This window comes from Peromyscus maniculatus, chromosome 23, assembly GCF_049852395.1.
Source record: "Peromyscus maniculatus bairdii isolate BWxNUB_F1_BW_parent chromosome 23, HU_Pman_BW_mat_3.1, whole genome shotgun sequence".
Lineage (NCBI taxonomy): Eukaryota > Metazoa > Chordata > Mammalia > Rodentia > Cricetidae > Peromyscus > Peromyscus maniculatus.
Window position 1 is genome coordinate 43,853,186 of NC_134874.1, and position 139,601 is coordinate 43,992,786.

Below are 139,601 nucleotides of genomic sequence, written 5' to 3' on the forward strand. Positions count from 1 at the left end.
ACACAGGATTGAGCTGTAAGTTTGAATCCTAGTAGTTAGTTGGGATCATGCACCACTAGGTTCTGCCCTCTGCCATCCTGTGTCAGATTGCTATAGAAAGAGGCCTCTATCCTGGGGTCCGGGAGAGTCTTTTGGCATGGAAAGCGTGCCCTGCTTTGAGAAGGCTTCCCAGTGCTAGGATTCCAGGTGTGCATCACCATGCTTGCTTCGCTTTGTGGAGGTGGGGAGTGCAGGTGCAGGTGTGCACGTCCCACGGGGTGTGTGAAGGGCACAGGACAACCTCAGGCACCTTCCAACTTTTGTTTGAGACAGAGCGTCTCATTGGTCTGAAACCTTCCCCATACAGAGTGGGTCAAGCAGCCAGCAAACTCCAGGGACCGCTCTGTGTCTGCCCATCGCATTACAGGCAGGCACCGCGGAGCCTGGCTCATGAGCGTGGGTTGAAGGGATCCGACCGAACACAGGTTCTCACCTCTCTCCATACCTTGCTTGGTTTTTGAGAAAGAATCCCATTAAGCAAGGCTAGCCTGGAGCTTCCTACCACCTCACCCCCCGCAAGTAGCTGGGGAGACAGGCCTGAACCACCATGCCTGGCTCTCACTAAGAGCTTTACCCTCACGCTCTCTCTTAAGCCCCATGAACTCTCTGACAGGATTGTCCGCCAGTTTTGGCCACGCTGCAAGTTCGAACTGCGAGACAGGCCCCGCCCCATGAGACCAGCCACGCCCCCGCTCCGGATTGGTTGCTGTGGAGGGGGCGGGACTCCCAATGGGTGGTGGGTGGGACCAATCTCCCTGGCCGTAAATAAGGCGCCACATGGCACTGGCTGGAGGGGGCGGCGGCGGGGAGGAGTGCGCAGGCGCATCAAGGACGGGCGTAGTCACGCTAGTCAGTTCTCGCGAGAAGATGGAGGAGGGGGCGGGCTGGGGGCGGGGCCGCGCCGCGGGAGGGGCGGCTCGCGGGAGGGGCGGCTAGCGGGGAGGAGGCGACTTCGCCTGCAGAAGCGGCGGCGGCGGCGGCGGCGGCAATAGCGGGCGCTAGGTGAGGAGCCCAGGCTCGAGTGGAGTGAGGTGTGCGAGGGACTCCTGGGTCCGGGGTGGGGCGAGGGTCCACGGGTGGGCGACGCAGATCCGTACCCCATTCTGCCCGGCTTTGGCAGCTCCCACGTGGTCCCGGGTTCGAATCCCGGCTCTGGCCAGCTGGCTTTGTGACCTTGGCCCAGCGCGCACCTTCTCTGAGCCATCTTCTTGTGAAGCCCTGCAGAATGCGTGGAAGAGGGTGTGGTCGCTTGGCCGAGCTCCTTTGCAGTAGAAGCGCCGGGCTCTCCGAGCCGGTGGGGGACACCTTACCAGTTTTGTCTCTGGCTATTTGGGTGGCCAGGCGAGAAAGCAATTGTTTAGAGACTGGCGTGCTGCAGTGTCCCGGCAAGACCTTGTAGGAGGAGGCTGTCTGTGAAGCCAGTTTTTGCAGAGCAAGCACTGGCCTCACATCTTATCCCAGTCAGTTGAGCATCCTCCTGCCCCTGAACTTGGCTGGCCACAGACAGCAGTGCAGACCCCAGCTCACGGATGGGGCTGAGCATCGCTGCGGTTATCCCCAGCAGCAGCCTCGTGCCTGGTGGGCCACAGGAAGCTGAACATTAGTGGCTAACAGTAGGACCTATCTTCTCTTTGGGCTTCTGGCCACGAAGCCATCTGAAGACATCGCTAGCAGTCCCTGGGCTCCGCACATCCGGCTGTTGCACAGAGAGCTGTAATGTTTGCACCCTTCTTAAATTGTTTATTTTATAATCCCACACTGCGATGGGAGCCCCGGGTAGAATGAGAATGTGAACCTTGGGGTGGAGGGGTGCTGGGGATCTACAGTGCGGCTCAGGCTCGGTACCATGAGTTAGGGCCCCGCGTCTGCTTGTGCAGGAGAGGAAAAAGATTATTGGGAAACTACTGCGTGCAGGGTATGGTAGTGCAGCTCTAGAGTTGCCTGAGGCAGAGTGTGGTGCCAGCACTTTTGAGCTGAGGCAAGGGGATCGCTGTGAGTTTTGAGGGCAACCTGGCCTGCATAGTGAGGTCCAGACCAGCCTGGGCTACAGAATGAGACTGTCTCAAAAAACACAGAAGCGCCTGCCTGGAATCTTCATGTTTTAATTTCCTCACAGATGAGTTGCTAGGATTTGAGGCTAGTTTGCAGGCGGGCAGTAACTATTTACTGTCATTTTGTGTATGTGGGCCTGCATCCTCAGTTTCCTGTTACATGGGCAAACCACCAATTGGCTGGCTGGAAACCGTGGGCCCTGGGTAGCTCAGGCGCGCCTGGCTCAGGTCCACCCGATTCGGGGATCCGGTTCAAGTGCCACTGTACGAAAGACATTTGTAATATGCACCGGGAACGGCAGGAAAGGTGGCTCATACCAGTAACCCTGGGGCTCAAGAAGTGGAGGCAGGGGGGTCTGCAGCTGAAGGCCAGCCTGGGCTAGGTGAAACCCTGTCTCTAAGAAAGTAATCAAAGAAACCCTAAATGTGAAGAGAAGCAGCAGCTAATACAGGAGACAGAGCTACTGTGCTCATGGGGGTGGGACTTGGGCGAGGAAGACTAGTTTCCTGGGAAGGGGTGTTTTGTGCATGTTTGTGTGTGTGTGTGTGTGTGTGCAGGTACATTGAAAGCCAGAGGACAACTTACGATGTCATGCTCAGGAGTGCCATCCATCTCCTCTGACAACAGACTGGTCTGGAATTCACCAATTTGGCAAGGCCGACTGGCCAGTGAGCCCCAGGGCTCCCCTCCTGTCTCTGCCTCCGCAGTGCTGGAGTTGTAGGCACACAGCACCATGCCAGGCATTTTTACTCCGTGGGTTCTGGGGATCTGAACGGAGGTCTCTGTGTTTGCATGGCAAGCCCTGTACTAACTCAGCCATCCTCCTGGCCCTGAGAGGACCTGCTTCTGTCTGAGAAGGGCCTGGGTGTCGTGCTGGAGCCCAGGTTCTGTTGTTCGGCATGAGCTAGGACCAGGTCTGTTAGAGGCAGACCCATGATCCTAGAGGGAAGGGCAGGTGAATTTGGGGTCTAGGGAGATGTAGTGGGTGTCACCATGGGTCGTGGGTATAGTGGTTACAGTGACTAGGGAGAGGGTGAGGAGCCTGAAGTCTCCAAGGGCTTCTCTGGGCAATGAGGCTCTCCGTAGGATGTGTAGGAACTGGGCAGAAGGCAGAAGTGTTGCAAGTTCTGGAGTGGGCAGCCACGCCCCCATGCTGGGTGCTGCACGGAGGAGGCATGAGACAGTGTGTGATCTTTAGATCCTGAGAAGGTGCGGCATTTCGGACCTCCGCACGAGGTGCGTGTGCTCAGGCTTGGAATCTCAGGGAGACCCTGAGGAAGGAGCGGCAGGCAGAAGAGAAGTACATGCTTAGAGTGGCTGGGCACTTAGTGGTGTGTGGTCATTACCAGGGCTGCGTGCGGCGATGATTCTGTTCTAGGAAGGCCAGGTCAGAAGGTGCCATGGGTGAAAACAGCCTGGCTACTCAGAATACTGTGTCTCTGTCTGTGTACGTGTACCATTTTTTTTGTTTGTTGTTTTTCAGGACAGGGTTTCTTTCTGCAGCTCAGGCTATCCTAGAACTTGCTTTGTAGACCAGGCTGTCCTCAAGCACACAGAGATCCGCCTGGCTCTGCCTCCCGAGTGCTGGGATTAAAGGGGTGCACCACCACCACCACCGCCGCCGCCCGGCTCCAGAACTCCTAATCTTACTCCTTGGCCTCCCAAGTGCTGGGGTTACTGGCATGAGCCACTACGCCTGGTTTCTGCAGAGCTAGAGGTAGAACCCAGGGCTCTGTGCATGCTAGGTGAGCACTCTACCAACCGAGCCACACCCCAGCCCTGGACTATCATTCTAAAACAGCTTACATCTTCACTGTCCAGTTTCGAAAAGTTTGTATCTCAGCCAGGCGGTGGTGGCGAACACCATTAATCCCAGTACTAGGGAGGCAGAGGCAGGTAGATCTCTGAGTTCGAGTCTAGCCTGATCCACAGAGCTAGTTCCAGGACATCCAAGGATATACAAAGAAACCCTGCCTTGAAACACTCCCCCTTCCCCCTCCCAAAAAAAAAAAAAAAAAAAAGAGTTTGTCTTTCAAGTAGCAGGAAAGCCTGTAATCCCTGCATTGGAGAGGTGGAGGCAGGAGGAGCTGGAGATGGAGGAGATGGAGGAGATGGAGGAGATGGAGGAGAACGGGGTAGAGGAGAGGAGGGGGAGGAGGAGCTGAGGAGGGGCCAGAGCTGGAGGAGCTAGCTGTGAGTTTCACACCCCTTTAGTGTGTGCAACCCCTGCGGATGGTTGTCGCTGGCCCACAGATGGGACTGGAAATAGCCTGCCCTCTCACATAATACTTCCTGCTGTTAGCCAGTGAGGTTTCTAAAACTATTTAGAAACTCTGAAACTTTCCAAATGGGAAACAGCAGACCCAGTGGCCAGTGGGGGAAGGGCTGCCCTCAGCACCAGCGGGAGCAGCGGATGAGAGCAGTTAGCTCCCAGGCTGGACCAGCCCACCTGTACCGCCGGCCTTTTCCTTTAGCCGGAGGATGGATGGACGGAGTAGCCAAGCAAAGTGGCCAGTCCCCAGTTCAAACTCTCAGTTGGTTTCTAAAGAAACTCATAAATGGGCTGGGAGGTGGTGGCGCACACCTTTGATCCCAGCACTCGGGAGGCAGAGGCAGGTGGATCTCTGTGAGTTCGAGGCCACCCTGGTCTACAGAGTGAGTTCCAGGACAGCCAGAGCTACACAGAGAAACCCTGTCTTGAAAATAATAATAATAATAATAATAACAACACTTTACAGGATGAGGTGGAGGCCGGGTGGCACATGCTGTCTTCCTAGGGCTTGGGAGGCTGAGGCAGGAGGCGAGGGACCAGCCTGTGTTACACATGAGACCCTGTCTCAAAAAGCCCGAATTAGAGTGGACCTGGTGGCTCGCACATGCTCACAATCCCAGCACTTGGGAGGCTGATTGAGGGTAAAGGGAGAAGGGGAGAGAATATGAACATAGCAGAATCAGAAGTTCAGGGTCATCCCCTCATATCAAGGAGTTAGCCTGAGCTACATGAGAATCTGTCTCAAAACAAAAACCTAATCAAAGATTTAGTGGCTATCTCAGTGCGTAAGTGCTGATGTGCAAGCATGGGACGTGAGCTTGGATCATGTGTACTCATGTAAAAGCCTGGTGTGGCATGTATAGCCACAGGCTCAGTGCTGGCAGAGAGGGGGGGTGGGGACAGGGGGGTCCCTGGGCCTCACTGGCCAGCCAGTCTGGGAGAGTCCATGGATTCCAGGTTCAGTGAGAAATCCTGTCTCGAAAAAATGAAGTGGAGAGTGATTGAGGAAAACACTCCAGCATCGACCCCAGCCTCCCCATGCGTGTGCACATAGACGTGAATAACAAAACTAAGTCAGGAAGTAGAAAACTCCTGAGGGAAGACCGTGTCCTCCTTCATCTCCATCCTCAGGCAAGACAGCATAGTCTAGACAGGTAACATACTGTCCAAACTTGTCTCTCCTGAACGTGAGGGTGACTGGCCAGCTTGTGTCCTGTATAAGGTACTGAGCCTAGACAGAAAAAGACAGTTGGAGCGACAGTGTGTTCCCTGAAGATGGGGGCTGGTGCGGGCGGGGAGTGGGGGGGGACCGGCAGGGTGCCACGGGCACAGGACCCCAGCGGCTCACGGGGCGATGGGAGAGGACGGGTTTGGAGATGGACTCCTCAGACTCTGCCCCGGAACAGCTGCCGGGTACTGACACAGTTGGCAGCTCTGAGGCTGGATTAGTCCTAAGAACACAGGAAACAAAGCACACGAAAACACAAGGCTGTTATTAGTTCCCGGGAAAATAAACTGTTGTGCGGGAGGGGAAACAAAAATAATTACGGTGTCCCGACAGTCCCAGCTGTGAACAGTCTCCCCATAGCTGTGGCAGTGTATGTAAACACGGGCCGCTGCTCTAATTGGAGTCACGACGTGCCTGGGAGGGGCTGGAGGGGAGGGGACACACTGGGGTGTCACCTGCGGTGATTGGGAGAGTCAGACCTAAAGCCAAGGACCGGCAATCAAAGCCAGGCCAGCACGCGGGAGGCAGAGGTGGGTGGGTGTCTGAGTTCGAGGCCGGCCTAGGCCGTATGGTGAGACCTCATCTCAGCGAGGGAGGAGAGCGAGAGAAGCGGCTGTGAAGAAAGGGAAAGAGGGAAGGGATACTGGTTGCTAAGGAACTTGCTGGGCTCCATCACTACAGGCTGCAGCAGTTTCAGCCAGGCATGGCTGGCGTGGAGCAGGAGACTTCCCCTACTCGCTGGCGGGGCTTTCCTGTGGGCATTCCCCCTCGTTCTCATTGTTCTCTGTGTCCTGCCTCAGCTCTGGTCACTCGGTCGTTGGTCAAAGACTCCACGCGCCCTTAGCCAGCTCTGTCCCTTTTCGCTTCTGTTAAGATGTATTTTTTACTCATGCGTACCCACTTGTGTCCAATCGCTCACGGAAGCCAGAGGAGGGGGTTGGATCTCCTGGGCCTGGAGCTCCAGGCAGTTGTGACCTGTTTGATGTGAGTGCTGAGAATCGAACCCGAGTCCTCTGAAAGAGCAGCCTCTTAGCTACTGAGCCAGCTCTCGCTGACCCCGGAGCTTGCTGTTTTGACTTGGCTAGCCAGCCGGCAAGGCCTCAGGACCCTGCTGTCTGCCACCCACCCACAGTGCGGGGGTTGCAGGTGCATGTGGGGACACGCCCAGCCTTTTCCACGGGTGCGAGGATTCAAGTCCATGTCCTCACTCTTGCGCAGCAAGCACTCTTACCCGCGGAGCCGTCTCGGCTCCTGTAAAGGAATGTTTTTTTAACTTATTTACAAGCCGGGGAGAATGCCGTTGACTCTTCCTCGCTTGCCGCCCACTTTCAGAATTAGGGTGGCAGAGAATGTCAGTCTTCCTGACGCTTACCTCACGGGAGCCCCAGTGCCCTGAGCATGAGGATGTGCTTGACAAAGAAGACTGCTGGGTGGAAGTGGTGACAGATCTGAGATGTGACGGATGCTGTGGGAAAGAGACGGGACATGGCCAGTGGCTCCGTGGTGGGTGGTGGCAGAGTTGGGGGCCCCGCAGCTGCGGTGTCGTGGGGCCTGGGCCCTACTTTCTGAGGCATGGCCAGGAAGGCCTTGGAATAAAGTGAGCTTTGAAGTGCCCCAGAGCATGATGGGCCCAGCAGAGGGACATGGGTGCAGCAGGAGCCTGTGCCACCAGGCCACTGATGAATGACAAGGACCCTCTGTGGCGATACCGGAGTGACCAAGAAGGAAGGTGAACAGGCCTGGTCACCACTGTGGAGAGGGCTAGAAGTGGGAACCCAGGGACACCAGGATCGGAGGACTGGGGACAGAGATGTGTCCTAATGGGCTTTCACCGTGGCAGTGGGGCAGGAAGGTGGGGTGAGGCAGGGAGAGGGGCCGGGGGCACTGGAGCATGCAAGTGAGAGCTGTGAGAGGCTTGGGTGGGTAGAGGGTCTAGACAGGAAGGGGTTATGGATAGACTTCGCAAGTAAAGTCAAGCATGGTCTGATGTTTTCTGTTCTGGGGACGGAACCTTGGCTCTCACACATGCTCTACCATTGAGCCATGATGGCACCCCCTCACTGGGGGAGTCTAGACAGGTGCTCTACCACTGATCCACACCCCAGCCCCTCACTGGGGGATTCTAGGCAAGTGCTCTACCACTGAGTCACACCCCAGCCCCTCACTGAGGATTCTAGGCAGGTGCTCTACCACTGAGCCACACCCCAGCCCCTCACTGGGGGATTCTAGGCAGGTGCTCTACCACTGAGCCACACCCCAGCCCCTTACTGGGGGATTCTAGACAGGTGCTCTACTAAGCTACATCTCTTGTCCTCTTTTTTTGAAGACATGGCCTCACTATGTAACCTTGGCTGTCCTGGAACTTCCTATGTAGACCAGGCTGCCTTTGAACTCAGAAGGATCCTTCTGCCTCTGCTGATTACAGGCATGCACCAGCACACCCTGCCTCCCAGTCCCCTTTTCACTTCATATTTTGAGACAAGGTCTTGCTAAGTTGCCCAGGCTGTTCTTGAACTCACTGTTTCCCAGGCAGACTTTGTACTTGAAATTCTGTTGCCTCAGCCTCCTGCATGGCTGGGATGACAGCTGGTGTCAGGCCTGGTCCTGGTGACATGTCTGATGGTGCTGGAAGTACCGTTGGCGTGGGTTTGAGTTGACTTAGCTCTTGTAAAGGCGTTATCATTCAGATCAGGCAATGCAAACTTGAGTGTTATGTGGAATGGTGAAGATCTGTTAGCTCTGATCCTTATCTTTGGAGAACTCCCAATCTGCTTTGGAGCTGTTGGCCTGCCAGGCTGTACTGATGCCCTGTGTACTTGAAAGCTGCAGTCTGAGGACTCAGAGACCAACGGGGAGAGAGAGAGATAACGTGGTCTGATAGCCTCCGCGCCTGAGGCCCAGCTCTATAGAAGTCATTAGAGGTCAAGGACCAAATTTGCATGCTACCCCATGTGTGTGTGTGCATGCATGCGTGTGCACACGTGCGCAAGTGTGTGTGTGAGTGAGTGAGTGTGTGTGTGTGTGTGTGTGTGTGTGTGTGTGTGTGTGTGTGTGTGTGTAAAACATCCAAATGACAACCTCAGGTGTCAGGCCTCAGGAGCTGTCCACCTTGTTTTTGCTCCAGGTCATTTCTTTCTCACTGGCCTGGGGGGGTGTGGACTCAGGCCTGCTGCCAGAGAGCTCCAGGTCCTCCGGGTCTGCTCTGCAGGGCTGGCACCACAGCGCCACCACACCTAGCTTTCTACAGAGACACTAAGGTTCAAATTGGGGTCCACCTGCTTGCACGGGCACTTCGCGGATGAAGGCCTTGCCTCAGTCCTCCCTCTCTTTTGAGGCAAACAGCCCAGCCTGTCTTTGAACTCCTGATGCTCCTGCCTCAGCCCTCTGAGTGCTGGGAGTGCAGGCATCACCACCAGGCCCAATTAGCTCCGATTTTCATTTGGCAAAGTTGATATCAATATGACTCTTTGTTGTGGAATTTTATTTGCACATGTTGTCCTAGTGTATAGAGTTAACTGAAAATAAATGGTGTGTGTGTGTGTGTGTGTGTGTGTGTGTGTGTGTGTGTGTGTGTGTTCATATGAATTCATGTGAGTATGGGTGTGCATACCATAGCACTCATGAGAAGATTAGAAGACAACTTTGGATGTCTCTCCTTTCCTCTAACCTTAAAGACATTAGGGGGAAAATGTTTTTTTATGTGAATGGATGTCTTGCCTGTGAAAACCTGATGAAAATCCATGAGAGATAATGAGAGGAGAAGAGGAATTGGGGGGAGACTCCGAACCACCATCCAAGGAGCAACATGTAATGGGACGCAGGTAAAGCCACAGAACACGAGGCGATACATAGGTTAATAGAAATGGGTTAATTTAAGATGAAAGAGCTTGCTAGCAAGAAGCCTGCCATAGGCCATCCAGTTGATAATTAATTAATATAAGTCTCTGAGTGATTATTTTATAAGTGGCTATGGGACCTCGGGGCCAGGCAGGGCCAGAGAAACTCCTACTGCAGGACTCCCTGATTAATTACAGATGGTTGTGAGCTGCCTTGTGGATTCCGGGAACTGAACCTGGGTCCTCTAGCAAGAGCATCCACTGAGCTCTCTCTCCAGCCCCAGCCTTCCACCTGTTTTAAACAGGGTCTCCTCATCATTGCATTCCCCGAGGCAGGTGGCCTTTGACCTTCTGGTGACCTCTGTTTCACCTCTTGTTCGCCCCACAGGAGTGCTGGGATGAGACCCGCACTACTGTGTCTGACTCTGTATGGGTTCTGCTCAGGTCCTCTTGTTTGTGTGGCAGGTACCAGACCCGCTGAGCCGTTTCCCCAAATGAAGGATTTGGATGCAACAGTGGCTCCAAGTCCTGCTGCTTCCGGGTGGCTCAACACAGGGCAGGGCTGGCGGGGCTTTCGGTGCAGCCACGGTGTTAACAGCAGAAAGGAACGGCATGCTGCCTACAGAGTCAATGCCAACACCTCTAATAAAAACTTACCAAGGGGATGGAGAGGCGGCTCAGCAGTTAAGAGCACTGGCTGCTCTTGCAGAGGACTCAGGTTCAGTTCCCAGCACCCACATGGTGGCTCCCAACCATCTGTAACTCCAGTTCCGGGGGACCTGATGCCCTCTTCTGACCTCCAGAGGTTCCTGCATACATGTGGTGCACATGCAGGCACCCATGTACACTGAATAAATAAGTCTCTTTCAAAGGCCAAGAGGAAAAGAAAGGAATAGCTTGCGTGCTATTTCACAGGGTGTCTCACCAACTTGTCACCCATTTGGCATGGCTCGCTGGGGCATGGCTCCGTGGTAAAGCTATTCACTGCAGCCCTTATTTGTATTCAATTATTTTCATTTTTTCCTTTATTTTTATTTTATGTGTACAAATGTTTTGTCTGCATGTATGTGTGTACCACCTGTGTGCAGTGCCATCCAAAGTCAGAAGAAGACATTAGATCTCCTAGGACTGGGGTTACCGAGACCGTGTGGGATTTGAACCTAGGTCCTCTGTAAGAGCAACTAGTGCTCTTAATCACTAAGACATCTCTCCAGCCCCTATTTCATTTTTTTATTTAAAATTTCAGTTTATTCTTACCGTGTGTGGATGTGTATGCGATGACATGTGTGGGGGTCAAAGGACAGCTTTGTGGGGTCAGTTCTTTTCTTTCACCTTTATGTGTGCCCTGGGGATCACACTCAGGCCACCAGGCTTGTACAGCAAATGTCTTTACTGTTGAGCAATCTCACTGGGGGATTCCAGACAGGTGCTCTACCACTGAGCCACACCCCAGCCCCTCACTGGGGGATTCTAGGCAGGGGCTCTACCACTGAGCCACACCCCAGCCCCTCACTGGGGGGTTCTAGGCAGATGCTCTACCACTGAGCCACACCCCAGCCCCTCACTGGGGATTCTAGGCAGGTGCTCTACCACTGAGCCACATCCCAGCCCCTCACTGGGGGATTCTAGGCAGGTGCTCTACCACTGAGCCACACCCCAGCCCCTCACTGGGGGATTCTAGGCAGGTGCTCTATCATTGAGCCACACCCCAGCCCCTCACTGGGGGATTCTAGGCAGGTGCTCTACCACTGAGCCATGCCCCAGCCCCTCACTGGGGGATTCTAGGCAGGGGCTCTACCACTGAGCCACACCCCAGCCCCTCACTGGGGGATTCTAGGCAGGGGCTCTACCACTGAGCCACACCCCAGCCCCTCACTGGGAGACTATAGACAGGCACTTTATAATTGGCCTATATCCCCAGTGGGTTTTTTTTTATATAAAAAATTACTACATTTATTTGTGCATGTGCACACGTTTTAGTCAGAGGACAACCTGTGGGAGTCGGTTCCCTCCTTCCACCATGTGGGTATCAGGGGTCAAACTCAGGTTGTCAGGCTTGGCGGCAAGCACCTTTACCTGCTGAGCCCTTTCACTGGCCCAGTGCTGTGGAATACTACCAGCAACAACAAAAGGAACATTCTCCTGGCCTAAGTGATGGCCTGGGTGAACCTCAGAAGCATTATGCTGAGGAAAGCCTCTCTCATGTATGACTCCATTCACCTTCTAGAAAACAGTGGAGATTGTCATGGCTGAGTGTAGAGCGTGAGTGTGGGCAGCGTCTGGTTTATTTTAATTTTACTGATTTATTTATTTGTTTGTTTGTTTGTGTTTTGTTTTTCAAGACAGGGTTTCTCTCTGTAGCCCTGGCTGTCCTAGAACTTGCTCTGTGGGCCACGTGGGTCTGGAACTCAGAGATTCACCTGCCTCTGCCCTCCCGAGTGCTGGGATGAAAGGCGTGCACCACCACTGCCTGGTGCGTCCTATTTACTTTTAAAGACAGGGTCTCCTGTAATGCACGCTGTCCTTGGACTCCTTCCTCCCACCCCCACCTCCGGAGTGCTGGAAGACGGGTGTGTAGCACCACACTGGGCTGGAAATATTAATTGTAGTATACATATGCCAAAATTCAGTCAGTGGCATATTAAACTGCACATTAATTAGACAAGGAAGGGAGTTTCATTCCCTGTCAGTCATTCCTCAATAAGCCTGTTCAAGAAGCTCAGTCCAGAGTGACTCAGCTGGGGAGGAATGCCTTCCCTGCAGAGGATCTGGAGCCCCCGGAGTTCTGGAATAGGGCTGTCCCCTGACGTACCTGAGTCAGAGAGTAGCTGGCCTCTGCTTCCCTCCCTCCCGGCCAGTGGCAGGGGATTCTGACTGTATGATGAGACAAAGAAATAACCCCAGTCTAGGCGACAAAGGAAGCAGTGGTAGTTAGGTTTGTTCTGCAGAGAAAGAACAGTGCCTGGAGTGTGCGCACAAAGAGATTGAGTGTATAAAAATTGGCTAGTATAAGCCCAGCCTGGTGACTCATGCCAGTAATCTCAGGTAATTGGGAGGTTGAAGCAAGAAGACGGCAAATTCCACACTGCCTGGCTACATAGTGAGTCCAAAGCCAGTCCTGGCAATTTATGAGACTTTGTATCAAAATGGAAAGGAAAAAGGTGGGGAAGAGCTCCATGGTTGGTAGAGCCCCAGCCTAGAATCCCCCAGTGAGGGGCTCAGTGGTAGATCACCTGCCTTGAGTCCCCCAGTGAGGGGCTAGGGTGTGGCTCAGTGGTAGAGCACCTGCCTAGAATCCCCCAGTGAGGGGCTGGGGTGTGGCTCAGTGGTAGAGCACCTGCCTAGAATCCCCCAGTGAGGGGCTGGAGTGTGACTCAGTGGTAGAGCACCTGCCTAGAATCCCCCAGTGAGGGGCTGGAGTGTGACTCAGTGGTAGAGCACTTGCCTAGAATCCCCCAGTGAGGGGCTGGGGTGTGGCTCAGTGGTAGAGCACCTGCCTAGAATCCCCCAGTGAGGGGCTGGGGTGTGGTTCAGTGGCAGTGTGCTTTTCTAGCATCCATAAAGCTCTGAGTTCTGTCCCCAGTACTACAAGGAAACTGGGGAAAGAGATAAGGAGACAGAGAAAGCAAGAGGTAGGGTGAGATTGGAGTTGGTGTTAGGATTGGGCATGTGATTATAAAGGCCAAGAAGTGCAGGCCCAAGTGTGTCCCAGCTTGGAGACAGACACTGGAGAGCAGGCTGTCTGGCTTTGACCTTTGTAACATCATTCTTTGCATTTCATAGTGAATTTAAAAAAATATGTCAATTTCTACAAAAATCTGTTGGGCCTTCTTTTATTTTTTATTTTTTTGGTTGAAATTAATGTTGTATTCTGGCCTGGACTAGATGGAGGAGGTCCACTGCATTGGTTCAGGGCAATCTGCATTTTTTTTTTTTTGAGACAGGGTCTCACTATGTAGACCAGGCTGGCTCCAGAACTCACAGAGATGCTTCTGCCACCTGAATGCTGGGATTAAAGGTGTGCATGCCCATGCCCTACCCAATCTAGGACATGTGCGCGCGCGCGCACGCACACACACACACACGCACACACACACACACACACACTGAAATTGAACCTACGGCCTTTGGCATGCTAGAGGAGTACCCCACCATTGAGCTACATTCCCAGCCCCTCTTTTCATCCTTCCTTCCTCCTTCCCTCCCCCTCCCTTCCTTCCTTCCTTTCGTTCTTTTGAGACAGGATCTCTCCATGTAGCCCAGACCACACCTCTGACTTGTGATCCTCCTGCCTCAGCATCCTGACTGCTGGGGTGACAGGTGTGTAGCACCAATCCCAGCTGCAGCCTTAGTTTCTCCATTCAGATGTTCATCTTATTTGCCTTCACACGCACACTCAGAATAACCATGTGTCTTGTGTCTGTGTGTGTGTGTGTGTGTGTGTGTGTGTGTGTGTGTGTGTGAGTGTGTGAGTGTGTGAGTGTGTGTTTGTGATTGTAGGGAGGTTGGGATGTTGTGGCTCCAGAGCCTGATTACAGTTTATCTTGAACCGTCTCCGGCTGTCTGGCCTGACATCCTCCTGACTATTAGGTGAGTCCTCGGGAATGTACAAAGACACCTAGCTCCCCTACCCAGCACCCGAGGCCTAGAGCAGAGATCTCTTGGATTTGCTCTGCCTGCCTGACGTTTCTTCCAGCATATTTGAAAAGTGCCTTGGTGCACACTTTTAATCCCAGCACTCAGGAGGTAGAGGCAGGAGGATGGATCTCTGAGTTCAAGGGCAGCCTGGTGTACAAAGCAAGTTCCAGGACAGCCAGGGCTCCAGAGAAACCCTGTCTCAAAAAAAACAAAACAAAAAAGTATATGAAAAGCACCTTGATTTATAACTTCCTTTGTTCTGTTACTTACTATTAACAACTTTAAACTATTCCCACACAGGAACATGGAATCTGAGGTAACCTAATCTGTGCCAAGGCTGTGATCACTCATTTGGCCTCCAAATAAACTATCTTATCCCCTACGGGAGGAGAGTTGGGGTTTGGGTTGACACACTTTACCCAGCAAGCCATCTCCCCAGCCCCAGAATAACCTTTGGCTACAATCTGGGCTTCCAGTGGTCTAGTCTTGTCTGGCACACAGAGAAACGCTCCCATGTTATTTGACGTTCCTGCCTAATGGTCATGAATTCTGAAAAAAACGTCGCTGCCCTTACAGAGGCGTGGCTCCGCCTTGCTCACTCACTCCCAGCTAATGGTGACTGGACATGACGGGCCTGAGGCCACTGCACGTCTGCCGCTGGCCACCCTTCTGTCCCCAGCTCCCTGCCCATGTTGATGTGATGGGTGGTTTGGGACACTTGGGCCCCAGCATGGCACCTGCCTTCTGGCTGCCTGGCTTGCCTGTGGCTTTGTTACGCATGTGATGGTGAGAGAAGTGTCGGATAGCCCTGTTGCAGGTGACTGCGCCTTGCCTGGCTGTTGACTTTGGTGTTGAACCTGCCCGTTATCTGAACCCTTAGGAGCACACGGGACCCAGGCTTGTGAAAGTCTCCCCCAGCTTCTAACGCGTCCTGCTGAAGGGAGAGCCCAGGTCCCATGGCTGTTGCAAGTCTACCTGATGGCAGGTCCGTTTGCTGGGCTGCTCCAGGCTGCTGCTGCTGCTGCTGCTGCTGCTGCTGCTGCTGCTGCTGCTGCTGCAGAGTACACGGGGCCTTTTGTTGACTGACTGCTGTTTTGAAAGGGTTGGAGATTTTGGATTTGAAAATAACACCCTTATTTTTTAAATGGAAAATTACTCTCTGAGATCCTATGTGGTCCCTGACTGTTTTGGAGGCAGCCAGGCAGGGACCATGGCTGTGGTCCTTTGTCCCATCATTCCCAGCTGACTCCCAACCCTCACAGAAGGCAGCATAGTTGTCCCCCAGATGTCTGGAAACAAGACTAGACATTCCTAGATCCCGAACTTACTTAAAAATAAAATAAAGCTGCCTGCTCGTGGTGCTGACCTGGCAGGTTTTTCCCCCCATTGCTCTCGTTCCTCACAGTCCTGGGAGTTGTGACTTTAAAGTGGCAGAGTGGGCCCCTTCAAAGGGCCGCTGTCACAGAGCCCTCTCCTGTGTGCAGCTGACTCACTTCGGTAACTGCTGTTTATGTGGTTTGTCTGAGGTCAGACATGACAAGAGAGGACTGCCTTGATGTTAAAAATGAACCCTGGCCTCAGAGGCTGCAGAGAGGATGTGTCCTAGTGGACGGAGTCCACAGGCTTGTCGCCTTGTTGTAAAGTCATGAGAGGGGCCGCAGCTGCCCCAAGTCTGGCCGCAGGTGGACTCAGCATTGTTTCTCCAGGACAAGTCCAAAACTGGGTGAGGAAACAATGGGGTTTAACTGTCCAGAGCGGATCTTTAGATGGGGATTATAGCTCAGTGCTAGAGCCCCTGCCTAGAATCCCCCAGTGAGGGGCTGGGAGTGTGGCTCAGTGGTAGAGCACCTGCCTAGAATCCCACAGTGAGGGGCTGGGAGTGTGGCTCAGTGGTAGAGCCCCTGCCTAGAATCCCCCAGTGAGGGGCTGGGGTGTGGCTCAGTGGTAGAGCCCCTGCCTAGAATCCCCCAGTGAGGGGCTGGGGTGTGGCTCAGTGGTAGAGCCCCTGCCTAGAATCCCCCAGTGAGGGGCTGGGGTGTGACTCAGTGGTAGAGCACTTGCCTAGAATGTGTGTGCCTGGTGCCCATGGAAGCTAGAAGGGGATGCCAGATCCTCTAGAACTGGCGTTCCAGGCCCTTGTGAGCTGCCATGCAGATGCTGGGAACCAAACCCTGGTCCTCTGCAAGATCAGCAAATGCTCTTAACCACTGGGCCATCTCTCCAGCCCATCACACATTTTTCATCAACAGGTCTGTCAGCCCTGTGATCTGAGACATCCTAGTGGGAGAGTGAGCCGGGGCTTCAACAGTCCAATTCCTTCTGCTGTGGCGCTATAGCAGACCTTTTTCTAGAATTATTTATGGACAGGGTGTGACTATGGAGTCCAGTCTCACCTGACTTCATAGTCCTTTAACCTCAGTCTCCCCCAGCGGGGAGTACATGGGGCACAACCATCCTTGCCTTAAAAATTAGGTTTTTGCCTTACTAATTTCTTTATTTTACCTGTTTTCCATTTTACCTGTTTCTACCCTAGTCCTTGTTATTTCTTCCTTTGGGGTTTTGGTTTATCTTACTCTTTCCAGTTATGAGAGGTGGGAGGTTTTTTTTATTATTATTTATTTACTTATTTTAGTTTGTTTGAGACGGGTCTCATTATATGCATCAGCCTGGACTTGAACTGACGGAGATCCTCTTGCCTCTGCAGGGATTGCAAGCATCTGCCCCCACACCTGGCCGAGTTTAGATCGTGGACCTGTGGTCTCTCACTTTCCAATACCCCGGGCCCTGCTTACCTGGAGTCGGTGGGGCTCTATGCATTGTGTTCTCGGTTTTCATTCGGTCCTGCGTCTGTTTCAGTCTTTCTTTTAAGGGGCTGAGGTGACTCTGGGGGTAAAGCGCTTGCTGCATAGGTGTGATGACCCGAGTCTGATCACCTAGAATCCACACAAAAAGCCAGATGTGTGTCTAATATCGCACTCCTAAGGTGAGATGGGAGGCAGAGAGGGAAGAAATGGCCGGAAGCTTGTTTAGTAAGCATGCTGGCTAGGATGAGAGGTCCTGTCTCAAAACAAGATGGGAGGGGAGCACCAACTCCGGAGAAGCTGTCTTCTGGCCTCCGCCTGGGACTGTGACATGTGCCTGCCCACTCCCATGCATGTAACCATGTATATATACACTTTAAATTATTTTGAGGCCAAGAGTGCTGGGCCACGCCTGCTCTGGGGAGCTGAGGAAGGAGGATTGCTGACTGAGAGCCTGTATAGTGAAACAGTGTCTCACACAACAAAATTCCCTTTGAAACAGTGTCTCAACTAAAATTCCCTTTGAAACAGTGTCTCAACTAAAATTCCCTTTGAAACAGTGTCTCAACTAAAATTCCCTTTGAAACAGTGTCTCACACAACCAAAATTCCCTTTGAAACAGTGTCTCAAACAACAACCACAACAAAAAGTCCCTTTGTGGTGGCCTATGAATCAATTTAGAAGTGGTCCATTTAGTTCCTAGGTGTTTGGAGATTTTCCTATTAACTTTCTGATATTGATATCTTGGTTTTTATTGTATTATAACCAAATAATTCCCAATGGTTTCAGTTTCATTAACCATGTCTACATCTGGCCTGCTGTGTTGAATGCTTTGTTGCTTGGAGGTGAAAAAGTGAATTCAGTTGTATCAGGAAGCGTTGGTGTGTCAGTTACATCCTGTCCTGTGGTTTCTCGGTTATGGAGACTGGAGTGTCAGGGCTGGAGAGGTAGCTCAGCGGTTAAGAGGCAGAGAACCCAAGTTTGGTTCCCAGCACCCACATCATGTGGATCACAACCCCCTGGAACTCCAGCTCCAGGACCTCTGATACCCTCTCCTGACCTCTGAGGGCACCTGCACTCATATGTAGATACCCACATAGACAGACACACAAATACATGTAACCAAACAAAATCAAATGTAAAGAAAAGAGTAAAATGTTAAAGTCTCCAAATATAATTGCAGATTCCCCCCAAGTATACCTTAGCTATATATACTGTTCAATAAACATATGTGTATATGTAACTGTAAGGTCTTGTCTCAAAAAGTTATTAAATATATATAGCCTAGGCTATCCTCAAACTCACTTTGTAGCCCAGGATGACCTTGCATTCCTGATCCTCTTGTCTCTACCTTCTGATTACTGAGGTGGCAGGCATGTACCACCACCTGTTTTTATGCAGTGCTGGGGGTAGAATCCAGGACTCACTTGCTAACTGAGCTACATCTCCAGTTTGAATTTTGGCTTTCTGTATTTTGAGCTATACTCTGTGGTGAATATGTATTTGTGGTTGTTATGTCTTCCTTGTGGGTTGAATTGTCTGTGATGATGCAACGAGTCCCCTCATCCTGAGTAAGTTCTTCTGAAGTTTTCTTCATCTGATATTAATATAACCACTAAGGCTTGCTTTTGATTAATGTGTGTATGACTAATATTTTCTGTCCCAGTGGAGAGAAACAGGAGAAGTAGAGTGCCAGCCAGCCCTGTCTCCATCTCTGTCCACCCACTCCATGCTGTGGGGATGGGAGTCAGTGGACTCGGCCCTGCGCTCTGGGTCTTGCTGTGAAAGGGGCAGGGGTCAGTTAGGCTATCCCACCTCACACCATCTCATCTAACCATCTCCTCCTAGCTGTTAACACCAGGTCAAGACCCAGGCTCCCACACCGCCATGCTGACAGTCACAGTCTCTTGCACCTATGGTGATGGTTGGAGATCAGCTCCCTGCTCTGGCCCCATGACTAACTACCACATGGCACCTGAGTGGGCGAGGGAATGTTGCACCTCTTTGTTTCGGTGAAGGGTCTCTCGACCGATGCGCTTTGCCGTTGGTGCTTAGCTTAAGTGGAATGGGTGTTACTGGACTGATTTTCTAGTTGCTAGGCTACTGTGAGCATGACTCTGGCCTCAGTGATAGGCCAGGCAGCTGTCCTTCCTTGGGGACCAGCTTTGGAACCTGGGGACCAGATCACTTGCTCCTGACCTGGGCTTTAGGTCCATGAGGTCTGGGCACTCTGATTGTCCACACTGGGTCCAGACTGTGCCAGAGGCCAGTCACTCTGCTGATGTCCCGCTGCATGCTGCAGCAGGGTGTGGCTCAGCTGCCCACGTTAGTCTGAGAAAGCACAGTGGGAGAGGTTTGGGAGGAAGGGTGGCTTGGGCACTGGAGGAACTTCAGTCGCACCCTCCTAGTGACGGATGCTCCTATCAGTTCCCTCGACTTCCTCCTGGGCACCTTCTCGCGTGGTTAGTTTCTAGGAAACCGCTTTCTCTCCTTTTTTTTATTTTAAAATTTATTTTTTGTGTATGTGTGTGTATCAGAGAGAAAGAGAAAATATTCTAGAGGTCATAGGTCAGCCTCAGATGTCATCCCAGGAACCATCCATCTTGGTGTTTATAAATGGGTATGTGTGAGTATGTGTGTGAGTGCACACGTGTGTGGGAGGTGTATGCGGGTCAGAGGTAAACCTCAGGTGTCCCTTGGAACCATGCACCTTCTCGTTTGAAGCAGGGTCTCCCTCTGGGACTTGAGGCTTGCCCATTAGGCTCGGCAGGCTGGCCACTACACCCCAGGAATCCTGTCTCTGCATCCCTCATGATGAGATTACTCGCACACACCTCCACACCTGGGTTTTTTATTTTTGCTCTTTTTTGTATGTTTGTTTTGTTTTTGTTTTTTGAGACAGGGTCTCTCTACATAGTCCTAGCTGTCCTGGAACTACTGTGTAGATCAGGCTGGCCTCCAACTCACACAGATCCACCTGCTTCTGCCTCCCTAGTGCTGGGATTAAAAGCGTGCCCCAGTGTGCCGGCCACACCTGGCTGAAGTGGACTCTGAGGATCTAACTCAGGTCCTCACTGTAGCACAATAAGCTCTCTACCCACTGGGACATGCCCTTTGACCTCTTTCGGTTCAGGGACAAAGAGTCTCTACTTGCTTTGGTGACACTCCAAGCTGGAATAACCGAAGCCCCAACCAGAATCATCACTTGGAGGCTAGAGGCTGGACATGTAGGCAGGGCTGTTTGGTGGGAAGTGGGGAGGGGGGAGGGTCCCGATGTCAGCAGATACCCGCTACCCAAAGCCCTCCAGGGAAGAGAAAAATCCATGCTGTTCTGACCCTCTAACCTGGTGTGTTCTGGCCTCTCCAGGTTCATCTCCCGGCACCATGTCCCAACGGTACACAAGACTGAAGTGAGGGGCCAGGTGTGGGCCCTGCCCAGGGCAGCATGACCAAGCCTCGGCTCTTCCGGCTGTGGCTGGTGCTGGGGTCAGCCCTCATGATTCTTTTGATCATTGTATATTGGGACAACGTGGGCACCGCCCACTTCTATCTGCACACATCCCTATCCAGGCCACACATCCTGGAGCCCCTTCCCACTCCGGGGCTGGGCGGTGAGAACGTGTTTACTTCTGATGTGGATGAGTTTCTGGATACACTGCTTAGTTCCGATGCGAAGCAAACGGACCTTTCCAGAAGAAAAACAGAGCAGCCCCCAGTGCTCAGCCCCAGCAAGCCGGTCCTGAGCCACATGGAGGAGAGCGTGAGAGGCTACGACTGGTCCACCCATGATGCCCAGCAGAACCCAGACCGGGACCGGCAGCAGGCCGAGAGGAGGAGCCTGCTGAGAGACTTCTGTGCCAACGCCAGCCTGGCATTCCCCACCAAGGACCGCTCTTTCGATGACATCCCCAACTACGAACTCAACCACCTGATCGTGGACGATCGCCACGGGGTCATCTACTGCTACGTGCCCAAGGTGGCCTGTACCAACTGGAAGCGAGTGATGATCGTGTTGAGCGAGAGCCTGCTGGACCGGGGCAGCCCCTACCGAGACCCCCTGGACATCCCCCGGGAGCACGTGCACAACTCCAGCACGCACCTGACCTTCAACAAGTTCTGGCGCCGCTACGGGAAGTTCTCGCGGCACCTCATGAAGGTCAAGCTGAAGAAGTACACCAAGTTCCTGTTTGTGCGCGACCCCTTCGTGCGCCTCATCTCGGCTTTCCGCAGCAAGTTCGAGCTGGAGAACGAGGAGTTCTACCGCAAGTTTGCCGTGCCCATGCTCCGGCTGTATGCCAACCACACCAGCCTGCCCGCCTCCGTGAGCGAGGCCTTCAGCGCCGGCCTCAAGGTCTCCTTCGCCAACTTCATCCAGTACCTGCTGGACCCACACACCGAGAAGCTGGCACCCTTCAACGAGCACTGGCGGCAGGTGTACCGCCTCTGCCACCCGTGCCAGATAGACTATGACTTCGTGGGGAAGCTGGAGACCCTGGATGAGGATGCTGCCCAGCTCCTGAGGTCCCTCAAAGTGGACTCCCAGCTCCACTTCCCCCCCAGTTACCGGAACAGGACGGCCAGCAGCTGGGAGGAGGACTGGTTTGCCAACATCCCCTTAGCCTGGAGACAGCAGCTCTACAAACTCTACGAAGCTGACTTTGTTCTCTTCGGCTATCCCAAGCCGGAAAACCTGCTCAGAGACTGAGCTCGCCAGCACCAAACTAACACTCACGCCGTCCCGTTAAACCGAGCGCCTGCCCCGGTCAGGCGGTCCGTTGAGGATGGGGCCCTGTGCCTCCTGGGTTCTCTCCGGGCTTCCTTTCCCTTCTGGTGTGACAGGCACCTTGCCCATCAGGAGACCACGGAACAACCAAGATCCTAGCACCTCGCACTCCAGAGTTTTACACACCCCACCCTTTTGCGATCCGGATTTGTTTACTCCACAGCCTGTATTCATGGAACACTGTTAATACTGTTTTCTAAGATTAATATATTTCAGATATATTTAATACGAAAGTGGGAGAGAGCTGGAGTAAAGCGTGGCGCCCGCACCTTGCACTTTTGTGGTTCTTTGAGTCAGGCAACAAGCGTACACAGGAAGGGGCCCAGGGGTTGATGGGATATCCCGGTCTCACACCTCCCTGGACGGGGAGGATCTCAAAGTGTCTGCACTAGACAGGAGCCTGAATTTGAAACCAGCTGTTTTAGTTTTTTGTTACTGTAACAAAACCACTGAGGTTCAGTAATCTGTCAGGGCCTGTGAGACCCTCAGGGAGGTGGCAGCAGCTGGAGGGATCTCACCAGACAGGAAACAGTGTGGCCATGGTCCTTCTGCCTCTTCGGAGGGCATGGGCTCCCTCAGCTTCAAACTCCCTGGTCCCTGATGACAAGCGTCCAACATGTAGGTCCCTGGAGGGTCATACCCAAACCATTCCCAGCCATCACAGGGATCTTTTTTTTATTATTATTATTTTTTGTGTATGGGTGTCTTGCCTCCAGGCATGTCGGTGCACCACATGCATGCAGTACCCACAGAGGCCAGAAGAGGGCGTCGGATTCCCCTGGAACTGAGTTTCAGACAATTGAGAGCCACCATGAGGGTGCTAGGTCCTCTGGAAGAGCAGCCAGTGCTCTTAACCACTGAGCCATCTCTCCAGCCCCAAAGACTTTTGTGAAGTGATGCATTTGAGAAGGGTAAACTACGGTAAATCTTCAGGGCTCCCTGCTGAAATGGAATCAGAGGTTAACTGTTGTCAGGTCAGAACCTCAGCAAAGCTGACGTTCCATCCTATCTGATCCTTTAACCCAAGTGCTCTTAACCGCTGAGCCAGCCTAGCGATGCAGGCCTGTTATCCCAGCTACTTGGGATACTGAGGCAGGAGGGCCACAAGTTTAAAGCCTGCCTGGGCTACAGAGTAAGTTCTTTCAAGGACAGCCTGAACAACTCAATGAGACCCTATCTCAAAATAAAACATTAAAAGAGGGCTCAGTGGTTAAAGCCTGGCTAGAATCCCCCAGTGAGGGGCTGGGGTGTGGCTCAGTGGTAGAGCCCCTGCCTAGAATCCCCCAGTGAGGGGCTGGGGTGTGGCTCAGTGGTAGACCACGTGCCTAGAATCCCCCAGTGAGGGGCTGGGGTGTGGCTCAGTGGTAGAGCCCCTGCCTAGAATCCCCCAGTGAGGGGCTGGGGTGTGGCTCAGTGGTAGACCACGTGCCTAGAATCCCCCAGTGAAAAGTTGAATGTATGGTGTTTAACACACAGGGTCCTGGCTATGCTATTGAATTACTGTGTTGGTATTTGACAAACTAAGCTTGAAAATGTCCCATTAAGGGACATGTGGAAATGTGCCGGACGGTGGTGGCGCACGCCTTTAATCCCAGCACTTGGGAGGCAGAGCCAGGTGGATCTCTGTGAGTTCGAAGCCAGCCTGGTCTACAGAGCAAGATCCAGGACAAGTACCAAAACTACACAGAGAAACCTGGTCTCAAGAAAACAAAAAAAAAAGAAAGAAAGAAAGAAAGAAAGAAAGAAAGAAAGAAAGAAAGAAAGAAAGAAAGAAGGAAAAGAAAAGAAAAAAGGAAAGGAAATGCCATGGAACTTTCTAAGATGGTGTTTGTGTAGGCAGGCACTGGTTATTTATCAGTATTATAAAATATTAATAGTAACATTAATATTCATGGGGAGTGATGAATATTTATGAGCATCTCCTTTCTCTGCCAAGACCCAGTCAGAGAGACCAAAGCCTTCTATTGGAGAGTTCATTTCAAAGCACCAGAGAGATTGCCAGTTACTTGTACAATGCTGTGGCCAGACATCTGACAGAAACATCTTGAGGAAAGATTTTTATTTTTAAATTACATTTACTTTGTGTGTGTGTCTATATCCATACACACGCGTGCACGCCACAATCCACATGTGGATTCAGAAGCCACCTTGCAGGGGGGATTGGTTCCTTGCTTCCACCACGTGGGTTCTGGGGATTAACTCACATTACACCTGGCAGCAAGCTCCTCTACCTGCTGAGCCATCTTGTCAGCCCAGAGGGAGGGATTTCTTCTGGCCCGTAGCTCAGAGTATTTAGTCCATCATGGCAAGAAAGGCATGGTGGAAATCATAGGGGCTGGGGCTGGGGCTCAGTCAGTAGAGCTCTGGACTAACATCCAGGGAGCCCAGGATCCATCCCCAGCACCGCATAAACCAGCATGGTGATGCATGTCTGTAATCCTAGAGGTGGAGGTGGATGCAGGAGGATCAGGAGTGCAGGGTCACCCTTAGCTACTACTGAGCATGAGAATACCCTGGAATACATGAGGACCTGTTGAAAAAGTGTGTGTGTGTGTGTGTGTGTGTGCATGCTGCATCCTTTTTCTTTTTCCACTTTTATGTGTGTATATGGTATGCATTATGTGTACATCATATTTTTGCACACTTGTGTGTGCCTGTGAATGTGTGTGTGCATTTGGGTGTCACGCTTCTATTTTATTCACGGAGGCAGGATCTCTCAATCAAACCCCGATCTGGCAGCTCTGGCTAGTCTCACTAGGACTTTCTCTGAGGATCCCCAGCCTCCACTGTCCAAGGCTGGAACCACAGGCATTTGCACGGTTTCTGGGCATCCAAATTCCAGTCCTCAGGTTTGTGCTGTACACACCCACTGAACCGTCTCCCCGGCCCCACCTCATTTTATGAGACAGACGTTGCCTCTCACTAGCCTCGGACTCCCTGGTTAGGCTGGCTGGTCAGTTAGCCCCAGGTTACTTACATGTGTCCTGGGAATCCAATACGGGTCCTCATGTGTCGGGGTTTCTAGATTGCGATGGCTCCGAGTGTGTCCTCCGTGGATCAAGAACTCGGTCAAGCCCATTTCAACCCTGGGAACTGGGCTCGGATGTAACCACGCCCTTTCCAGAGCAGTGTAAACATGAGGTGGGGGCGGGGCTTGAGAAGCCATCCAGGTGAGGGAATCGGCTCCATTGCCCCCCTTCCGGAGCATCTAGACTTTGTTTGGTTTCCTGAAAACTCTGGGCTTTGAAAACTTGGGGCACCGATTGGCAAAGCGTGGCTTTTAAAGTGTCAGCTTCCACACTGGGCTGCTTTTGAAAACACGCTAAGTCTCTGAAAGGTTTGTTTGGTGCCAAAGCATGTTTTGGTTCTAACATGTTCCAGAAACTTCTTCCAGAGCCCAGAGCTCCAACATTGATTTAGAGAGGGAGGCTGGTGGGCAGACTTGAGGTGGGAAGGGGCATGGTGGCTCCATAAGGTATGTTCAGTGGCAAGGGGCTTGGTCTGCCCTGATTGGTGTGCAACTCTGGGATGAGTGTATTTATTTGTGTCTTTAGAAACCTGTTCAGTAAATGAAGGCATTTATTTGTAGCCAAGCCAGATCACATGAGTTCAGTGCTTGGGACCCACATAGTACAAGCAGAGAATCAATTCCTGAAAGCTGTTCCCTGAGTTACACACACACACACACACACACACACACACACACACACACACACACACACATACACACAGATAATAAAATTAAAAACAAAACAAAAACATCAACCCAACTGTTCCCAGGGGATATTTGTGTGATCACTGCCCCCCTCCCCATTCCCAAGAAGGATGCTCCTTTATCTGGGGAGCTGCTGTCCCACCCTGGTTCCGCTTCATGTGGCCTCAGCCTGAAGGCTGGGTTTCCTTGGCCCCCATCAATGCACCTTGTTCCCCGAAAAGAATGCTGACCATCTACAGGACCACACAAGCATGGATGACTTGTGTTTGATAGGGACACCAGGGCTTGTTGAAGGTTGTTTGAAAATTCCGGACTGAGCCGGAAGGAATCCTGTGGATTTTTGGCAAGTGTTCCAGCTGGGAAAGTTGAGGCCCTGGCTGGGATGACCGACAGAGTCCACACTGTTGCTCTGACCCGAGACATTCTGAAAACACGGCACCAGGAGCCCCACCAGGCATCCACCCAGACGGTACCACCCGATCAGCACAGGCCAGCTTGCTCCCAGTAAACCCTGGGCTCCGTGTTCCAGCCCCACCTTGGGAAGAGCCACGATAAGACAAGGCGGGTCCAAGAGGCTGCACACAGGCTCAGCCCCGGGCCACATGGGTCGGCAGCCCCTGGACGCTGATGGCAGTCAGGAGCTGGCAGAGAGGCCAAGTAGTTGAAAGTGGCCTCACGTGCTGGGGGAGGGAGTAATGGGCCCCATGATGTTGGCCAGCTGGGTGGAGAGGCTCGGGGCCAGAGGGAGGAGACAGGAAAACATTAGCTGCTTAGGAAAAACATCTCTAGCCCAGGGAGTGGCCCTGGCATTGACCCGAATCCAGCACAGGGGCACCGCTCCACCCTGGGCAGCAAGCAGGGCTCTTGAAATTGTGGAAGGGACACTTCCTGGAGCAGTCCCCACACACACACTGGGGGCGGGGATTGACTGGGGAGGGGGTGCTCAGGCAGAAGCAAAGGAGACTGGGGGATGCCTGTGTCTGGGTCACCAGCCCCTTTTCTGCTGAGATGCCTGTCTGTCCCCTGAGGACTGTCATTCCTTGGAACCGTGGACATAATTTCTAGCATGCTCCTCAGAGACAAGCCTCTAAGGCATAGCCAAAAGAAGGTTCTGGAACAACATCACCCATTAAGGAGGTGAGGGCCATAACAACTTGCCTTCTCACCTTATGTATATGCTGGTGAGAGGTTGGCTGGAGCCCAGGAGTCCACAGAGCAGCTTTGGAGCGGGAGTCTCCATCGCCCCCTGCTGGTGAGACTTAGGTCCTGCATGAGTGAGCCACCCCTCACAGTAAATCAGCGGTTGGCATCAGGAGATGGAGTGTTTAGCGCTGGGAAGAGGTAAGTAAGATAGACAACTACACACTCGGCTGGGGAGACGGCTCCGAGCGGGGAAAGCGCTTGCGGCCTGAGTTCAGATCCCAGCATCCGCGCAAAAGCTGGACATAGAGGGAATGCCTCTGTAACCAGCAGATCCAGGACTTGGGGGTCAGCCGGGGAGCTCCAGGTTCAGTGAGAAAGCCTGGACCCAAAAATCAGGCGAGGATGTGCACGCGTGCATGTATGGGATAAAGAGGGATGGGCTTTCCCATGGAGCTAGATGTGGGTGTCTGAGGGTGGGTGCACACCCACTACGCCATGCTATTGCTGCTCCCCTGGACTGAAACCGCAAGATCCGTCACTCTGGCGGGGCTGTCCCTCACCCACTTACTTGCCTCACCTCTTCAAGGCTGCATTCCAGGGTGCCCCCTTCCCAGATGCCCTGGTGCCCTTCCTGATGCCTGCAGGAGCAGAGCCGGCCCCAGCTGCAGGCAGCAGCGGAATTGCTCTGTGTCTTGTTTTGCTCACTCTCGCATGAATTCATCCAAGTCATGAAACCCCCAGAACTGGCCTCCCATCTCTTAGTGACAGACCCTAGATGCCAGACCAGCAAAGACACATCAGTCAGCACAGATATCCCGCCCCCTCGCCGGACCGTTTTAGCTCCTACTCACGAGTGCATGCCGGACTGCTTCTTTTATTGTGGTGGCACAAAGCAAGGGACCTCATGCTTGGGGACCCTCTCGAAGATTCCAGGAGTTGATGGCCCTGCCTCTCAGCTCTGAGGAATGCGGCCACACGTGGATCCTTCTTTGGTGTTCTCACACAGGGCTGGAGTTGGCGAGTGAGGATCATCTGGACTGCGCGTGGTGCCCCCACCTTGCTGCGGTCTGGGAAGGAGGGCACCTGCCATGTCCTTACTTATCGCTGTTGTATAAAAAGGAAGCTGATGCCCAGGTTAAGAGGTGTCATACATTGCCCAACCAGTGACCGGGGTCTAAGCTTGGGGCAGGGATCTCATGAAAAGCAGCACAGATAGACAGAAGGCAGACTATGAAGTCTTCAGGGAAAGCACAAGAGTCTCAAGACGTTCCTCCACTTAGCACCCTCTTTGTGTTAGGAAGGGACAGGACAGCTGCTCCTGCCCGGGGTTGATGGATGGACAAGTGCTTTTGTCCAATCTTCCCAACAGATTTTTGTGTCACATGTTTTCTGTTTGTTTCATTTCTTGTTTGGTGCTGTAGGGTCAAACCCAGGGCCTCCTGCATGCTAGATAGGCCCTCTACCACTGAGCCAAACAGCCCCTCACTGGGGGATTCTAGGCAGGTGCTCTACCACTGAGCCACACCCCAGCCCCTCACTGGGGGATTCTAGACAGGTGCTCTACCACTGAGCCACACCCCAGCCCCTCACTGGGGGATTCTAGGCAGGGGCTCTACCACTGAGCCACACCCCAGCCCCTCACTGGAGGATTCTAGGCAGGTGCTCTACCACTGAGCCACACCCCAGCCCCTTACTGGAGGATTCTAGGCAGGGGCTCTACCACTGAGCCACACCCCAGCCCCTCACTGGGGGATTCTAGGCAGGTGCTCTACCACTGAGCCACACCCCAGCCCCTCACTGGGGGATTCTAGGCAGGTGCTCTACCACTGAGTCACACCCCAGCCCCTCACTGGGGGATTCTAGGCAGGGGCTCTATGGCTGAGCTCTATCTCCAGCTTTCTTCTTACTTTTTCTCTTGAGAGAGGGCCTCAGGAATTTGTCTAGTCCAAGTCTGTCTTTGAATTTGTGAGTCTCCTGAGTAGGTAGAATGACAGACCTCTGCCATCATCAAGGCTGGCTGAGCTACATGTCAACCTAACATGTTCTGGTGACCACAGCAAAAGTTAAAAAAGAAAATGTTTTAAAAAAAGAAAAATAAACAAAAGTAAAACTGACCTTGGTTATATATGTGATCTAATCTATCCGAAATTTGTGGTCTAAATTTCTAATTCCTAGAAAACTTACTGTTAGGATATTTTACATCTTGTTTTGATGTTAATTGCATTTTTTATAAAAATATGTTTTCTATTCTGGCTTTAAATTTTTTAAATTTCTTTTACAAAACAGTCTCTTTCTATAGCCCACTCTGGCCTGGAACTCATGGCTATCCTCCTGCCTCAACCACTGAATGCTGGGATGAAAGGCATTTCCCACTACACCTGGTGTGCTTGATCTCTCATTGTTTTACATTTGTTAGTGTGTAGGGGTGGGGGACTTGTACACTTACTAGTGTGTAGGGGTGGGGGACTTGTACACTTACTAGTGTGTAGGGGTGGGGGACTTGTACACTTACTAGTGTGTAGGGGTGGGGGACTTGTACACTTACTAGTGTGTAGGGGTGGGGGACTTGTACACTTATTGGTGTGTAGGGGTGGGGGACTTGTACACTTATTGGTGTGTAGGGGTGGGGGACTTGTACACTTATTGGTGTGTAGGGGTGGGGGACTTGTACACTTATTGGTGTGTAGGGGTGGGGGACTTGTACACTTACTAGTGTGTAGGGGTGGGGGACTTGTACACTTACTAGTGTGTAGGGGTGGGGGACTTGTACACTTACTAGTGTGTAGGGGTGGGGGACGTGTACACTTACTAGTGTGTAGGGGTGGGGGACTTGTACACTTACTAGTGTGTAGGGGTGGGGGACTTGTACACTTATTGGTGTGTAGGGGTGGGGGACTTGTACACTTACTAGTGTATAGGGGTGGGGGACTTGTACACTTGCTAGTGTGTAGGGGTGGGGTTGCTATATTGCGCTTGTGAAGATCACATGACGACTTGTTGGCGTCAGTTCTCTCCGTCCATCATGTGGGCTCCAGAGATGAACTCAGACCTTCAGTTTGGCCGAAGCCCAAAGGACCTACACCTGTTGGGCCAGCTCACGCCCCCTTCTCCTTTCCCTTCCTCCTTTCTCACTGACCCGCACAGCCTGTGGCCTCAGCTGCCAGATGTTGGTGAAGAAGGAAACCAGGACCTCTCAGGACAGGCTCCTGCTGGGGCAGGTCCGACCTCTTTAAAGTCTAGCTAGTGGGTCCCTGGGAGAGGCCCAGCTGGCTGGGCTCCCTGCTCCACTGTGCCATCCACCAGGGAGCAGCCTTGGTTCAAGAACCGTATCTCCAATACTGTCCAGTAGGGGGCAGCCTTGACTCAGAAATGAGCCCGGGGGTGGGGAGTTCACCATTAAACTTATCTGCGTGGCAGTCAGGCTGCTTGGCAAAGTCCACCCCTGCCAGCCCCAGTCCTGAAACCACCTCCCATGCTTTAAAAGGCAGTTCCTGGTGAGGTGGGGTCCCCACAAGCTACCAATGGCACAGGAAGTGGCAGCTTACACACCTGGACTCCTAGGCCAAGAGGATCCTCTCAGCAGACCAGGTTCCTGCAGCCAAACTGGGACCCTTCCACCCTGGCTCTTGACGCTGGCCTGAATGTATTCCCCCATCCACACAGGCTCCCTGAGGACACTGTTCCCAGAAGCCTTTGCCAGACTGGACCTAAGCTCACACCACCTCCATCACTTGCTATTGGGGTCACTGTGCAGTGCCCATCTTGAGGACTCCAGGGAGCCTCTGGCTTGACCTCGCTCAGATCTTCAAGCCTGCTTGAAAGCTGCTACACTGTAGCTCACGGATGTCCTTTGAGCCTCTCCCTAAGGGTGACTCTGGGTCACCCCGGGTGTGTGTGAACACACAGGAACACACACAGCCCTCTCTGGTGTGGCTGGCCTGGCCTCCAGCACCAACTTGTCTACATGAGGTTGCAGTGGCCACAAGGATACCGGTGTTTCCTCCCACGCGTCTCTGCCGGGAACTCTGAACTTGAAATCTCACCTTTCCGCTGTGCAACAGCCACCGAGATCCCCTTTGAAAGTGGAGCCCCTTTGTAAAGCAGAGTCCTTCCGTTAGGGGTCAAAGCCTCCCCCAGTGCCCACTTAACATCCTGTGAAATCTCAGAACTACTGTCCCAGTAGACCCCGAGCCTGCTACTCAGAGACTATCCTGTTTCTGGAATGTTCCATCCCTTTCTTTCCTGAGCCCTCAGCTGGCTCCCAGTCTCCACAGAACTCTCTAGATCCTCCCTGGGGCCCTGAACAGCAACTGTTCTAGAAACTTCCCACCTCTCTGAACCTTACTTAGCATATGCCTCTCCATTATGCCCTAGCTTAAACTCTAACTTTTCCATCTGGGTTCTTTAAAATATTCATCCATGCTGGGCATAGTGGTACTCAGGAGGCAGAGGCAGGCAGATCTTTGAGTTCAAGGCTGGCCTAGGCTACAGAGTGAGTTCCGGGACAGCCAGGGATCCACAGAGAAATCCTGTCTTGAAAAAAAAAATCCTGAGCTGGGGGGTGGTAGCACACACCTTTAATCCCAGCACTCTGTGAATTTGAGGCCAGAGCAAGTTCCAGGACAGGCTCCAAAGCTACACAGAGAAGAAACCCTGTCTCTTTTTTCTTTTCTTTTTTTTTTTTTTTTTAATTTTTTTAAGATTTATTTATTTATTATGTATACAGTGTTCTGCCTGCATGTATGTCTGCAGGCCAGAAGAGGGCACCAGATCTCATTACAGATGTGGTTGCTGGGAATTGAACTCAGGACCTCTGAAGGAGCAGTCAGTGCTCTTAACCTCTGAGCCATCTCTCCAGCCCAAGAAACCCTGTCTCAAAAAGACAAAACAAAACTTGGGTACTGCTGATGTAGCTCAGCTGGTGGAGCATTGCCTGGCATGCACCAAATCCTGGGTTCTACCTCCAGCACCCACATAAACGGGTGTGATAGTGCACACCTGTGATTCCAGCACTGGGACATAGACGCAAGCGGACCAGAGATTCACAGAGATCCTTGGCTACATAGCTAACTCAAGACCATCCTGGGATACATGAGACCCTGGCTCAAAAACAACAACAACAACAACAAAAAGATAAAACAAGAGGGTTGACCAGATGGCTCAGTGGCTAAAGCACTTTTTATGCAAGTCTGAAAACCTGACTTCAATCCCAGGAAGCCATGTAAAAATCCGAATGTGGTGTGCATCTGTAATCCTGGCATTTCTCTGAGGCGGGACGTGGACAGAGAAGTGCTCTGAGGCTCGGCCGCCAGCTAGCTTAGCAGGAACAACCAGAGGGACCTTGCCTCCAAAACAATGTGGAGAGGCTGGAGAGATAGCTCAGTAGTTAAGAGCATGTACTGCTCTTCAAGAGGACCTGAGTTCAACTCCCAGCAATGCATGTCAGGTGGCTCACAGCCACTTATACCTGTAGCTTCAGGGGGTCTGATGCCTTAGGCCTCCAAACACCTGCACTCACACACACCCCTATACATGTACTTACTACACATAATTCAAAAAATAAACAAATACAAGTTTTAAGGTGGAAAGAGAAAACCGATTCCTGAAAATTAACGTCTGACCTCCACATGTACAGTGGTGCATATGTGCACACCTCCTCCCCCTGCCCAGCCATGCACATCATATTGATAAAAATTTAAAGATTAGCCAGGTAATGGCACATGCCTTTAATCGCAGGAGGCAGAGGCAGGCAGATCTAAATAATAATAATAATAATTAATTAATTAAAAAAAGCACAAAAACAAGTGAACAACAATAACTCAAAATTAAAGATTAAAATAAATACAAGAGTCAGAGAACTGCCCAGCTAGGAGGCGCAGAGGCAGGTCTGAACCCAGCTCAGACAAGTTCTCCACCAGCCATCTCTTCCTGGATTCCTCTACCTCACCCTGCTTGGCCCGGAGGCTCTAAGGAAAAACTGCCACCTGCCCAGTCCTGATGCTGCTAATGTGAGTCAGCAGATAAATGGGCCACCCTTGCATCCTTCCTGTGAGACCCGGGGCCCACAGATGCAGCCCAGCAGCCTGGCTGCCATTCAGCCAGTGAGGAGAGAGAGGACCTGGAAGATTCCTCAGGGACCCTTCAGTCTGAGCCACACGGGGACAGACCCCATAGTGTTCTATGCACCAGACCATGTGGCCCAGGCAGGTCTCCAAAGAGAAGCTGGGGTGAGTTAGGGAGGCAAGAGACCCTCCTGGATGGATGGGGAGGGACTGGGCAGAATGTCACTCAAGTAACGATGAGTGGGGGACGCCCCATGTGGGCCTCCAAAGAAGGGGTGGATGGGCTTTCACGTAGGGCGACCACTGTCCAGTTCCTGCTGGCACTGATGGCTAACACATTTCCTAACCCACCAGCTCACCCTTCTAGGACCACTGGATCCTAGCACGTGGGAAAGTACTCTATTCCATTCCATGGCCTGAGACACCACCATGGCTGTGCCAGCCTGGGCTCTGGGGTGCCTGCCACACACTGGCAGGGAAACAATGGCCACCTCTGAGCTGAACGTGGGTGGTAGTATCCATGGTGAGGGGCTGTCCAGGCAGGACTGCCAACTACCCATCCAGGGTCAGCCAGGCTGTGTCCCAGGGGACAGCTTTGTCTCCTCAGCTGGACCTGGGCCCGTGCTGACAGGCTCTGAATGGCTGGCTGTCAGAATGGCGGAGGGCATGGTGAAGGAAGGGGGCTCTTGGCTGGAGAGAGGCTGGGTGGAGGGAGGGCACTGAATGGCTTCTAAGGTCCTCAAGTCACAAGCACAGATGGGGGGGATCCAGCCTGGGTCACTGACTGTTGGTGGCAAACTCCACCTCCTGACACATCCATGCATGGTTCTGCTCCTGATTCCCCACCCCCACCCCCGGTACTGCCCATTCTATAAAGACAAGACCTGGTGTGCTCTCAGAAGGAGGTGGCCCCCATCTCCAAGTTCCGGGATGTTCTAGGCAGTTGGCCAGAGCACAATGGGTCCCCTCCGGGCCTCCCCTGGACTCTTGAGGTCTGGATGCTGCTCCATCCGGCCACTGCCTCTGCCCATTTCCCACTCCCTGCCTGTCCCCCCAAACTGGCAGGAACTCACCCTTCGCCAACTGTGTGTCTTTAATGTCCTCTCCAAAATAACATTTGCAAAACCTCTTTATAATTCATTTATAAGAAGACAGCTTGAGAGGGGTCTGGAGAGACCGCTTAGTGGTTAAGAGCACTGGCTGCTCTTGCAGAGACCTGGGGCCAGTTCTCAGGATCCACCTGACCATCTCCCAACCATCTGTAACTCGAGTTCCAAGGGATCTGATGCCCTCTTCTGGCCTCCATGTGCTCACACACAAAAATGTGCTCCGTCTCTCATGCACCACACACACACACACACACACACACACACACACACACACACACACACACTAAATTTAAAAGGAAAAAAATGAAACTGTTTCTCTAAAATATGTATTTTTTCCAACCAAAGTCACTCAAATGCTTAAGAAGGTTCTGGAGGTTTGCTGTGGTTTAAGCGACAGACTACCAGGGCCACAGTGTGAGCCTTCCTTACGAGAGGAGGTCCAGACCTGGGGCTTGCTATGGGTTGAATGGGAAAGGATAGTTTTGGGGAATCAGGGCTGTCCCTCCACTATGTGAGTCCCAGGAATCTAACTCAGATCTTCAGAATTGGTGACAAGCTCCTATTCCCACCGAGCCATCTCACTGGCCCATCCTCCTCCTCCTCCTCCCCTTTCTTCTCACTCTCCTTTCTTCCCTCCTCCTCCTCCTCCTTCTTCTTCCTCCTCACCATGTCCATCCCCCATGAAGTTCCACCCCACCATGACCCAGAAACACAGAAGCAGTTGAACACTGACTGGAAGTTCAAAACCATGAGACTCCCCTTCACCAAAAAAAAAAAAAAAAAAAAAAAAAAAGTCTTATTCCAGTAAGCTGATGGTTCTGAGGTTTCTTCTGGAGACAAGACTCTAGTGACCACAGGGCTGGGGCAACCTCAGCCCCACCCCATCACCTGCAGACACAGGCCTTTCCTACAGTAAAAACACAACTGTGATTCAGAGAGGCCACATGGGTGCCACCTCCCTAGAGGTAGACCTGCTTGGACTAACCATAACCAGGGACCTAGCAGGCTACAGGTGTGTGACTGTGGGGACATGGCCCTGAGCAGACATGGGTGGCTGGATGGGCATGAGGTTGGTAGACACGTTCTTTCCTGTCCATTGTCTGAGGGACAGTGGTATCCTGGGCTTCCTTGAGCAGTATCTATAGTGTTCCACGGCTTCCGGGGGACCAGGGGTGCTGGGTGGGGAAGGGCTGAAGTTGGGACTTTCTGCCCCCCTTATCTCTGCCTGCCAATCAGGGAGGTGAGGGTGAAGAGAGGAGGCCTGGAGTCTTACAAAGCAGCGTGATAACCGAGGAAAGCTCTGGAAAGGTCACCACTGTCCCCTGAACATCACTCACACAAAGATAGCCCCCCCATGCCATATTCCCTCCCTTAGGCTCCAGCTCCTTTGGCTCCTGTCCCTGTCCAGTCTCTTTCTGTTCCAGGAAGGTATGTCAACGCCTCAGTCACACCCAAACTCCTATTTCCAGCAGATCCTCCCTGCCTGCAAGCACTCATGGTCCCCCAGCATCCTGGCTCCTGTCCTTTGGGGTCCTGGCCTGCTCTTCTTCTGTCCTCAAGCCCAGGGGACCTCTGTGAGTAGCTTAAATGGGGCAGGTGGGACTCTTGGATGCCCTGGTAGAGTGAAGGACCCACTTGGTGCTGAAAAGACAGCTCCGGCCAGCAGGTGTCTGCCCCTGGAGGATGCTTTCCTGGAGGTGACTGGCCTGGTAAAATGGGCAAGGGACAGTGGAGATCCAGCAGGAAAGGTAGGGATCCCGGCTCAGCATCCAGATACACAGAGACAAGGCTTCGTCTGACTCCACAGGGAATGTCCTCTCATGCATAGCCCCGGGCCTCCCCACAAACCCCAGACTTGTAGAGGTACTTGTCACCCCATTTCCCAGAGGGGACAGACTCCAAGGTTGATTTTTCTATCTCCCCCATGTAGGAACGCTTGCTGCTTGCCTCCTGGGCACCCCTCTGTATCCACAAGCAAGAAGACGCACCCCCACGTGTGGACCTCGGCATCTCTGCTTCTCCAGGTGCAGGTATGCATGCCCGTGTGTTCACATACACATAGGGACCAGAACTTCAGTTGCTATTTTGTGGGTCACTCACCACCTTTGTTTTGAGTTCCTTGGCCTGGAACTCACCAAAAAGGCCAATCTATCTAGGCAGCGAGTGCCAAGGATTGGCCTCTCTCTCTCTCTCTCTCCATCCCACCAATGCTGGGATGGGAAATGTGCGTCACCATATTCAACTTTTCACCTGGGGCCCAGACTTAGGTCTTCATGCTTACATGTCAAGTGTTTTACTCATGTACTGTGGCATGTGTGGAGGTCAGAGGTCGCTTCTTCCACCATGTGGGTTCTGGGGATCAAACTCAGGTCATCAGGCTTAGTGGCAAGTGCCTTCAACAAATAAAATATTTTTTAAAGATTTCTTTCTCTTTTTTTTAAACAGATTTTTTTATTTATTATGTATACAGTGTTCTGTCTGCATATATGCCTGCAGGCCAGAAGAGGGCACCAGATCTCACTACAGATGGTTGTGAGCCACCATGTGGTTGCTGGGAATTGAACTCAGGACCTTTGGAAGAGCAGCCAGTGCTCATAACCTCTGAGCCATCTCTCCAAAACCTAAATAAAATATTTTTAAAGTGACATTGTGGATTCTATTCTTTTTTGCTTTTGTTTTTGTTTTTGAAACAGGGTTTCTCTGTGTAGTTTTGGTGGCTGTCCTGGATCTCGCTCTGTAGACCAGACCCGCCTCGAACTCACAGAGATCCTCCTGCCTCTGACTCCCGAGTGCTGGGATTAAAGGTGTGTGCCACCACCACCCAGCGTGGATTCTATTCTTAATGCCACAGACTGTTCCAATGTTCCCAGGGATACCACAGATGTCCTTTAGCTCTGGATTTCAGAATTCAATCTCAGATCTCAATTGTAGTCAATCTACCGTGTGCTTTTAAAATGTAATTTTTTTTATTTGTGTGTGTGTGTGTGTGTGTGTGTGTGTGTGTGTGTGTGTGTGTACCTGTCATATGTGTTCGGGGGCCTGCAAAAGCCAAAAGAGAGTATCAGACCCCTTGGATCTGGGGTTACAGGCAGTAATGAGTGGCTGGATGTTGGGTCTGGGAACTGAACTCAGGCTCTCTGCAAGAGCAGCAAGTGTTCTTAACTCCAGCTATGCTGAGTGCTGTCATGGTGTTAAAATAGAGCAGGTGTGGTGGTGCACGCCTTTAATTCCAGCACTCGAGAGGCAGAGGCAGGGGGATCTCCGAGTTCCAGGCCAGCCTGGTCTACAGAGCTAGTTCCAGGACAGCCGGGGCTACACAGAGAAACCCTGTCTCGAAAAACCAAAACCAAAACCAACCAAACAGAATCCTCCTGACTGAGCCTCCCAAAGCTAGGATTTCAGTCATGTGCCTAGCATCCCCTGTATACCTGACTTCCAAATATTTTCCCCATCAGAGGGACTTCCACTCAGGCTCCTGCTAGAATCCTTGATCCACCCATGTTTTAAATTGAGTTCAACTTCTCACGTTTCTTGTATTGCCTGGACTTTGGGGGTCCTATTCATGAAATCATTGTCAAATTCTAATACCCTCCACCCCATTTTTCCCCCTAAGAGTTTAATAGTTTTAGCCTCTCCATCAAGGGCTGTGATGGCGTTTGCATTAATTTCTGCCTACAGAGTAAGGCAAGAGTCCAGCCTGTGCCCTGTCTGGGGCTGACCTGTTGTCACAGCATTCCTTGTTAATCTGTCTGAGCCTCGTTTCTTTCTCTGGCATGGGAAGCAGAGTGGCTCCCCTCCCCTCCAATCTGTCTCCCTTTTCGGTCCGTCCTAGACTGTGGACTTCAGAACCGTTAAGCCACATACCCCTGTGGGAAACAGCCTCACCCTCCCGAGCCTGGTGTTGGTACACGGTTAGGTCCCTCCCCGGTCTTACAGTCTTTGGACAAAACAGTGTTCCAAACTGCTTAGATCAGCCCCTTTCTCCCTCCCTGTTCATGAATGATGTCACACGTTTGTAATTCAATTAGTACCCCTTGTGCAGGCCGCATTCCATTCCGGCTCCCCTGGCTTCCTGGCTAATGTTTTAAAAATTTGCATACAGTGAAGGTGCCTCTTTGTACTGTGGAGTTCAATGGTTTTGGCAGCTGTCCTGAGCACAGCTTCCGGCCACAGAGCCGCAGAGGAGCCACCGAGGCTCCTTGTCATCCACTGTCCCTCCCTCCTGGAACCCTGGCAACTGTTGTTCTAATGATTATATTTATTTTATTTTCTTCAATTTTTTGAGACAGTTTTATGTAGGTGAAGCTGGCCTTGAACTCCCTGTATAGTCAAGGCTCACTTTGAACTGGGTGTGGAGATTACAGGCTGTACCATGTCCTCTTACTGGTGGATTCTAAGCAGGTGCTCTACCACTGAGCCACACTCCCAGACCCTCACTGGGGGATTCTAGGCAGGTGCTCTACCACTGAGCCACACCCCAGCCCCTCACTGGGGGATTCTAGGCAGGGGCTCTACCACTGAGCCACACCCCAGCCCCTCAATGCGGGTTCTAGGGGGTTCATGCTTGTGAGTTTCTCTGTCCCTTCTGCGGGACATACTTGTGTGGGCCTCTGAACACATACCCTGCATACTCAGAGGACTAACAGTACCCACCCACTGGTTCAGAGTCACACACCTCCCCCAATAGGAGCTATGCTTGGGGCTTACCCCAGTGTTGAGGTTTCCCACAAGAGACCTTTTTCTGCTCTTGCAATGCAACAGAGTCTGCCCCAGCTCCAGCAGCCCCAACAGGCTACATGACCTGTCCTAAGATGTTACCTTTTTTTTTTCCTTTAAGATAGGGTCTCTTGTAGCCCAGGCTGGGCTTGAACCCTGGGCTCAAGGTCATCCTCAGCTACTCCCTATGTAGCTGAGGATGACCTTGAGCTTCTGGTCATCTTCCTTCTGCCTCAAAAGTGCAGAGGTTACAGCATGCAGTGACATCTGGATTGTATGGATCGTGCACTGCCTCTGTATAGAAGGTAACCAGAGAATGGATATGTATTAATCTGCTTTCTGTTGCTGTGATAACACCAACCAAAAGCACCTTAGGAGAGGAATGGGTTTGTTCGGCTTGCACGTCCTGATCACACACACTCCATCACTGAGGGGAGTCAGGGCAGGAACTCCAGGCAGGGACCTGGAGGCAGGAACTGAATCAGAGCCCCTGGAGGAACACTGTTGACTGGCTTGCTCAGCTACCTTTCTCATACCTCCCAGGACTGCCTGTTTTGGGGTGGCACTACCCATAGTGGACCGAGCCCTCCCTCATCAATCATTCGGTCCAGAAAACGATCCAGAGATATGTCCAACAGGCCGATCAGATGGAGGCAATTCCTCAGCAGAAGGTCCCTCTTCTGTTTGTATCAAGCTGACAATAACTAACAGCTCCGAGATATAATCCGTGAGTTGGGGAGAGGAGCAGACAAATGGTCCAGTGACTCTGGGTCCATCTTCAAGGCACTTGAACAGGGCGGGGCCAGGGGTGAGGTATGCATATCTAAGCAGCCCGGGGCAAGGTCAAGTCTGGTTGGTCATCGTCTTGGCCCAGGCTCTGCAAAATGAGGGCTAAAGAAGTCCTCACTGCTCTGGGGCAGTGGTTCTCAACCTTCCTAATGCTGCAACCCTTTAATACAGCTCCTCACGTTGTGGTGACCCCCGACCACACAATTATTTTTGTTGCTACGTCATAACCGTAATTTTGCTACTGTTGTGAATTGTAATGTAAGTATTTTTTGGAGAAAGAGGGTTGTTGAAGGGGTCGGTGACCCACGTGTTGAGAACCTCTAGGAGCCACAGTGGTTCTCTGGGGGTGATCATTTCCACTCCAGGGTGCAGCCTCCCATCACAGATCATGTCCGTTTGGGTGGCGTCTTGTCCCCTAAGGCTCTTGTTGCTTCGAGGTGGTTTCGTTCCCTATTTATCGATCAGTCCTGCTGTAACAAGCACAGGCCAGAGCTGGGGATGAATGCTCAAGGGGCACCTGTTGAAATACCTGGGCTCTTGAGCTGGTGAGATGGCTCAGCAGGTAAAGGTGCTTGCAGCCAAACTTAATGGCCTGAGAGATCCATCCCTGGCATCCACAAGGTGGAGGGAAAGGACCGCTCCTGCCAATTGTCCTCTGACCTCCAGGCACGCACTGCGTCCTCCTCACCTCACTACTAAATAGGTAGATAAATAGAAGGGAACGAGATCTGTCCAGATTCCTGTGACCAAGGACAATAAACTGCACCAAGGACAATAGTTAGAAATAAAGAGTTTATTGAGAAAAGAAGCCAGATGTGGTGGCACATTCCTTTAATCCCAGCACTCAGGAGGCAGAGGCAGGAGGATCTCTGTGAGCTTGAGGCCAGCCTGGGCTACAGAGTGAGTTCCAGGACAGCCAGGGCTACATAGTGAGACTCTGTCTCAAAAAAAAAAAAAATGAGGAGATGAGGAGAGAGAGAGAGAGAGAGAGAGAGAGAGAGAGAGAGAGAGAGAGAGAGAGAGAGAGAGAGAGAAATACCCTGAGAATGAGAATGGGCTACTGAGCTGAGCGAAAAGCCCTGAAAATCCTGGGTCCCCAGGTACATTGATAGGATGTCCACACTGCATCTGCCATTTTTATTATTTTACATCTACAGTGGGCTCTTCTCATGCATGTTCTGTTAGATGAAGGTAAGGTGGGAAAGGATCTCCAGTCTTTCTTTGGCAACCAACTTCCTTTATGTTAATCTTTTTTCTTTTCTTTTCTTTTTTTTTACAGGGTCTCACTATGTAGCTCTGGCTGTTCTAAAACTCACTACATAGACCAGGCTGACCTCAAACTCATAGAGATCCGCCTGCCTCTTCTGCCTCCCAAAGGCATGCACCACTACACTCAGCATTAATATTAAATTTTACTTATTTATGTGTCTGAGGGACTTGTTCCATGATATGTGTATGGAGGTCAGGAGACAATCTGTGAGGACTGGTTCTCTCCTTCTACCATGTGGGACCCTGAGATCGAACTCAGGTCTTTAGGTTTGGCGGCAATACCTTAGCTGCTGAGGCATCTCCCCGGTGCTACATGTTTGACTGATATACCTTCCCCAGTCCCTATACACCTGCCACGCTGGAATCCAAGGCAACCAGAGAGGAAAGGTTAGGAAGGCCGCCGCATGGCATTGACCTGGGCCAGAGCTCTGGTCTTCCGTCACCCTAGGCAGAGAACGCCATGCTGGGGGCTGCACTGTGGTCCTCCGTCACATTCCCACAGTGCCTATGTGGTCCGATTAAAATGAAGGCTTAACCCAGGCTCCACATGTGGCTGTAAGCAGAGGTCCAGCTACTACAGAGCCTGAAACAGGAACTCTAGGCCCTGGCCTGGGGGGCTCTGGGGACCTCAGGCCCAAAAGGGTGCAGCTGTCCTAACCTCTGGCTGGCCTCAAACTCCCAGAGGGCCACCTGCCTCTGCCTCCTGAATACTGGGATTAAAGGTGTGCGCCACCACTACCCAGCTCAGCATCATGGATTTTTGTTTTGGTTTGGTTTTGTTTTTTAAAGATTTATTTATTATGTATACAGTGTTCTGCCTGCAAGCCAGAAGAGGGCATCAGATCTCATTACAGATGATCATTGTGAGCCACCATGTAGTTGTTGGGAATTGAACTCAGGTCCTCTGCAAGAACAGCTAGTGCTCTTAACCGCTGAGCCATCTCTCCAGTACTCAGCATCATGTTTTAAAAAAGAAACTGAGCCAATTCATCTCACAATTCAAGAAACAGAGGCAGGAGGATGGCTGTGAGTTCAAGGCCAGCTTGGGCTATGGAATGAGACTTGTCTCCAAACAAGCAAATAAATGAGAAACTGGAGGTTCTCACCAGATCGTCTGTCCTGTCTGTCTGTCTGTCTTGTCTGTCCTGGCTTCTGTGGGGGGCCCCCAGGGCTCAGGAATGCAGTTTGGCTCTGTCCTAGTGTTGGAGAAGCATCTTTCTTGGTTTTTTGTTTGGGGTGTTTCGAGACAGAGTTTCTCTGTGTAGCCCTGGCTGTCCAGGGACTCACTCACGGGCAGGGACGAGACGACAGAATGCTCTAATGCTCTATCCTGAGCCTCTGAAAGGCTGAGATGATGCTGGAAAGCCGGCCAGGCGGAAAGATACAAAGGCAAGTGCAGAAAATAGCTGGTGCAAAGGTCCTGGGGCACAGCTGGGCTCAGTGTCTTCTGGGTGGAAAAGAAGTGCCGTCCTGGAAAGAGAGGAGGCCAGAGCCGCAGAGCCGCAGGGGGAAGGCACTGAGTACCTCCCCACATTGCGTGTGTGTGTGTGTGTGTGTGTGTGTGTGTGTGTGTGTGTGTGTATGCATTCACAATAGATGCTTCTAGAGTCCTGTGGCCCCTGGACAGGAGAGGACTCTAGCTTGTTCAAGGCTTAATGATTTCCTCCAGGAAAGTCTTTAGTTTATTCACTTTTCCATTCAACAAACATTCCCAGAGTTCAGTGGGGTTGGGCTGCAGCTGGGGTTGGCCCTGGTCTCTAACCCATAGATGAGAGTGGAGCTTAGAGAAAACCTAGGCTGTGGGAACTGGATGGAATCCAGGGAAGGCTTCCTGGAGGAGGTGTCATCCCAGCCAAGCAGACAAGTTACTCAGCTGACCTTGCTGCAGTGCTGTGCACTGAGGACAGTGGGGACCATAGTGGATGTGATAGCAAGGGCAGGGTGCTCTGGGACCCCAGCTCCCTGCACTCCATTCCAAAGATGGAGAGACTCAGGGGCCTCTCTCCCTTGTAGCAGGATTTACCCTCACATAATCTTCCATGCACAACTGCCCTTAACTGAGAGCCAGGTGGAGGCAAAGAGAAGAGTGTGCATGCGTGTGCATAGGCATGTGTGCATGGACGTGTTTGTGTATGTACACATGGCAAGTGCATGTGCATATGGGCGTTCTCCCACAGATGAGTGTACTCACGCAGGTTCATTGAGCAAAGATGTGTGTGAGTGCGCACACAGGTATGTGTATCGGGTCTGGATTTCTTTGCTAGCCCACTCACTTCTGAGGAACCTTCGGATCTGTTACTGAGTCTTTGGGGACCCTGTGGACCTGTGGCCAGGCTGTCCCCAGTCAGATACAAGCCTGGCACCTTCTGGGCTTTTCCCGCTCTTGCACTGTGTAATGCTGATGAAGAGACAGCGCTTTACACTGTGGGGAAACTGAGGCTCAGGGACACTGAGCAAGCAACCAGCTCAGGTCTTGAGGTGAGGGCCTGGGACTGCAAGCAGGCACACCCGCCTTGGGGCACCGATCCCCAGCATCCAGGCAGCCCGAGGGGCTCTCTCTCGTACCTGGCCCCTTAGGAGCTAGCCTCTTCCGCCCTTTGCACACTCTACCAAAGTCTGCCCCAGAAAGACACAATGTGGACAGCCCCCAGCCCCTTGTGACTGACACAAAGACCAGAACTCCTAAGAGGGGGCAGGAAGGGGCCCCAGGCCAGCTGGGCCAGGACGCGGGCTAGGGAAGTGAGCGGAGACAGGAAGCTGCGCAGCTGGAGTCTGGGCCGCCATTGTCCCACCTGGGGGTCGGCGCCAGGCGCAGCTCGCCAAAGCCTGCCCAGCTGTGGACCCAGGTGCCTCCCTGGCTTCTGCTGGCTTCCTGCTTCCAGCCTCAGTTTCCCCAATATAAGCCCTAGAGGGTACTTCAGTGCAGCTGCCGCCTCAGCACTGTTCAAGCTTCTCGGCACCGGCACCCTGCGGGTCTTGGGCTCTGCCACCTTACTCTGACGGAGGTCCAGGGTTTCCTGTGGAGTGAAGCAGGGCTCATGCTCAACCTGGGCTACCATCCCAAAGTCCAGGGCTTCACTCCCTGCTGCCTGCCTGGGTCAGCACTGACCGACTGCTCTCTTGACATGAGCTCTCCTGGAAAGGTCACATTCCCACCCAGCGTCTTCAGGCGCTGTGATTAGGTCCTGGGGCAGAGCTGGGCTCAGCGTGTTCCCAGGTGGAAAGGAAGTGTAGACAGACGGGTAGGTAGGTATATAGACAGACAGATAGATCGACAGGTCAATAGACAAGCATAGAATAGACTATAGATTGTGGGCAGTGGTGACACACGCCCTTAATCCCAGCACTCACTTGGGACGCGGAGGCAGACAGATCTCTGAGTTTGAGACCAGCCTGTTCTACGCAGGGGAACTCTGGCTGGAAACACCTCCCTCACACTCCCAAAAAAGTAGAATGTAGATAGGAAGATGACAGATATAGACAATAGATATAGTGATAAGTAATAGGTGACAAATATATGATAGAAAGACAGATGATAAATTATAGATCGCTGATAAGATTTACAAAGGATAGATGATACTTAGAGAGATAACAGATGGATAGGTGGCTGACAGACAGGCAGGCAGACTGACAGACACTTAGAAAGAACAAAGAAAGATAAAGGGCTGGGAGTGAATCAGTGGTTAAGAGCACTTGCTCTGCAAGCGTGAAGACCTGAGTTCAAATCCCAGCATCAACGTAAAAAGCTGGCCTTGGCTGTACATACCTGTAACCCTAGCACTGCAGGACAGAGATGGATGGACCTCCAAAGCTCGCAGGCCAGGCAGCCTAGCCAAACAGCAAGCTTCCAGTTCAGTGAGAGACCCTTTCTCAGAGCAATAAGGCAGAACTGGTAGAGGTAGACACCAGTCCCGATCTGGCCTCTTCATACACACACTCAGGTGTGTGCACCTACACGTGTGCCACACACTCATGGATGGATGGATGTATAAACATACGTATAACTATATGTATAATCGATAATTGGGTAGACAGATAATAATTGGGTAGACAGATAAGAGATGAGTGGAGACCAATGTCATTCTGCATCTTAACATTAATGCACATTGTGGAAGCTACGGGGACTCCTGTCATAGTGAGCCCCTGCAGTCCCCTTGCCTGTCCCTGGGAGCTCCTGGCCCTCCTCAGGCAGGAGGGGGCTTTCCTCCAGGGTAGCCTGGAAGGAGGATTTATGGAAGGTGCAGAGCTGGGAGGCTGCAGGCTGGTTCCTGTCTATGGCCCTCGGGGTCCTCCTTCCCTCCGCCACTCCGCTGCCCCATGCCTGGCTGTCACACACGCACAGAGGGCTACAGGGACAGGAGCCCGGCTCCCTTCCAGGTGGGACGAGCGGAAACAGGAAGGACTCCAACGGGAAGCAGGAGGAGGAGGAAGCTTCCAGGAAGCCTGGGGCCTCTGAAGTGGTGTCTTAGGCTGGGCCAGACAGAGCCCTATGCCAGCTCTCCCAACCTGGGTTCAAGACCCCATCCAGAGTCTCCTTTCCACCCTGGTGGCCATGTTCCACCCCATGACAGAGTGTCCTTTGAAGTCCAACCCCAGACTCCAGGGCGACATTGGTCTCCAGAAGGCCATTGCCCTAGCAAGCACATCTGTGGCTATCACTGCCCCACACCGCGTCCCCACCTCCACAGCGACCCCACCTCCACCGCGTCCCCACCTCCACAGCGTCCCCACCTCCACCGCGTCCCCACCTCCACCGCGTCCCCACCTCCACAGCAGCCAATACTGTAACCTGCTCATATTTTATTGAAGGTAAAGCTGGGGGTTCACACCGAGCCCCAGCTCCCCTGCAGCCACGGGGTATGGCTCCAGGTGGCAGAGGAGACAAAGATGACCAAGGCTGGCTCTTGGAGGCTGGGGTCCACTCAGTAGCCCCCATCCCTGCAAGAATGCAAGGTTACGATCTTAACTCCACTCGCTCTGACCAGATGTGGACTACGGGGGGGGGGGGTGAGAGTGGGGGACAGATATGCAAGGCCAAGAGTGGGCAGCATGCTATGGCCATCCAGGGTGCAGACGAGTAGGAGGTCCCTGATGAGGTGCATGGGAGGGCAGGGTGGGCGCATTACCCCCAGCTCAGGCTCCGCTTGGCTAGCTCCACCTGTGCCAGCCGATGGTCGCTGAGCACCCGCACTCTGGTAATGGTGGCCAGGGGTCGGTGACGGTGTGGGAACTGGAGCACCTTGTGTTCCTGGGCGTAAATGTGGAAGTGTTCTGCGTCCGCACTCACCTCCATCTGTGCGGGAGGGAGAGCAGGGGTGATCCCAGCTACTTGGCAAAGCACAATATGGCCTACCTAACCCTGAGTTCCCAGCTGGGGACCCCTCTTTTCTCAAAGACAGGGAGACTGGCAGCCAGAGAGAGAAGCATCCCAGTGAACAAGTAGGGAAACTGAGGAAAGGGAGGCCACCCAGGCCCAGCAGGGAGGCCATTGCACCAACCCATGTAAATATCCACTGTAGTCCCCTTCTCCATTGGCCTTGGGTACCCATCTCCTCATCTGCTTCCTCCCACAAGCCCCATCACCTCAAAGGGCTCTCCCAGGGTCAGCGGGAACACACTGGACACCTCCTCCTGTCCCCAGCGTCCCCCCTGGAAGGCATTGCCCACCACCGTGGCACTGGAGAACCGGGGCTTGACGTGGAAAGCGATGTCTCCCGCATCAGTTAAGAAGTTGATCTCAAACCTGTGGGCGAGGGGTGTGCTCAGGGTCAGGAGTGTGGCTGCAGGGTTCCGACCTCGGACCCGGGAAGGGAAGGAGGCTCTTACTTGTCCTCTCCAGCATCTGCATGTCCCTGGACTGTCAGGCTCCAGCCCGGGGCCAGGCCCCCTGCACAGAAGGCTTCAAACTGAAGGGAAAATACAGGGGATAGAGCCCCATAGGGCTGCAGCCTCCTACCTCCCCCCCCCAAGTGTACCGTTTCCTCAGGGAGACTCACTCCCACCCAGCCCAAGGCCTCCACCTCGTTGCCGCTCTGGGTGGGGGGATCCGGAAACCTGACCCCTGTAGCCCCTCTGTTTGGGGTCTGAAGAGAAGACGTCGATGTCCCTCGGCTCTACAGTGGGGCGTAGATGACCCGCTAGATGCCCCCACTCTTCCTTCTCCAGCATATGAAAGCGCCCATGGCAGCAGTCTTACCCACCTGCAACGCCATTGCCCTCAGCCACAGGGAGGGCGAGGCAGCTGGGGATATAGCGGAGCCTGCTGGGGCGGGGCACAGGAGCCCCACCTCCAGGGCCTTGTCTGGGCCACATGGACCTCTCTCTCCACTCAGGCTACCCCTGCTGGAGAGGGGGCTGGGCACATGGCTTAGGAGCAGATCTCTTTCCCTGGGTTCATTCTCGGCAGGGTCACCGGTCAGTCCTCTCAACAAGCTTCCTCGGGTCTGCCTGGCTCTGCCACTGTGACTTCTCAGGGTCTCACACACATCTGGGGACACGCCTCCCATCTTTGTAGGAAGGGTATGACCAAGCCCCACCCCATGTACCAGAGCCCCAAACTGGCCCATCTGTCTCAAAGGGTGAGGGAGGCAAGCCCTCACATGCAACCCTGGCTGGCCTTATGGGGGTCTGTCTGACCATCCATCCACTGTCCACCATGCTGGGAGTGTGTTCCTCCTCCTGTCCCCCCACCCTCGGGGCTGCCCCGTACAGTGGCTCAGTGGCCTCCAGGGGATGAATGGAGGATTAGGCTGGGCTCTGCTCAGCACATTCCAGTCCCCAGTCTACAGATGGGGAGGTCCTTTCCCACACCCCCATGTGCCTCCTGGCCGGCTGCCTCTTAGGCTGAGCCAATAAGAGGGGTCTGCTGAGGCCCCCGAGGCCACCTCAAGGACAGAGGAGAGAAGCCCAAGTCTGTGGGGGCGGCTGTGGGGGCCTCTGGGACTCTCCAAGGAGGGAAGTTGGGCCAGAGTGTAGTTAGGCTGGGGGCCCAGAGCCTTGGAACTGCTGCCTGCAGATGAGGGGTTGATGATCTCTGTCCCTTCCCTCCTGTCCCCAGGGATTTTTCCACCACCGTTCCCCTCTCCAGGCCCTGGCAGGGCTTAGCCTCTGGCCTGCTTTGCCTCTTCCCAGGTGCCGCTGCATGGACACTCTCTGGCAGGGACTGATGGATACCAAGGTCAGGCAGGACACAGAAACGCCTCACTGGTGAAGTGACCTAGTATTTCTCTGCATCAGGGAAGGGGCAGGGTTGGCTCTTCCTGCAGGGGGCAGCCAAAGGCAGCAGAGGCTCCATGGGGGGAACGTGCTGGGCTTGCCCGGTCTACTTCTCCACACTCTCCAACCTTACCTGTCCCGCTGCTGTGGATGCAGACCCCACACACTCACCTCCCCAGAGGAACACGGTGAAACCCCTTTTTGGTACAGTCAGTACAATTTAGTACAGTCAGTAAAGTGTTTGCTCTCTGTACAAGTGTGAGGACCTGAGTTTGATGCCCAGCAGCCAGGCAAATGCAGAACACAGTGAGTGGCCTGTGCTTGGAATCTCAACACCAGAGAGAGAGAGACAAGCAGATTCTGGAGTTCTCTAGCCAGCCAGGATGCCCAAATCGACAAGTCCCAGTGAGAGACTCTCAGAAAACATACTTGGGGGCTGGAGAGATGGCTTAGTGGTTAAGAGCACTGACTGCTCTTCCATAGGACCTGGGTTCAGTTCCCAGCAACCACATGACAGCTCACAACGTCTGTGATTCCAGTTCCAGAGGATCTGACACTCTCACAGACACACATGAAGGCAAAAACTCCAATGCATATAAAATAAAAATAAATAAATTATTTTAAAAAAACCCCACACACCCAAAACCCCTGGGCCACAGGGCCTCATAGGAGGTAGCTGGCCAGTTTCATGGGCTCCCTGTTTTCCTGTCCCCTGTGAGGGGGTGTTGAGACTACTGGTCAGTGCCCAAGGCTCATGGCTGGGGAAAAGCCCACAGCTGGGAGTGTGGAACATGTTCTCTGACTCTCTGGCGACTGAAGTCAGGAGCCTCTGGGCTTCTCGGCTTCCCACTGGGCTTGCCGTGCTGGCCTCACCCGCTTGCCTGTCTGCGTGGTGACGGAAGGCAGACAAAGGCAGACAAACTGCACAGTGGACAGGGGAACTGGATCAGCCACCCTCCCTCCATCTTCTCTGAAATGAGAAGAACACCGGTGCAAGCACCTTGTTCTCGGGCTCTGGCTGCCTGGAGGCCCTAGCGAGGGCCTGGGGGAGACCTGGGCATGGGGGGGGGGCAGATCTGCTGGACAGGAGGCCCAGGTGTTGCTGCCCGGGGCAGGGAGGCCAAAGTGCTTGCTTCCAGTGGTCTCATTTCTTTGTGAGCCTCCACCTCCCTTCTTCGGGCTTATGGGGTTTGTGCTGCAGGAAAGCTGGCAGCTGCCCATGTCCAGTCTACAGCTCTGGAAAACCTGGGGACCCCAGGCCATTCTAGGAGGTCAGCTGTGCGCCCACATCTGGGCTCCTCCCCACGGTATCATGCAGGTCTGTTCTTGGATCCCTCTGAGTGGCTGGAACTTGGGTCCGGGAGGGTTGGGGCAGGAGGCTGTGACAACTCCTGATAACCCAAGCAGTTACAGCCCTGGGGACAGAACAGATGGAGAGGAGACCAGAGACGCACCTTGTCCTCACACAACGCCAGGCAGCCCAGATCCTTCTCTGGCTGCCTCTGCCCTGGCTTGGTTGGTCTTGTGAGGCCAGACGGTGTGGTGGGCAATGCTCTTCTGTGACATGCTGTCCAGTGGGGCCGGGTGCCAGGTGCGGTGGTTCAGAGCTGAGAATACCTAACAGACCTGATACTTAAGTACCAGCCTCCTCCTGCCTCCACCCTCTCCTGGATGTGCAGGTTTGCCTGGAGCTGTTGACTTTGAAGGTTCTGAAACAGGAGCAGGTCTCCACCCAGCTTCCGGGAGGAGCTCACCAGGATAGGGATAGGAGGCCACCTTGGCCAGTCCCTGCCTAGTGCATAGTGCCACCTGTCCCCCTCTGCTCCTCCTCTCCTTCTCCTCCTCACTCCTTCTTCCTCCCCTTTTGCTCTTCCTCCTCCTCCTCTTCCTCCTCTTCTTCCTCCTCCTCTTCCTCTTCTTCCTCCTTTTTCTCCTTCTCTTTTCATCATACTTTGTTTTTTCTTCTGTCCATTTGTTCTTAAGAATGCCCCTATGGGGAGCTAGAGAGATGGCTCAGGGGTTAAGAGCACTGGCTGCTCTTCCAGAGGTCCCAGGTTCAATTCCCAGCACCCACATGGCAGCTCACAACTGTCTGTAAGAACAGTTCCAGGGGATCTGACTACCTCATACAGACATACATGCGGGCAAAACACCAATGCACATAAAATAAAAATAAATGAAAAGAATGCCCCTATGTAGCCCAGGCTGGCCTCCAAGTTTCTATCCTTCTGTTCTAGCCTCCTCAGTGCTGCGGTTATAGATCTGTGCCACTACGACCAGGCAGTTGTTAAGAAAGGGTCATTATGCATAGCCCAGGGTTGCTCTCTGCCAGGTACCTTCTGGGCAGTTTACGTGCATTTCTGTAGCTGACAGCCTGTGGGGTTGGTCCTGAAATTTATAGTCTGGAGCAGGTGTGAGAGCGTAGAGCCACAGCTAGGCCATCACTGAGCCAGGGCTTGAAGCCACCAGTGTGCCTGAGTCCCACCCTAACACAGTGCTGGACCATCCCGAGAGCACAGCTACTGGCGGGATGGGAGTCCATCAGGGTTGGCTTCCAGGAGGAGGAGACACTGAGGTTGGGTGCTGTAGAATGAACAGGAGTTAGAAGGTGGGGGGGGGCTGTGCCCAAACCAACAATAATCTGGGTGTGGCGGCCCAGGACTAGAATCTCAGCACACAGGAGGCTGAGGCAGAAGGATCCAAAGTTGGAGGCCAGCCTGGGCTACAGAGCGGCACCCTTTCTCAGAAAAGAGAACAAGAAGAACAAGAGGAGGAGGGTATAAGGAAAAGAAAAAGCCACATGTGGTGGGGCCTTTAATCTCAGCACTAGGGAGTCAGAGGCAGGTGGATCTCTATGAGTTTGAGACCAGCCTGGTGTACATAGGGGTTCCAGAACATCCAGGATCACATAAAGAGACCCTATCACAAGAGAAAAAGAAAAATAAATAAAAAGAAGGGAGGAGAGGAAGAGATATCTGGCTTAGATGTGAGCCATTAGGACACTTCCTGAAGGAGGTGGCATCATAATCGACTGGAGGAGAGTGGGCTATATTGTCATGTGAGAGTTTCCCACAGTGAGACCAGCATGTGCCCTGGTGAGGGCAGAATGAAGAGGAATCCCTTTTCTTGGCTACACCCGTCAGTGTCTGGGCCAAGCTCACCAATAATCCATTAACTTTACAATCATCAAAGAGTGTTCACATCTGTTCACAGCCCTGATGTGATCCCTTTATGGATGGAGAAACAGACCCCTGCTGGACGGTGTGCAGGCTGTTGCTGTGCACAGCCTCCAGGGGGCAGTAAGGAGCCAAGTCAAAGGAAGATACCCAAGTCAGTTATGGCACACAGCAGAAGAGGGAATGGAGGAGGGATTCCCTCCCAACCATCTAAAGCACAAGAGGCTGGGCTGTGAAAACTAACTCATTCAATGCAAACTGAGCCCAACGTGCAGCCATCTTTGAGGTCAACCGTCCAGGTATGGCATACAGAGAGTTGCCCGGGACACAGATACAACACAAGCAGGCAGGTTAGGGCCAGCTGGGCAGGCAGGGCATGCCTGCTCACTAACATCTGACCTGGAGGGAGCTAGATATTTTCTCCAGATGCATGCTGGGCTCCGGGGACAACGCAGGCTGCCAGGGCTATAAACAGACCTGGGGACAGGACCGGAGGAAGGAAGAGCTGTAAATACAATCAGACAGCCGAGTGTCTGGGGATCCCTTTCCAGCTATGCTAAAGATATAGGTGCGGGAATTCTGAGGACTGGCCCAGAACCAGGGAGGGACGGAGGACACGGGTCACCAGACAGGAGTATTGTTTTATTTTAAAGATTTATTTTTAATTTGTGTGTGTGTGTGCACGCGCACGCGCGCGCTTAGGGCAGAGGAGGACGTCTGGTGTCCTGCTCTGTCACTTGTCTCTAACTGACCCTGGAGGTGCTAGGATGGTGGCCCCAAGCCCCAGTGACGCTCCAGTTGCCATTCCCCCACAGCACCAGAGTTACAGGTGGTCACAGCCAAGCCCAGCTTTTTTTCTTAAATGTGTATAATGGATATTCAAATTATTGAGTGCAAAGGTTACACACATGCACTTGCCACACACACACACACACACACACACACACACACACACACACACACACACAGCCCTGCAGTGGGCATTGTGGAGCACTGACTGCATCGTGCATGGATAGACATTGAGAAAGCAGGACCAACTGTCTGTGCGGTTTGTATTGCAGAGGGAGAGACTGATAGAATGCATCCTTCAAGCATCTGGAATGTCCCGTGGAGATGTGAGTGTATAACACATACTAGATTCTGAAATCAGGACAAATGGCATGCAAGTTCCTGTTAATAATCTCTTCCTTTCTTCCTTTGGAGACAGAGCTGTACGCAGCCAAGGCTGCCCTCGAACTCACTAATGTAGCTGAGGATGACCTTGCTCTACTGATCCTTCCTCCACCTCCTGAGTGTCAGCCAGGGTTATAGAATAGAACCCAGGACTTCATGCATGCTGGGAAAGTGCTCTACCTGCTGTGCCACACGGCCAGCCCTCTCCTCCCTTTTTTGAGACATGTTTGATCTCATTCTAGCCTTGAATTCTCTGAGATCCTCCTGCCTCAGCCTCAGGAGTACTGAGACCACAGTCATGTATCACCATGCCTGACTTATTACAGCACCTAAGAATCAGAAGTTCAAGGCGAGCCTCAGTTACACGAAACCTTGTCTCAAAAACAAAGCAAAATTAAAAAAAAAAAAATTAAGAAAGACGAGTGCTACATGTTTTCTTTCAAACATGGAAACCTCAAAAACCAAAAAGACCAAGAAGCATAAAGAAGGGGGGCATTGAGGATGGTAAGAGCTGGGGAGAGCGTAGGAAGTGGGTAGGAAAGGGAGGGTAGGTGAGATCAACCCATGACACATGCATGAACGGAAATGTCCCAGTCACACCCACCGATTTGTGCAGTTACTATCTTCCGGTAATTATCCCAGTAATGATTTTTATATTGATTACATGTTTAAATGATAAGTTTTGATATACTGGATTAGATGAAGTATATAATTAAAATTTATCTTGTGCACTTAGAAAAATGTCGGGGGAGGAAGCTGGAGCGATGGCTCAGCAGTTTAGAGCACTGGCTGCTCTGCCAGAGGACTCTGGTCCAGTTCCCAGCACCCCAACGGCAGCTCACAAACCATCTGTGACTCCAGCTCCAGGGAATCCAATGCCCTCTTCTGGTCTCTGCAGGTACTGCATGCACATGGTACACAGTCAAAACACTTAAGCATGTAAAATAAAATAAAAAATATTTTAAAAATTTTATGCCGGGCGGTGGTGGCGCACGCCTTTAATCCCAGCACTCGGGAGGCAGAGGCAGGCGGATCTTTGTGAGTTCAAGGCCAGCCTGGGCTACCAAGTGAGCTCCAGGAAAGGCGCAAAGCTACACAGAGAAACCCTGTCTCGAAAAAACCAAAAAAAAAAAAAAAAAAAAAAAATTTAAGTGTGTGTTCATGTGTATGTGCTACATGCATGTATGTGTGTGTATCCATAAATGTCTGAGACTGCCCATGTCAGATGGCTTCCTCTGTCACCCTCCACCTTACGAGTGCTTTTGTTTTATCTTGTTTTTGAGGCAGGATCTCTCACGGAACTTGAGACTCACCAATTGGCTAAAATGGTTAGCTGGTGAGCTCCAGGGATCTGCCCACCCCCACTCCCAGCTCTGAGGTTATAGGTGTGCCATGCTGGGTTTTTACATGAGTACTGGGGACTTGAACCCAGGTCCTCACGCTTGCACAGAACCCAGGTCCTCACGCTTGCGCTTTACCCACAGAGCTGTCTCCCTAGCACGCCACAGACCTTCTTTATTATTTTTATTTTTTAAACATCAGAAAAAAATTACGTGACAGTTGTGATGGCTCAAATCTGTAGTCCCTGAAGTCAGGAGGCAGAGGCAGGGCAGACTTTGAGTTCCACGCCTATCTAGGTTACACAGTCGTATTTAAAACAACCAAACAAAAAAAGCGGGGTTGGGGTGTCGCTTGGTTGGTAGACTGCTTACCTAGCAAGCATGAAGCCCTGAGTCCCATCCCCGAAACGGCACAAATTGGGCATGATTGGCGCTCAGCCGTCCCAGGAAGATGTGAAATTCAAGGTCATCCTTGGCTGCATAGCAAGTTGGAAGCCAGCCTAGGTTACATGAGATCCTGTCTCAAAAAATAAAATATGACAAAGAGATAAAGAGAAAGGAAATAAATTCTATGTTGCACCCACGGCTGGGAATGAGCCCTTCCCTGGAATCCTTAGGGACAGGCTCTGGCCTCGGCCAGAGTCTCTGTCACCAGGAAGTCTGCTGTGCGCCTGGACCACACTCCCCTCAGCCTCCGGCAGCACAGGCTGCCTGCTCAGGCAGCGCAGAGCCCACTGGCTTCCAAAGTGCCTCATCCCGCCAAGGCGCTTGGGAAAGACCCAGGGGAGCCACCAACTCCCGAAATAACCTCACACCAGTTCCAGGACATCTGTGGGATGGGGCGGAGCTTGAGCCCCCATGGAACACTGAAGAGGCGGGGAGAGCTGGAAATGGGGACGAGAGGGGAGACAAAGAGAAGGCAACGGATGGAAAAAGTAGACATGGTAGGGCCTGGTGTCCGCAGCTTCTCACCCCAGCTCTAAGCAAGGCTGAAGCAAGAGGATCATGAATTCAATGCCAGCCTGGTGAGACTCGGTCTTAACCTCAAGAATAAACAAAGGGCCAGGGATGGAGCGCTGTGGAAGAGTGCCTGCCTGTCTGCATGAGTCCTTATGTTCAATCTTAAGAAAGTGGGAGGTGAGAGAAGAAAAGCAATATTGACAGAGATAGGTAGAACACTTGAGCAAAGTCAGGCAAAAATGCAAGAGACTAGAAGAGATCAGCGAGTGCCCGTCCCAGGCTGGGCAGCCCCAGCAAACTCTTTTCTCAAAGGGGAAACTGAGGCTTAGGGGAAATGGCAGAGGACCTCCACAGTGAGTACAGCCCCTTTGTCCTGTGTCCTTCACACTTGCCCAGCACTTTCCCCAGCTGGCTGCAGACTCTGACCCGCTGTCCCACCCCTGCCTCGGGTCCCCGAGGGGATTGAGAAATGTCCTCTGAGTGGCCAGCCCTGGATGAAGCTGTGGAATTTCTCCAGCATGAGGGGGCCAGAGGCCAGTGGAGAGCTGAGGCTGGCTTGTAACTAGGAAGTCAAGACAGGGTGGAAGCTGAGGCGTAGGATGAAGCTGGCACCGAGGAGCATGGGTATCTAGGAAGTAGGATCTGATGGATGTTTCTTGTAGTTGTTGAGACAGGGTCTCATGTAGCCAAGGCTAGCCTGGCACTCACCACATAGCTGAGGATGACCTTGAACTTCTGACCCTCCTGTCTCTACCTCCCAAGTGTTGGAATCATAGACACTGGCCACTACACCTTCTTTATGAGGTTCTGGGATCAAATTCAGGGCTTCCTGCATGCTGGGCAAACTCCACCAAGCTATGTCCCCAGTACCTGAGGGGTGCTCTTTTGAACTAAAGGATTTTTTTTTTTAGGAGACCTTCCAAGTCATCATTCAATCATTCAACAGAGTTTATGGAACACACCTGTGGACTGCAATCTAGTGGAGGGTTCACAATGGACAGGAAGGAGCGGCAGGTGACAGGTTGGGGCATAAGCTAAGTGTGAACGGAAAGCTACATATGTTCATAGGGGGGCGGGGCTAGCACTGAGCGGTCACAGCTGAGAGATGGTCTGCTGTCTTCATGGGTCAGTGTCAGGGCAGGGCCCATGGGGTCTCCTGAGCCCCCCTAAGGGAGACAGTCATTTCCATCAGAGAGAAGGATAACATAAAGTGATAATGGCTGGTGCTTCCCACATAAGTTTATTAAGGTACACAATATTTTGGGGAACACAATACCACCACATTTCCTCTCTTTTTTGTCTAAGATTAAAAAAAGCTTATAACTAATACAAGAAAAACTATCCAATAAGTATATACAATATATACAGCCAAAAATTACATTAATGATGTCTAGTCCATTAACATTTGACAGATCGGATAAAAAAAAAACTCCATTAATATATAACAATGTCCAGTCCAGTAACATTTGCAAATTCAGACAAAAATTTTTATTACTTATTTAATACAAGTCTGTGGGTCTGTGGCAGAGGGAACGTCACTGTGCAGTTGATTCTCAGGATAGGAAGAACACAGGAGCCTGGAGATGTGCCTCAGTGGGTAGAGTGCTTGCTGAGTGTGCACCAGGCCCCGAGTTCACTCCCCAGCACCCCGCAAACCAAGTGTGGGGGTACGGGCTTATAATCTCAGTATTTGGGAGGTGGAGTAGATGGGATCAGTTCAGCCTTCCTTGAGGGTAGCCTGGGCTACACTAAAAAAAAGAAGGGAGGGAGGGAGGAAGGAAGGAAAGAAAGAAAGAGAAAAGAAAGAAAAGAAAAGAAAGAAAAAAGAAAAGAAAAAGAAGAAAGGTTGCGGAGAAGTAGTCAGCTCAGGTCTGTGATTCCAGCCCTTGGGAGAAATAATTAAGAGGAACAAGGGAAGGAAGGAAGGATGGGAGGCTGGGGGCTGGGGGCTGGGGTGCAGCTCAGTTAGCAGAGTGCTTGTCTCCTGTGCTCTAGGCCCCAGCGCCATCCTTAAAACCACATACCTGAGACCCCATGGAAAGAGAGGAAGGAAGACAGGCGGGCTGGAGAGACGGCTCGGTGGTTCTCAGCTCCTGTTGCTCTCGCAGAGGACCCAAGTCCGGTGCCCAGCACCCACGTCAGGCGGCTCACAACCACCCGTAACTCCAGCTTCAAGGAATCTGACGCCCTCTTCTGCATCTGCGAGTGCACATGCCCACGCCACACATGGACACACATACAAATAAAAATAAAACGAATCTGGTTTGTTTTAAAGAGAGAAAGAAAAGAAGGAAGGAGAGGGAGGGAGGGAAAGGGGGAGAGGGGGAGGGGGGGAGGGAGGAAGGGGAGGGAGGGAGGGAGGAAGGAGAGGGAGGGAGGGAGGAAGGAGAGGGAGGGAGGGAGGGAAGGGAAGGGAAGGGAAGGGAAGGGAAGGGAAGGGAAGGGAAGGAAGGAAGGAAGGAAGGAAGGAAGGAAGGAAGGAAGGAAGGAAGGAAGGAAGGAGGGAAGGATTGGGATATGCATATAACCTAAGCAGTGGACAAAGGTCTTCCATGGACCAAGTTCAAACATGAACTTAAGGTGTCCGAGCCTCTGAACAGACAGACACAGGCTCCATACAGAACAAGTCCCCAAGGTGCTGGAGAATGCCTGTCTTCATGGTCAGAGGACAGTCAAAGTGGGTTGAACACAGATCCCAGGGTCACTTTGGAGGTTCAGGAGAGTAAGGAGGAAGACTAGACCAGGTTGGGAGTCTGTGGAGGCGTTTGCCCAGGAGAAGTGGGGTAAGGGATCCAGACACAGGGCCTGAGACGCACCTGGGGCTTGCCGTGGTGGCTTGCGAAGGGCGTACCCCCATTTCCCCCTTCCTCCTCTGTCTTTTCCTGATCCTTTGACTGTCACCCAGGACCCTGTCCTCTTGGGACGTGGATGCAGCTCTGAGAGGGGGCTGAGGGATAGAGCCTCTTAGGTCCGTTCACCTGACCACCAGGGTCCCCCGCTAAGCCCCGCTCCATGTCCCTGCTCTGACCGCTGCCCCCACTGCCCTGGGTTGGAACAACGGGCCTCGAGATTCTTTCAAAAACATTTCCTTTGCAAAATAATCCTCCCAAATATGTTTTTGGAAACTGAACAGGAAGATGTTAATTAAGGTCCCTCCCCAGAGGGGGTGCAGGGAGGAAGCGTGGGGGTCAGACACCAGAGCGGGGGCCAAGTTGGCTCCGGAGGACCCGGTCCACACCCAGCCCCACAGCCCTCGCACAGGCCAGCCCCTCCATCCTCGAGTGACCGATGAAGGACTCATGTTCTTAGCCCATAGCAGGACACAGAGGCCAGGAAAGGGCAGTGTATGGCCAAGGTCACAGGTTAGAGGCAGGGCTGGGTGAAGAGTTATCTGCAGCCACACAGAGTTTGTGTTCACAGAAAGGCGTTTGCACACATGTGTCCTTGTGTTTGTGCCACGGGAAGCAGGGGCTGGGCGGGGAGACCCTGGGGTCTTCAGGGCTTGTTTGTCGAGAGGTGAGCCTGAAGACTTGGCTTCCTCACGTGGCTGGTTCAGCCTCCACCCTCTGACCGTGGCTGCACCAGGAAGAAGTTGGAAGACTGTTTTCTGCTAGGAGACCCCAACCGCTTTCCACACAAGGGCTTTCTGGGTTCTCTGTGGTCCTGAAGAAAGTTTTATCGGACTTCTTCGTTTTAAAATTATTTTAAAGATTTATTTATTTGCTTACTTTATGTGTTATGAGCACAGGTGTTTTACTTGTGTGTGTGTGTGTGTGTGTGTGTGTGTGTGCGCGCGCGCGCGCGTGTGTGTGTGTGTGTGTGTGTGTGTGTGTGTGTGTGTGTGTACCAGAGGCATGCCTGATGTGCACACAGGCCAGAAGAGAGCATCAGGTCCTCTGGAACTGGAGTTATAGATGATTGTGAGGCACTGTGTGGGTACTGGGAATTGAACCCTGGTCCTCTGCAAGAGCAACCAAAGCTCTGAACCACTGAGCCACCTTTCCAGATCCCTATCCAGGTGTTTCTTTTTTAAAAAATAAAGATTTATTTATTTATTATGTATACAGTGTTCTGCCTGCATGTATGCCTGCAGGCCAGAAGAGGGCATCAGATCTCATTGTAGATGGTTTTGAGCCACCACGTGGTTGCTGGGAATTGAACTCAGGACCTTTAGAAAAGCATCCAGTGTTCTTAACCTCTGAGCCATCTCTTCAGCCCTATCCAGGTGTTTCTATCTCAATGACTTCATGTTCATGCTCTGGGTCACACTGTTTCGAACTCCTAGAAATTGAGGTTTTTTTTTTTTTTTTTTTTTTTTTTAGAAGTTTGGTGTTTCTAAGTCTTGACTTCTTCTGAGTCATCTAGCCAGGGATGCCATCTCCCAGCCTACAGCAGCAGGCTTCATCTGAATGTACCGACAGGGGTCATCCATCCATCCATCCATCTTTCTGACCATTTCTGCATTTATCCATCTGTTCTATTGTTGTGATAAACACCATGACCAAAAGCAGCTTGGGTAGTGTGGTGGTTTGAAAGAAAATGGCCCCCATAAGGAGTGGCACTCTTAGGAGGTGTGGAGTAGGCGTGACCTTGTTGGAATAGGTGTGGCCTTGCTGGAGGAAGTGCGTCACTGTGTGTGTGTGGGTGGGTGCTTTGAGCTCTCCTATGCTCAAGCTATGTACACCCAGTGTGGGACACAAACTCCTTCTTGTCACCTGTGGATCAAGATGTAGAACTCTCAGCTCCTTTTCCAGCACCATGTCTCCCTGTGCGCCACCCACCACGATGATAATGGACTAAACCTCTGGATTGGAAACTAGCCCCAATTAATTTTTTTCCCTTATAAGAGTTGCCCTGGGAGCCAGGCAGTAGTGGCGCACACCTTTAATCCCAGCACTTGGGAGGCAGAGGCAGGCAGATCTCTCTGTGAGTTCGAGGCCAGCCTGCTCTACAAAGGGAGTTCCAGGACAGACTCCAAAGCTACACAGAGAAACCCTATCTCGAAAAACAAAACAAAACAAGAGTTGCCTTGGTCATGGTGTTTCTTTGCAGCAATAGAAGCCCTAAGAAAGGTAGGAAAGAGTTTATAGCAGAATTCAGGCTGCAGTCCATCAGTGAGAGAAACCAAGGCAGGAACTCAAGGCAGGAGCTTGAAGGAGAAACTGAAACAGAGCCCAAAGAGGAGTGCTGATAACTGGATTTTTTATTCCCAGGGCCACGCTCAGGGACCTTTGTTACCATTGGTACCATTCACAGTAGGCCGGTAACTTCTACATCAAGAAAATGCCAGACATGTTCATGGGCCAATCTGATGCAAGCATTTGAATGAGGGTCCTTCTTCCCAGATGTACCAAGTTGACAGCCAAGATTAGCCATCATATCATTCATCCACCCATGCACACTTCCATGTATCCCTCTACCCATCTATTCCTCTATCCCACCCACCCACTCTGTCCACCCACTCAACCATGTGTCCTTCCATCTATCACCTGACCCATGACTGCAGCCATCCATCCATCCATCCATCCATCCATCCATCCATCCATCCATCTATCCATCATCCATCCAAACATGCATTCATCCATCTGTCCGTCCGTCTGTCCATCCATCCATCCATCCATCCATCCATCCATCCATCCAAACATCCATCCATCCATCCACCCATCCATCCCTCTGTCCATCCTTTGCCTATCTGTCTCTCTTTTTACTCATGTAGACAGGATGCTGAGTGGGAACAATCATAGAATTATGGCGGATGTGGGAGAAGACAGGATAGGCTGAAGCCTCCCATCCCCTAGTTCGCTCCTCCTCTGGTCACAGCTCCTTCCTGGACTATGGACACATACTCTAGGGATCAGTGGTTTCCTCCTTCCTGTTCAGAGAAGGCCCTCTTAGAGGGGGAACTGAGGCTGTGACTGACATCCCTGTGACCAACATGGGTCTCCAGAAGCCTGTGAGTACTGTCCTGACCCAGTGACAATACTCACAGTGCAATGCCTGCCTGTTTCAGGACAAGTGAGTATGAGGGCCTGTCACTATTGTGAACTCAGGGAAGGTGCCAGCCTTGGGTTCAAAGAGAGGACGTGGGAAAGGGCCCTTGAAGAGCCTTGGCAAGGTACCACAGGGCATCTTAATGGAGGACTATCTATCAACCTGGCTCTAGACACAGCCTACAAAAGAGAAACGGACCAGCAAGCCCTCCCCAGTGGATGGTTCATTTCTGAGCAAAGATGCCCCTAGTCCTCCAGCCCTGAACTCCGTGGCCCCTAGCCTGAGGACAGGACTCTGATATATTTTACCTTCTTCTATGACCCCGTCTGCCCCTCCTCATCCATGCCCCGCTGTCCGACTCCTTCTGTGGCTCCTCGTCTCTGTCCCTCTGTTCCTGTCACTTCTGTCTTCACGTCTCTCCAGCCCTCCCCACTACCTTCTCTTCTTCATCCGGGGCGCCCAGAGCCCTCTGAGACTCCACTCTGCAGATGTTCTGCCTTGATCTGCGATGGCTGGGCTTCCTGCCTCCTGCCCAGCCTCGAGCTCCACTAGGCACTCCAGCTCCAATGGCCTTTTGGACACTACGAGTGAGCCAGTCCACTCACGCCATGTCCCTGCTGTCCCTAAGACCTTCCCGTCTGCCTGCCTGGAGTGCTGAGGTGTGGTCAGGGCCTGCGCCCCAGCGTCCTCCAGGTCAGGGGCAGGCAGGCGTTCAGGGGATGGGGTGGGGTTAAGAGCAGGTGACTGCATAGAGGGGCTAGGGTGAGACATCTCAGACGGTAAGTGGAGAGAAATTCCCTTCCCTGACCCTTGCTGGCCAGTGACTGCCATTGTCCCCAAAGCTCGTCCTGATCTTACTGGATGACTCAGTGTCCCATATGACCTTTAGCTATACAGACCATTGAGACCATGTGGAGTCCCAGCATGCGCCCTTCAAGGGTGGCAGGAAGGAAAGTGACTGCCTTGAGGGCCAGAGCAGGAAGAGAAGTGGGCTATGCCACAGCCACCCAGAGATCAACACTGTAGATAGTAGCTCAGAGCTCCGGGTCAGCCCAGTCACCCTGCCATTTCCTGCCCCTGCCCGGCACCCTCCCCTGGGCTCACTCTGTATCAGGACCCAGACAGGTCTGCAGCGGACTGGATGAAGGCAGAGAGGCAGGCTGTGAGCAGCCACAGACAGGGACCTTCGGCAGCTTGACCCAGGACCCAGTGTTCCTCTCCCACATGTGTGGAGACTGCAGCTGTTCCCCGACAAGGCCTTAGTGTCTCTTGGGCTTGGCCAGCCCTGGGTCTACAAAGCTCCTAGGCACAGGAATCCACAGTCACCAATTCCTCCATGAGACCTGACTATACCAGCCTCACCACAGAGCCTCACTGCCTCCCGCTCCTGGCCCCTCACTCACACCCGTGGGAGGCACTGCGGGGACCAGGAGCCAGAGGAATCCTCTGCTTTGACTGTAGTCTCCCAAGGCTCTTGTCCAGCACCCTTACAGCTTCCAAGGGAACAGCATGGGCCTCCCTGGTCCTGGGAGGCCGATGGGGTCAAAGGGCTCTGAATAGCTAGCGTGTGGCTGGGTCGGTCACCTCTGAGTGTCTGGAGTATTGTCGAGACAGGGTGGAGGGGTCTGAGGCCTATAAAAGAGGGGGGCTGCTGGCTAAGAATCTGACCCAGTATCGCAGGACCTCTGCATATTTAGATTCTCACATGTGGCCCCCGCCTTGTGCTATTCAGTCCTTCTACTCTGAGGGATGGGGCCGGTCCCCCTCAGGGAAGGGTGGCCTCCACAATGGCTGTGAGGCCAGTCTGGCTCCTACCAAAGCACCCACCCCGGTTCCAAGTCTCTTTGGGGCAAGAGGGGAAACTGAGGCCCAGTGAGCCTTATCCCAGGACAATTAAGGCGGAGGGCTGCCAGCCAAGCCTCCTCGGTCTGCTAGGACTCTCCCGGGGTGGGGCTGCCGCCTCCTGACTGCTGGACCATTTTTTCCCAGGCCCCCTCCCCAGCACTCCACTCCCGTTCCACAAGAGGCGCTGGGGGGAGGGGAGGGTGGAGCAGGGCTTGAGGGAGGACACCCGCCTTGTTAACAAGGTCTTCCCAGCCAGCTCCGCCCTCGACTCCCCAAACCCTTTCCAGGCGGAAAATTCAATTAGTCTCAAGCAACTGCTCGGCTGAGGAGGCAGAGAAAGGGGACCTGGGGGAAAGAGGACCCGCCTGGCGGCTGTTGTGTGCTGGGGGGAGGGAGGGGGCTTTGGGGAGGGGGAGGGGTGCCAGAGGAAGAGGGGTTCTGGGGAAGGGGAGGGTGCGGGGAACAGAGGCATCGTGGGTCATAGGCAGGTGTCCGTAAATGTGGTTCTGTAGGGCTGGGGAGATGCCTCAGCAGTTAAGAGCACTGGCCGCTCTTCTAGAGGACCCCGATTCAATCCTCAGCACCCATGTGACAGCTCACAACTGTCTGTAGCTCCAGTTCCAAGGGACCTGACACCCTCACACAGACATACCTGCAGGCGAAAACACCAATGCATGTGAGATAAAAATAAATTTTAAAAAATGTGTGGTTCTGCATAAGTGACGCTGGTGTGTGCTCTAGCCCCAGAGCCACACTGGTTCTGACCTGAGTGAGTCACAACTGACAAGCAGCTCACCCCAAGTCAGCGCCTGGCTCCAATCCTCCTGGGTTGGGGTGGCTTAGAGGGGTGGCATACAGAGAGGGGACAGTCTGCTGCAAACTGTGTTAGACCACTCTCTATTCCTATGGTCTATTCATGTGTTGCCCTCCGCTCCCACAAACCCATTCTTTCCCACTGGCTTCTTAACTAGCCATTACTCTTCTTGTGACCACAGGACCTTTGCATATACCCTGTCTCCAATCATCCCTTCAAGCACCTTGCCCCAATTGAGTTAGGCCTTTCTTTTCACACTTCATGTCCCCTTGAATTTGCAGCTAGCACCCAGGATGCTCTCTGGGAGGGAGAGATAGTTGTCGTGAACTACACTGTCCTTGTTGTACAGCGAGGAGCCTGGTACACACCAGGCACTCAATCAATGTTGGTTGGGTTGGTAAAGTTCCAGGCAGTTTGGATCCAAGTCTCAGGTCTATATAGGAGCTGAGAAAATGGCAAACTCTTGAGCAGGGAGGCTAAGGCAAGAGGATCAAAGGTTCAGGCTAGCCTGGGCTATGCAGTGGTTTCAAGGCCAAGACTAGTCTAGGTGACAGTGAGATTCTGTTTCTTGTTGTTGTTTGTTTTTGTTTTTTGAGACAAGGTTTCTCTGTGTAGCCCTGGATGTCCTGGAACTCACTCTGTAGACCAGGGTGGCCTCGAACTCAGGCAGCCTCTGCCTCCTGAGCACTGGGATTAAAGGTGTATGTGTGTATGTTCTCCTGGAGATTCTGTTTCAAAGAGAGAGAGAGAGAGAGAGAGAGAGAGAGAGAGAGAGAGAGAGAGAGAGAGAGAGAGAGAGAGAGAAGAGAGAGAGAGAGAGAATGCAGCAGACATGCCCTTTGGAGCGGGTGTGTTCCTCTAAGCCCTGCCCTCTCCTCCATGATGCTCAGAGTGGTTCTGGGATCAGCAGGGCCAAGCAGAGCTTGGCTGCATCCGGGAGTGTCTCTGTTTCCTCTGGGGACTCTAGGTGTGCTTACACATAGGCCCTTCAAGGACAAGCTGGGTCCTGCTGCCTGTCCATGGAAGGCTTCCCAGAGTCGGGATGGGTCCAGGACTCACTCAGCCAGCCTTTTTCCTTGGAACCCTTACCAGCTTAGCCCCCAGGACCCCTTGGGTCCTCTCAGTCCCTTGTGGGGAAAAGACTCCAGTCAGACCCGGGGTGGATATCCAGTCAGCCCTCTCCATCCTGTTCCTGAATGTCCCAGCACAGTAGGGGCCAACAAGTTTAGGAAGTTCCTCTAAGGACTGAGGGTTACCCCTGGGAGGGTTCTGGGGACCCACAGAAGGCTGCATGTGTGGAGGGAGGTGCCTGTCTCCAAAGCACTTTTTTGTTTTTTTGGACCAGTGTGATCATCGGGCAAGGTAGGGAAGGGCAGGGGACTTGGGAAGCACCAGATGTGAGGAGGAGCCATGCTGAGGAATGTGGGCAGCCCCTCCCCCTCTCCAGGAGAGACAGAGGCAGATGGCAGGCTGGGGAGTGGGGGTGGAGAGGATGGGGGAGGTGGCTAGCCCTGCCAGAGTTTCTGATGGTGCCCAAAGCTCATCCTTGGGAGCTGGGGGTAGAGGCAGAGCCTGCTCATGTTTCCAGTGTGCCCCCTCCCTTCTGCCAGCTGTGTGCAGCTGGGGCCTCAATCTACTCCGAGGAAACCCAACACTAGTGTGTGTGTGTGTGTGTGTGTGTGTGTGTGTGTGTGTGTGTGTGTGTGTGGTGGGGCTCAGGAACCTGAGGTCTCCTAGATTCCCTGACTCCCAAATGCTGTGATACTCTGCTGGTAAAAGAGGTGACAAGGGAAAGCCATCCTTGGGTTTCTGGGGTCTGACAGGTGACACCATCCCAGAAAAAACTAGACAGCACAGTGTAGACAAGGCTCCCACCATAGGTTCTAAGTCTTCAGCAACGCCCACAGTCATCACATGACATACAGGTTTGTGTGTGTGTGTGTGTGTGTGTGTGTCTGTCTGTCTGTCTATGTGCTCATGTGTAACCAGGTCTGGGGAGCTTGAAGCTGGGCTTGGGTATGGAGAACCTGAGGACAGAGATAGAAGCATACATTTGCAAGGAAAATATTTGTGGTCATACATGCCTGCAATCCCACCACTCGGAGGTGGAAACAGGAGGATCAGAAGCGAGTTCAAGGCCAGCTCAGAGTACTTGAGCCCCTGTCTCAGAAAAAAATACTCCTGGCGGGGCAGCAGTGGCACATGCCTTTAATCCCAGTACGGATCTCTGTGAGTTCGAGGCCAGCCTGGTCTACAGAGCGAGATCCAGGACAGGTACCAAAACTACATAGAGAAACCCTGTCTTGAAAAACCAAAACAACAACAAGACTCCCGACCCTTATATGTGTGTGCACATCACACACATTATGCACAATAAAAATTTTAAGTTGCAAGAGTCTACCCTTGAGCCTCAGTTTCCCCACAAGGGCATTGAGTGTGGCAGAGGTCCATGACCACAGCTTCCAGCTGAGCATGCTCTCAAGGCTTCTTTCTCCCACGTGAGCCTCCCCATCTCCCAACTCACCAAGGAAAACATCTGCCTAGAGGTCCCCCACACAGGCTGCTGCTGTCCCAGCCAGGCTCTCCACACCTCAAAAGCTCCCCCTCCCAATGGGGAGACTGAGCTAATCCTGGAACTGCAGGAACTACCCCTGCCTTATGCCTGGTGGTTTCCCAGAGCCAGGAGGGAGGGACCCTGCCCGGAGATGCAGCCAGATGGCGGTAATCCTGCATCCACAGGGGCTTAGGCACCTGCTTGGTTCCTTCCCTGTCACTCAGGCCTGCCCGAGCATTCCAGTGCATCTCAGCTTGCAGGGGGCTCTCCCCAGCGCCATGGTGGAGCCTCAGGGCTCTCCCTCCCCCACTGGTGTGAGCCCCAGGCAACCGCAGAAGAAGGCTTGGAGGCCAGACCTGTTGCCCACCTCCCACTGGGTCCTGGGCTGGCCCTCGCAAGTCCTGTGAGCGCCATCCCTAGACTCTCCTAGGGCTGAGGGTGACCCCGTTTGGAGTGGTCTGCTTGGGTAGCATGGGAAAGCTGAAAGAAATCAGAGGTCCCACCAAGCGTCTGAGCCGTGGTAGAAGACAGGGGCCTGGGAAAGAGGTCTCTGTTAGGCAGGGGCCCAGGGCTGGGCAGTGGGAGGGCTTTAGGTGGCGCTGGGCAGAAGGAACATTGGTCCAAGCAGGCAGAGTGGGGGCGAGTGAGGGGGCAAGCCAGCTGAGTGGGAGAGGAGGACAGCACTAAGCTTTGAGACCAGCCTCCCCTGGTAGACAGAAGCCATTGACAGAGCCAGATGAACGGGGGTGGGGGGGGGTGGGGAGCGCTGGAGATAGGGACAGGGTGAGGTTGGCTTCGGACACCAGGCCTGATTGTCCATTTCTAACCCACCCTACTTCATGGGGCCTGTGTGTCCCCTCACCAAAGCACCTCCACCTTCACAGGCCTGCCTTTTGCCTCCAGAACCCCACCCTACCGCCCTCCCCTGGATACCCCCCCCCAGGCCCCCCCCCCCCCCCCGCCCACCCACCACCCACCCCCGTGAGTGTCAAACCAGACAACCCTGGGCCCCATAAAATCTGGGCTGCCCATAGAGTCTGAGTGACCCTCCGGATCACAGGGGTGTGGAGGAGGCAGTGTGGACCCTGGGGGATGAGGGCCAAGCGAGAAGGTAGGACTCACTTTTCCCTGAGTCCCAGCACCTGCCCTAGCACCTCCCACCCCCTCAGCTCCAAAGCCCATATTTCCATGAGAATGGCGGCCCTCAGCCTAGTAAGCTTGTTAACAAGCCCCCAGCCCCACGGAGGCGGAGGAGGGTGTTAACACAGGCCCATTGTCCCAGCTCAGGCTCCAGGTTGCCATGGTACCTGCCAGGCCTTTGGGCTCGGACTAATCCTTTCTCCGGGCTTTTCACTGTCCTTGTCCCACCCCCAGGCTGCTCTCTGTGACTTGGCTGTGCCCAACAAGGCTAGTTTCTCTTCTGGGGTCAGGAGAGGCCATAAATCCAACCCCCAGGGTCCCTGGCCCCAGCTCTTTGTCCCCGGCATTGTCCCCATGTCCCCAGCCCTCCAGTTCTCTGGGAACTACAGTGGCTTGGCGGGAATTGGACTCAGCCAGGTGGCCGATGTCTCCTCTTGTGGAGAAGAGAGTCCTCAGTCCTGTTCCCTCTGGCCAGCCCTCTGCTCATCGGTCGGTCCCACAGCGACCATGCTCTGTTCTAACTATGGTCTCTCTGCCCGTGCAGTGCACCAGGCCAGCTCTTGCCTCAGGGCCTTTGCTTTCCCTAGACTGTCTGCCCCAAGTGTTCACAGAAACGCCACCATTTCCAAAGCCACAGGCCCGGTACCTTCCTCGAAACTTCTAGGAACAGGCTCTCAGGTAGCCCAGGATGCCCTCAAATTCTATAGCAGAGGATGACCTTGAACTCCAGATCCTTCAGCCCCACTACACTGTGCTAGGATTACAGGTGTGAGTCAGCATGCTTGGTTTATGTGGCGCCCTGGGGGAGGCACCCCAGGGCTTCGTGTGTGCCAGACAAGCTCTGTACCCACTGAGCTAAACTGCCAGCCCCCTTTCTAAGATTTTTTTTTTTTTTTTGTTCTTTGAGACAGGGCATCATTATGTAGCTCAGGCTATCCTCAAATCCATGATGTCCCTGCTAGGACTGCAGGTCAGCCCACCTTTAGTGATCTCCAGAGTCATTTGCCAACTGTCCTTCTAGAAAGATGGCTCTGCTCGGGCAGGGGCTCCCTGGCCAAGGGTATGGTTGATCCTTAGGGGTAGTGACTGCTCCCTGCTCAGGCACCGAAGGGAGGCTGAGGTGCCTGTCTGGACTGGCCAAAGTCCACCCGCAAGACCTAACCTCCATCTCCCTTGGGACCCCGAATCTGACCTTGAAGACATCTGCCTTCTCTCCTCCTCCTCTTCTGTCCCCAGAAGACAAGTCTAGAACCTAGCATTCCAGACCAGTAGGTCACTGAAATGTGGCTTCTCAAATGTTTTCCACTTGTGACCCCTTTCTCAAATTATAACATTTGGGAAGTTCTTACACAATCTCAGATGTATAGGTACATAAAAACAGGTCCACACGTCAAAGTTTACTGACAATAAATCATAATGACATTTATTTTCAAAACAATTCTTCGGTATACATAGGACCCCACACTTTATTAAAGAGTAGAGGCTGAGGAGATAACTCAGTCAGTAGCCGAATCAATGAGCTCCAGGTTTAGTTGGAGACCTTGTCTCAAAACAATGAAAGTAGAAGCCAGCCAGGGTGGGGCATATCTTTGATCCCAGCACTCAGGAGGCAGAGGCAGGAGGATCTCTATGAGTTCAAGGCCAGCCTGGTCTACATAGCAAGTCCCAGTCCAGGCAAGCCTGCATAGCAAAACCTTGTCTCAACAAAACAAGCAAAAGAATGAGAAGAGCCATTGAGAAAAGATACTCTACACCCATCTTAGGCTTTCACAGACATGTGCATCCATGTGCATGCACAACTGCTACACACACACAATACCACCCACTTATGCACACACAGCAATAAAGCACATTTGCATACTAACTTGTTTACTTTTACATACATTTTTAACCAAATGTTTATTTTTCAGAGTTGATCAATACTTTGATTTTGTTGTTGTTGTTTTGTTTTAGTTTTTCCAGACATGGATGGTTTCTCTGTGTAGCTCTGGCTGTCGTGACACTCACTCCGGCTGGCCTGGAACTCACAGAGATCTGCCTGCCTCTGCCTCCCTAGTGCTGGGATTAAAGATGTGGACCACCACAGTCCGGCAATACTTTGATTTTGTGATGGTCGATACTGAGCATGCCACTTCACGGAAATACGTCATACAAAATGGCAGAAGCATGTTTACAGTCATTCTCTCCTTTCTTTTTAAATCATTGGCCTTTTCATGGGCTTTCTTCATATTAGTTCATATGCATGTAAAGCTGCAGAACTGTAGCTCTGAATATTTTGTTATTCTGTACCTTAACAAACATTTCAATAATTGTACAAAATGCTTGTCCCAAAGGACTGAGAAAGACCCATGTTAATCCATTCTCTCCTACTTAAGGTCAAGACCCCTTTTCGGTGAGAGGGTTTCCCTAACTCCTAATTTTTCCTTCCTTCCTTCCTTCCTTCCTTCCTTCCTTCCTTCCTTCCTCCCTCCCTCCCTCCCTCCCTCCCTCCCTTCTTTCATTCCTTCATTCCTTCTCCTCTCTCTCTTTCTTTCTTTTCTTTCTTTTTTGAGACAGGACTTCTCTGTGCAGCCTTGGCTGTCCTGGAACTCACTCTGTAAACCAGGCTGGCCTCTGCCTCCCGAGTGCTGGGATTAAAAGCATGCACTACCACCACCCTGCTGCAGTTTCTATTTGAATAAAACTTTTCTTACCTTCTCTAAGAGTCATGTGCCCCATGTTGGACTCCAGTTAAGAGAGACCCAGCAGGTGTCCAGGCAGGGAAATGAACCCGAAAAAGAGATGAGAACGAAAACTCGGTTCGGACTGACTTCGTCAACCTGGATCAGATTCAGGGAGTCTAGAGCCAGGAGGTTTACTGTCAGCAGATTTAAAACCCAGCACAGGCGGGGCGGTGGTGGTGCCTGGGTGCCTGCCTTTAATCCCAGCACTCGGAAGGCAGAGAGCCAGGAGGATCTCTGTGAGTTCGAGGTCAGCCTGGTCTACAGAGGGAGATCCAGGACAGGCATCAAAACTACACAGAGAAACCCTGTCTCGAAAAAATAAAAAACAAAAACCAAAAAGTACAGTTTGGGGGAAGGTTTTTAGGCAACAATCAGTCCAGTTCCAGGTGTACAATCAAGCTTAAACTGTGACTACATAGTGTGTGTGACCTTTGCATAGTCCATGTGACCATGAGGGTGGCTTCTATGGCTGAAAGGCCTGGAATCTAGCGTGGTCTCTGACAGATAGCATAGAGATCAGCAGGCCATAAAGCACATGTGACATCTCCCCTATGGGTGGGGAACAGTCTAGGGAGGGAAGAGTCTGGAATAATCATTCTGGGGATTTGGGTAAGGTCTGCCTCTATAACAAAGGGTGGGTGAGGTCCTGTCTCAAAAAAAAAGAAAAGAAAGAAAGAGAGAGAGAAGGAATGAAGGAAGGAAGGAAGGAAGGGAGGGAGGGAGGGAGGGAGGAAGGAAGGAAGGAAGGAAGGAAGGAAGGAAGGAAAAATTAGGAGTTAGGGAAACCCTCTCACCGAAAAGGGGTCTTGACCTTAAGTAGGAGAGAATGGATTAACATGGGTCTTTCTCAGTCCTTTGGGACAAGCATTTTGTACAATTATTGAAATGTTTGTTAAGGTACAGAATAACAAAATATTCAGAGCTACAGTTCTGCAGCTTTACATGCATATGAACTAATATGAAGAAAGCCCATGAAAAGGCCAATGATTTAAAAAGAAAGGAGAGAATGACTGTAAACATGCTTCTGCCATTTTGTATGAAGTATTTCCATGAAGTGGCATGCTCAGTATCGACCATCACAAAATCAAAGTATTGCCGGACTGTGGTGGCGCACACCTTTAATTCTAGCACTAGGGAGGCAGAGGCAGGTGGATCTCTGTGAGTTCCAGGCCACAGATAGCAAAAAGGTCATGAGGCAGTTAACAAAATCCACTCCCAGCTTTCTGGGTATAAAACAGGTAATTCATCCTTTGAGGGGTGCTCTGTGGGTGCAAGGACCTTTGTGCCCCTAATAGTCTACAGCTGCAGTCACTGTTTGAAATGTCAGGATCAGCCAGGCTTGGTGGCAACATGCCTTTAATCCCAGCACTTGGGAGGCAGAAGCCAGTGGATCTCTGTGAGTTTGAGGTCTACATAGTGAGTGCCAGGGCTTTGTAGAGAGAGCCTTTCTCAAAATAAAACAAAACAAAACCCAACCAAACAAAATAAATAAGTAAAAGAAATGTCATGGTGATTTTGAGGGGCAAATGGTTCCATTTTACAATAGAGAAAACAAAGTCTCAAAGGATAGGGTAGAGCCTCAGGAGGAGACAGAAGCTGACTTCCGACCCCAGGACCTTTGCTTGACCTTCTGGCCAGAGAGAGAACCCCGGTCTTGTTGCTGCTCACTGACTCAGCTCCTACTTCATGTGCCTGGGTGAGGGGACACTGGGTAAAGGGCAGGGGAGAGGTTCGGTTGGTAAAGTGCTTGCCACACACATGGGAAGACACGAATTCCATTCCCAGAACTTGTGTGGAATAGTTGAGCACCATGGCATGTTTTATGTTCCCGTTACAGGACTCAGGGTCACAGCCTGAGCCCCAACAAACCAGGTTCAGCTACCCATCCTCCTGAAGCCAATTCAAACAGCCAAGTGAATGGTAAAAAGCAGAAAAAGGAGTCTTATTCATTAGGAAAATGGACAAAGAGATCCTGAGACACCCCGGCCCAGGTCCATGTTTGGGGTCCTGAGATGAGACTGAGCTTTCACTACAGGGCTCAGCAGTTCTGGTCAAGGTGTGGTCCTGTCCGCTCAGACTTGCCTCTCCTGTTAGGTGCCACTGTGAGTGCCTCTTCCTGAGGGAAAAGTGTTGTCTCCCGTTTGCCCGGTGTGCAGTTCCTGGAAGAACTCCATTTTCTTGGGGTCCATCATTCCAACAGTCTGATAGCTAAAGAGAGGGGCATAGGGGTCTCTTTAGAATATCTTCATCTGGGGCTGGAGCCGTGGCTCAGTGGTCAAGTGTGCATACTGCTCTTCCAGAGGACCAAAGTTCGATTCTTAGCATTCACAAACTTCGTATCTCCAGCTCCAGGGGATCTGAGGTCCTCTCTGGTAACAGTACTCACACACACATACCCCCACCACCACCACCACATAATTAAAGACAAAAATAAAAATTTGGCCAGGCTGTGGTGCTGCATGCCTTTAATCTCAGCACTCTGGAGGCAGAGGCAGGCAGATCATTGAGTTTGGGGCCAGCCTGGTCTACAGAGCAAGTTCTGGGACAGCCAGGGCTATACAGGGAAACTCTGTCCTGAAAATCAAACAAACAAACAAAACTGCTGTGGGATGGTCTGTATGTCAAATTACTCTGATTGGTCAATAAATAAAACACTGATTGGCCAGTGGCTAGGCAGGAAGGATAGGCGGGACTAACAGAGAAGAGAAAAGAAAGAACAGGAAGGCAGAAGGAGTCACTGCCAGCCGCCACCATGACAAGCAGCATGTGAAGATGCCAGTAAGCCACGAGCCACGTGGCAAGGTATAGATTTATGGAAATGGATTAATTTAAGCTATAAGAACAGTTAGCAAAAAGCCTGCCACAGCCATACAGTTTGTAAGCAATATAAGTCTCTGTGTTTACTTGGTTGGGTCTGAGCAGCTGTGGGACTGGCGGGTGACAAAGATTTGTCCTGACTGTGGGCAAGGCAGGAAAACTCTAGCTACACAAACCAAAACCAAAAACAAGCAAACAATTTAAAATCGTAGTATCTTTATCCCTTGCAGACCTGTTATAATTCAAGCTTTAAGGAGGTAGAGCCAGGCTGCTCCCTGGGGCTCCCTGGCCAGCCAGACTAGCCTACTAGCCAGCTCCAGGCTGAGACTGTCTCAAAGGAGGTGAACAGTGTCTAAAGTTGTTCTGGCCTCCGCATACGTGCGCATGCGTGTACACACACACACACACACACACACACACACACACACACACACACACACATTTTAAAAAGATGAGTTTTCAGGCTGGGCAGATCCCTAAGCAGCTTGTTTCCTCAGCTGGTACAGGAGCTGAGAAACAGTGCTCATCTTCACAGGGCTCCTCAGGGACCCAGCAGCAGCCCCACCCATCCCCTCCACACCCCAACATGGGAAGGGGTTGTCAGCTGCCCTTCTTGAGAACAAGCTGGGAAGGCACACAGCTTCTCCCAGCAGTGCGTGGGCGAGAGCCAGATTCCAAAACTCTCCAGAAAGACAGAAAAGATTCAACCTGGAAACTACCATGTTGGGGCCCGTGGTCACCTCCACTCTGCACTTCCTGCGCATCCCCAGGTCCTCAGCCAGCTATGGAGGTAAGGTTCCTTGGATAAATGGGAGCCTTCACAGTCCAGAAAGGACAAGGACTTGTTCAAGGCCACATAGGAAGATCTCCCTGCTGTCTGCAAAATGCATGAATGAGAGGCTGAATGAAGGAGCAAAGCGGGTGAGTGAATGAACAAGGGAGTCGGTGAATAAGTGAATGAATGTCCAGTAGGAGGGCTATGGCTTTCTTGGGTGTCCTCCCATAGGGCGGCAGAGGACAGACAGCCTTTGCCCTCTGACCCCCTCCCACGTGAGACCAGGCAGCCTCTCATGAAGGCTGGCAGAGGCCCTCTGGGCCCATGGATCTGCTGTGTGTGGGCGTCTGGGCACCGACTGGAGTCGGTCTGCAAGTCGGAGCGGGCCCACACTTTGGGAAGCCACACAGCTTCCCGCCTGCCTGTTGCAGCTGGAAGTCCCCACCCCCAGTTCTGCCTGCTGCTTCTCCCTTGGCCAGTGGAGCAGCAGCAAAGCCAGGCTAGCCTTCTCTGAGCCTGCTCCATCCGTTCAAATCATTGCTAGGGATAAACGCGGCCATGTGGGCCCGCCTGTTCCTTCCACGAGGAACACAGGCTCGGCTTGGGGGTTCTCTAGCTCATTAGCGAGGGAGGTCACCGCTGTAGTGGGATGCAGCAAGGCTCAAGTTCTCACCCACAGGCTCTGGAGTTCTGGAGTGACTGTCATGTGGCAACTGTGGCTGACTCCTGCCCCTAAACTAACTGTGTGTCGGTTTCGCGTGTACTAGTTTATCAATCTCACAGTATCCTCCCAACATTCCCATTTTATAGCTGAAGATGCTGAGCCACAGAGAGGTTGCCCCACCCACCTAAGGTCACCCAGCAAATAACTAGCAAAGCTAAGCTGTTTTTTTTGTTTTTTGTTTTTTTTTTTTTTTTTGTTTTGTTTTTTTTTTGAGGCAGGGATTCTCTGTGCAGCTTTGGTGCCTGTCCTGGAACTTGCTCTGTAGACCAGGCTGGCCTCAAACTCACAGAGATCCACCTGGCTCTGCCTCCTGAGTGCTGGGATTAAAGGTGTGCGCCACCACCATCCAGCAAGTTTTTTTTTCCTGTTGTTGTTGTTTGTTTGTTTTTTGAGGCTGAGATCTCATGTAGCCCAGGCTGGCCTCTAATTTGCTATGTAGCCAGGAATACCCACACTGAACTCCTGGTCCTCCTGCCTCTACCTCCCAAATGCTAGACTTGGAGGTGTAAGTCGCCACTCCTAGTTTGTGTGGTGCTGGGATGGAACCCAGGGCTGTGTGCATGCTAGGCAAGCACGCTACCATCTCAGCCCCAGCCCCAGCCCCAGCCCCAGCCCGGTTTAACATGGGTAGAACGACTTCAAGAAGCCAGTGACTAACAGGTAGACACCTCTAGCTTCTCTCTGCCTCAGTTTCCTGCTGGGATCCAAGATCAAACCGAAGGCAGACATAGATTTCCCAGGAACAGCCTGAGGGGCGTGCAGGTTCATCCCCCACTTACACACACACACACACACACACACACACACACACACACACACACACGCAATGAGGGTCTTTTCTTTCACTACCTGAAAGGAATAGGGTCATAACCCTGGCTCCCTAAGGAGAAGTGGGTGACAGAGGGAAGTGACAATTCACACCGGCAGGCATGGTGGCCCTGGGGGTGGGGTGGGCACAGAGGTCGTGGGAAGGGACCTCAGGGGATATTTCTGCGGACACACCTGGGCGGCCTCTCCTCTCAAGGGACGGAGAGATGGCATCAGGTCTGACTGGGCCCGCCTGCCGCCAGACGGCCACCCCACCTGTCCACTGTCCCTGAAGGCGGGGCGGGGCCAGGGCAGCCTGTGGCCTCTGGGGAGTGACCTTCCCTGGCTCTTCTGCCAGAGGCAGAGGAACCGGCTGTGTGAGACACCTGAGCTTGCTGACCAGGCCTCCCAGGGGGCGACAGGCTGGGGGCTGGGAGGCCAAGCAAAGGCTGGTTCCCACCGCCTGCCTCCCCAGACAAAGCCATGGAAGAATCAGGGCAGCAGGTGGTGGGGCGAGCTGCCGCTGGAGCCTGACCAAAATGCATCTGCCAGGCGAGGGTCTTGAGACCTCTTGTTGTCTTACTCTCTGTCCTTGGCCAATGAGCACTGAACGGGGCTGTGGCTCAGTTATGAAAGTGCTTGCCTAGCAATGCATGGAGCCCTGGGTTCGATTCCCAACACCACATAAACAAGGCAGGGTAAGCCACACCTGTAACAAAGGAGACGTTCTGGGAGAATGTGGATGAACATGCAGGAGAAGGAGCCTTCTGGCTGCTGGGACATTCCCAGAGGCCTGACCTCACTCCGGAAGACCCAGTGGCCCCTTGCCCAGCCCTCATGCCCGGACTTGAGGGCTGCGTGTGAGGGAGCCACGCACAGAGTCCTCAGCAGGTCCGAGGGTGAAGGGTCATGAACATATTTGTCTCTAAAATCGGGCTTTTCTGCGGTGGGACTGCAGATCACAATTCCAACAGGCAGGCCCTCTGAGTTGGCATGCCAACCTGCACCATGAGGAGTGTTGTCTACCCCAGTCTTCCACAGGAGAAGACGCCACCCATGACTCCTGAGGCAGGGGAGCTTGCTTAGCAGTGAAGGAAGAGCTGGCCTCTCAGGTCCTGCCTTTTGTTGTTGGTTGGTTTTGGTTTTGGTTTTTCCAGACGGGGTTTCTCTGTGTAGCCATGGCTGTCCTGGAACTCACTCTGTAGATCAGGCTGGCCTCCAACTCACAGAGATCCTCCTGCCTTTGCCTCCCAAGTGCTGGGATTAAAGGCGTGCGCCACTACTGCCTGGCTTGAGGTCCTGTCTTTTGTAGTTGGATGGCTAACAGCACCCCAAAAGGTAGTTCAAGTTCTTTCTCCGAGAAGGGGCTCAGTGACTAAGGGCACTTGCCACCAAGCCAGACCACCTGAGTTGAGTCTCTGGGACCCCTGGGAGGAGAGAACTGACGCCTGTGAGTTGTCCTCTGACCTCTACAGGTGTGCCACACTGCCATACACACAATAAACAAATGCAAACAAACAAACAAAATCCCACACAACTTTTTTTTTTTTTTTAAAGAAAGAGATCTAATTTGGAGAAAAAGTCGCTGAAGTTCCCATCAGAACCTGGCAAAGCCTCCATGAGGGAGTTGAAAATTGAGTGAGGGGCCTTGCTTTTGATCAACCTCAGGGCCTTTGCACTTGATAGTTCCCATCCTGAATGATGCTCCCACAGCCCTCAGGGCACACTCCACATCTCAGGCCAGACATCAACTTGCTTCGGAACAGGTGGTGGTCCTCGGAGCATCAGAGGGAGCTGTCACCTTAGGAACTGGGAGAGATTCAGCTCTTGCTAAATCCACCCAGCTGGTACACACCTGTCACAGCAGCTCCAAGCTAATTTTCCAGTTCCTAGGAGGGGCATGGATTGGGGGCCCTCTGGGTACTACTTGGGCAACCTGCAACCTTCCATGGATGAGAGGGGCCACTCCACAGACCTGAGCCCTTGCTCAGGTTTTAGCTCATTGGTCCAGGGCTATCGGTCATTGCAGATCTCCTGGGGATAATGAGGACCTCTGCTCCCCAAAAGACCAGAATGGGTGGGAGCCCAGCTAAAACAACTCCTGCCACTCAGGAGGTAGGAGGTAGACGCCCTCTCACCCCAGACTTCTCATAGACTGGGATTTCTAGTGCTGTGGGGAAAGACACATCCCAGTCCACTTCTGACTTAGGAGCCCCAATTTCCTGCAAAATTGAACCTTCTCATTCGGCCCAGCAATGGCTTCCAGGAAATGCCACACAGACTCTCCCTGCGGGAGCCAGTGAAGCACAGGCAGGGCCTTTGTACTTGGTGGTACCCACACCGTGATGATGTCCCTACAGGCCTCAGGACACCTTCCGTATCTCGGTCCATAGTCTACTGGCCTAGACTCATTACCTTTTTCTCTGCCTCCTGCCCCCAGGCTAACCTTGAACGTAAGACCCTCTTGCCTCAGCTTCCAGAGTGCTGAGATTACAAAGCATGTGTCGCCAGAACCCGCTGCCTGTCCACTTTCCAAAAAGAAATGTAAAGTTATTTATTTATTTGTGTGTGTGTGTGTGTGTGTGTGTGTGTGCGCGTGTGCACTTGTGAATATGTGTGTGTGCACAAATGGAGGTCAAAGGACAAGTTTCAGGAGTTGGTTCTCTCCTTCCATCATGTTGGTCCCAGGAACTGAACTCAGGTTGTCAGGCTTGGCAGCAAGCACCTCTCTCTCTCTGTATCTCCATTTTAAAAAATTGATTTATTTTTCTATGGATGCGTATGAGTGTTTGCCTGAGTGCATGTATGTGCATCACGTGCCTTCCTGGTACTCACAGAGGTCCGATGCCCTGGAACTGGAGTTATGGACGGTTGTGAGCCACTGTGTGGGTGTTGAGAACCGAACCTGGGTCCTCTTCAAGAGCAACAAGTGCTCTTAACTGCTGAGCCATCGCTCCAGCCCCCTTCTGTCTCCTTTTATTTGACTTATGTTGATCGAGGCAGAGTCCTGCCTGGGTTTCAGGGTGCAAGGCTGCCTGTGATTCACTCACCTTCTCCCACATCCTCTTTGAGATGACATTTCAATGACATTTCCAGCTACAGGAGGCCACTCAAGACTGGCCAGGGGGAACCCTGAGGGCTCCCAGTCTGCTTGCCTCACTAAGGGCTTCCCTTCCTCATAAGTCACAAGGCTTGGCATCAAGAGGACACAATCACAGCCAGAGCACGTCAGTCCCCAAAGCCAGGCTCAGTTGGACCAGGACAGCTGCCAACACAAACGTCCAAAGAGGCTGTTGAGCAAGGCCTGGTAGCAGATGTTTTTTTGTTTGTTTGTTTGTTTGTTTTGGTTTCTCTGTGTAGCCCTAGTTGTCCTGGAACTCAACTCTGTAGACCAGGCTGGCCTTGAACTCACAGAGATCCACCAGCCTCTGCATCTGGAGTGCTGGGATTAAAGGTGCAGCAGATGTTTGTAAATTCAGCCACTGGTGGAGCTGACATGGAAGGAAAGGAGGTTCAAGTCCAGCCTGGGCCACAGAGTAAGTTCAGGGCCAATCTGGGCTTAATGAACTCCTGTCTCCAAATAAAAAGGAAAATGAAGCCTAGCATAGTGGCACATATTGGCAGAAGCAGGCAGATCTCTATGTGTTGAAGGCCAGCCTGGTTTACAGAATGAGTTCCAAGACAGTTGGGGCTAAATAGTGAGACCCTGTTTTTGTTTATTCATTTATAAAGCAGGCTGGAGATACAGTATTTTCAGTAGTAGAGCATCTGCCTAGAATCCCCAATGAGGGCCTGGGGGTGATGTTCAGTGGTAGAACACCTGCCTAGAATCCCCCAGTGAGGGGCTGGGGTGTGACTCAGTGATAGAGCACCTGCCTAGAATCCCCAGTGAGGGGCTGGGGTGTGGCTCAGTGGTAGAGCACCTGCCTAGAATCCCCCAGTGAGGGGTTGGGGGTGTGGCTCAGTGGTAGAGGCCCTGCCTAGAACCCCCTAGTGAGGGGCTGGGGTGTGGCTCAGTGGTAGAGCATCTGCCTAGAATCCCCCAGTGAGGGGCTGGGGTGTGGCTCAGTGGTAAAGCACCTGCCTAGAATCCCCCAGTGAGGGGCTGGGGTGTGGCTCAGTGGTAGAGGCCCTGCCTAGAACCCCCTAGTGAGGGGCTGGGGTGTGGCTCAGTTGTAGAGCACCTGCCTAGAATCCCCAGTGAGGGGCTGGGGTGTGGCTCAGTGGTAAAGCACCTGCCTAGAATCCCCCAGTGAGGGGTTGGGGGTGTGGCTCAGTGGTAGAGGCCCTGCCTAGAATGCCCCAGTGAGGGGCTGGGGTTGGCTCAGTTGTAGAGTACAAGGTCCTAGGTTCCATGCTCAATATTGAAACTTAACTTGTCATAGTTTAGGTAACAGATCATGTGATCTCCTACGTGTATGTGATGAGGCACCAAGAGAAGCCAGCTGGGCTCCTGCACAAGGCCCACAAGCAGATCTTCTACCCTCAAAGTGGGTGGGAAAGATGTTCTTGCTATCTAAGCATCATGGGTAGGTGGGGACATTGCCAATGAGAGCAAAAAAAGAGAGTCTGAAGAGAGTCTCAAGATAAAGGAGGTGGGGCTGAGGACATTGTCAGGGCTTCTATACACCTCTGTGCAGGTTGCAACTGGCCAAGGTCACACACTGGATGTCCAGCCCCTCTGCGTGAAACCACAGAGACCACTCCTTCCCCTCCAAGCAGTGTCCCTGGGTGGTAGACAAAGTGTGTGACAGACCTGGGGTCCATGTATTTCCCTGGTGCCCACTATGGCCATGGGAGTTTCTCCCACCCCTGGCTACCCAAACAGCCCAGAGGATGCTGGGACCCAGTCTGAGGCCCGGGTTCCAGGGGCAGGCAGGCCAGGCTCTGTCTGTCTGGGAGGCCTTGGTTCCCAGGCCACCACAATGGCCACACAACAGGGGTCCCCGGGGAGGGAACCTAATCTTGGGCTATTGAAGACCTGAAAGCCATGATCCCTACCCCAGCAGGCAGACGCGCCTGCCTGCCCCACCTGGGACACCTGATCCACCATTGGATCTGCCTCAAAGGGGGACACTGTCCCCCAGGGTCTCCTGCCCCGAGGCATAGACAAGGAGGGAAATTGGGTCATAGGGATAGAGTAACAGCAATGACTGTATTGGATGAGACGGGAGGGAGGGTGGCCCATTGCAGGACAAAGCACTGGGGATGGGGCAGTCTAGAAGAAGGGTGTGGGGGTGACAGAGCCTTAGGAGGGCTGATGTGAGACCTGAGAGCAGACACACACACACTAGGCCGTGCTCTAGACTGGACCGAGGAGTCAGGCCTATTCACACCACTTTCAAACCTGGTTCTAAGATGCACAGCAATTCCTGTATGTGGCCTCAGGCAGGTCCTGCTTTTCTGGCCTCACTCTTCTCATCTGTGAAATGGGACTTTAGACCAAAAGCCCTTGGGGACCTTGTGCATCCACAGGGAAGGATCATATCCAGGAAACTCTCCTTGGTGTTTGGGTGGCTGCTGCTGTCAGGCCCCCCCCCCCCCCCCCCGCTGTGCGCAGGGCTGGAGGGGGACAAGGGTAAGGGACAGTGGATGGAAGAGCAGTGCGAACCCAGACTTCCTGCAGGAGACAGAAACTGAGCAGAGGTGGAGCCTTCCTGGTAGAGGAGAAGGATGGGGTGGGGAGATTCCAGAAGCCACCTAGGGTGGCCGAATCCAGGGTTTACAACAGCAAATGAAGTTGATAGGTCATCAGGGTTCAAATCACGGTGGCCTCCCAAGGAAGGGGACAGACCAGAGCCCATCTCTAGAACCCAGGACTCAGCCTTCTTTGTTCACCCTACTCCAGCTTGCGGGGGGGGGGGGGGGGGGCGGCACGGCGGGATGAGAGGAAGCTGGCCACGGGGCTGGCATGGGACTGTGGCCTAGGGAAAGACTGGTCCAGAGGGAGGCATGGGTTAGCACAGTGGAGTAGCCTCGGCTCTGATGAGAGACTCTTGGGCACCAGGACATCTGCCAGGGGCAGGTGAGGGACCATTAGACACCCGCTGAGTCAGACCTCTCTGCCAGGTGAAGTGGCTGCCTGGAATGACCCCCGAGGTCTCCCCAGCTCCTGGAACATCTCCTTGCCTCTTGGCCTGCATCCTCTGGCCAGGGTGTATTTACAGTGTTCCCTGCCGTTCCTATCACACCAGCTTGGCTCTCCTTCCCTCCAAGTGTACCACACAGGAGACAGGGGGACCCTCTGGGATCCAGTTCCCCTCCTGGGCAGATAGTGTGTGTTGGGGGGTAAACAGAGCCACACCCAAGCATGTTTGAGATGCCCTCACTTATGCTGTGTGACCCAGGTTGGCTCACTTCCCTCTGTGAGCCACTGTGGCTTCCTTATTTATAAAATGGGGCTGGGGGAGGGAGGGCCTCTACCTTCCTGCTCCTCCTCATGCTTTGATCATCAAGACGCCCCCTCCCCATCCCCCAGCCTAGAGCTGGCAAAGCACGAGAGGTCATCCTGAGGTACACTGTGTGTGTGGGTAGGGTACGAGAAGCCGAAAGCACCAGTGTTGGATGGCAGGGTCTGTGAGGAGTTCCCTGCACCAGGCAGGAGGGGGCCGGGAGCTGACCCTGGCAGGCATGAGGCCCAGTTCCGTCTGTGGCTGTGGCTTGTGTCAATACAAGCCTTCCTGTTTTGAAGATTAAACCTTAGCTGAGCAAACAGCTGCACCAGACTCCGCCCTCCACTGTGTCCTCAGCCTGCTCCACCTGGAAGCCCCGGGGGTGCCAGGGACAGGTGGGGGCTGGCTCTGCCACTTCTGTCCTCTTCAAGCCCTTGTTCAGACCCCCCAAGCTGTCTGGCTCCTGTCCCAGTGTCCCCAACCCATCAAGGCCACTACCTGCGGAAGCCCCCAGTGCGATCCTTCCGCTCTTGGCGGCCACATGTCCTGACTGCAGCTACATCCTCTGCCCTCGAGTGACCTCCTGCAAGAAGGCGGGAGAAAGCGACTCCTGGGCCACACTGTTGGGCACATGCCCAGCTCATGAGGAACCCAGGCATGGCAGAAAAGCTACCCTGCAGAGCCCCTGAGCAGAAGCTTGCCACTTCTCAGAAGCTGCCTTGTGGGGGAGATTCTTTGTGGGATGCCACGTCCTGTGTGACCTGGGCGGTTTAGCAGCCCTCTGGCTTTTCTTTTCAATGCTCAGCATATGCACATTTCTCCTCAGCTGTGCTTGCATATTGGTGTTATGCTGGGAATAAAAGCGAGGGCTTTGTGAGCCACCCCCCAACTCCCACCCCATACACGGGATTCTAGGCAGGTGCTCTACCACTGAGCCACACCCCAGCCCCTCACTGGGGGATTCTAGGCAGGGGCTCTACCACTGAGCCACACCCAGCCCCTCACTGGGGGATTCTAGGCAGGTGCTCTACCACTGAGCCACACCCCAGCCCCTCACTGGGGGGATTCTAAGCAGATGCTCTACCACTGAGCCAAACCCATTTTTGTGCAGTTGTGATAACCAAAACTCTTTCTTGGCATTCATTGTCAGATGTCCAGGACCAGAATCACCTTGAATGAAACCCACTGGGCCAGAGGCCCTGAAGACCACAAAGGAGCAAAGTGGTCCTGGCTGCAGAGAGAGGGCAGAGCTTCGGAAGCCCTGTTTCCCTTCCATGCTAGCCTCAGCTGGTCACTGCATCCCTAGAGCCTCCTGTCCCCTCCCATGGTGAACCCCTGACCTACCTGGCAATGCCTACTTCTACATGTCCCCTACCCCCTGCAAGACTGAACTCTACCATTGCCTAAAACCTCCTAAGGAAGCAAGGAAAGGAAACAACAGCTGGCCGCCCAGACAGTCCCCAGAGCCTCCCAGTTCTCTCCCCTCAAGGCTCCAAGGACAGGCAGACACAGAGGCTCCGAGTGGACCAGCCTGGGACTCGCAATCACTTCTTCATTTAGGCAGTTCATTGTACTTCTCTTGAGCCGGCAAACCTGCTGTGACTCCCTGTTGTCTCTCATGTGGCATCCTGAGCCTGAACTTCAGGCTCTAGCTCACCCTAGTTTTCTCTCCCATTGGATGCTATCCTTACCCATGCCTAAGCATACAACCTCTCCAGACATAACAGCATCCCTCCACCTGCCCAAATTTTCTAGTCCCCATGTTGGGTCAACAGAATGATGCTGCGGGCTAAAACGCTTGCTGTCAAGCTTGAGTTTGACCCCTGGGACCAACATGATGGGAGTAAAGAATTGACAACTCCTGCAAGTTGTCCCCCGACCTCCACATACCTACTATACATGTCCACGCACACACATGTACACAAGTAAAGAGACCTAGTAAAACATTTTTTTTTCCAATTACCCATGCTAACCCAAGAATAGTGGTTCATACCTGTGATGAGGCTAACCATCACTTGGGAAACGGAGACAAAAGGATTGCTTCAAGCTCTAGGCTAGCCTGGAGTACTTCCGGAGACCTGATGTTTAAGTTGTTAATAGGAGCTAAGGAGTTGCCCCATGGGTAACACGCCTGTCATCCCCAGCCACAGGTGGTGTCACACACCTCACCTGTAATCCCAAGGCTGGGGAGAGTGTAGAGGCAGGGGGCTTCCAGGGAGCTCGCTGACCGGCCAGTCTAGCTGCACTGAGAAGCTCTAGGTTTAGTGAGAGACCCTGCCTCAAAAAGTGAGGTGCTGAGTGACAGAGGAGGACACCAGATATCGATGGTTGTCCTCACACATGAATTCACAGATGAGCGCATCTGCACACACACACACACACACACACACACACACACACACACACACCAATAAATAAATAAACTAAGTAAACTCACCCATGCCAAGCCAAGTTGAAGATAGAGAAAACTCAGGGACTATGTTGACTGGGTGGGTGATACAGGAGAGAGGATGGTGGCCAGTCAGGCAGACAGACAAGTAAATAGGTGTGAGCAGAGCCCACCATTGGCTCTCTGATGCTGTGGTGGTAGATTGTCTGTGGAGGTGTGGCTGTCACTCTGGTATGTAGCCCCTCACCCCTTTCTGCTGCAGGCCGCAGGAATCTATCATAAGAACTCAGCTGGTTATGGCAAAGTCACTACCTGGAGGGATCAGGGAATTCCTCCAGAGGAAGCCAAATCCCAAGGAGTTTTTGGTGTTACTTGGCTTGTTACATATCAGCTGTCTTCTGTTATGAAAATCATGTGTGCCTTCACAGTTTTCCCAATTGACTTTCCCCTAAGAAGGACTAACAGTGTGGACTGATCACTCTCTGGACATACACATTCCAGGTATTTGGAGAACAGCCTCAGGAAAGGCTTCCTCTGGAATCAGGTATCTCCCTTAGCCACTTTCAAGGACTAGCAGTAATAGCAGTCCACATGCTACTCTCTGTGCAGAGTACCCAAAGCTAGTCTCAAGCACTGATCACATGTAGCTCAGTGGCAGAGATTCAAGGTAAATTCCACAAGGAGACACCGCCTAGGTCAGGTGGATGTTAAGTAATAGCTTTACACAATTTAGCTCGGACCCTCCTTTCTTGCAGCCTTACTAACCTTATAGACCTTTAACTCCTTACCTAACCACTTCTAGGAATATTTAGATAACCTTCTGTGCTGACAGCTATGCTCAGCCAGAACCCCAGTTCAAGTCTTCCGTAATTATTATTACAGGAAGGTCCATCCCTAGATGGAGGAAAGTACTTTATCAGAGATACCTCTGTACTCTCTAAGAACAGACTTAAGCATCCAGGCTACCTGTTTGAGAAGGCTTGGCGAATGTGCCAATTAAGCTTAACTTCCTCCTTTCCCAAATCTTACCTCTAGTTCCAGATCTCCCTTTAACTATCACCAGAGGCATCTAGCTGTACACAGGTTGCCTAGTAACCGAGCACACTTTCCCCTACCCTGCAGAAAAACGGCAGGTAGTTTGGACAGATAGGAGCCACAGGAAAAAAGACGACAGTTTTATTTTCTCCCATTGACCTAGCAATTTATAGATTCTTAACATTTTCTACTAATCATGTTTAAGACTATAGATGAGACATAAGATCCCTCTTCTTAGATATTACCCAAATTTAGCCCTTAGTTAATTAATTTCCCCATTGGTCACTTCCCTTTGGGGTTGCAAATGATAATTAATGGTTATTACCTCTCAATGTGATTCTTATCACCCCTCCATTTGACCCTTGAAGCCTGGCTTTATATACCAGGACTTCCAGGGCACAAGGGACAGAGAAGAGAAAAGAGTATGGAAGAAGTAGACGGGTAAGAACTGGAGAGGAACAAACTGAGATGGGGAAGAACTAGATTGAAGGGCTAGAAGAGAGGACTAGAGGAATGAGATGGAAGATGAGGAAGAGCCAGATGGGGAAGTACCAGCTGGGTAAGAACAAAGCTGAAAAGGACCTAGATGAGGCAGAATTAAGATGAGAGAATTAAGATAGAACTTAGATAAGTGTAGAGAGAAATCAGGCAAGAAAGGAGCTAGGCACGAGAACAGAACTGAAGCTGTGTATAAAGGATGTTATGCCAGAGAATTAAAGCAAGTGGACTATAGAGCTTGGTGTGCTGAGATTCTATTTCCTGAAAATAGTCCTCGCCGTTAGTAGTTCTCTCTCCTGAGCCCCTGGGATGTATAATATTAAGGCTGGTCCCTCTAATGTTATACAAGACCTTTCCACAGGAGCCCAGTGACCTCAGATGCCATTTCTAGCTCACTCTAAAGAGACTGGAGGAAGTTGGGCCTAGTGGTAAAAACCTGTCATCCCAGCTACTCGAGAGAATGGAGGCAGGAGGATTGCAGTTTGGAAAACTTAGTGAGATTCTGTCTCAAAATAAAAAGTGAAAAGAGAGCTAGGAATGTAGCTCAGTGGTAGAGCACCTGCCTAGAATCCCCCAGTGAGGGACTGGGGTGTGGTTCAGTGGTAGAGCCCCTGCCTAGAATCCCCCAGTGAGGGGCTGGGGTGTGGCTCAATGGTAGAACACCTGCCTAGAATCCCTCAGTGAGGGGCTGGGGTGTGGATCAGTGGTAGAGCACCTGCCTAGAATCCCTCAGTGAGGGGCTGGGGTGTGGCTCAGTGGTAGAGCACCTGCCTAGAATCCCCCAGTGAGGGGCTGGGGTGTGGCTCAGTGGCAGAACCCCTGCCTAGAATCCCCCAGTGAGGGGCTGGGGTGTTTCTCAGTGGTAGAGCACCTGCCTAGAATCCCCCAGTGAGGGGCTTCGGGTGTGGCTCAGTGGCAGAGAATCTACTCAGCAGATTGAGGTCCTAAATTCAACCCCTAGTACTACTAAATAATATATAAATAAAATAATAAAGGAGAAGGAGCAACATCAGACAACTTTACCAAGGGAGAGCTGATGGTCAGGGTGATACTTCATCACTGGGTAAGCAGCATCCCATTTGAGCAGAGACTCTGACCTCAGCTTCCACCACCAGCCCAGAGCCTCCTCCCACTGTTCCTGGGATCCTGTTCCACTGACTGGGCATGGGGTCATGACCAGCAGGCTCCAGTACCACCGGGGCCACCCCTGCCTGCCTGTGGCAGCTGCACAAGCTGGCCATTCTTAAAGAAACAAAGGCTGGCTGGGTTGTGGTGGCTCTGGCGTCTCCCTCTAGGGTGTCTGGCTCTGCAGGATGTCAGGAAGTGGATCTGGGTGGTGGTCGGACTCTGTCACTGGGGATTGCAAATCATATTAAGCCAGCCAGTGCCCCAGCCCAGCTGCCCTCATAGGGTCATAGGGAGGTTCAACCACAAGCCCAGGCAGGGATGATCTGGCTCAAGGCAGATGGGTTCTCCCCCTGCTGTGGAGCCCAGGACATACCTCCTTTTCTCTCTCAACCCTTGGGTTTGAGGGAGACCCTTGGGAGCCGGTGTGATAGCTGTGATATTATTCTCTGTGCAGAGTACCCAAAGCCTAGTCTCAAGCACTGATCCCATGTGCCTGCCTGAGGTCTGTGCCCTGGGCCAGCTCAGGTGCTTGCAGGTGGCCCTGCCACACCTTCTTATTCCCAAGATTCATGGTTTGGAGAACAGAGGCAACAGAATGACTCCTCAAGCCACAGCATGTGTGTGTGTCTGTTATCCCGCCTGTCTGTCTGACACCTGTCCATTACTCATATAGCAGATGCCAGGCTCTGCTCTAGGCATGGGCTGAGCCTTGATGGTTTCTGCTCTCATGGAATTGACATCTGGCACCTTTGCAGATATCCGCATATCTCCCTGGTGTCTATCCATCCATCCATCCACACCGTTTACCTATCCTGTTGCTCATCTATCCATTCATCCATCCATCTGACTTCTCATCTGTCCATCCATCCATCCATCCATCCATCCATCCATCCATCCATCCATCCATCCATCCATCCATCCCATCCATTTGACTTCCCATCTGTCCATCCACTCATTCATCCATCCATCCACCCATCCATCCATCTTCCCACCTATCCACCTGCTCCATTCACCCATCCTCCCATCTATCAGGCTGCCCATCCATGCACTTACCCTCTTACCCATTCATCTCTTCACCCACATCATCTACCCACCCATCCCATACATCCAGTTCCCACCCATTCATCCATCCTTCCATTCAGCTACTCATTCCATTCACATACTCTGCATCCACCTGATCTCTCATTCATCCATTCACACATCCATCCATCCTCCCACCCATCTAGTCACCCCTTTCAACCATCCACAGTTCATTCTCTACCTTCTATGCAGCATGCTCACTGAGCCCTATTTTGTGCCAGACCTGGACAAGGAGTAAAATACTACTCTGCCTTCAAGGAGAAGGACTGGTAAACAGGGTATTCTTGTTCACATGGTAAGTACCAAGGTGAGGGGTGATAAGAGGTGGGAAAGGAGCACCATTTATGGCTTGTCAGGACACCCCAAACCAGAGTGCCCTCTGAAGCCTTACCTAAACACCCAGTCAAAGGAACCAGGCTCTGGCTGGGCAATGGTGGTGCACGCCTTAATCCCAGCATTCGGGAGGTAGAGCCAGGCAGATCTCTGTGAGTTCGAGGCCAGCCTGGTCTACAGAGTGAGATCCGGGACAGGCACCAAAACTACACAGAGAAACCCTGTTTTGAAAAAACAAACAAACAAAAGGAACCAGGCTCTAAACCACACTGAGACCCAGGATCAATCAAGCAACCAGGTCCATTGAATTGTGCCTGCAAAGCACCAGGGTGGAAGGCGCCAACCATGTCCCTATTACAGGGTGGAGTGAAACCCTCAGCCTGCAGTGATCTGGGAACTGGCCCAGGACCACACAGAGTGTGGGCAGTGGTGAGGGGTGCTGGGCAGAGCAGGCAGATGGGTGTGTCTGCATGGGGAGGCTCTTTCTTGCAGCTGGAGTCTGTCTGATCTGTTCTTGGGTAGTGCCCACCCCAGTGTCCACCTCAGCCGATGGGACTCAGCTGCTGTGTTATTCCTACCCTTGTATCTCCACCCCCACCCCCACCCCCGACACACACCTGTGCTCCTGCCCTCCCCCTCTCTCGTTCCAGCTGGCTGTAATGAGCTCCTAGCCAACCCCGTCCCTTCCCCCTCTGCCAGGAGTGACAGGACTTTCTGCACTGTGCCTGTCCACCCCCCCCACCCCCTGACACAGGTCCCCTTGATTAGGTCCCATCTCTGGTGTGCCACCTTGCTACGGCTTTCCTCGTGTGTGTGTGTGTGTGTGTGTGTGTGTGTGTGTGTGTGTGTGTGTGTGTACCTGTGCCAGTAGAGGTCAGAGGTCTCAACCTCAGGCTCATCCACTTTGTTTTTGTTTTGTTTTGAGACAGGGTCTCTCATTGGCCTGAACCAACTCAACAAGTAGGCTAGGGTGGCTGGCAATGAGAAGTAGAAAGATGCTGGTCTCTGACCCCCACCAGTGCTAGGATTACAAATGCACACCACCACATCTGGTTTTTTACATGGGTGCTGGGGATTGAACTCAGGACCTTGTGCTTGAACAGTCAACATTTCACCATCTCCTCTGTCCCCTCTTTTTGGTGTTTTTGAGACAGGATTTCATGTAGCTCAGGCTGGCCTTGATCCTCCTGTCTTCGACTTTTGAGTATTGGGATTATGGTGTGCATCACCATGACCAGCCTCTCTGAGCTCTGCTGCCCTGCTAAGGAAGGCTGGTTCCCAGACTGCCAACTCCAAGCAGTGATGGGTGCTGGGCTGCCTCGGATGGCTTCCTGCAGAGTTAATGGGTCACTTATTGAGTCTCCATAGATCTTCCCAGGACCCTGCATGGGAGGGCAGGCTGCTGCAGGGGTCTCAAGACACCAGGAGGTGGGGTGGAGGCAGATGGTTCCAAACCACTCCCAAGAGACTAGTGGGGCAAGGGAAGGGCTTTGTGAGTCTGACTCCAACTGGAGACCCCTGGCTCAGCCTACAGTTCAGTTGTCGTCACTGAGGACAGAGCTCTATTCCTCACACACCAGTGTTGAACAGACCTAAAGGGCCACTTGGGCATCTACAGTGACTCAGGCACTGACAGTGACTCAGGAAGCCTTGAGTCTGAAGGACAGGCTGGCATTCTCACCTGCTCTGTCACCAAGGAGCCTGGGGGGCCCAACTCTGTCCCTGTTGGCAGTAAGTAAGGAAATGTTAATTTTGGCCACTTGAAAGCTGTGACTCAGCTGTCTCATTAGGGGAACATGGAGGATTCAAATAGAGTTCTGCGTAGAGGACCTGTAGGATTCAAATCCTGCTCAAGAGGGGGGGGGGGAGATGGTGCAGTGGGTTCAGATTAGAGGGAGAAAGCGGACACGGAAAGTTACGGGGACAGGTACTCTGTAGGGTCAGAAAGACGACTGTGGATTCCTCAATGGGCCTCCTGCACGACAGGTGAATGAAGACTCCCTCTGGAATGCAGGTGGTAATATGATGGTCAGAACCTGGAGCCTGGATCCTCTCCTTTAGGTGTCCTCTGTGGACCACTAACTTACTTTCCAGCTTCAAGGTCAGCAAAGTCCCAGAACTGTAGGAAAGGGAATGAAACCAAAGGCCAAGAGTGCACAGCTTCAAGATAAATGTGGTCATTAAAAAAAGAAAGGTACAAAGAATCCAGGGGTGTGGCTCAGTGGTAGAACATTTGCCCAGAATCCCCCAGTGAGGGGCTGGGGTGTGGCTCAGTGGTAGAGCCTCTGCCTAGAATCCTCCAGTGAGGGGCTGGGGGTGTGGCTCAGTGGTAGAGCCCCTGCCTAGAATCCCCCATTGAGGGGCTGGGGTGTGGCTCAGTGGTAGAGCCCCTGCCTAGAATCCTCCAGTGAGGGGCTGGGGTGTGGCTCAGTGGTAGAGCACCTGCCTAGAATCCCCCAGTGAGGGGCTGGGGGTGTGGCTCAGTGGTAGAGCCCCTGCCTAGAATCCCCCATTGAGGGGCTGGGGTGTGGCTCAGTGGTAGAGCACCTGCCTAGAATCCCCCATTGAGGGGCTGGAGTGTGGCTTGGTGATAGATCTTTTGACTAGCAAGCATGGGGACCACCACCATGAGCAACAACAATAACAAAACAGGACAGTAATGTCATCCTGTGGTCACAGGTGGGAATACAGAAGCTAGGCAGAGCAAGGTCACAGGTCCTAGGCGAAAGCTGCTAAGGAGCCCCCGACACACACACTCTCTCTCTCTCTCTCTCTCTCTCTCTCTCTCTCTCTCTCTCTCTCTCTCTCTCTCTCTGAATCTTGTTTACTATGCTCCTGTCTGGGCCTGGCCCCCAGCCCTAAGGATCTCCCTTGCCAGGACCATTTCTGAGGACCCTAAGGGGCTTCCTGAATGTCCTGGTCCTCCCTCTCTAGCCCCTCATTTCCTGTCCTGGGATAAGTGCCCTACCCTCCTATGCCCAGTGGGTTCCTGTGGGGAGCCTTCGGGTCTCGGGGAAGGAAGTGCCTCCGGCTAGCGCTGAGCCTAGGAAGCAGTAGGGAAGATGGCTGGCTGGTCATGTCTCCCTCCGGTTTTCAGACCTCAAGGAGTAACCGCGAAATTCCATTCTCCTGACAGCAAAGACACTGAATCACTCTGGCCGGAGCCTGCAGCCTCTGCAAGAATGCTGTGAAGCTTTGACCTGCCATTCTCAGAGCAGCAGCCACAGCCAGAGCGGGGCTCCTCACTCCTCTTCGGCCCAGCTTCATGTACATGTCTGACTAGGGTCCCCCCCTCCCCCGCCCAGCTCTAGAACAGCTGCTCTGTTGCACACTATACCAGCCCCTCTCTGAGCACTGGCTTGCTTTCTTTACACACTTGCTTTCTTTGCACACTCCTCACTCTTCCTGGTGTGTCAAAGCCACAATAGCTATGAAGAATGGGGAGGAGCCGGGAGGCTTGGTGCTTGGGGCCTTGAGGGAGCCCCAGGCCTGGGATGGAGCCCCACAGAGACGGACGTCCAGCTCGTACCTGGTCAGGTGGGTGTGGAAGGCATGACTAATTCCCGTGTGTTCTCCTGCCCCTCACAGACCTGCCCACTAAAGAGCCTTGCCCTTGGCTTAAATTGAAGCCTTGCAGAAGGGGGGGGGGTAACGGGCTCGAGCTGTTGGGACATGAAGAAGACTGGGGGGGGGAGCTAGGACTGCCACAAGACATGTGGATGCCAGGAGAGCCTTGAATTCATAGGTGTCAGCAGGGAGCCATGGGGCAGTCTACTCTGAGAGAGAGAGAGAGAGAGAGAGAGAGAGAGAGAGAGAGAGAGAGAGAGAGAGAGAGAGAGAGAGAGAGAGAGAGAGAGAGAGAGACTGTGTAGACAAGGGGAATAGGGTGGAAGCTGCCAAGTGGTCCAGGAGAGAGAACTCAGGGAGAAGCTTCATCCTAAGATATTTGGATAGCAGATGGACAGGGGTTGGTGAGGGGAGAGGATCAGCCCCTGAGGCTGAAGCTGGAACTGGGATGGGTGGGTTAATGTTTGGAGGGCAGTCCACCAGATACCAGGTAGGACTTTTTCCCTTCTTGTCGTTGGGGGACTGGGCTCTGGCAGATGGGGGAGGAGTTTATAGCAGGAGGTGACGCCATGGGAGACTTGTCACTCGGCCACAGCCAGCGCCATCTGCTTAAGCATCTGCTTACCAGAGGTGGTGTCTCCTAATTACCTGGGGGAGGGGGCCAGAAAGAGGCCTGGGAACCACTGTATCTCACTCCCTCCCACCGTAGAGGGCCAGTGTTGTCCCACGGGGCCCTCAAAGCAAATGGACCACAGATCCACTCCTGGGGCGGGGTGGGAGGGTGGTGGAGGAGCCTGGCCACACATCAATTCAATGTCATTTTATTTTGTTTTTGAGATAGGGCCTCATGTAGCTCAGGTTGGGATCAAATTCACTACTAGCCGATCTCTTGTCTTCCGACTTCTGACCTCTTATGGGCATAGGTCATCATATCCGCTTTTATTTGGTGCTGGGATGGAACCGAGACTTCATGCATGCTAGGCAAGCACTCTACCAATTCTGCCGGCTGATACACCTCCAGCGCTTTTTCACACTAGCAGAGGCTGGCCTGATTTTCACTATGTAAGTCTTTAAACCTGTCTGTTACTTGGGCTAACATGCCTGTCTTCAGAAAGTTTAAAAAAAAAATTTATTTATTTAATTTAATTTATTTTTGAAGGCCAGTTGTGTGTATGTTGCTCAGGCCAAACTGCACGTGTGGAGATCAGAGGACAGCAAACTGTTGATTCTTTCCGACCATGTAGGTCCTGGGAAACAAACTCAAATCAGCAGCCCAGGCAGCGGCTGCCTTTACCCACTGAGCCATCTGGCCAGCCCCTTCAATAAGTCTTTTTAGAGTACCTGATCCAGGATCCAGCCTACTGCCTTATGTTGACGTTCTTAGAGAGTGTGGTATATAAATAACTACAAATGCCACTCCACTCTTAATTATAAGTGCTAGGGAATCGGCGACAGAAGGAACAGCGGTTTATCCGTGGGGGCGCGGCGGGCTCAGACTTCCTTTGGAGGGGGACATGGAAACTGAAGCCAACCAGACCCAGGGGCAGCCAGGCGGAGAGCCGCCCCCAGCTGCGCGCCGGGAAAATGCAGCGGGCTGGGACTCGGACCCTGATCCCACTCCGGGGACCCTCGGCCACTTCCGGACCCGCTGCCTCTCACTCTACCATCAGGCGCGCATTCCTGCCGCCCCCGCTCGTGCTGGGCGCAGGCAAGGCCCCCGCCCGTGGGAAGGGGGCCGTGTGCCGGGGAGGCGGGGCTGGGAGGGCGCACAGCTGGGTCACATCTGGTCGGAGTGCGGAGGAACCAAATGGAACAGAAGGTAGCCCTTCATCCGCGAGGGAAGGGGCGGCTTGAGTGTCTCCTCGCCACAGGGCGCCTGAGTTTTTCGAGGACCAACCCTCCCCATACAGGAACATGATGCCGGGGCAGGCCTTTTGGGGGGTAATGTAGAATCTGGCTACAAGTCCCTTCTCACCTGAGCCTCAGGTCTGCACCTAAGGCACAGGTGTCAGTAGGGGCAGCCCCAAACCAATCGCTCAAAGACACCCCGCAGGCCACCACTTTGGCTCAGTCAGCACGGTCCCCAGGGAAGGAAGCCCGCTCGGGGACAGGAAGTGCATAGCGAGAAGCTAAGGATGTCGCCTGCGGAGGAGCACGGGTCCTATCACCCAGGTCCCAGTGCCGGGGGTAGGGGTGGGGTGCGTCCTTCCACGTGCAGCCGTTGGTCAGCCTGGATGTCGCCCAGGGCAGCTCAGGAGGGTGACACGGCGCGGGCCGGACGTGCTCCTGCGTAAAGGGGGCTGGTGCTGTGGGTGCCCCAGCTGGGTGTTCCCAGCCCCCGCTACCCCCCACCCTCCCCTGCCGTCTATGTCCCACGTGGGAGCTAGAGATCGCTCCAGAGGCTACGCCCTCAGGCTAGCAGCCAATAAGCGCGCGGGGGCGTGGCCGATAGGGGAGGTTTAAGAGCGCTTGGAGCGAGAGGCGCGCAGCTGGACCGGGAGCCTCGGGCAGCCGGACCAGCTGGCACTGGGAGGGCACAACGTGGGGCCGCCGGCCACCATGCTCCAGCGCTGCGGCCGGCGCCTGCTGCTGGGGTTGGCGGGCGCGCTGCTGGCTTGCCTCCTGGTACTCACGGCCGACCCACCGCCGACCCCAGTACCAGCCGAGCGTGGACGGCGCGCGCTGCGCAGCCTAGCGGGCTCCGCTGGGGCGGCTCTGGGTCCTGGGTCCAGGGCTGCCGCGGAGCCCGGAGCCCTCGCCCGCGAGGTGCACAGCCTCTCCGAATACTTCAGTCTACTCACCCGCGCACGCAGAGACGCGGATCCACCGCCCGGGGTCGTTTCCCGCTCGGCCGACGGCCACTCGCGTCCCCCGGCCGAGGTCCTGTCTCCCCGCGACGTCTTCATCGCGGTCAAGACCACCAGAAAGTTTCACCGCGCGCGTCTCGACCTGTTGTTCGAGACCTGGATCTCGCGCCACAAGGAGATGGTGAGACCCCTCGCGGCCTGGGCAGGATGATGGAGCAGGGATCACCCTCTGTCCATAGCGGCTCTGGCTGCATCAGTAGCTTTGGGTCTATCTGGGAATCGATGACACCAATCCGTCGTCCCATTCCATCCCTCTGTGGCTGCTGGGGCCCACTTTGCCTTACAGCCCTGGAATTTTTCTCCGGTGTTACCAGGGTCACCCCAAGCCACATGCTCTAGGTCTGGATGAGTAGCCTCCAGCTTGGGATTGGCCTGTGACGCTTCCCCTAAACACTGGAGTGAATGGTTGTATTTGTTCCCAAACTTTTCCAAACAAATTGGCTCAGCCCCATCCTGGATCCGCTCCACTCTGAACTGACCCCCTTCTTCCTGATTAGAGAGGACGTCCCTTGAAAGTGAGGGAGGGGAAGGCGTAGCACCCCTGGACCAGATATAGGGAAACAAATAGGGTGCTGGTTCTCCAGGCTTGTGCAGAATCCCGTCTTTAGTAGCTGAGCCCCCCCCCCACCCCAGTTAGCCATCAACTTCCTACACATAATAAAAAGACACACCCCACTTTGAAAATCTCCCTGGAGGCTACAGCAGGACGGTTGGGGCGGGGAGAGCAGAGTGCACTCCAAGTGTGTGTGTGTGTGGGGGGGCATTTGGTGTGAAGATGAAGGCTCATTTTCCTTCCTGCTCCAGCCCCAGGGAGCCAGGGCCATCAAGCTTGGCTAGGCTCTGTTTTAGGACGGAGTAGAGGTTAAGAGGACAGGCTCCTATCTAGTCTTGGTCAGAGAGGGGCCCTGAGAACCCCACGGCAGCCTCCTGAGAATGAGGCGTCCCTTTCCCAGGGGCTCAGCAGGCCTTCGGGAGGGGGCAGCGGGGGCCGTGGGTTTTGTTTGGCTGCCGTGCCGTTAGGATTCCCAGCGCTAGGCTGCTCTCACGCCGGCCCCTTGGGCAAGGCAACAAAGCCCTTTTCTCCAGCCGAGAAAGGCGTCGGCTCTTGTGTTCAGCTATGCGCTCCATGGGAACCGTTGGCTGGCGTGCTGGCCACTCAGGTTGCCTGGCGATGAGGGGGCCTCTGTGTCCTACCCCCAACTCTGAATGACAGCCCTCGTGGGGCACGATCTCTGAGCCAGGGCACCCCCCAGCCCCCACCTTCAGCCTTGCTGCTGTGTGATATTGGATAGCGTCTGTCCTCCTCTGGGCCACCACCAGTTCTGAGAAACTCTCATTTTGGGATTCAGGGGCTTTCTCTGGCAAAGAGGACTCAGGGAAAAAAAAAAATCTCAGTTGGGCTATGTGGTCTGGAGAAAAGCCTAGGGTCTCTTTGGCCCTCAGTCTTTTGCTTTCTGAAAAGGGAAATAATTGTCTTTCTACTAAGATATTATCAAGTGGACTATATAACTTTGGAGGCTTGTGGTGATCCCAGAAATCATTCAGAGTAAGAATCCCCTCTACCCAGAAAAGGCTGGATTTATTTATCCCCATGGTCAGCTCATGTGCACATGGCAAGCAAAATCCCTCTTCCTTTGGTGTGCTATGGGCAAGGGTCATTGGAACCTGTAGCCAAGGGCAGGCTCTCCCGTCTGCTCAGGGCAGCTGCAGTCTGATGGAAGGTGGAATGAATGGGAAGAAGGCTTCCTGGAGGAGGAGGAGGAGGAGGAGGAGGAGGAGGAGGAGGAGGAGGAGCGTCCATCTGAACCAGAGGCCTATGGCCCAGGAAAGGCAGTCTTGGCATCAAGCATGATTGTGGGGTTGTACAAGAAAGCAGGCAACCTTCGGAGAGGTGGAGAAGCTGGTCAGTGGGGGGACAGGCGGGGACGCCTGGCCTCTGGCCCGCTTGCTCCTCCCCCACCACTAAGGAGTGCGCCAGGCTGCAGGCTGCCACCGCCACAGCCACAATGGCTGGGGCAGAACTTGGCATCCTGTGTTTCTTTGAATCTCGGCTCCAGGAACAATGCTGCTTCCTGTGTGTCTCTCCCCACCCCCTTGCCGGCCCTCACCAGTTCTCCTGCCCTCACTGACCCGATGGTCCTCCTTCGGGGAAGTTTGGGGTGGGGGGCACTGGGACATGTGGGTCCCTGGAAGGCATTACTTCTTCCTGAGGTGGGCACAGGGTGGTGTCTTCTCTGGTCTCTTTGCTGTGTGCCAGGGAGAAGATGGTACCCACCTCCCAGGGACACTAGAAAGAGTTCATCCCTAGAACCTGGCTCTGGCTCTGCACAGGCAGGCTGTGTTGTACCCACTTTACAGTGTTTCTGGGGGCCAAGTGATACCCACAGGTGCAGTCCCTGCCCCCTCCTCTTATGATTGCCCTGTATTGGGGAGACAGCAGGCGGAGCACCCACATACCCCACAGCTCCGCCTCTCAAAGACTGGCGGGCCTCCTGCAAATCCCCCCCCCCCCCCCCCCCCCCGGCAAATGAACAAAGGTAACTTTAATCTCCGTAGCCTTGGGCTGGGTTTTTAGGACACCATCGAAGCGCGGGAGAACAGGCCTCTCTCTTGATCTCATTAAGAAAGCATTTTCCTTTTAATCCAGCAGCAGCGTCTGCACAGGCCGGCCCGCTGCACCTCCCACGGCATTCCTGGGCTGAGATGCTGGGGTGCAGGGGGGGGGAGACTGGGTGCGAGTCTGTGCGTGTGGGCTGCCCCGGGTGTCTGCAGAGCCCTGGAAGGAGGTGCATGCTTGCAGATGATATAGGTCTCACCTTTTGTTCTTCTACCCGGGCCTCACTGGACTGGAGTGAGCATCTGGGCATTTGGTCAACCTGTGCAAAGAACTAGGGCTGCCCAGGGCCTTCAGGCCTCGGGTAGTTAGTGCCTTGAGTAGCTGAGTACGTGCTGACCCCCAGGCTTGCACACACCGGGGTTTCCTTGGGACCCTTTTGTGCACAAAAAGCAAGCGAGGATTGGTGGGCGGGTGGGTGGCGGACTGCTGCCTCTGCTGTGAGCATCCCCCACCCGCCCCGGGGTTGCACTCTGCAATGCCAGGGTGCGGCAGGCGGCACGCGCTGGGCGGGCCGGCGGAGGAAGGAACATTCCTTCCCGTGTGCTGACGGGCCCAGGCGGGCGCCGGCAGCTCCTGGCCCCGCCCCGGCGCCCCCCTCCTCTTCCGCAGAGTAATCCTGGCAGGGGGTGGCCCGCTGCCGGGCCAGGTGGAATCTTGGCTGTGGCCTTGGGCAAGGCTTCAGTGAGCAGGGAAACGTTTTCCTCTTCTAAGCTGGGCTGACTTCTCCGATGCCCTACTGTGGGCCTGGGAACACGAGTCCTTTTCTGCCGCCGCCGCCGCCGCCGCCGCCACCGTGACTACCAGTGACCTCTCAGAACCTGGCTGGCTGCTGTGGCTGGGGGAACCTGCCCTATAGGGCACAGCAGGAGGGCCAGGCCAGAGTACTGCATGGCCAATGGCCTTACCCATCCATACCCCGTGTACAGGACCTCTTACCCAGCCGGTCCAGTTAACCAGGCCAGCTGTATGGAAATGACAGCCGGGCCACTCCTGCTTAACTCGGCAGAGTTAAGGCTGGCCCGGCCCAGGACAAAGCTGGCGGACAATGGCTGGTGATTCATCCTCCCTGCGGGGCCCTTTGTCTGCCAGGGCTTGGCAGCAGCCCAGCAGAGGCCTTTGTCCCCGACCCGAGTGAGTGAGGCTCAGCTTCCCAAAGCCGACCTCCTCCCCCTGTCCCCCACCCCCTCCCACAGCTCGGAAAGCCCGCAGGCTGGGCGGGCGGGCAGGCTGTGTCAATAAGGGTGTGTGCCCCGCCAGGTGCACAAGTTGGCGGGAGAGTGAGCTGCAGCCCGTTTACCTGGCTGGTGGGTGGGGCACCCCACCTGGCTCGTGCCTCCCAGCTGCCTATGGTGACCTTGGGCCCAGCTGTCTTGAGATTGGGGAGTGAGTGCCCCTCCCCCGACAGCCCAGCTGCCACTCACCCTGGACGCTGGAGCGCACACTCTGTGTGCAGTGGAGACTTCAGGCAGTTGTGTGGCGTCGGGGGTGGGGGGTGGAGGGTGGGGGGGTGTAGGCCTACAGCTGAGGGCACTCCAGGGTGCCTTGGCTGTGGCTCTAGTGGGGAACTTGGAGCTGCAAGCTCAGGTCCTGTCTTTTCTTCCAGACATTCATCTTCACCGATGGGGAGGACGAAGTTCTGGCCAAGCTCACAGGTGTGTCCCAGGCTTGGGGAGGGCAGAGGTGGGCCTAGTCCTAAGCAACTTCTTCCCCGGGGCCACTCTGGGGCTCAGAGGTCACCAGTTGCTCCGCTGGTTTGCTTCACGCCCTGCCCCACCACTCCCAGGCCCCCGATTCTTATGCAGAGGAGCCTCTTTCAGTCCTCTGGGGACTCTTTGAGTCCTGCGGGCAGCAACAGGTGGCCGGTACTGGGGAAAAGCTGGCTGAATGAATGGGCAGGGGCGGCCACCCCGGGGAGGGGGGTGGGTTGGGGGTAAGGTCTGAGGCAGTTGGAAAAGAGCCTACTGTTTGTGCTGCCCAGGCCTGCTCACAGCCCTCCCCTGTCCACAGGCAATGTGGTACTCACAAACTGCTCCGCGGCCCACAGCCGCCAGGCTCTGTCCTGCAAGATGGCTGTGGAGTATGACCATTTCATTGAGTCAGGAAAGAAGTGAGTTCCTCCCTTTCCCACTGTGCCCCGTCCATGCCCCTTCCCTGGCAGCCTGGCAGTCCTCACCCCCGGGCTGCAGTCCCTGACAGCATCCTCCCTCGTGCCTAGGTGGTTCTGCCACGTGGACGATGACAATTACGTCAACCTCAGGGCGCTGCTGCGGCTGCTGGCCAGCTATCCCCACACCCAAGACGTGTACATTGGCAAACCCAGTCTGGACCGGCCCATCCAGGCCACAGAACGGATCAACGAGCACCAAGTAGTGAGTGTCTCCTATCATTGTCTGGGCTGCACACACCCTGAGGAGTTAGGGAGGGGCTGAGCCACCTCTGCAACCTGGTGGAATCCAGGAGACTCATGGCAACCATTTCTCTCCCCCCCTCCCCCCAGCGGCCTGTTCACTTTTGGTTTGCCACCGGAGGAGCTGGCTTCTGTATCAGCCGAGGGCTAGCCCTAAAGATGGGCCCGTGGGCTAGGTGAGTGCCCCCTGCACATGGAAGACCACCCACACAGCAGGGTGCTCATTCGTGGTTCTGGGTGCCCCATTGCAGCGCCTGGCTCAGGCCATCCTCTCTCAGCTGCTCACTCCTCTCCATTAGGTGTCCAAACGTGTTCACAGCCATGCCCCCTACCTCTGCCCTGGCTAGAGCACCCTTGGGTGAAACCATTTGGCATGGAAGAATTATGGCTCATAGAGGGAGGGAGCCCAGTCTGGCAAGGTCTTGTCTGCCCTCTCCCCAGCTGCCGGCTTCAGCCTCTGCTCACTGTCCCCTGGGCCCCTTCCTTTTGCAGCGGGGGACACTTCATGAGCACAGCTGAACGCATACGGCTTCCCGATGACTGCACCATTGGCTATATTGTGGAAGCCCTGTTGGGGGTGCCCCTCATCCGGAGTGGCCTCTTCCATTCCCACCTGGAGAATCTGCAGCAGGTGCCCACCACCGAGCTCCATGAGCAGGTATGCATGCACCCCTGGGTGGCCAAGGAGAGAAGTCAACAGGGACAGAAGGTCCCGAGGAAGGGACAGGCCTTATGTATGTGTTTATGTTCGGTGTGTTGAGACAGGGTTTCACTATGTAGCCCAAGCTAGCCTTGAACCGGTGACCCTCTAGCTTCGGCCTCCCATATGCTGAGATTCAGTCGTGTGCCACCACACCTGGCTCAGAGTCATTTAGGGATGTGTGGGCATATATATGTTTTCATTTCTTTGTTTATTTACTCAGAGATGGGCCTCATGCATTTCAGGCTAGCCTTGAAGTTGATAGGTAGTGGAGGAGGGCCTTGAATTCCGTAGTCTCCTGCCTCAGTCTCCATGGGCTGGGATCACAGATGTGCATCACCACACCCAGGTTATGAAGTGCTGGGAAAGGAACCGGGGGCTTTGTGCATGCTAGACAAGCATCTCCCGACTGGGTTACATCTCACTCTAGGGTCACTGTCTTAAATGGGGGTGTCAGAGACACCCTGTTTTCAGGTGTCACAGTCTATACCGAGCTGCTGGCCCAGAGCTGGGAGCTGTAGCTCACTTACCTACACATGAGGCCACCCCAGTTTAATCTTCAGCTCCTCAAAAAATAGCGAAATAGCCTCTTAAATCCCTGATCTTGTCCTTTGAGGGGACACACCTGCTCTGACTCGTTTGTGGTTGTAGTCCTCACCCTGGACTTCAACCCCAGGTGGGTAGAGCAGGTGTCCTTAGTCCAAGGAGAGCAGAGGGAAGAGCCAGCCAGCCAGAAATGCCACCCCTCCAGCCTCACTCCATTGCTCCCAACACAGGTGACCCTGAGCTATGGCATGTTTGAAAACAAGCGAAACGCAGTGCCTATCAAGGGGCCCTTCCCAGTGGAGGCTGACCCATCCAGGTAAGGCTTGCAGAGGGTCACCAATACTCCTCAGCATCCCGATTACATAGAGGGGCCCCCAGGAACTCCACCTGGGTGCATGGCACCCCCACCCTACACAGACCGGTCTTCTGCTCTATCCCTACAGGTTCCGCTCTATCCATTGCCACCTGTACCCGGACACACCCTGGTGTCCCCACACCACCATCTTCTAGCACCCGTGGCTGAGACCCTGTCCCTGGGCACCCCTGGTATCCAAAGGGCCCAGGGACCCCTGTTGTGTGTCCTGGCCTTGGTGTACGAGGCTCTTCAGGGCTGTGTGTATGTGTGTGTGTCTATATTTGTGTGTTTGTGTGGTGTGCCCACCCATGTTGCAGACTGCTGGGCAGTCGTGTTCTTCAGGGAGTGGCATGTCTGTCCCTAACTGTCCTTTCTACACTCTGAGAGCCACTCCTAGGGCAGTTCTGTGGGATCTGTGTTTGGATCTCTGCGGAGGGAAAGGGAGAGAGGCCCCAGGGCTCCTCGCAGACTGTGTATAGCACAGTCTCTAAGTTGGGGTGCCAGCATCTACCCGGAACCCTTCCCTGTCAGCTGAGCCATGCCCAGTACTAGGGAAGCTGGTTTAGGCAGTAAAAGGCCTGGGCTCCTCCTTCTGGCCTGCCCCCCCCCCAGCCATTCAGGGGAACGGTGCCTCCCTCTCTACCCTCCAGAGTTGGGGGTGAAGTCTCCAGCCCCATCCTGTCCCTTGAGGTCCTGTCTTTGTCTCCCACACCAGGGGGCTCAGAGCTGTGAATTTTATCTCCTCTCCAAAGTAGAGAGAAAGTCGCCCATAGTGGGTGTGCCTGTAAATATTGTGACAGTATTTTTTTACTGTGCTGTTTGGTGAGAAGGGAGGGTGGGCCTGTGGGGGGGGGTGTTTTCCTGGGCGGGCTGGAGAGGGTCTTATTTTATCTTTTCTGTGGATCAGAAAAAAGCAGAAGCCAAACCGGCTTGGTCTTTGGAAAGCTGGACCGTGAATGCCTTAGAACTGTATTTATGCCTTCCAGTATCTGGAATCCTGCTACCCCCCACCATCCTCCCCAGCACCCCAAGCCTCACCTCACCCCACCCCTACCCAATGGGCTATGTTCTGTGTTCTTTTTTACAAAGACCTTAGCTAGGCATGCTAATGATGATAAGGGAAAAGCTCTCAGGGAATTGATGTGTTGTTGCCATGGCGACGTCCTTCCTCTGAATAAAGGTGCTCTTTGCAGCAACCCAAGGGGCCTCAGTCTTGCTTGGGAGTTGGGGCTAAGCCACCTGTCAATCAAGGTAACTCCAGGGGACACTCAGATGAGGGCAGAGGAAGCTGGCTCATGCCATGGAGAAGGTAGTCAGCAGGAATCGTACCAGCCGACTACTGAGAAGGGAAATGGTGTTAAAAGAGGTAAAGTGTGACCAGCTCTGTGTAGGTGGGTGGGCACCATGCTGGGAGGTGAGGGCTGGGCAGGGCTGAGGGAGGTGGCTGCTTGCTCAGGTCATGGCGCCATTGTTAACATCACCTGTGACAGCTAGGGAGGCAGGCCTTCCTGCAGGAGGGACCTTGGCTACTGTGGGCTGCCCAGAGACCCATTTTGCCGACAGGAAAATTGAGGCTCCAAGCAGCTTAATTCAGGATGTACTAGGTCGGGCAGCCAGGCTGGCAGCCCTTAGATCTCGGTGACCTATTAACCCTGCTGACACTGCCTAGCCTCTGATCTGTCGTGAGACGTTTGGAGGTAGCCTCTGGGGATGGGCAGTGTCCAGGCTGGGCACCAGTGGAGGTGGTGAGGGCTCAGATCTTTCTGAGGCTCTTCAGGGGCCTTCCTCAAATCCAGCCACGAAGGGTAGGGCGGGAGGGTGGCTGAGCAGGGGGATCCCCACCCTACCCCCTTCCTGTGGTCTCTTTGCTTCCTCTTCTTTACAATGTCGCTTTTCGGGACTGGCCGGGTGGTGCTGGCCATCTACTGCCCCTCTGCAGGTGCCTGCCCGCTCTGGCCTGACTCCAGTCTCACCTGGAGCTCACAACCTCTGTGTCCTCTGTCTCCTCCTCTCCCCTGCCCCTCCCTGCTCCACCAAATACTGATCACACTCACTCAGCACCCGGAAGTGCGTCCGGGCATGGCCCTTGCTGCTAACTGCTCGGTAACTGCTCTTGCATTTCGCGGCAACTGGCCAGGGCCTGACCCCACCTTGGCCCTGCAGTTTGGCTTTTTAAGGCCTGAGGCAGCTGCCTGCAGATTTTTGGAGTAGGGGATGGGGAAAGCGTTCCCTCAGTGGGGGCCATTGTCTTCGGGATACAGTGCCTGGTGACAGTGGCCCTGGTGACAGTGGCTCGGGCCCCACTTATGGATGAGGAAGCTGACATTTGCTAGGGGGTGGAAAGGTCATGGTGGAGCAGTCTGCACACAGGCCGTGGGCCTCCTTCCTGCCTGGTGAGTCAGAGGCCTGTTGCCCTCTACCCTGGTCTTCACACAGCCTTCTGCAGATGGCATCAGCCTCCCCACTGAGCTGGAGGGCACCATGACCACACTGGCCTCATGGGCATGGAGTGGGGGCCCCTGCCAGGGTAGGGTTTCCACTGGAACTGGAGGTAAAGGGCTTCGTCATGGCGGGTCCAAATGCCCTCGATCCTGGAGGGACAGACGAGCAGCAGGGAGCAGGGTGGAACCCCATGAGGGGGAAGAAGTCTCTAACCCTAGTGTTCGAGAGGCTGACGCAGGAGCATCATGAGATCAGGGCTAGCTTGGGCTACAAAGTGAGGTCTTATTCAAAACATCACCTGAGAAACTGGAGCCAAGTGGGAAGGGGCCCAGGGAGGGCATAGCCTCGACTACTTCTTCCAGGTGTAAGGTTATTCCTCAGAAGGGAAGCAAGCCAACTAATTCTTTTTTTCTTCTTCCATATTCTGGGTGGGGGTTTCAAGACAGTGTTTCTCTGGGTAGCCCTGGCTGTCCTGAACAGCTGGCTGCAAGCTGACTTCTGACGCCGACTTCCATGGGGGTCTGAGCAAGGGCCCTCCGCTTAGGTCAGCTACTCAGGCAGGGAGGGCACTCGTCTTCTCCCCCAGGGGCACTGGGGGTACATCCTTACCACTGACTCCTAACCCAGGCTAAGAGCACCAGAAGGGGCCCAGTCAGGTGTGATCTCCCAAACCACCCATCACCAGAGGGCTTTCAAAAGTAAAACTTGGAGCCAGGTATCTTGGTGGCTCATGCTTGTTATCTCTGCACTTGGGAGGCAGAGGCAGGAGGGCTGCAAGAGTTCAAGACCAGCCTAGGCTACCTGCAGAATGACGCCCCCCCCCCCAATAAGAGCAGGCTATAGGGTGTCAGGCAGGGTGCAGAAGGCAGCCTCAGCCCCCAGCTTCCTCTCTCGGGGTGAGTGGTCAGGGCTAGCTGAGCTGGGTCTGGGGGAGGGCTGCAGGGTGGGGCTGAAGTTTTCAACTTCCCTCTCTGAACTTCCCTCCCCACTGGGGTCAGCAGGGCCGACTTCCTGGAAAAGGCGCCTCATTGCTGGAGCCGGAAGGCCAAAACCACAGTGTGAGCGTGTGTGTGAGTGTGTGTGTGTGTGTGTGTGTGTGTGTGTGTGCGCGTGTGTGTGTGTGTGTGTGTGTGTGTGTGTGTGTGAGTGTGTGTGTGTGTGTGAGCATGTGTGTGTGTGTGTGTGAGTGTGTGTGTGTGAGCATGTGTGTGTGTGTGTGAGCGTGTGTGTGTGTGTGTGTGTGTGTGTGTGTGTGTGTGTGTGTGCATGTGTGCACTCCAGCTTGGCACAGCCCAGACAAAGCCACCCCAGAGTGGGGTTCGGGGGGAGAGATAGCCAGGAACTCTCCCTGGAGCTGAGACTTCCCTATCCTCCCTGCCACAAATGGTCCAGACCTCGGATGACAGAAGTCAGGCCTCACTGGATTTCTTCAGCCTGCTCTCCCTGCATTCTGGGCCTGATGTCTCAGGAGGAAGCAGGAGGCCTGCTTCAGACTCATTGGCCAGGCCTATGGCTCACCCTCCTGGGCCCACCTGCTCACCTGACCCCTAGTTCTACATCTTTCACTCTCCCCCGCCAAAACCCCACATTTCCCCCCTTTTGATGCTTGACATTAAAAAATAATAATAAAATTATTGGGGCTTGGTGGTTAAGAGCATGGGCTGCTCTTACAGAGGGACCCAGGTTCGATTCCCAGCACTCACATGGCTGCTCACAAAAGTCTGCAATTCCAGTTCTAGGGGATGCTACACCCTCTTCTGGCCTCTGCAGCACCAGGCATGCATCTGGTGCACAGACATACATACCGGCAAAGACAACCCGCAGGAACAGGTTCTTTCACCATGTAGGCCCCAGGGTGAAACTTAGGTCATTGGGTTTTTAGCAGCAAACAGCAAACACCTTAACCAGCTGAGTCGGCTCCCTGGCTTTTTGGTGCCTCTTTTTTTTTTTTTTTTGGTTTTTCGAGACAGGGTTTCTCTGTGTAGCTTTGTGCCTTTCCTGGAACTCACTCTGTAGTCCAGGTTGGCCTCGAACTCACAGAGATCCACCTGCCTCTGCCTCCCGAGTGCTGGGATTAAAGGCGTGCGCCACCACTGCCCGGCTTTGGTGCCTCTTTAAATGAGTGTATTTTCATTGTGCACAGAAATCAGTTTCATAAAGATAGGTCCGTTCATCACGTGCTCTGACTGTTCACCCCTCTACCTTCCCTCCCCACCAGGACAGTCATCTTGCTTTTCACACATAGTCCCACTTCTATCATCACACACACACATGCACACATATACAAAGGCATGCACACCCTCCCCCAAGGGCTGGCAATGTGGCTCAGTTGGTAGAGTGCTTTCCAAGCATGGAAAAAGTCATAGGTTCAAACCTCAGCACCGCATGAACACCCTTGGCTACATAGAATTCAAGGTCAGCCTGGACTTTGTCCAATAAACAAACAAACAAACAAACAAATAAGAGATGGGAGAGTTGGTTCCGTGGTTAAGAGCGCTGGCTGCTCTTCCGAAGCACCCAGAGTTCAAAACCTCCTTCCAGAGGACCCAGGGTTCAATCCCAGCACCCATATGGTAGCTTAGAACATTTATAACTCCAGCTCCAGGGGAAAATTTGACCTGACATCCTCTTCTGGCCTCTGTGGGTACTGCATGCATGTTTTGCACAGACATACATGCAGGCAAAACACCCATACATATAACATAAAAATATTAAAATAAGTAAAACAAAAGAAGGGGAAAATGTATAAAATCTAACTAACCCTGATGCTGCCCAACTACATACATGAACACTTGGTAAATCCCTGCAAGGGACCCCAAGACCAAGAGGCACTCTATATTGGACCCTGGAGGTTGCCTAGATGTTCACCCAGGCCCTGTCCAGGCATCTGGCTCTGCCACAACCCACCGTGGTCCTTGGGCGCCTCCTGGTGGCCACGGTTGATAATTTCTCCCAGTCCGAGTCCCAGATTTCCTGGGATGCAACAGGAAGAAAAAGAACCTTTGCTTTGGCCTCCAAGTTCCATGCAATACTAAATACAGTCACAACTTCTGATTTATTCCCTTTGTCTCCTCGGTAGTGCTGAGACTTGAGCCTTGGGCCAACACATATGCTAGGTGAACAATCAAATCACAGAGCACATTCCGAGCCTTCTAATGCCTGGCTGATGCAGTATGAGGAAGTCAGGTGCAAGGCGCATGTGCTGTTCTTGGGCTGGCTCTGGAGTGTGGCTCACGCAGCAGCTGCCAGCATCAGTTCTCAGCAGAGTCACTGCTCGCTCTACCCCCGCCCCCAACATAGATGTGTCCCACTGGAACCTCCGGGCACTTTGGATGCAGACTATTGTGAACTTCTGGAAAGTACACCTATCATGGCTCCTGAGGGGGAACCAGGGCCCCCATAGGCCCTTGCTTTCCATGAATCTTGTTCCAGGTTTCCACATAAAACCACCTCACTGGGGGATTCTAGGCAGGGCTCTATCACTGAGCCACACCCCGGCCCCTCACTGGGGGATTCTAGGCAGGAGCTCTACCACTGAGCCATACCTCCAGCTTCTCAATGGAGCCCCACTCCAGTACAGAGCTGATTGGCCTCCATCTCTTCCTGATTCAGCAGCTAGAGCAATTCAGTTAAAATGAATGCTAGATAGTGTCACTCTCTATGGCTTCCTCCCAGCCAATGAGGCCCTGCCCCTACCGGTGAAGTCCTCACCATACTGAATATGGTTCCCCACAGACTTCACCCAGGAGCCCTGTGTGTCCCTAGCCTGGGCTGCAGACAACCACCCTGTGGACAGCCTATGGCTCTGGATCCTCCAGGGCAGTTCAGGAAAGACAGACCTGTTTTTTTAAAATTGTTTATTTTAAAACATGAAACCCAAGCTGAATAGAGATCACAGAAATCACATGGACAAGAACTTGAGTTATTTGCCAAGAAAAATAAAGTTCCCCAAAGAAATAAAAATCGAACCCCAAACCCAGTTTAAAAAAACGAAAACACAGCAACAGTAACACACAGCCATGGCCCTACAGAGGCTGGAGGGGAACTTGGGGCTGGCTCAATTCCGATGACATTGTCCACTGGGGGCAGATGCAGGCAGGGAGACGGTAACTGGGAGGCAAATCTCACAAAACCATATATATGAGAAAGGGCACGGTACACCATCATCATGATTACAAACAGGAGACTCTGGTCACCTTTGACCCAGGAGCTAACCCCCTTCTGGGTAGGACAGGCATTGGGGCAGGGGCCAGGAATTGCATAGTGAGACAGGGTGGGCGGGTGGGCACTGGGGGGAGGGTTTGGAGGATGTTCCAGGCCAAGATCTGCCACTTCAGCTCTGTCTTACATAAGCCAGAGTGTGTCTGTGGGGGATGGTGGCCACCGTCCCACCAGCGATGGCGTCCCAGGCAGATCCCCCTCCGGGTTTGGCTAGGGACCTGGGTCTGGTTTGGTGGCTCAGCCTTCCTTGCTCCCCACCAGAGGTGTAGGATCCCCTGGGATAAGAGGGACCAATCACAGGCAGCTGGCACTGAACTGCCCACCCCCCATGGAGAGGTGTAGGGACTACTGGGATTGAGGAGACAAGTGGCACCCCAAAAACCAGAAAACAAAACAAAAACACCACAGTGGCAGGAGCCGTCTCCTCCGCAGAGGTGAGGGTAGGAACCCCCTTTTAACTTCCCCTTGTTTCCTTTCTTCAGCCTCGGTGAGTGGAAAGTCACAGATGGGGGCACGCACGCACACGACGCTCAGGACGCCCAAGACAGCACAAGTTCACAGCCACATCCGGGCAGTGCCCGCCTCTCATGCTATATACATTCACCTTGTGGCCAGCTCACGGCCGGGGGCAGCATTTGTGCTTCTGAGAGGCCCCAGGGCACACCCAGGCACCCAGGCAGGGGTGCCCCATGCCTCCCTCTGAACCCGAGACCAGGAACACACCCACAGTGGGCAGGGTGGCTGCGGTTGGGCCTCCACGGCCCTGTAGGTTCCCGGCGCCAGACCAGTTGGAGGCAAAGGCAGGGCCCCCTCCACTGAGGTTCTGTCATGCCCGGGAGCTACAGACGCCCAGACTTGGACCCCTAGGCCCAGTGAGTCCTCTGCCGACTCCTTTTGGTCCCAGACACCAGCACAAAGAGAGGGGTTGGTTGAGAAGGAAGGGAATGTGGAACCTCTCCCCTCTGGGGAGAGCCGAAGCCCGGGGGTTCTGGGATCTGTAGCTGCCAGGTTGCTCTAGGAGGGCCACGGGTCTGTAAACCACCTCCCACCACAGGGCCCCAGTCTTGGCTACCTGCACAAGCTGCTCCATGGCCCTGTCGCTGCCCATCCCACAGGCCAGAGCTCACACTGGCTGGCTGGGCCAGGGTAGAGGCTCCAGGTCCTGATTGGGGAGCTGATTCGGCCCCTCCCAGCAGGAAGCACAGCAAACATCACACACTAAAGCCAAAAGCACCTTAGGAGAGCCGTGTTCCGGGGTAGGGACTGAGGCCGTGGACTACAGCCCACAGTCCCCCAGACATGCTCCTCCTGGGGCAGCACCTGCCTAGGGAGGGGTCTCTAGGCCCTTTGAGTTGCCTGTGGGTCTGGCCCCTCCCTGGCAGCACCCCACAAAGAAATGACCACTCTAGCCCTGGCTCCAGGCTAGACTTAGGGTCATGCTTGCTGGCTCAGGGGCAGCCAGGAGTGCCCGTGGCATCTGAGGTTAGTGGTTAGTCCCAACAGCGGCATTCTGAGGCTGGGGGCACGTTCGCAGCCATCTCAGGTCCAGCCCCCAGGGCTCCAGAGGGTGCTGCCGCTTTTGTCCTGGGCAAGAATGAAACTGAGAAGGAAGGGAGGTGGGCAGTGTCCTCTTCGCCTATGTCCCAGACTGCCCCGGAGATGACAGATGTGGTCAGTGCAAAACCAAATGGGGACGAAGCTGCCACTCTTCAGGACGAATGGGAAAGAGGGTTTGGCACCAAGAAGGCGGCCAGCACTGAGAGGCCAGGGAGTGCCCTGGGCTCTGTGTGGCACCTGCTGTCCGGGGAGGGCTGGCGGGGTGCTGAGGGAGAGAATCATGTGGGTTGGAGGTGCAGGAAGAGCCCCACCCTGGAGGCAGCTCAGAACTGACAGGAAAAGGGGCCAAGGAAGCCGGGTGGATAAAAGGAGGCAGGCGCTGGATGTGGCAAAGACAAGAGGGTGTGAAGGGGCCACTCAGTGATGAGCAGGTGGGCACCAGCAGGTGGGCACCAGCAGGTGGGCGCCAGGCACAGGGGCTTCCACTGCCTACGAACGGAGAAAGGATCCTCAGAAGGGTCAGGGACCAGGACAATACCAGAAAGGTTCGGTGCAGCTGGAGGGAAGGGACAGCATGGAGGGCCACCTGGAGAAGGAACGTGGGGGCGGAAGCACCTGGCACAGAGCAGGGCTCAGAGAGCCCAAGAGGACAGAGGGACGGGGGAGATGGAGGCAGGCAGGGTCGGGTTGCTGGTGGCAGCGTCTGTCCAGGTGAGTGCCCAGAAGTCTCACTTCCCAGGCTGGCCCAGAGCTCATGCTGGGCACCTACATGCCTCCTGCAGGGTGGGTGCAGTGGGGGGGGGCTTCAGACGAGCCTAGGGCTGGCCCGGTGTGGCTTGCAGAGGGTCCGGCAGGGTGGAAGCAGCAGTGCTGGCATAGGAGGGGTGGGGCAATTGGCACGTGGGGGGCAGATGGCTGGCCGGTGTGCAGTCTAGTGCCCGCTGCCGCTGGAGTCGGGGCGAGGCTGGCTTGTGGCGAGGTATTTGGCTCTCATGCTGGAGGTGTACTGGAGGAGAGAGAGAGGGAGGGAGGGAGGGAGGAGCAGGGTCAGCTGGGCTCCTGCGCAGGGCTGAGCAGCCAGTAGCCTCTTTGATGTGGTCCCTGGTAGGGTGAGCCACAGCCCACCCTCGGGGGGCAGAGTACAGCGGTGCAGTGTGTGTGGCTGGCAGAGTAAGAGCTGCCGGCCCGGGGCCAGGACCGAGGACTGGGCACAGACGAGGGAAGCGGTGATCCACTGAGTCTGGAGGGTAGCCTCCACAACCCAGGCTGGGCCGCAGAGCAGGACCCCCTTCCCCATCAAGTACGCTTGGTCCCCTACTGTCTGAGCCACGTTCAGAGCCCCGGGCGACACTGCCACCTCAGAGGCCCTAACTGCATCCTCGCACACGTCAGGAACCTGAAGGCCACACAGACCCCCTCTCTACACCTCTGCTTCAGGGCTCCGCCCTGGGTCAAGACGAGGCCGCCCAGGGCAGGTCCACATGAAGCTAGGCCACGGGCTACAGCTGGCGAGTCCACTGGAGTTAGGAGGCTTCAACCTCTTCTCCAGCCATTCAACTCCATCCCCCCCCAGGAAAGGGGGGTGCTTCAGGCTAGAGTGACTCCGCCCAACCCCTCGGATGGGGAAACTAAATTCCTCCAGAATGTGCGACTTGAGATGGAGGTGAATGGCTGGTTCTGCAGACGGCCTGCACGTCTTGGCCACCCTAGCGTACCACAGGTGTGAAGGTTTGGGTAGTGCCTGTGCGTGTGCATGTGTGCCTGTGTGCGTGCGTGTGTGTGTGTGTGTGTGTGTGTGTGTGTGTGTGTGTGCCAATGACAGGCAGTGTGCAGGGTCTGCATGCCTGTGGCAGGAACAAAGGTCACCACTGCTCAGAAGGCCGGGCAGGCTGACCCCCACCCACCCTAGAGGGCACAGGCTGGCCTCACAGTCCCCAGATGAGAGGGGCAATGCTCCTGGGGTCCTGAGTGCTTTCCTCGAACATTTAGGTTAAGGTCGCAAGCAGCGGCCATGGAGCAGGGGTGAGAGGAGCAGGGGCCCAGAGCCATGTCATTCCATGGACATGCAGCGGTGACAAGGGACAGGGGGTTGGGACGGGACAACTGGTGGGATGGGACGGAAGATGGCAGCCCAGAGGCCTGGAGGAGCCCAAGCAGGCATTGGGACAGGGGGCAGAGGTTCACACCCATATGAGCACACCTGTGTGTACCTGTGTGCATGGCCAACATGCAGGACCACATACCCAGGGACCCAGCTCTGCATCCAAGGTCAGATGCATATAGGGTCTGGGTGGGAGTGATAAGATGGGCGGGGCCGCCTGCGCTGATGAGATCAAGCCTGGAACGGCGGTTCACTGTGACCCCACTGGGCTCAGGACCACTTCAGGGGCCTCCGGCCTCCCGACAGTGGATGGAGGACAGTGGTGAGCAGAGGGTGCAAGGCATGGAGGTACAGGCGGGCAGCCGTGCGGGACGGGGGGCTGGGCGGGTCAGTACCTGTCACTCTGAGGGTACAGCTACCACAGTGTTCGGGCGCTGTCCATGGGTTTAAATTGCCAGCCTGCATGGCTGCCAGAGTCCAGGGCAGCCAGGTAGCGCTAGGAGGGCCCAGGTGGGAGGGGTGCAGGAGAGAGAGAGAGAGAGGGGTGTCCTCAACGCCAGGCGTGGCCGGCCCCAAGTGGACCGCAAGAGGGCCAAGGGTGAGGGCAGTTGAGTGTGACACCCCGGCCCAGCCCTGTGCTAGGGGACACTGGGGTGATGGGGCTGACACTACAGGTGTTCCTAAGACAAGGCGGCCTTCAGTCTCTTAGATCTGTCCTCACAGCCCAGCCCTCAGGGAAGCCTCAGGGCCGCCACCTTCCCAACAGCACCTCTGTTTGGCACCAAATCCACCCTGATTCTTTTGTCTATGTCTCACTTCCGGGGCTTGGAAGGGACATCAAGCCTTCAGGCCTGGGCGAGAACAGCCTGGGGCTGAGACATTGATGGATGTTTAGGGAAAAGAAAGAGGGGGGAGGGGAGGGGGGAGGGAGGAAGGGAAGGAGGGAGGGAGGGAGGGAGGGAGGGATGCAGGGATGGATGGGGGGAGGGAGGGAGGGATGCAGGGAGGGAGGGAGGGATGCAGGGAGGGAAGGCAGGCAAGGATGGAGGGAGGGTGGGAGGGAGGGAGGGAGGGAGAAGGGGAGGGATCAAGGCTCTAAGGATGGAGCAGCCTAGCCATGGCTTTGGGAAGCCCAAGGGGAAGCTGGGAAGAGGGTCCTGGGGCCCTGCTGGCCACCTGCTCATCTCCAGAAAGAACCAAGGGCTGACCTGCTAGGCAGCAGGACCCCAAGACTGCCCATGCTGACCCCCAGGTTTCTCAAGGGTGGCAAGAACTGGAGGACCCCCCAGCCCCACTAATTTAGGCCCTGGTATTACAGGCCCACAGCGTCCTCAAGAGCCCAGGCAGCCCGTGAGAGTCAACACCAGGGTACCATGGCGGCAGATTGGCAAAGCCCTCAAGCCGGAGAGTCTCCCCACCCACCCTCCTGCCCTGAGACTTACTGAGGGCGGTGGGGACTCGCGCCCAATGAGGGGGGTGTTCTCACAGCGGGGGTTCTGGAAATTGGCATTCTGGCTCCTGAGTGGAAGGGGAGAGAGAGCATGTGAATGGTCATGGGCCATGTGGTCCTTACTCTGGGGGAAAAGGCCCTTCTTCTTCTTGTTGTTTTATTTTGTTTTAGATAGGGTCTCATGTAGCCCAGGCCGGTCTCGAACTTGCTATGTAGCCAAGGATAATCTTGAACCCCTGATCCTCCTGCCTCTACCAAGTGAGTGATGGGATTCCAGGTGTGACCACTTTAGAGCCAGACAGGTTCCAGCTCTGCCAGTGCTAACTTTACAGCGTCAAGCTCAGGACAGCCCTTAATGCATACCGGCCTCCCCGACCGTCACAGCCCACTTCCCACCGGAACTGCCTACCACAGAGGTACACCCCCTCCACCTGGCCATGTGGCCACCCCAGGGCCCTTGACGTGGTTCACCTGGTCACAGGGGACACTTAGTGCCAGGCCATTCCACCTGGGGCCCTGGCTGCTCAGCCTTGATGAGCGTGCCCTCCCCCCCCAGCACCCCCCTGCAGATGTACAGGCCCTGTACCTTCCCTCCCCATCCCCTATGACAGACAGCCCGACCGTCTGCAGGCCCCACAGCTGCTTGTGTACAGCCCTGGCTCTGCCTGTCCCCAGCATCCACAACTCACATGTACTCAGTGACCGGGGCATTGCTGACAGTGTGGGCGGCGGCTGGGATGCTGGCCTCGCTGCCGTAGCTGCTACCACAGCTGTACAGACTGGGCATGTGCACTCGGTAAAGGCTGTCGTGTGCCTGCCGTGGCCCTGGAGCAGTCTCCTCTTCTCCATCCTCATCCGGGCCTCTGCAGGGAGGGACAGCGCAGAGGCTCAGCATCCTTAGTCTGGGGCGCTGACGTGTGTGTGTGTGTGTGTGTGTGTGTGTGTGTGCGTGTGTGTGTGCGTGTGTGTGTGTGCGTGTGTGTGTGTGTGTGCGTGTGTGTGTGTGTGTGTGCGTGTGTGTGTGTGTGTGTGTGTGTGTGTGTGTGTGTGTGGCAGGGCTATGGGCTGGTCAGCTGTGCCCTCTGAGACGCATCTTCCCCTGGGCTAGGGGGTGCGCTCCTGCCTTTGTGGGGCAACTCTGGGTGGCCTGAGGTAACCTGCCCCGCTCCCCTCTGGCTTCCCAGCCTCTATTCCCTGTTACTGGCTGGGGGCCAGACCTCTGTTGTCCTGAAGCAGCCCTGTGCTTTCCTATTCCACAGCGAATACAAGGCTAGGCCACTGGGTGGGCAGCACTCAGAGGTGGGACTGAGGGAGCTTCTGGTGTGAGCACAGCCGAGCCTCAGCAGGGCCCTCACACATAAGCTCTCACCTGGCCCCCAGTATGTGTCCTTTAAAATGAGAATGATTAACTGGGCATGGTGGTGTATACTTGAAAAACCAAAAGGAGAGAGAGAGAGAGAGAGAGAGAGAGAGAGAGAGAGAGAGAGAGAGAGAGAGGAGAGAGAGAAAGAGAATGACTTATTTTTTATTTTTTGTTTCTTCGAGACAGGGTTTTTCTGTGTATCCCTAGCTGTCCTGAAACTCACTCTGTAGCCCAGGCTGGCCTCTAACTCACAGAGATCCATCTGCCTCTGCCTCCCGAATACTGGGATTAAAGGCGTGCACCACCATGCCTAGCTTTCCTAAAAATATTAATTATTTATTTATTCTATGTGCTTGGCCTACATGTATGTCTGTGTGAGGGTGTCAGGTCCCCTGGAACTGGAGTTACAGACAGTTGTGAGCCACCATGTGGTTGCTGGGAATTGCCCAAGGTCCTCTGGAAGAGCAGCCAGTGCTCTTAACTGTTGAGCCATCTCTCCAGCCCCAATTTTTATGTTTAATTGCGTATTCTTATGTGGGCAGGGGTTTGTGCGCGTGAGTGCAGGTGCCTGTGGAGACCAGAAGAGGGCACTGGTGCCCTGGAGCTGGAGTTCAGACAACGGTTAGCTGCCCAGCATGTGTGCTGGGAACTAAACCCCGGTCCTAGGGAAGAGCGGTGTGCACTGTTCACCTGATCTGTCACCGCGGCTCCACAACGTGTGTCCTCTCACAGCTCGCTTTTATGACAAGCGCAATGTGGTGACCTGTTCAGTCACACAGTGGGCAGTCAGGACCAGGACACAAACATGAAGCTTCAGGGCTCGAAGCTCCTCTCCTACGGTTCCCGTGTTTGTCACCATGGCCGTCACCACGACCATCACCACTGCTGTCATGACCATCACTACCAACTACCATCACCACTGTCGCTCACGACCGCCACTGTCACTGTGCTAGAGTCACCACCACCACCACGATCACAACCACCACTATCCTCACGGTCACCGTGACTTCTACCTTTGTTCCCACATCTCCATCAACACCAGAATCACCATTGTCACCGTTATCACACCGCCATCGCCACCAGGACTTCGACCATCACCACCACCAGTCATTCCCACCATCATCACCACCATTCCCACCGAAATCACCATCACTGTCGTCACCATTATAATCTCCACCACCATCAACTGTTATCAACACCGTGACCAGCACCACCGTCACAACTGCCCCCATGACCACCATTCCCGCCACCATCTTCAGAATCCTTACCGCCATGATCACCATCTCCATCACCACCCTCTTTATCACGAGCAGCGGCATCACTACCATCATGACCTCTATCACCGCGGTGCCCAGCCATTACCATCGCCACCGCCAATCATCCACCTCATCATCCTCACCACCATCACCACCCTCTTTTTGTTTGTTTGTTTAAGGGAAAGTCTCTCTTTGTAGTCCTGGCTGTCCTGGAACTAACTCTCTATGTAGACCAGGCTGGCCTCGAACTCACAGAGATCCACCTGTCTTTGCCTCCCAAGGGCTGGGATTAAAGGTGTGCGCTGCTTCACCCAGCCATCATTGCCCGTCTTATCATCACTATCTCCATCCCACTCAGAGGGAAAGGAGCAGAATAACAGGGGCACGGGGACAAACCGGAGCTGCCATTCTTGCCATCTTAGCTGGACCACAAACAGCATCATGGTCCCAGCGGAAGGAGGTGATGAAGAGCCAAGAGATCAGTCAAGCGGAAGAAGCCTGACTCTGCATGTCTCCTCAATCTAGTTCTAGGCTGAGGAGACTGAGGCAGGAGCCATGAGGACATCTGGCTTCAAAGATAAGGATATAAGGGCCCCATCAGGGTCCCCTGCAGGATGTGGCCACCTGAGCTTCCTCCTACAGAAGCCGAGGCTTCATCACCCACAGCTGTGCACATCTGTCCCTGGGACCACAGAAGACACATCCTGACGCAGTCATCAGGGCATAGGGCATAAAGTCAACACAAGGGGGCAGGAGAGCCTGGCTCTGCCCCTTGCCTGCACTGGACAGGACTCTGTCACCATCATCACCACAGGCTCACATAACAACAGGCAGCCCCAACATGCTTCAGAGGCCTGGAAAGTGTTAAGAGGTGAGGAAGTGTATGCCTCTCACCTCTGGAGACAGGACCTGAGTGTCCAGATGGGTCAAGCTCCGAAACCCCAGGGAGAGCCTTACCTCTTCTGTTGCCAGGTATGTGGAACGCTGCAGACGATGGAGCTGAACATGAGGGCTGTGACGAAGGAAAAGAGCGCCAGGTAGATGAGGCCCTCGACACCATCGTAGCAGAAGCCGGTCAGCGCCTGCACGTAGTCCTGAGCGGGAAGAATGGGACACAAAACCAAGGACAGGGAGGGAAGCAGTGAGATCAACCTGCCGGGCCGCACAGGACGTTCCCTCATGAGGCAGCCACAGAAGACCCGCCATCGACCCAGGGACCATGAATCTCTTCCTGGTGGCTCCCCTCTGCCCTGAACCCAGCTGCCCAGTGGCCTCACCAGGTGCAAGCTGCGGCAGTCCACCAGGGCGGTGAGGTGCTGGAGATTCACCTCTGTGCCGTTTAGCACCTCCTGGACTCGGAGCAAGGGATCCTGGGGTGGAAAGTCACATACCACTTGATGTCAGCGTGACTGGGAAGACCCAAATGAGCCACGGACCCCCAGTTTCCTTCTGTATCACAACTAGCACCCCCTGAACCCCATCTCCATGCAGCCATGAGGGTCTTCAGAAAAAATGGCAGCCTGGGTTCTGTGCCTTGGAAACACAGGGACCAGAGAACCCACAGATATCTGTCCAGTGTAGTCGCTACTAAGATAGATTTAATTTAAATTAATTTTGTGGTCAAAAGTCTTGCTAGGTGCTGTAAGCTGGCTTAAACTCACAATCCTCCTGCCTCAGCCTCTTCAGGGCTGAAGTGCACACTACCACACCTGGCTAGATTTCCTTCACTGTCATGGGAGAAACTGACTCACTATGTGCCACTGACTCGGTCTTGTTCTGCTCTTAAAAACCGTATTTTAGGGGGCAGAAGGAATGGATCAGCAGTTAAGAGCACTGGCTGCTCTTTGGACCCAGGTTGGATTTTCAGCACCTACACAGCAGCTCACTACTGTCTGTGACTCTAGTTCCAAGGGAATCTGATGCCCTACTCTGGCCTGCACAAGTACCAGACATACACATGCAGGCAAAACACCCATGCACATAAAATGAAATTAAACATAAATTTTACAAATTTTCGGCTGGTTATGGTAGGCACGCCTGCAAACCCAGCACTCCAGGAGAATTGCTGTAGAGCAAGAGCCTTTTTCTTTTTTTAAAGACAGGGTCTCACCAAGTAGCCCTGGCTATCCTTGAACTCGCAAACACCCACCCGATCCTGCCTTTTGAATGCTGGGACTAAAGGAAGGTGTCCCCTCACCTGGCTGTAAAACACTATGCAAGGATCACCTGTGATCTGGGGCTCTGTATCAGGAAAACGTTACCTAGGGTCGAGCTGTGTCCCCAAATCGTGGGCTGTAGGGCCAACCCGAGGTCCTCCTAGAAAGTCACAGTGTGGAGACAGACCTTTTCTTTTTTCATTTCTTTTTGCGGTGCAGGGATGGAGTTCAGGGCCTTGCATGTGCCTGACAAGTACTTGACCACTAAGCCAGCCCTCGGGCCTTAATCTAGAGACGCACAGCCTCATTGTAGCCCAGGCTGGACTCTCACTCCCTATGTAGCTGAGGATGACCCTGAACTCCTGATCCTCCAGCCTCTACTTCCCTAGTGTTGAGAGTCAGATACCACCATACCCAGCCAGGCCTTGCATTTTTGAGACAGGATTTGGCCATGTAGCCCAGGTTAGCCTAGAATTCAAGATCTTGCCTCAGCCTCTTGAGTCCTATGATTACAGGCATGTCACTATGCCAAGCTTGTATTCTTGTATTACTTTTTAGTATTAAGAACAAAAACATTTTGCTTGGTGTGCGTGGTGTGGTGTGTGTGTGTGTGTGTGTGTGTGTGTGTGTGTGTGTGTGTGTAAACATGCCACAGTGAGCACACAGAGGTCAGAGGACTACTTGTCAGAGTCAATTCCTTCCTCCCACCATGTGGGTCTCAGGGATTGAACTCAGGTTGTCAGGATTGGCAGTAGAGACCTTTACATTCTGAGCCATCTCACCAGCCTCCCAAATAGTTTGTAAACCTGAGAAAAATGCCCAGGGAAAGGCGTGGGGCGTGAAGGGAGGGATGCGAGAAGACTCTGGGAGAAGAAGGGGAACAATCGAGACCCTCAGGTTTCCATCAGTCAGGTCCGCCCTCGCCCACGGCCCCTCACCTTGGTGGCTGGGTGCTCCCTCGGGACACTCCTCAGCAGCTCGGCCACGACATCCTGCATTTCCACCAGAGCCTTGTGGCTGCCCGACAGTTTCTGCTCACAGAGAAGCACAGAATCCAGCAGCTGCCAGCTGCTCTCCCACCCAGCCCTCCCAACACAGGCAGCCTGCTCTCCCACCCAGCCCTCCCAACACAGGCAGCCTGCAAGGCCCCAAGCGGGCCAGTTACGCCTGACTCCACCCTGTAGGCTACAGAACACACCATGAAGGTGCCCACACAGGGGACAAGACACACTCCTGAGGTGGTACCAAAATCCTGCACCCATTCCAGAGAGCAAAGTAAAGCATCCTCAATGGAGATGTGCCATCAGGATGCAAAGGACGCTCTCACCCCACGGGTGTAACGAGTAGTGGGTACAGGGTATGGCTAGCGGAGGTTGCCAAACTTCAAATGCCACCACTGGGACCCCTGAACAGGTGGCATTTTACAGAGGTGTCCCCAGGGCTCCTCCCATACCTGTTCACATTTGCCAGTCAGCTAGCCTCTGTCCTGCAGGGCTGCTGAGAGAACGAAAGGCATCCCAAGGACCCACATTAAATAGGCCACCACAAGGATGGGGCAACAGATTAGCATCCTCTGAGCTGCGTTTGCACAGAGCCTAAGGGACCAGCGGCTTCAGATATTTGGACTTGCAGGCTAAGCCCATGGCCCTTTCAGCCTCTTCCCGCACCCTGTGTCCCTGGCATTGGCTACCCAGAACCAGCCTGGCTCTCACCTGCTGGAAGGGGTTGGTGGCACGGGGCGAGCAAGCCAAGTAGTATTGCAAAATGTCTGTGAAAAGAGGGAAGGGGGCTGAGGGCAGGTCCTGCCTGTGTCTGCATGCAAGTACATGCATTCACACTGTCCTCAAGAGCGCCTGCCTGCCTGTGTCTGGGTATCTACATGCACCAATACTTGCAAACAATGCATGCATGTTGTATCCATGTGCTTGCACATATTTGCATGTATATGCATTCACACACACGTGCATGTTGGTTTGTGCATGTGTGTGAGACTGAACAGTAACCTCCAGGGAGACTGTGGCTGGGCCAAGATCCTGTCCTCAGAGCGGGGCCCCGGAAGTGTGCAGGACACTCAGGGGTGAGTCTTCCTGCTCTGGAGCAGTGACAGTGGGTAGAGTGGGGTCTCTATGCCAGCACCCACACTCAGCCTTGGGTTCTGTGTCCCCTTTGGTGTCTGGGAGTACAGGGGCTCCTCATTTTCATCCTGTATCCAGCATGTCAGGAAGTCCTGCTGGTCCCACCTTGAGGGAACATCCCCGCCCACTTCCACCTGCTCAAGCCTCCATTGCCTCCTCTGTCTGGGGCCTGTGGCTCTCCACAGCTTCCTTCTTCTTTCGCCCTTCGTGTCAGCCAGCAGCCTCGGGAAGCTTTTGTTTATAGTTTTGAGACAGTTTTACCCTGGTTGGCCTGGAACTCAAGCTCCCACTACTCCAGACCCCCGAGTACAAGGATTCCCGGTGTGTGCCGTGCCCAAGCCCAGCAAACGCTTACCCCATGTCTTGGGACTCTCTTCTCCACTACCGGAAAGCCCACACTCCCCACTGCGGCCCAGCCTCCTGGCTCCCCGCCCTCTGTTCCCAACTTGCTGCCTCCCAAACCCAGCTGGAGCTTCTGCCTTGGGCACCCATTAGAGACGCGGCCCCTGTGCAGGTGTCTCTCCCCTGGCTCTCCCCTGGGAAGCAGCCTGGGACACCAGCTTCCTGGTCTGCACCATGCCTCCCTGAGGTCAGAGGCTTGTAAGGGCAAGGAGGCCCGAGCCTTGTCCACCTTGCTGTCCTAGGTCATTCGAGTCGCACACGTGGCCCCCCGGACTCACCCCCACCCAGTACTGAGTGCTCTTCCACCATCTTGGTCACGAAGGTGTCAGGGTCCACGCAGAAGTCGCTGGAGCCCTGAAATGGGTGAGGCAAGAAAGGGCAGGTGACCAAGCTGGGCCTCAGAAGCAAGCCATGACCCCCCAGAGTTCTCAGGGAGACTTTGGCCCTCACCCCCCAGGGGCTGCCCTTAGTTCAGGGAAGCAGAGTGGAATACGGGGAGCATGGATCTGTGTGATCCAGGGCAAGACGAGATGGGACCGAAGTGAAGCTTTCTCCTCCCAACCAAAGCCCGTCAGATGGGGATCCTCGGTGCCCCCGGCACTCACCACAGACACGGCCAGCTCCAAGCCCAATGCACCCCAGCTGATGACCAGGGCCAAGACACCCAGCAAGCAGACCCTTGGGGCAAAGAAGGCCCGTCAGGCTGGGACATGCCACACACACAGCCGCAGTACAAAATGCCAGGCCCCCAGGACCTGAACCTGGGGGGGTCTGACCCACACAGGACAGTATGTCTTCCTGTGACCTGGTCTCAGAGCCACTCGAGGCCCAGAACCTGCACAAATGCTCCTCCTGACTGGGATGAGACTCACCCAGCGAGTGCACAGCTGGGGACAGGTGGCGGCCACCTTGGCTGGGGTAGAAGACCCTGTGGCACCCTAGGTCTCATACAGCCTGTTTACATGAGACCTTGATCCTATCGAGCCCTCCAGCTAGGCCAGTGCCACCCACTGTATCCTACGCATGGCCGGCTCCTCCCCGCCTCAGGCCTGCTCCAGCCACACAGGCCTCCCTGCTCTTCCGCACACCACCTAGGCCCGCACATCAAGCTGCACATCTCTCCCCAGTGTCCACACATCTCTAACTCTTGCGGGCTCCTTGGGGGGGGGGGGGGCACCACGCCCACTGAAGAGTGCCCGCCTCCGGCTCTGCTTTGCCCTTAAGCATCGTCATCTGACACTCGGCTTCTCCATGTTTATCTTTTCATCCTGGTGAGGCCACTGGCAGGGGCTGGAGGGTTATGGGGCTCCACAGTGCCAGGCAGGACAGTGGCATCACCTGGCAGCCACCCCATTGGCAAGCTGACATCTTTCTGTCTTTCGGAGGAGACGGCAGGTCTGGCACCGAAGGGCCAGTTGTTCAAGGTGGCTGACATGGTAAGCAGCCGAGCCGGGCTGGAGCCCAGCCAGGTTGCCAGGTGTCCCCCAGCACTTTGAGACCCGGCCGGGTGACTGTAAGTTACCCCCTGTTGCTCCCCTAGGGAGGAGCACAGCTAGTGACTATAAACAGGCAAGTGGCTCACGACACTGGTCACAGCGGTGACACATCTCAGGGAGGAAGGCTGCCCTCAGGAGACGCTCATGGCCAGAGCCTGGTGGGTGTCACTGACAGGTGAGAGGGCTATGCTGTCCCATCCCACCACCCCATCCCTCTACCCATGGGCCCACAGGGGCCCACCTTCCCCTCTGACTCACCCAACCAAGATACCCTTGGAGCTGCGGATGAGGCCCACCAGCACGAGGAGGCAGATGATGACGTCAAGCAACAGCAGGCCCAGGTACCCCAGCCACCTGTGGACACACACAGGTGTGGGCCAGGCATGGAGAAGGCCCGGGGAAGAAACAGCCTGGGACTTTTGTCTTTGGGGGCAGGGTCCTGCCATGTAGCCCAGGCTAGCCTGGTGCTCTCAGACTCCACAGTGCTGGGATTACGGTTATGTACCATCAAGCCTGACGTGATGTCAGTTCTTGAAAAGGACAGTGCCTCCTCCCACAGGGATTCCTGCTATGGCAATCTCTAAGGCCTCAGGCGTGCGGTTTGAAGTGGTCCCAGGAGTGGTCCCAGGTGGGGCGGACCCCGGGGGGGAAGGGTCCACCCCACCCTGGCTCACCTGTACCAGTCATAGAGGTCCACCTGCTCAGCCAGCACCTCCAGGGATACGCCGGGGTTCCTCCAAAAGGGGATGGCGGCAGTGTAGCCCAACAGTGTCCCCAGCAGGCTCTGCAGCCGCTGCACAGCCCTCAGGGGCTCCTGTCGCCCGGCCAGCTGCCGCTCCAGGCTCTGGAGGTTGGGTTCCGCTGTGCGGTTCAGGGCCGCAGCCGTGTCCCACACCTGCCGGAGGAACGGTAGGAACTGGAGCCAGGTACAGAGCTGTTACCTGCACTACCATATCATCCCACATGCACACAGAAGGTTCTAGAGCAGACAGGACGCTCCCCAGCCAGCCACTCACGCGGTCCTGGACCCCTGCCACTGTGCGGTTGGCGTGGCGGAGCGAGTAGGTGAATCGATGAACACCATCGCTGGTCTCCCCGTTGCCGTAGAATCCCACTGCGATGCCCGCGCTGGGGGAGGCAGAGCCATTGGATGCAGAGCGTGCAGCCAAGCCTTCCCACGACCCAGTCCTGACTCCAAAGATCCCCCAGTCTCCTTGCCCTCACCCCATACTCTCTACAACCTACCCTCTTAACGGCCCCACCCGGTCCTCCTCTCTCCTGGTCCCGCCCAGACGTCCCCGCCCCATCGTCTAGTCTCCCTAACCACACCCCCAAGCCACCCCGCCCCCAGTCTTCTGACCCCGCCCCTCTCCCCCACACAGGGCCCTCCAGCCCCTCCCTTCTGAACAGTCACAGGCCCGGTCCCGCCCTCTCCGGCTCACCTGCAGACCAACGTGGCTATGATGACGCACCAGGCGGTGCAGCAGCAGTCCGCTTCCAGGTGTTCATCGGTCTTCCGCCGCCGGCAGCACAGCCAGAAGGAATAGAAGAGCAGGAAAAGGAGGTCTAGGGCCAGGCAGGCCAGGGCGGCGGCCCCCAGCAGCAGCAGCGCCTGAGAGCGGGAGGGTAGAGAGAAGGACGCTCGCTGGAGGGTGTGGGGCTAGGGCACAGTCCCATGGCAGCCCCTCCTCCCACTGGCTCTGCATCTTTTTTAGTTTGCCTGGCCACGTGCTGTCCTCAGTAAAGAGACTTCGGGGCCATGTGTCGGGGCGGCACATTGCTGTCATCGCAGAACTCGGGAGGCTGAGGCAGGAGAGCTGCTGTGAGTTGGCGTCCCGCCTGAGCTATACAGTGAGTTCAAAGCTACGGAATACACGGCAGAACTCTATTTCAAATAACAAAAAAGCTGGGGCTGCAGAGAGGGCTCAGGGGCTAAGAGCACGGGCTGCTCTCCATGGGAGCAGGGTTCAATAACCAGCACCCGCACGGCAGCTCACAGCAGTCTCACGATCAAAGGGGATCTGGCGCCCTCTTCTGGCCGCTGAGGGCATGAGGCATACATGTAGTGCACAGACACACATGAAGACAAACCGCCCGTGCATATAAAATAAAAATAAATCTTATTTTAAAAACAACAACATGTGAGTTTGAGGCCAGCCTAGTCTACAGAGTGATTTCCAGGAGAGCCAGGCTACACAGGGAAACTGGAAAAACAAACAAACAACAACAACAAGAAGCTTGGTTCTCAAGACGGCCCAACAGAGAAAGGCGCCTGCTACCAAGGCAGACACCCCGAGCTCAATCCCAGGACCCTCACGGTGGAAGGAGAACCTTCTGGCCCCTGCAGCGCACTGTGGAGCATGTCCCCACCCCTATGTGCCAGAGAAGTAGAGAAAGGACAGGCCAGTAACTAAGTGCTCTCTTAGTGGCCACGTGACGGGAAATGTGGTCTCAGCTCACTTCCTGTGCAGGGTACAGAGGCAGGTGTTGTTGTTCAGCATCAGTTAGTTACAGGCCCACGGGGCCGCGGAAAGATGCTGGATAGTTACTTTTTCTGATCCTATCCAGGCTGTCCTCAGGCTCCCTGACTCTTGAGCCCCATCCCAAGTCAGGGAGGGATTTCTGATGGCCCTGGGACAAGTGTGCCCTCCGAGGGGCCAATGCCTGAGGATCTATGCAGGCAGAACTACCCTTTACCCAGCCCCCCTTGGGACCACAGGCTGCTCCATCAACAGCCCCGCCACCCAGTGGGCCACTTCCCAGGAGACAGTTGCCAGGCAGCAGAAGGATGGCGCTCCCTGCCCTCCCAGAAGCCAGCTGGCTCCCACACCTGGAGGCAGGCCTCTGTACTTTCCATCTGGCCATGAAGGTGCTGCCTGCACGTCCAGTCACTGAGGGCCAAGAACTAGATTTCTGTGATCCAAAGCCATGATGCTACCCTGGAGGCTGATGGGCCATGGGAAACTGGGCCTCTGCTTGTGGCACAGTGCAGAAAAACCCTCAGGGAAAGGCCAGAGCTCTACCATGGTGCCACACCCCATCCCCTACCAGCTTCACCTTGTCCCCCTGTCCTGGAGCAGTCCGAGCACTGCAAGGCACTGGATGTAGGCATCTTGCTATTTTTGCAGTGTATGGTGCAGGCCCACCACCCCTGCACAGAGGGGAACAAGTGCAGTGGGGGTGAGCCCTAGTTCTTACAGTAGAAAGGCCTCCAAAGCCCAGGAGGGCTGACCCGGGAATACAGAGGGAGGGGGACGGGCGCATGCCAGCTTGCAGCAGGCAATGCAGACAGAACCTAGGGCCCACTTATAGGTCACAGGTCAGCCACAGGCTCCTCATATATACAGACAGGGCCTGTAGCCCGGTACAAGGCCCTACACATAGTGGCCCTGGAGGATACCTGAGCTACAACATCCTCTGGCTGCCCTCTGGATCTGTTGTCACCTGCTCAACCGAGGCGTGGACCAAAGTGCTCCCCCACTGTAGGTCCCCTCATCACAAGTCAGAGGCAATGGACTGTACCAGCCTGTGAGAGCAACTGACCACTTTCTCCCCGGGGGCCAAAGATACCTGTACTTCCATGAACCGGGCCACCCTAGTGCTCTCCCCATGTCAACCAGTCCCATTTTGGCCCGTACATCTCGAATGTACATCTTCTCACTGGAGAGGAGCCAGGGATGGATCCCAGACACATGGCAGGCACCAGGCTTTGCCTCTGCAGCCAGGGCAGGCCTGCATTCCCAGTGTCCCTGGGCTGGTGCTGGGGTCACACCCTCCCATTTGCTAGATGAGACAACAGGGTTTATTAGGTAAGTTCCATGACAGGATTTGGGGTGGGGGTGGCAATTCTGTTCACAAATGGCACCACTGTGTTGCAGAAGGCTGACGCTTACTTACAAAATGCCACAAGATGCTAGGGTAGGGACATACAGAGACCCAGCTGACAAGAGCCTTTGCGCAGCGAGGCGATCTTGGCACTAAGCTTATCGAAGGGAAGGAGAGGGGCCACGGAAAGATGAACACTGGCCTGCCGTCAAGTCTGAAGACCGGGGTTTGATTCTCGAGAGCCACATGGTGGAGAGAGAACTAACTCCTACAAGTTGTCTTCTGACCTCCACACCCACACCATGGTATGTAACATGGATGCGCACACACACACACACACACACACACACACACACACACACACACACATACATAAAGAAGAAGAAAAAAAGACAGACAGGGATGTTAGGTAATCTCCAGAGAAGATCAGCCAGGGTCATGTGTGAAAATGGAGTCAGTAGAGTCCCTGGGGAAATACACAAACGGATGGGAATAAAAGCTTTGAGTTCCACCTTTGTGGAGAGCCCCTAGAAAAATCCACATGTCCTCAGAGGGGTGTGGGGAAGCCACAGAACTGGGGGTTATAGCAAGGGAAAGCACACACCCTTGTCCACATTCACACATTCGGGTCCATATTCACACGTCTGCTCACAGTTGCACCTACACATACAAGTACCAACAGGTGTGGCCTCGTGAGTGCCAGGGTGTCTGGGCTCTTATGGGTGGTGGTGCACACCTTCAATCCCAGCACTGGGGAGGCAGAGGCAGGCGGATCTCTGTGAGTTTGAGGCCAGCCTGGGCTCCATAGTGAGTTCCAGGTCGGTTGGGGATGGTGGTGGTGGTGATTAGCCTTAAAAAACCCCATGGCCATTCAAAAACTGGTACCCTGGGGCTCAAAGAAAGGGAGTCACCCCAAAATCCCCAAACTAGTGAAGCCCTCTAGGTAGTGAAGTCACAGCAGGGGCTTAGCATTCAACTCCTTGCTCTCAAGGCGGCCAAGGTCCATACCTGTCTGTCTGTGTACTCCACCATTCCATTCTGGTCTGGCCTTCTCTGAACACATTTCTACCCTCTGTGCCTTGGGGTCTGCTTGCATGTCATCAAGGGGTGGCTGGAAGGTGGTGCCAAGCTCATGGATGGGACAGAAATGATGCTAAAATCTCTACTCCAAGCTAAGGAGAGACTATCCTCTAATGGACCCAGGACCTGGGCTCAGAGAATGTGTTTAACCACAGCAGGGATAAACTGAGATCTCCCTCCCCCAAATTCCAAGAGGCCGGGGGATCTTTCTGGCAGGACCTCTTCCTCCCAGATGGAGCCAACTGTATTGAATGCTGAGGCCAGGGGCAGCCAGTAGAATCCGTACTAACTAGCCCCGGGAATGGAAGGGATAGTACCCTCTGGTTTACACTGAGGGAAGGCATGTCAGCAGACACCCGGAGGCCCCTGGCACAGTCACACTGAGACAGCATGACCTCTTCCCAGTCTCTGAGGCCAGATCCCCAGGGGACGTGCTTCCGTGGGGGCACTAGGCCAATGCACTCAATGGCAGAGCAGCCACCACTGCCCACAGGCCATTGAGGATGATAATGGGAAATGCCACTCAGCATCTAGGCTCTGACCACATGGAATTTTCCGTCTGTGGTAAAAGTGATCTGGAGGCTCAGCTGGGCGAGGCAGGCACCCATCCCTGTCCTACTGGCCACAGTGTGGGCTACAGGAGCCAGGCTCTTGGCAAAGGTGGGCGGGGATAGCACCCTCTCCAGCTCCCAGTGGCTTCTTATTGTGACTCTCCCAGCTCCCCAGGACGTTAATATCTGTGACATAGTGTTAATACCACACTACATAGGCACCTCTCACACATGTAAAAGGCCAGAAGCAAACCTCCAGGGGGGCATCGTTGAGGCGCCGGGGCCCACCAGTGTAGAGGTAGCTGTCTAGAGGGAGCACACGGCCACCAGTAACATCTACTTTCCTGGATAGAGATGAGCTACCAGGGTCCGGTCGGCCTGCCTGGCGTGGGAAAGAGTCACCACTGCGTCACACCTGCGTGCCCTGAGGAGGGATAAATCGCCACAGAGTGGACCCGAGATAGTCTGAGGATGCAAGCCTAGAGTGCGTTCCTTCTGGGCCACCAGAGGCTCTAAAGACTCCCAACAGCACAGTTCAGTGGCCATGGGAATCAGGAAGTAGAAGTGGGCCGTATAGACTGCCACTGTGGGGTCATAGGTTCCTGGCTGGGCACCCTAGGAGAGCCAAGGCTCAAAGATGGCTGGCTCTGTGATCTAGAACCCAGGAAGGCTTCAGGGAACAGAAAGCAATCCAGAACGCAGGAACGTGGACAGGGCGGATAAGAGAGGGCAGGGAAGAGAGGACCCCCCTTCCCCCTCCCCCTGCACAGAAAGCTTCTACTGGTAATATCCTACATCTACCAGAGGAGGAGACAAAGTACAGGGGAGGGGGTGTCCAGGAGGCTGGCGGCTTAGGCTAAGACTCCACATGTGCCTTGGGCCAGAATGAGGAAAAGGGAGGGCCCACCAGGCTGAGCCCGTGCCTGCGAATCACGAGGGACCTACAACTAGCTGAGCATGCACAGAGCTGGCTCAGCATGTATGAGCCACAGGCCTGGCTCCCCGAGTCTGAGGCCCGAGGGTCCCCGATCCCAGAGTGGGAACCCATCTGTGCCTCCAGACATGTAGTGTTGGCCAGAAGAGAAGGCTCTCTTACCCCCACAGGGGGGACCTGGGGTCCTCCACCCACTGTCCTGGACAGGCTGCCAGGGTGCTGAGCTGGCTGCATGACCATGGATGCCCCCACCCCCAACACACTGGGCTGAGGAACCAGGGATGCCGGCCAGAAATTAAAAACAGATTTTCCACCAGGCCGGGCTTGGGTTTCACAAATTCCATGACAGTGAGTTCGTGGCAGGGTCTGGACAGAGTGCAGTTGATGGCTGCGAAGCAGGAGCCAGGGGAAGGGGAGGGCAGGGGCCCAACTTACTATCTCTGTCCCTCCACCCTGAGGGCTTGAGGCACCCACAGCCGGGCAGTCATACACTAGTGTCCCTCAGGCCTCATTCTAGAGGTATCCAGTCAGATATGCTGAGAGGCCCCTCCTCGAACCTCATCTCGGGGAACCCTCTGGAAAGTGTCTCTGTGACTCCATTTCCAGCAGGGCAAGTGGCTCCCAGCCCTGTGATAGTTCCCATAGGAGCTTCTCGGTTCTGGGCTGCAGCAGCCACCCAACCCAGACCAACACCAGAAACCACTAAGGGACATGTGCACCCCAGCCTGACAGGGCTATAGAACGGACTTCGAGTCCAATACGGTCTGGCCTTTATGGTCACATGTCCAATCCCTTGGTGACCACATGAGGTACTTCCCATATCCCTGACCCCAAGGCTCTGGCAAGGTTCCTCTTTTAGGCCGGAGCAGAACTGCCTTGCGTGAGGGGGTGTGTAGGCAGCAGAAGCCACAACTGCTCCAAAGCTGGGTCCACAGGGAGAGGCCAGGAGCCCCAATCCATGTGTCCAGCCCAAGGGCCTCTGCCTAGGGTTGACCAAAGTGTCCAGCTCCAAGACTCCTGGGAGAAGGGGCTCCCCTAGAAAATAGTTGCAGGACCTCTTTTTTTTTTTCCCCTGACATCTTAGGGAGGCTGCCATGGTCGTCGCCTCTCTCCGAGCTTCATCATGCCGCCCAAGGATGACAAGAAGAAGAAAGATGCTGGAAAGTCGGCCAAAAAAGACAAGGACCCAGTAAATAAGTCTGGTGGCAAGGCCAAAAAGAAGAAGTGGTCCAAAGGCAAAGTTTGGGACAAGCTCAACAATCTGGTCCTGTTTGACAAAGCTACATACGACAAACTGTAAGGAGGTTCCCAACTACAAGCTCATCACCCCAGCTGTGGTCTCTAAGAGACTGAAGATTCGAGGTTCTTTGGCCAGGGCAGCCCTTCAGGAGGTACTTAGTAAAGGACTTATCAAGCTGGTTTCAAAGCACAGAGCCCAAGTAATTTACACCAGAAACACAAAGGGTGGAGATGCCCCAGCTGCTGGTGAAGATGCTTGAACAGGTTCAATCAGCTGTACATTTGGAAAAATAAAACTTTATTAAATCAAAAAAAAAAAAGAAAGAAAGAAAGAAAGAAAGAAAGAAAGAAAGAAAGAGAGAGAGAGAGAAAGAAAGAAAGAAAGAAAGAAAGAGAGAAAGAGAGAAAGAGAGAAAGAGAGAAAGAAAGAAAAGAAAATAGTTGCAGGAATGAACAATATAAGCCAGGCAGTTGCTGTCTAGGGGTCGGGGCAACAGAGTGCACAGCTCTCCAGAGCATGACCAAAAGCTCCAGGTAGTGGCCAGATGAACTGGCATGGGCCCTAGTAACAGGGTGCCACATCAAGTGATGAGGCAAGGTCCCCGACAGAGAGGGGAGAGGAAGGGACAGACAGTGACACCACAAGACGAGTCTCGCAGGAAGCCAGAGGGAGGCAGGCATCCTTGAAGAAAGCTCAGAATGGCCTTGGGGACGTCTGACCCTAACCTCTCCACTTGGGAGCTTTGGGGTTTGATTTTTGTGTTTGTTTAGAGACAGGTTGGCCTCGAACTCCCTATGGAGGGGAGGGTGGGCTTACAGGTGTGCACTACTACCCTGGTTGATGCGGTGCTGAACTTTGTACCAACTCATGGTATTCCTGCCTCAGTCTCCCAAAGTGCTAGGATAATAGGCTATAGACATGCACACCACAGCTGGATAGCAGAATCCTCTCCCCGCCCCCCTCCAAGATAGGGTTTCTCTGTGTAGCCTGGCTGTCTTGGAACTCGCTCTGTAGACCAGGCTGGCCTCAAACTCACAGAGATCCGCCTGCCTCCTGAGTGCTGGGATTAAAAGTTTGTCCTTCTTTTTGTTTGTTTATTTCGGTTTTTTCAAGATAGAGTTTCTCTGTGTAACAGCTCTGGCTGCCCCAGAACTCACTCTGTAGACCAGACTGGCCTTGATCTCACAGAGATCTGCCTGCCTCTGCCACCACCGCCAAACTACAGAAACCTCCCTTCATGGGACTTCTGCAGGGCCCCGGACTGCATGACCAGAGAGACCCATAGTCTCATGGTCCCTGGGGCTGATCAGGGCACTCTGAGGCATAGCTGAACACCAGGGCCTGACCAAGTGGCACAGCGTTTTCGAGGTCCAGGCAGTGGGGCCCGAGCACCCACCCCCAGGAGAGTGGATGTTACAGTCCGGAGTAGGTCTCACCATTTTCTGGCTATACTGATTCAGACTTGGTCCATAATTCTCCCCTGGGACTCAGTATTGGTCATAATGCACAAACATGCCCAGCCCACTGGGCCTGGTAGGGACTTGGCTGCCTCCCCCAGTACCATCAGCTCCCACCAAGGGGGTGCTCTAGAAGCCTCCACCCAGCTCTAGACCAGGAAGGGGTGGGGAGGGTGGTAGTGGTAGAAGGATTCTGTATTTGGCCACCTTCTCTCACTTGCAACTTCAGAATTCCGTCCAGCACTATGAAATGCTGGGGAAGCGCCCAGAAGCACGTGAGTTTGGGCATGTCTAAAGCACACATATCTAAACTTAGGCAGCCAACAAAGGCTGGAGGCGTAGCTCAGTGGGTAGAACACTTGCCTAGCATGCATGAAGCCCTGGGTTCTATCTACAGGACCGCACAAACCAGGGGTACTGATGCCGTGGAGACAAGGTCATCCTTAACATACTGGGTTCAAGGCTAGCCCTTCTATGAGATGGCTCAGTGAGTACCGCACGTCTGAACAATGACTTGAGTTCAGCTATCCAGAACCACTATAAAGTTGGATGCGGTAGTGTGCGTCTGAAATCCTGGCACTCCTGTGTATGGTGAGATGGGAGGCAGGGACAAGAGAATCCCCAGAAGCTTGCCGGCCACTATCTGGCACATGTAGTGGCAGACAAGAGACCCTTCTTCAAACAAGGTGCAAGGCGAGGGCTGACATCCAAGGTTGTCCTCTGACCTGCACATGCTCACCATGGCACATACCTGCCTGCATTCACATACGGGAATGCACACACACACACTGAACATGCACACATACATATCATATACATACACATCGCACACGTATACACAATTCAAAAACAAAGCAAGGCAAAGCTTGGGGTGTGGTTTGGGGGCAGACCACTTGCCTAGCGTGCAGGAGGCCCTGGGTTGGATCTCCAACACTGAGGAGGGGGTGTGGGGTGTGGAAGGAGAGGAAGGAAGGAAAGAGGGCACGAAAGTGACATGGCGGTATGCAATACCACTCTGGTTTCAAGTGGCGTCATCCCCAAAATGCAAGCGCATGGACAGACTCCAGCTGGGTGGCTCCTTTGTCTTTGCATGGACACCCCCCCCCCATACACACCCGAATGTCCCACAGACGTGCGCTGCCTGTGTAAGCTGGAAGCGGGCGATAAGGCTGCCTTTTCAGACAGAGCTCATTTCCTGAGTAGTCGGCAGGATGACAATGAAACCAGCCCTGCCCAGAGGACACAGCCAAGCTGCCAACCTGCCTGCCATGCCGCTGACCTTGTACACCGAGGGGCCCAGCTCTTAGGAGCCCTGCAAGCTCTGGGAGCAGATGCCTGGTCCCGAGGGCTATTCAACTGAAGCCTGGATTGTGGCCTGTGACACAGGACACCCATCACCTCCTAGGCAGCACATTTCCCTGGGCCATGCAGACGGAGGGTATACCTGCGCTTCTCTACCTCACACCTTTGCCTGCTTCGCTCCCATTACTTAAGACCCTTTCTCAAAGCCTGGCTACACCACCCAGGTCTCTCCTTCCCTTTTAGTTGATGTTGCTGTGGCTCAAACCCAGAGCCCTGCACATGCTAGGCAAGTGTTCTACCCTGAGTGGCATTCCCCACCCCCATCCCCTTTTTTTAAAAGATAAGATCAGCTAAATTGCTGGTTTTGAACTCATTCTGCAGGCCAGGCTAGCCTTGAACTTTCTTCCCGGCCAGTAGCTGGGGTGACAGGTCTGTATCACCATGGCTGGCTTCCCTTAAGTCTTATCAGCCATCTGAGCCTTGGGACTGATGGGAAATGGTATCACATGCTGGCTGAACAGCAGGCCAAGTACTACCAACTACTTGAGCAGCTAGTGTGCTGATGGCCTACTGTTTACCAGGTGTACAGAGAGTCAGAGAGAAAGTTGGTCAGCCCTGCCGGGCGGTGGTGGCGCACGCCTTTAATCCCAGCACTCGGGAGGCAGAGGCAGGCGCATCTCTGTAAGTTCGAGGCTAGCCTGGGCTACAGAGTGAGTTCCAGGACAGGCTCCAAAGCTACACAGAGAAACCGTGTCTCAAAAAATCAAAAGAAAGAAAGAAAGAAAGAAAGAAAGGAAGGAAGGAAGGAAGGAAGGAAGGAAGGAAGGAAGGAAGGAAGGAAGGAAGGAAGAAAGAAAGAAAGAAAGAAAGAAAGAAAGAAAGAAAGAAAGAAAGAAAGAAAGTAAGTAAGTTGGTGAGTCCCAAGCCTTGGCTGGCGGTTTCCATGGTAGGCTAGCTAGGTAATAACTGCTTCAGGAGGCCTTCCTAGACCGCCAAGCCTTGCATGCAGCCCCTGCTCTTGACTCCATCACTAGCCATAACAACACTTCTCCATCAGCAAACAGCTCCTGGCCTGCCTTGAACTGGTAGAGACAGTGAACCAGACAGAGAGAGAGACTGGAAGCCAAGAGCGTGAATTTGACCCCGTACCTGAGGAAGCAGGGTCATGCTGGGTCATGAGGGCTGACAGAGGAAAAGACAAACAGATATTTCCCTCACATCAGGATGAGGCCAGCAGGCTGTACCCAAATGTCAACGCCCAAGCTTAGTTGGGGACTGCAGGCAGCCAGGACCCGACCAGATGAAAATCAGGACTTCAGTCAGGACAAGCCGGTTGCCGGCCATATCAGGCCGCAAAGCCTCTGGGTCTCACGCTGTCTGCCGCTAGGACTTCAGTTCCTCCCCACGAGGGGAATGCACCTGCCCACATAGATGGTTCTAAGTACCCCAGTGAGGCAATGGGGTAGGGGCGCTGCGGCATGCTGGGGATGGCCTAGACCCAGAAGGGCCCAGTTAGCAGCTCTTGGGGACAGCCCAGTGAGAAACCAGAACAGAACTGGACAAGACTGGAGGGGGCCTTTCTGTCATGAAGATGCATGCCATCGGCACCCATAAAACCCAAGCAGGCGCCTGACTCCTGGCGGTTCTTCCACTCGGCGCTATGACCGGCTTCTAAGAGGGGAGCACATCATGGAGCACATCATGGGAGCACATCATGGTCCGAGACCCTCAGTCTCAACACTACAAGGCGTGAACCCGCACCCATTGCCTGTGTAAAAGCTGCACGGCCTGCCGAAGCTCTGGAGACAAGGTGGCACAGGCTCTCAGACACCCTTGGGACAGCCAGTCCACCCCATGTGAGCTCCAGGAGGCACGGTGAATGGTCTGAGAGGAGACTCTGTCCCCCGGTACTCCCTGAATGAGGCGAAGCCTCAGTCTGCACAATGCAGACAGCTGCGCAGCCCCATGTGAAAGGAGAGAGTACAGTCAGCCACACACAGGGCTTGACTGGAGGCTAATTGTGGGTTCCACCAGGTTCCAGACAGTGGGCCACGGGCATCGACGAGAGCAAAGGACAAGCCTGGTACCCCATGCTGGGAGACATAGACGCTTTCTTCCCCCGTGGAACACAGTTCAGGGCAGAGCTGGATTGCTGAGAGGGTACTCTAGGTCAAGATGGGTGAGAGGTCACTGAACACAGTGGGACAGGACAACCACCCCCACACGCACGTATATACAACCCCACCCACAGAGTTAGCAATACCTCACCGGAGAAGACGTGACGGAACCTGTGAGAAACCATTACCCACCCACCTAGAAAGGGAGCTCCTGCCTTCCTCCCTCCCACCGACAGGTGACCCTACAAAACCATCACAGTCAGCTCCAGTTCCAAGACGAAGGGGTGAAGCTCGGAGGCTGAGCAGTGGCCTAAAGCACCAGCTCAAATAAGAGGGCAGGGGCACAACGCACATCCACAGCCCCACTGGAGGAGCGAGCGGAGGCGGCGGGGGATGGAGCCAGGCTGGGTTCCACACCGTGAATTATTCAGTGGCTAATTCTGCTCCTGGGAGAGGAGGCAGGAGGCAAGGTGAGTCAGAGGCCTCCCACAGCGGAGCCCAGAGCAGCAGAGTAGCAAAAGCAGGCAGGACTAGGCTCAGCGAGGGTCACAGATCTGAGGGCCCAGGGAGCCGAGGGTCTGGGCCACTGCCTTCAGATTCCCAAGGGCTGCAGACCCCGAGCCCTCACCCTCTTCCTGTCACAACTGTGCCTGAAAAGCAATAGCAAGTTCAAGTCTGCAGCAGCAGAAGCAGGTGGCAGCCCACTGACCACAGGAAATGCTGCCAGGCTGCCCCAGGTGCCAGTGGACCAACAGAACTGACTGATCAGGCAAATCCTAGGTAGGCAACTTTCCAAGAATAGCTCCAGGAAGGCTGGTGACAACACTGTCACACAGTAAGAGAAGCACATGTGTTCCCCCCGCCCAGGGCTGGGCTGGTCTTCCCCGAAAATCCCCAGGTGGGCTCAGGTCTCCCTTCCCCTTGCAGCCTCGGGGCTCAGGCTCGGTCCAAATCCTCTTTCTAATCTCAGAACCGCCATCAGCTGCTGGAGCTGGGGTCAGGTAGGTATAGAGCGGGAGCAGGGACAACCCTGTGCTCTCACTGTGAACTTCTCAACAGGATGAGGGTGGCTGCAGGGAGACAGAGATGTGACACAGCCCCAGAAGCCCTTGATTCCCAGGCTGCTGTCCAGGGGCACCTGGACAGAAACTCTGAGGTGCTCGGGTGACCAGGTGCCTGGCCACTCCGTATCTGGAATCTGGAGTGGGAAGGAAAAGCCCACAGCCTGGTCCCCCTGCTCTGAACTCAAATGACAGTGGTTCAGTAGTGGGGGTGGTGCTGGGACTTGGCAAGATGCCAGGCTTAGGGCTTCGCAGGGAGAGGGTTGCCAAGTGCCCCATGGCCCCCAGCCCAGACTGAGGCCCACTTCAGCCAGGCTTCATTTCCCACCCTGGGTTGAAAGGCTGCTGGCACCCTGGTTTCCCACAACCACACGACACCCTGTGTACATCCCACAGCCTGACCATGAAGCAAGGGGTCATTAGCAGCCACAGAGGGCTGGCCATGGCCCAGGCTACTCACCCACCAGCAGCCTGGCAGTGGGATTCCCTAGCTGGGGGAAGAGGGCGAGGAATCCCCTTCTGCCTGAACCCTGGGTTCCAGACTCAGCTAGCGGAGCTCTGCTGGGGAGCAGCTGATCGCCCAAAGGATGGATACGGGCCTGGCAGGAACCCATAGATCAGGGGAGGGAGGCAGCTCCACCAATCCAGATAGGAGGCCCTAGTGACACGGAGGGACTCAACACCTTCTAAGGGGGGGATCGACGTTAATCCCTGGAGGGGTATCAATGGACCAGAGGGGACCCCTAAAAGGAAAGGGCCAAGACCCCGCATGAGGATGGGGAAGCTCCAGCCCCTCGGGAGGGGCCATGACCCAGGGCCCCTGGTCCCGCACCCGGGGGCGCGCGTCACCTGCTGGTAGTCGGTGTCCTCGGGCCGGAACTGGCTGCTGGTGGCCTCCCACCGCAGGTCGAAGTGAGGCAGCCGGTGCAGGAGGCTCACCCACCAGGGCGCCGCGTAGCTGACCCCGGCCATGGCGGGCGGCCGTGGGCTCCGCGCCGGGCTTCTCTCGCTGCCCGGTGCACGGGGCTCAGGGACCCGCCGACCCCTGCTCAGCTGCCCGCATTGTGCCTGCTATCCTGGGCCCCAGCCCGGCCCGGCTCGGCCCGGCTCGGCCCGGCTCGGCCCGGCTCGGCTCCGCTCGGCTCCGCTCGGCCACCCGCGCCCGCCGCCTCTTTGTTCGCCGCCGCGGCCGCCTCCCCCTCCGCGCCCCCGCCCGCTCGCCCTCAGGCCCCACCCCCACGCCGCCATAGGCTCGCCGCCCACAAGCCCCACCCTAGCCATCCTCCCCGTCCTCAGGCCCCGCCCCCACACCGCCATTGGCCGGCAGCCAGAAGGCCCCGCCCACACAGACGCAGTCCCTGCCCCCGGGCTGTCATTGGCCGATCTCCCATAGGCCCTGCCCTCAACAAGCCGAGATCCCTGCCCCTGCATTGCCATTGGTCATTTTACCTACTAGTCGCACCCCTCGGCTCAGGCAGGACCCTCAGCCTCTTCGGCCATTTCTTCCCTGTAGACCGTGGAGGCTGGCACCCGCATCTCGTGTGTAGCTTGCTTGCTCTCCGTCCCATGCGTTTGCTTGCTGGTTTCGGTCTTTATACGTTTCCTCGCAGGAACCTGCCAGGGACTCAGTGATCTGTCTGTAGGATGGGCATGATCTGCAGCCTCCCGGCCTCAGTGTAGTAGTCTGAGAAAAGGCATTGTGGAGATAAAACGAGTGTCAAGTGCTCAGCCTGACGCATAAGCCACAAAGACGTGTATAAGGCGATGGTGGGCAGATAGGTTGAATACCCACCTGCCCTTCCTGTGGGAAGGCCTGCTTTATTTTTAGCTATTGAACCCAGGGCCTTGGGCATGGGAGGCAAACACTCTACCACAGGCCTGCATTCCCTGTCCCGTTATACTTTTTATATTGACTCAGGATCTCAGTAAGTTGCCCAAGCTAGCCTCGAACTTACAATCCTCTAGTTCCTGCCTTCCAGGTAGTGGGATAACAGGCCAGAACCACCCCCCCCCCCACACACACACACACAGGGTTGCATCATTTTAAAGACCTATGACAGAAAGTTTCCTGTCCCCATCTGGTCAAGACACAGCCTATAGAAAGCCTATAGATTAAATGCCTTTAATCCCAGCACTCGGGAGGCAGAGCCAGGCGGATCTCTGTGAGTTCGAGGCCAGCCTGGTCTATGGAGTGAGATCCAGGACAGGCACAAAGCTACACAGAGAAACCCTGTCTCCAAAAACCAAAAAATAGAAAAGAGAGGGGATGGAGGAGACAGGGTAGCTACATGGCTCTGTGCCCCTCCGGTGTTCGCGCTCTCCTCCCAGGGTTGGCCTGCATATCCTCGTGGCTCAGTCCCCCCACAACCCTGGGGCCTTCTTGCAGGACCCCTTGTGTTCTTAGAAACTGGGCACACGTCAGCTTCTTCTCCATCCGCCAGGTAGGTCCCCTGCTGACCGGCTGGCCAGTGGCTTCCTGACAGACCTGTATTTCAGTTCATCCAACTGCCTGAGGCACCTGCTTTCTTGCACTATGGCCCGAGGGCAGAGGCCCTTCCAGAGCTGTGGGTTTCTGTGCTTTGGGTGACTGGGGGAAGCCACTCAACCGAAAAACAGCCTGGGGCAATAGAAGAGAAGTTCTCTATCCCTGAAGGTCCATCAAGCCTGGAGTCTGGCATAGGCTTCTTACTTCAGGACCAAAATGCAATGAATAGCCCCCAAGCCTCCCAAGACAAAGGCCACGTGGCCCTCTGGGCTGTTCTCCCTGGTGTCCCATGAAGGCTGTCTGGAGTCAGTACAGCAGGTGTGTTGGGTGGCTTTGTGTGTCAACTTGACACAAGCTATAGAGTCATCAGAGGAAGGAGCCTGAGCTGAGAAAATGCACCCTTGAGATCCAGCTGTAAGGCATTTTCTCATTTAGTGATCAATAGTGCCATCCCTGGGCTGCTGGTCCCGGGTTCTATAAGAAAGCAGGCTGAGCAAGCTATGGGAAGCAAGCCAGTAAACAGCTCCCCTCCATGGCCTCTGCATCAGCTCCTGCTTCCGGGATCCTGCCCTGTCTGAGTTCCTGTCCTGACTTCCTTCAGTGATGAACAGCCATGCTGAAGTGTAAGCCGGATAAACCCTTTCCTCCCCAACTAGCTTTTTGGTCACAGCGTTTCGTCACAATAATAGAAACCCTAACTAAGACATCAGGTAAGAAACCCACCCCGTGGACCTGGCTAGGCTGTTACCCTGACTCTCCTGTACAATGTGGACCCGCCCTGTCCCCTCCCCCACCGCCATCAGGATTCTGCAGTTCCAAAGATGAACAGTAACATCAGGGATTGGGATGGGCTGGGACAGTTTCTGGCCCCTGTTACAGCGCCTGCCACAGGCAGCCCCTGTACCTCTCTGTTTGGTCCCAACAATAGTGGTGATGGCAGCGGTGCTGCCGGGCTCACACATGTACGTATGAGGTTTAGCGGTTCCCTGCCCCATTTCCAGAAGCTTCAGCAAATTGGATATATTCTTCTGATAAGGCCACAAAGCCTGACGTTATATAAGGGAACTCATAATGATGGACAAATTGCGTTCCCCAAAAGATGTGTGTAAAAGCCAAGTGTGGAGATACACACATGGGAAGATGATTTTACGTTGTTTTTGTTTTGTTTCATTTTGTTTTTTTTGTTTTTTTTTGTTTTTTTTTGGATTTTTTTGAGACAAGGTTTCTCTGTCTCACTCTTGTAGACCAGGCTGGCCTTGAATTCAGAGAGATCCACCTGCCTCTGCCTCCCAGGTGCTAAGATTAAAGGCGTGCACCACCAATGCCCACCTGATCACAAGTTTAAAGCCAGGGCTATATTGCAAATTTGAAATCAACCTGGGCTAAGTTCTAAGAACTTATCTAAAAGGTGGGAGGGGGAAGACAGAAAATGTGCTAATTTTGATTAATTAGTAGTGTGTTTGGTCAGTGAAATCCTTTCCTGAGGGAGTCCTTGAAGGAAAAGTTACAAGGGCTGTCTAAAGTGGAGAAAGCGTGGAGGGTTGGTTCTGCAGGTAAAGGTGCTTGCGGCCAAGCTTGATGACCTGAGTTCGATCCCTGGATTCCACAGGGTCCAGGAGAGACCCCACAAATTGTTCCCCTGACCTCCATGTGCTCACAGTGCACAGAGTAAAACAATTTAAACGTAATAGAGAAAAGGTTCCCTAATAGACAGTGTGGACCAGGACAGCCAGCACCTCCCCTGCTGGAGCTGAGTCCCCATCCTAAGGTTGCTCAGAGTTGCTGGAGAGAGGGACCTTGTGAAATCAGCAGCCCGTCTCCCGGGAGACCGAGAGTTAAAGGAGAGAATGCCAAGGAGTGACTGTGGGCACAGGGCAGGAAGGAAGGCCCTGCACCCTGCCCTCTCTGGCTAGCACTGTCTTCCTGCTCACCCAGAACAACTGTCTGGAGGCTGGACTTTTGCCCACTCTATAGGAAGAGAAACTGAGACCCAGATCTCACCATTGTCCAGGAAACTCAGAGAATCACCAGTTAGTCAAGGAACCAGCATGGTTCAGCTTCAGGCCACCAACTGTTCCTCCCTTCCTCCTTCCTTTTCTCTCTCTTTCTCTTCCTTCACTTGACTAAAGTCGGGTTTGTGAGCCAAAGACGGGGATGAGGGGCAGGGAAGGTCGCTCAGTGGGTAAAGTACTTGCTGTACGAGCATGAAGACTTGAGTTCAAATCCATTAACACTCACATCAAAGCCAGACAGAGTGACAGGTATCTGCCAGTGTTGGAGGTAGGAGATGGGCCATCTCGGGGACCTGCTATCCAGCCAATCTAGCCAGTTCGTGAGCTCCAGGTTTGGTGAGAGACCCCACCTCAAAAATAAGGCAGAAAATCGTAGCGGAAGATACATGTTGTCGACCTCTGGCCTCCACACTCATTTACAGGGTGAGTGTGCTGGCACACAAATGTACACATGGACAAAGAGCACACTCACAAATTTTCTTAAATCAGGAATAAGAAAGCCTATGTGAGCAGGGCATGGTGGCGCAGGCCTTTAGTC

General features: G+C 54.0%; 4 protein-coding genes, 1 long non-coding RNA gene and 1 pseudogene across 8 annotated transcripts; 4 read left to right on the forward strand and 2 right to left on the reverse strand.

Annotated features, from left to right (window-relative positions):
• The first annotated feature begins 955 nt into the window (after window positions 1–955).
• Chst12 (carbohydrate sulfotransferase 12) lies at window positions 956–21,917 on the forward strand. Of its 3 annotated transcripts, none has more exons than XM_016009018.3 (2): window positions 956–1,041; window positions 20,234–21,917. In XM_016009018.3, the coding sequence occupies exon 2, from the start codon at window positions 20,312–20,314 to the stop codon at window positions 21,569–21,571; it is 1,260 nt and encodes a 419-aa protein (XP_015864504.1). In that variant the 5' UTR covers window positions 956–1,041; window positions 20,234–20,311; the 3' UTR covers window positions 21,572–21,917. The 3 variants fall into 3 exon arrangements, with proteins under 3 accessions (XP_015864504.1, XP_006990810.1, XP_042123973.1); XM_006990748.4 differs by having other exon boundaries at window positions 976–1,070; XM_042268039.2 differs by lacking the exon at window positions 956–1,041 and adding an exon at window positions 1,186–1,752.
• Window positions 21,918–45,246: 23,329 nt separating this feature from the next.
• On the reverse strand, window positions 45,247–47,214 carry Grifin (galectin-related inter-fiber protein). The gene is made up of 5 exons (XM_016009007.3): window positions 46,653–47,214; window positions 46,279–46,358; window positions 46,036–46,195; window positions 45,579–45,745; window positions 45,247–45,390 (listed from the first exon to the last, which is right to left on the reverse strand). The coding sequence occupies exons 1-5, from the start codon at window positions 47,016–47,018 to the stop codon at window positions 45,375–45,377; spliced, it is 789 nt and encodes a 262-aa protein (XP_015864493.2). The 5' UTR covers window positions 47,019–47,214; the 3' UTR covers window positions 45,247–45,374.
• Window positions 47,215–54,238: 7,024 nt separating this feature from the next.
• LOC121825484 (uncharacterized) lies at window positions 54,239–56,326 on the forward strand. Its single transcript, XR_006067801.2, has 3 exons — window positions 54,239–54,381; window positions 55,228–55,337; window positions 56,312–56,326. It is a non-coding gene; the product is annotated as an uncharacterized LOC121825484 (long non-coding RNA).
• Window positions 56,327–93,407: 37,081 nt separating this feature from the next.
• On the forward strand, window positions 93,408–101,616 carry Lfng (LFNG O-fucosylpeptide 3-beta-N-acetylglucosaminyltransferase). The gene is made up of 8 exons (XM_006990747.3): window positions 93,408–93,916; window positions 98,016–98,064; window positions 98,420–98,519; window positions 98,628–98,781; window positions 98,910–98,995; window positions 99,312–99,477; window positions 100,296–100,381; window positions 100,509–101,616. Exons 1-8 carry the CDS (start codon window positions 93,488–93,490, stop codon window positions 100,573–100,575), a joined length of 1,137 nt encoding a protein of 378 aa, XP_006990809.1. The 5' UTR covers window positions 93,408–93,487; the 3' UTR covers window positions 100,576–101,616.
• Window positions 101,617–108,314: 6,698 nt separating this feature from the next.
• Ttyh3 (tweety family member 3) lies at window positions 108,315–135,686 on the reverse strand. 2 transcript variants are annotated; one of them, XM_016009016.3, is made up of 15 exons: window positions 135,416–135,686; window positions 122,442–122,611; window positions 122,016–122,127; window positions 121,674–121,894; window positions 121,258–121,353; window positions 120,109–120,181; window positions 119,782–119,857; window positions 118,679–118,734; window positions 117,905–117,997; window positions 116,088–116,180; window positions 115,768–115,904; window positions 112,881–113,054; window positions 112,184–112,259; window positions 111,137–111,237; window positions 108,315–109,646 (listed from the first exon to the last, which is right to left on the reverse strand). In XM_016009016.3, the coding sequence occupies exons 1-14, from the start codon at window positions 135,536–135,538 to the stop codon at window positions 111,157–111,159; spliced, it is 1,581 nt and encodes a 526-aa protein (XP_015864502.1). In that variant the 5' UTR covers window positions 135,539–135,686; the 3' UTR covers window positions 108,315–109,646; window positions 111,137–111,156. The 2 variants fall into 2 exon arrangements, with proteins under 2 accessions (XP_015864502.1, XP_006990808.1); XM_006990746.4 differs by lacking the exon at window positions 111,137–111,237.
• On the forward strand, window positions 128,447–128,948 carry LOC102907976 (small ribosomal subunit protein eS25 pseudogene; annotated as a pseudogene).
• Window positions 135,687–139,601: the final 3,915 nt, after the last annotated feature.

Excerpts from the sequence above, each read along its gene's own strand:
- Chst12 (XM_016009018.3), top strand. The coding sequence starts at position 20,312 with ATGACCAAGCCTCGGCTCTTCCGGCTGTGGCTGGTGCTGGGGTCAGCC.
- Grifin (XM_016009007.3), bottom strand. The coding sequence starts at position 47,018 with ATGGGCCAGTTTGGGGCTCTGGTACATGGGGTGGGGCTTGGTCATACC. Across the intron at positions 46,359-46,652 it reads TGAGGGCAATGGCGTTGCAG|TTTGAAGCCTTCTGTGCAGG; the intron begins GTGGGTAAGACT and ends TTTTCCCTTCAG. Across the intron at positions 46,196-46,278 it reads GCAGATGCTGGAGAGGACAA|GTTTGAGATCAACTTCTTAA; the intron begins GTAAGAGCCTCC and ends CCTCGCCCACAG.
- Lfng (XM_006990747.3), top strand. The coding sequence starts at position 93,488 with ATGCTCCAGCGCTGCGGCCGGCGCCTGCTGCTGGGGTTGGCGGGCGCG. Across the intron at positions 98,065-98,419 it reads AGTTCTGGCCAAGCTCACAG|GCAATGTGGTACTCACAAAC; the intron begins GTGTGTCCCAGG and ends CCCTGTCCACAG. Across the intron at positions 98,782-98,909 it reads GGATCAACGAGCACCAAGTA|CGGCCTGTTCACTTTTGGTT; the intron begins GTGAGTGTCTCC and ends CCCTCCCCCCAG.
- Ttyh3 (XM_016009016.3), bottom strand. The coding sequence starts at position 135,538 with ATGGCCGGGGTCAGCTACGCGGCGCCCTGGTGGGTGAGCCTCCTGCAC. Across the intron at positions 117,998-118,678 it reads CCACCAACCCCTTCCAGCAG|AAACTGTCGGGCAGCCACAA; the intron begins GTGAGAGCCAGG and ends CTCTGTGAGCAG. Across the intron at positions 115,905-116,087 it reads ACTGCCGCAGCTTGCACCTG|GACTACGTGCAGGCGCTGAC; the intron begins GTGAGGCCACTG and ends CTTCCCGCTCAG.